At 44.3% G+C, this 122,606-nt stretch overlaps 1 protein-coding gene across 5 annotated transcripts; it reads left to right on the forward strand.

Annotated features, from left to right (window-relative positions):
• Nucleotides 1-47,002: 47,002 nt before the first annotated feature.
• TMTC4 (transmembrane O-mannosyltransferase targeting cadherins 4) lies at nt 47,003-116,852 on the forward strand. Of its 5 annotated transcripts, XM_023218014.2 has the most exons (19): nt 47,009-47,103; nt 53,134-53,349; nt 57,551-57,666; nt 58,703-58,919; nt 65,840-65,927; nt 79,828-79,928; nt 83,246-83,419; nt 84,070-84,162; nt 84,390-84,554; nt 85,347-85,549; nt 86,882-87,053; nt 87,443-87,574; nt 96,141-96,220; nt 96,399-96,506; nt 96,614-96,755; nt 106,541-106,655; nt 108,372-108,484; nt 114,225-114,294; nt 115,506-116,852. In XM_023218014.2, the coding sequence occupies exons 2-19, from the start codon at nt 53,188-53,190 to the stop codon at nt 115,652-115,654; spliced, it is 2,400 nt and encodes a 799-aa protein (XP_023073782.2). In that variant the 5' UTR covers nt 47,009-47,103; nt 53,134-53,187; the 3' UTR covers nt 115,655-116,852. The 5 variants fall into 5 exon arrangements, with proteins under 5 accessions (XP_031790810.1, XP_023073782.2, XP_023073777.3 ...); XM_023218009.3 differs by lacking the exon at nt 83,246-83,419; XM_031934950.1 differs by lacking the exons at nt 79,828-79,928; nt 83,246-83,419 and having other exon boundaries at nt 47,003-47,103.
• Nucleotides 116,853-122,606: the final 5,754 nt, after the last annotated feature.

Raw genomic sequence — 122,606 nt, forward strand, 5'->3', positions numbered from 1 at the left:
TTTTTTTTTTTTTTTTTTTTTTTTTTTTTTTTTGAGGTGGAGTCTCGCTCTGTCGCCCAGGCTGGAGTGCAGTGGCCGGATCTCAGCTTACTGCAAGCTCCGCCTCCCAGGTTTACGCCATTCTCCTGCCTCAGCCTCCCGAATAGCTGGGACTACAGGCACCTGCCACCACGCCTGGCTAATTTTTTGTATTTTTTAGTAGAGACGGGGGTTTCACCGTGTTAGCCAGGATGGTCTCGATCTCCTAACCTCGTGATCCGCCCATCTCGGCTGCCCAAAGTGCTGGGATTACAGGCTTGAGCCATATATTTACTATTAATATTATTCAAACATTATATTCTTTTGAACCATTTAAACTTACAGTCAATTTTTTTTTTTTTTTTTTTTTTTTTTTTTTTTTGAGATGAAGTTTCACTCTGCCCCCCAGGCTGGAGTGTAGTGGCGCGATCTCAGCTCACTGCAGCCTCTGCCTCCTGGGTTCAAGCAATTCTCCTGCCTCAGCCTCCTGAGTAGCTGGGACTACAGGCACCCAACACCACACCTGGCTAATTTTTTGTGTTTTTAATAGAGATGGGGTTTCACCATGTTCACCATTTTTGGAAAATGAGAGATATCTCTTCTACATTGCTGGTCTCAAACTCCTGACCTCAGGTGGTCCACCTAACTCAGCCTCCCAAAGTGCTGGGATTATAAGCATGAGCCACTGCACCCAGCCTTACAGTGAGTATTTTTAAATGCCAACTTAAAAATGTACAATGGGGAAAGGGTGTACATTTTTGAAAAAAGCCTTTTAGAGCAAAAGCGTTTGAAGAAAGCAGTCTTAACATGCCTCTTTTGAAATATATTCTTCAAGCAGACCAAAAATAAATAAGCAAGCAAAAATCCAGGATTTTATTTAAACAATTAAGACTAAACAACTTATGTTTTCTGTCTCCCAAAGCAGAGGATATGCATTTTTTTTTCAAATACCCACTTCATATTTTGAAAAATTAGCTCTATTATAGGCCACACAAAGCTCAAAGTAGTTCAAAAAAATTGATATCATACTATTGGGATTGGGGTCACTCCCCATGAAGTAATGTTTTAGCCCCAATATATTTTTGCCTGTAAATGTTTAAACACACATCTACATAGCCTTGAATTAAACAGGACATCAACATAGGGGGAAAAAAAAGAAACATTTCTGACACTTCTCATGTGTCTGTGGGGTTCCCCTGGGTCTCCCCATGTTGACACCCAGCTGCCATGCTTGCCATGTCCCCTCCACTGACAGCACCTCCCTATGGCCAGGGCTCTCCCCACCTCCCCCAGCCAGTGTAACTAGCAGGCAAAGGCACCCAAGAGGCAGGGCTGCAACAAATTGCTTGGGCCCTCCACACCCTCCCAGATAACCTTAAGGGGCTCTGCTGGTGGAAATTCTGTCCTTCCGTAACCAATTAGTGCTGTCTTATTGTTACACATTCTATGCCATAACCCCTCCTTTTCTTTTGAAAGGGAGGTTTTGAACTTCTTTTTAGTTGCCTCCAGAAAGATCTTGGTTCATTTTGTTCTTGGACTTCATATTTTTCCTCAGCCTAAACTTTCTGATGAAAAAATCTCTTTCGTTCTATTGTAAGGCTTTGGCTTTTGGCTCTTGTCTAAGTGACTTGACGGTATATAGCTCCTCAAATCATTTTTGGAAATAGATACGGTATAAATATAAAACATACATATACAAACAAAACTTAAAAGGTGAAATTTTCATGATAGACTGGAGATCGTCAAAGGTGGTATTTTTAGGCAGCTAAGTTCTTGATGTATTGTACAGTCATATCAGGGATAAGACCACTCTGTACAAGAAATTCCCTCCATTCAGAAACAGTATAGGTTGAACAACACTGAGAAAACCTTGAATACGGTTATCTCCTGTCCTGAAAATGGTTCAAAATTGCAAAGGAAGAAATGCCTCCTCTGGAAAACTGAGAGTTTAATATTCTACAGACAACCCTGTTGGGGACCCCACAGCAATTTCCTGTAGTAATTAATAGGTTAGCTCTTGGGAGGTTACAACGATCATTCTGTGCAGAAATGACTGAAAAAAAGACACAAGAGTTGCTTGGGGAACACAGTCATTTATTCAACCTTTGAGATAGAAGAACCTGCAATTCCAGTTGTATTATAAAGAGTCACTCAGAAAGTGGAGATAGCTATATTTGCAATTTGGCACATTGCAATTCCAGTCGTTCTTAACATGCTTTAGTTGGTTTTCCATCAAGCAGCCACTACAAAAACACACCAAACCTTTTGATCTTAAATATTTCAAAGTGACATATTCACAGGAAATTTCACAAGAAATAAGTGGAAGTTGGTTTTAGACTTTCAGGTAAAAAACAATATAAACCTTAAAGCTCTGTTCTTGGGAAAATTTATTTTTCTGATGGTTTCCCAGCACGGTTTTTGAAAGCAATGTAGAAGAGATATCTCTCATTTTCCAAAATGCTGTATCAAAGAAAGTTGATGTTGGCCAAATGAACCCTTCTTCTCAACCTGATGTTTGTTTCACAATGTGGTTTCCTGGAAGAGTGTTAGCTAATTTTAAGAGATTTATACCTGGAACAAGTAAGCCTAAGAATGAAGAATGACCAAAAGTGGAGCTGATTGCTTTTTCATCAAGGACAAATGCTGTCTTTGTTTGTTTGTATTGCTATAAAGTAATACCTGAGGCTAAGTAACTTATAAAGAAAAGAGGTTTGGCTCATGGCTCTGCAGGCTGTACAGGAAGCATGGCACCACTGTCTGCTTCTGGCAAGAGCCTCAGGCTGCTTCCACTCATAATGGAAGGTGAAGGGGAGGCCACATGTGCAGAGATCACAGGGTGAGAGAGGAAGCAAGAGACAGTGGACGGAGGTGTCAGGCTCATTTTAACAACTGATTCTCGTGGTCCTAAAAGAGGAAGAGCTCACTCACCCTTAAAGGAAGGCATTCATTGATTCATAAGGGATCCACTCCTATGACCAGACACCTCTCACAAGACCCCACCTCCAACATTGGGGATCTAACTTCAACATGAGGTTCGATCCAAACAGCCAAACTGTAGCTAATGCTATTTCCATAAAATGCTAGCATTATGATCCTGCCACCCACCAGGGTCAGGGCAGTGAGCTAGAGGAAGTCCTGAGCCAGCAAAGAGTTCCACCATCTTGAGTTACTGTCCTCTCCTGCTCTTTTCTGGTGTCTTCCCTCTGGCACTGAGCCTACCAATGCCCCTACCCACCACACCCCTATGTCACCCTCACCCTCTCCCCCACCATGAAGAACAACCTGGAATTAGGTATGACCTCAGGCCCTGGCCCCCAGTCCCTTCCCACCCCCAGCCTCCAGCCCTATATTCCTCTCCTATTGCTGCTAGAACAAACGACAACAAACTCAGTGGCTTAAAATAACAGAAAGATATTAGTTCTCAGCTCTGTAGGTCAAAATTCTCAGTGGGCTCAGCTATTTCTCTGCTATGGGTCTCACGAGGCCAAAATTAAGGTGTTGGCCTGCATGGGCTCTTTGCTGGAGACTCTGGGAGAACCTGCTTCTAAGCTTATTGAGGTTGTTGGCAGAATTTAGTGTCTCCCAGCTGTAGGACTGAGGTGCCCATTTCCAGGAGCCTCTCTCAGCTGCCTAAGGTCACCTGCATTCCTGGGCACATTACCCGCTCTGTCTTTAAACCAGCACTGGCACGTGGTATCGTCCTCACACTTGAGTATCCTACTGCCCTCTCCTAGGACTCTCTGCTTGAAGGGCTCATGTGACCACACTGGTATCCCTCCAACCCCCCACAACTGAGGACAGTCTATCTTCATGTCAACTGACTTAACAGTAATCTCAATCACATCTATAAAATCCCATTTGCCATGTAATGAAACATATTCACAGGCTCCAGGAATTAGAACGCGGACACCTTTGGGGGACAATTCTGTATACTCCCCTCCCTCCCAGGATTCACTTGTTGCAAGTACACCTGTCATCTCTAGTGCCTGGGCTGGGGCAAGCCCTCTGCACCCAGGTACACCTTATGCTGGAACTAAACCGCGGAATCAGCCTCCAGCCTTCGTCCCTGACTGTGATGCATCATCCTGCCAGGGGCCCAGGTCTTCTTCCCACCTGAGCACCCATATCACAGAAGCTGGGTTTTGGCCAGAAGGGAGGCGGTTGGTTTCCTCTCCAGGAGCCTGCCACAGGCTGGTGTTACACTACAATTGCACAGCACTCTAGCAACGGACTGCCATCCATCAATATCCTCCATCCAAGAGGACTGGCCTCTGCCATGCCCTGCTCCCAGAATCCGGTACCAACAATGGCCAGAATTATCCCCCCTCCTCCATACTCCCCTGACTGCTGCCACCAAAGAGACCCTCTTTGCCAAAGCCAGCAGTAGGAGAGCAGGAACCATAGGAGGCTATGAAGCTGCAGGCTGCCTCTTTAAGCCACAAATCAAGACCAGTTAGTTTTTCTGTTGGAAATTCTGTAAATATTTCTGATCAAATCACATTTTTGTAATTTGTAGATGGTGATGTGTTCTCCCAAATATTGCTTGTTTAAAAACATTTCTCCCTAAAAAGAAATATGTTCTAGCTCTCTTTTCTCTAAAGCCAGAAACGTAAACAGCACCAAGAATTTATGTAAGAAAGATTTAATATTTCCCAACCTCCTCATCATTTCTACTCAGCTTTCAACTCCTACTCAATGCATTTTCCTCAGGGAGTCTAAGTTCTTACCCAGTTCACAAACATGGAATGCTGACATAAAGAATAGCTGCAAAATCTGTAGTAAGGAAAAGAGACAGGAAGGGCGAAGAAATCTGCCCACAGAGGTAAAACAACATGCTCCTTGACGCCAGCTAGTGGGTGGCCAGATAATTCATCTATCTCCCCTACTTGATCTTCCAGCCCCCCACACCATGAGTGTTTCTGTACATACAGCCCACCCTGAAATTATGCATACACACGTGAGATCATTTGTATTAATTTATTCGATGACCCTTTTTTTGTTAATTTCGTGTAAGTATCAAGTTCATACATGAATTACAGTCCACAAACTCAGGAAACAGCACATCTATTTATATAAATTAATTTGATTTCTGATCCCAATGCTAATAACATCAGGCTGATAGAAAATTTAACCTCAATGACTTTCAGAGTTTCCGGATGGCTCCCTAAAGCTATCGCACGGTGACGGAGGTCTCTGTGCACTGCTGCAGGTCTGTGACAGGCCCCCTGGACTAGCATCAGTTTGCTAATTGCTGAGACATCTTCTTCCCCCTGCATGGCCCCAGTTGGGCACCATTGGTGCCATGAGACTCCATCTCCCTAAATGAGCTGGATGGCCCTTGGATTCTTGGGTTCTCCCGTGCGTCCTTTGGCACCCCCAGGTGCTTCCAGGAAGCCATGACCAAGACCCCCTCTCCTCCAAGACCCTCAGACTTCCTGCTGTTAAATCACAAACCTCTCCCTCTTGCCTCTCTACAGTATCACATCTCCAAGCAGGACACCTCATCACTGAGGTGCCTCTCAGGGGCCTACAGTCTTATCTCCTCAGTGGGCTTACAAGTAAGTCAGGCAGCCTCACACCTTCCTGGGGGCAAAGAATCTAAGGGTCTATCTGCTTGAAGGAGGTGGGTAAAGAGGGAAAATTGGGCTGAAAGGCCATAAATATCTCAAAAGCCTATTTAGCCAATAGCAATGAAAATACATAGCCTTTCTCACGCATTTATGGACAGTTATGCTCATGTCCAGCAGAGAAATCCTGAAGTATACATGAGCCCTCCCATGTCAGTGATGCAAGTCTTTCTTAGAACCGTGAGCTGGCAGGAGGCTAACCCTAGCCACCAGCAGCCTTAGCGTCGGTGGCCTCAGAGGACTAATTTCTCCATTTGGAGGTGGGACAACACGTCTCCCTTCTCAAAAACAGTCCACAAGTTATTTTAGCACTACTGTATCAGAATTTAAAAGGAGGCTCTTTAGGAATGCACCATGGTGTTTTTCAGCAGATTGCTGCAAGGTTGCCTTCCCAATCTCCTAGGACAGAAGGAATTACTCTTTCCTTTGTTCCCACACAGTGTGAAATTTGTAGGTATTTTTAGCACTTTTTTTATTCTGCCTTTTCTATGTAGAAATAAATGAACACCACCCACACAAGAAAGGCAAAGGCTATTTATTCAGAGCTTACTCCATCAAGGGAGTTGGCCACCATCACTTTCGTTTGGCAGGAACTCAAAGACAGGCAGGGGAGTGGGAGAACTTCACAGAGCACACAAGGGACAGCTTCAGGTGTGCCCTGATCAGAGGCTGTTGGCCTGGGGAAGCCCATGGTGGCCAACTAGGAGCATGGAAGCCTATCTAATTGGTTGGAGCCATAGTTGGCTTTCTCTGGTTGGTCTTAAATTGGAAGCAGGCACAAAAATTAGGGAAGCTGTCAGTTATTAATCAAGTCCTGTCCATTTGGGGCTGACTACTAGAATGGTTATTGTCTGGCTTCTTAGACCAGTTGCTAGAGATATCTTTCTTTCTAAATTTCTTATAGGAAGTAGTCTGACTTCCTATAAGTCTGGCTTTTAAAGGCAGCAGGTGGCTTCGTGGGCTGGTTACTGTATATAATGGGTTGATTTTCTGAGGTAGTTGCTGCAGATTTGGGGGTCAGAGTTCTATTTTTATATATGGTCTGGCCACTATCTATTTGTATATTCAGTCTCTCATCTACTACAGTTGGCTATTTATACTGAAGGCTGTAAGATCCTTGAGGACAGGAGCCAGATCTTTGTGTTTGTATTGCCAATGGACAGGGTCTAAGACAAACATATTTTGAAAATTGAGCTGAATCAATTTCACATGCACATTTGTGGAGGTAAACTGAGTACATTTCATTTTCCTTAGTACAGTCATTAGTCTTGTTTTTCCCTTTAGCACAAAATGCTAACAGATAGTACTGTACTGTCTTCCATTTTAAGCAAGGCTTGCTCCCCCGCTAACAATACTGCTAACTCCACTGTATTAGTCTGCTCTCCTATTACTATAAAGACATACCTGAGACTGGGTAATTTAGAAAGAAACATTTCATTGACTCACAGCTCCACATGGCTGGGAAGGTCTCAGGAAACTTACGATCATGACAGAAGATGAAGGGGAAGCAAGGCATGTCTTACATGTCAGCAAGAGAGAGAAAGGGGGAACTGCCGCTTTTAAACCATCAGATCTCATGAGAACTCACTGTCACAAGAACAGTATGGAGGAAACTGCCCCCATGACCCAATCACCTCCCACCAGGTCCTTCTCTGGACATGTGGGGATTACAATTCAAGATGAGATTTGGGTGGGGACACAGAGCCAAACCATATCATCCACGTATGAATAATTTGTCCTCAATTACATCTCTATCCTTTTGTTATTTTCCTGCAACTTCCCTTGCCTGCCTTCTGCCTGAATTAAGGCAACAGCCCATGAGCTGGTGAATACCACCTGATGGGGTTTGTCAATCTGTATTTTTTATTGTTGTTATGAAATTGAGCTGTGTCTGCCTTTCCCAAGTTGGCTTAAAAACAAGATGCATTTGTATTGAACCAGTATTTTCCTAGTATATTTTGGCTTAAGACATACCACAGACCAAAGAGATTTGAAGAGGGCCTTCTCTCTCAGGTGAGAGAATTAAGAATGTATCATCAGCATCCCTTTGACTTTGGTCTGAACACTCAAATAAGTAGTCCTCTCCTCTCTAATCAAAGTAAACTTCTCATATATAACATTAACCATTTGGAAGTACACAATTCAGTGGCATTTAGCACATACACAATGTTATACAATGATCACCTCTAATTCCAATGCATTTTCCATCACCCCAAAAGGAAATGCCATACCCATCAAGCAGTTAATCTCCATTCCCTTCCCCTACTAGCCCCCGACAAAACTAATCTGCTTTCTATCTCTGTGTGTTTACCTATTCTGGATTTTTTATGTAGATGGATTATACAGTATGTGATCTTTTGTATTTGGCTAATTTCACTTCACATAATGTTGTCAAAGTTCATCCATGTTTTAGCATGTATCAGTATTTTGTTTCATTTATGTTACCTGTTCATGTGTCAGAGGTATTTGAACCAGAGCAACCCCATGTTGAATAGGAGCTGGGTAAAATAAGGCTGAAACCTACTGGGCTGCATTCCCAGGTGGCTAAGGCATTCTAAGTCTCCAGGTGAGATAGGAGATCAGCACAAGATACAGGTCATAAAGACTTTGCTGATGAAACAGTTTGCAGTAAAGAAGCCAGCCAAAACCCATCAAAACCAAGAAGGCCATGAAAGTGACCTCTGGTTGTCCTTACTGCTATACTCCCACCAGCGCCATGACAGTTTACAAATGCCACAGCAGCGTCAGGAAGTTACCCTATGTGGTCTAAAAAGGGGAGGCATGAATAATCCACCCCTTGTGTAGCGTATCATCAAGAAACAACCATAAAGATGGGCAACCAGCAGCCCTTGGGGCTGCTCTGTCTATGGAGTAGTTTTTTTTTTTTACTCTTTCTGAATAAACTTGCTTTCACTTTACTCTATGGACTTGCCCTGAATTCTTTCTTGCACAAGATCCAAGAACCTGCTCTAGAGGTCTGGATCAGGACCTCTTTCCTGTAACAGATGGACATTTTGTTGGTTTCCACCCTTTGTCTGTTGTGAATACTGCTATTATGTATGTGGGTATAAATGCTTTTGTGTAGACATATGTTTTCAATTCCCTTGGGTATATACCTGGGTGTGGAATGCCAGGGTCATGTAGTAATTTTGCATTTAACTTTTTGAGGAATCTTCTCTTGTTTTAAAGCAGCAGATGTAAAGAGTGCTGAATCCAATTGAAACACGCAGGGGGGCTAGGGAGAACTGGAATAGTTCTGCAGACCCTCCAGGGGTGTTCGCCTCCTCCCTGAAGCCTGCTGAGCCCTGTGTACCATATCAGACCGCACGATAATAATCCGTTTCCTACGTCTGTAACCCCAAGTAGCCTGCAAGTCTCTCTGCAGCAGGGGACACATTTTACAGGCATCTCTGTGTGTCCCCAGTGTTTAGCAGTTAGCACTGTGCCTAGCACATAGTAGGCATTCAAAAATGTGGGTGGAGTCTAAATCAATTTGTGAATGATTAAACTAATTAAGGCAGCATTGGCTTAGCAGTTTGGTCCTTGTTTAATAAGAACATACTTTTCCTTGGGATACCCACTGAGAGCTACTGAAAGGGTACAGCACCATCATCTAACACAAAGAACATGTAAATTTGGAAAGCAATAAAGCCCAAGATGCGATGACAGCAATCTCCACTCTGGGATGGTACATTGAACTTGTGTTTAAATTACAAGTGAGCGCCTTGGAGCATTTCTCCATTCTTAGTACAATGGCTCATTATCTAAAGCAAAACACTATCTCCAAAAACACTTAGTCAAATAAAGCTAAGCATTGTGTCTGTAAGAACAATGATCTAAGTGATTTGCAGTTATATTGTGTCTTCATCATTCAGAATTTCGAGGACTGAGCGTTCACCCACTCTGCTTCTACAGAATGATCAGTACATCTTAGGATTATGAGGACAGAGTTAATTTTTAAAATGTACAATAAACTCAGCCCTACTGTTAAACGCTACAGTTTCACGGCTCAATCCTCACAGCTCACTGCTTTGTTGGCATTAGGTGTTATCTAAATGCAATGCCATGCCATTCAAAAAGCTGTAAAAGAGGACTTAACACACCCAGCTCTGTGAAGCTGGGTGTCATCGCAATGAGATCTTTTTCGTTCCCCTGTAAATTCTCCCTTGATGTTGAAGAGCCGAGACTAAAAATGATCAAACACCAATTAAGCCATAATGATCTAAGAATTATGCCAGATGATGACTTGGAAAGGAGGGTCTGCTCCTGGAAGATAAATCAAGAAGAATGCGAGGGAAAGAAACATTAATGCCGAGTGAAGGGTATGATTTCGAGTGGCAGACAGGGATGGGAGCCGGAATTCCTCATCTCCCTTCTAGACCAGGCCTTCTCTCTGTGTTTCAGATTCCTGCCAATGGCACCCCCTCTCCCCCCACTCCAGGGCATCAGTGGGGGGTGCCTTCTTTCCTGCCCCCTGGCCAATACAGCCTCTAAAGTCCCCCTCCTGTGCACCGCATTCCTCACCCTCCTGCTGCCGCACCCTAAAAACTGATTTTAAGCTTTTGAGAACTCAGGATTATTAAAATAGCCTTCCAACTGCCTTATTGCCTCCAAGTTTCCCCCGTGCTAATGTCTAGATTAACCCCCCTCCTGTAGGCTGATTGGCAGTTGAGGAGCTGCTGACACCCCTTTCCTGCAGAACAGAGTGCAACCCAGCCTTGCCTGGCACTCGAAGCCGAATGCTCTTTCTGCACCGCAGTTCAAATGAGCTATTTCCACTTCTCAGACACTTTCCTGCTGTCTCAGGTGAGGTTCTGCAGAGGCCCTGAGATGAGGATTCGCATGCAGGTGACTTACTGAGGAAGCCGGACAGATAACAGGCAAAAGCCTAGATGGGGGTGACTTCAGACACAGACCTTGGAGGGAACAGAGGGGAGCTCTGAAGTTTATCTTTGTCCAGGCCGAGGGCACTGGGCCTTCAGACTCCCTGTGCCCCCCAGCCCCTGCCTGCCACTGGAGAAGGGCCAGGTGGGGGTGGGAGGGAAGACAGGCTGTAAACCCAGGTGCTCCCAGACCTCCATAAGAGAAGGCAAAGCTGGCTGAGTCCCAGGTACAGAGCTGTGGGAACAAAGCACACAGAAGTTTGTATAGGGTGATGAGTGGGTAGGGGTGGAACGAGAGGAATGGAAAAGGGGCCTAAGGACTTTGGGTGGAGTCACATGACGGTCACACCTGCTCCCTACCTGGTGTTTTATGTGTGACCATAGAGAAGGCCATACCCTCATCTCCACTTGCCTAAATCTAGACTATCTTTCATAGCTCAGCATGCACAAGCCTTCCCCAACCACCAGACACACACGTGCACACACACACACATACACACACACACACAGAAGTAGGCCCAGGCAACACTGCCCAGCTACCAAACGGACCAGGTCCTGATGAACACAGTATTCCCAGGCCTGGCCCTGGGCAATGGGGGCATTGGAGGAAGAAGGGAGAGTGGGCACCCCAGCAGGGAACTGAGCCCAGTGACCCTGGGTCACCCAGGGTGGGTGGCACCTGGGAATCCAGGTGGTTAGAAGAACAGGGCCAGGCCTCTTCGTGGGCGGTGGGGCTCCAGCTCCGGTACCAAGTTGGGAGCAATCCCTACCAGTCTTCCTGGAGGGTGGTGTAGCTGCAGGAGGCAGAAATAAAATCAGAAACAGAAGCCAAAAACAGAAGTAAAATTACGTGAACTGGAACCAACAGTGGAGATAGAAGGATGAGAGAAAGAAAGCTGCAACTTGGGAGGTGACCAGGCCCAGCCCAGGTCAGCCTGGCTGAGCAGGGGGCCAGATATTGACCTCCACCCACAGGCAGGAGGACAAAGCTGCTAAAACTCAAAGAGGTCCTCTCAAGGATCAAAGAGGCTGCGTTTAAAGCTCTTGAGATGAAATGCCAAAAAAGAGACTAGTGCCTACTTGCTCATTTTCAATACTATGTCCCTCTACAGTAGAGACTGGCAAACTAAATATTCAAATTCCCTGCCTCCTTTGCAGCTAGAGGTAGTCACATGCCACAAGCCTGGCCACTGAAAAATAGGTGAAAGTACCCAGAAAGCATTCCTCTCTACTCTTTCCTGGTCTCCTTTCTTTTCTGGCTGGGATACAGCTATTGGTGGCTGGTGATGTGGCAGTCATCTTATGACCATAAGGATGAAAGCTACATCTCAAAGGTAGACGAGGTAGAAAGAGACTAGTCTCCTGATGTAATCTTTGTAACTTAACAATAACTGCAGTAACAGGCAAACTCTGAACTCTCCCACAACAATCGTTTATGATATATGTAAAGTTCAACTAGCAGGGGATGGAAGGAATTGCTCTGCTCCATGTCATGATTCAGGGACCCAGGCTGATGGAGGTGCTACCATCTTCAGCATGTGGTTTCTCAGATTACCCTGGGTGTGAACATCCAGCCAGCAGAGAGGAAAAGAGGGAATGAACCAATCCTTCAGTAAAGTTTTATGAACCAGAACAAAAAGCAGCATATATCACTTCCAACTGCTTTCCTTTGGCCAGAATTCAGTCATCTGGCCACACTAACTGCAAAGAAGTCTAGGAAATGTAGTCCAGCACAGGAGGAAGGGAAAATAATTTGGCATCTGACATAATACTCTCCTGTGGCTACACAAACCCCAAACTGCCTCCCTCTTGCCTTTTGGTGGCAGAAGGCTGGAAGGAAGATATATATCTTCCTTAAGATATTGTTTGTTGGGGGTCCTTGCTATTCTCAGCCAAGTATAAACCCAGGATAACAGACATCGTGGTACAGTTCAAACATTTACATGTATAAAATTAATCCTTTTAGCATTCCTACAACAAATGCAAGATTGTTAATCACAATATAATTAAAGCATGTACTGAAAATATTAATTTATAATGCTATAGAGGTGTGGTTAGTAATAAGATGCAAGGTTCAATTTATATGACGTCATTTTTTCTCTATCCTGACAATGATTTCTGTCACTGTGTGTTTAACTTCAACAGGAGAAGTGAAATCTAATGTCTGAAGTTTTTCATGGATGTGGGGCCTGGGCCAAAATGCTCCCCCTGCTCAAACTCTGAGAGGGGGAATAAAGGAAGAGAGGAAAAGAACTGATCTACCTCTGCCTCTGCCACTGGATTAAGAATAGAATTTATGTGACTCATCTTTATATTTCCAACACCTAAAACTTAAAAGTGGATAATGGATAAGACTTTCAGAGTGACTGCTACAATGTCAGATATTAGCAGCTACAATTTTCTACACAAAAGACATAATAACTTTGGAGACATGGAAAACTGAAGATTTCACTTTTGGTAATTTACACATTTTTGAAATAAGGTATAATGTGGCTTTGTGAAATACGATTCAATATTCATTTCATAAATCTTAGGACTGGAAGGGATCTTAGTCCAGGCACCTGTTTAAGAGGAAGAAAGGAGGTGAGAGGGTGAGGTGACTCGCCCAAATTATAAGTGACTGAGCCAGGATTGAAACCCAGACTGGGCTGACATCCACCATATCGTGTTTGATAAAAAGAAGTGCAACAAGGGTTATGATCCAGCATCTTTTGGCTACATACCCAAAATAACTGAAAATAAAGACTCAAACAAATACCTGTACACCCGTGTACGTAACAGCCTTATTATTCACAGTACCCAAAAGGCAGAAACCACCCAAATGTCCCTCAACTGATGAATGGAGAAGCAAACTGTGGCATATACCTACAGTGGAATACTATTCCACCTTGAAAAGGAAGGCAGTTCTGATACCTGCTACAACACACATGAACCTGAAAACATGTCAAGTGAAATAAGCAAGACACAAAAGCACAAATGTTAGATTCCACTTATTTGAGATAGCCAGAAAGCAAACACAGAGACAGACAGCAGAATAGAGGGTACCAGGAGCTGAGAGGAGGGGGAATGGGAGTAACAGGAACAGTTTAACAGGAACAGAGTTTCAGTTTAGGATGATAAAATAGTTCTAGAAATGGATAGTGCAGATGGTTTTACAACATCACGACTATACCTAATACCACTGAATTCTTCACTCAAAATATGGTTTAAACAGCCAATTTTATGCTATATATATTTTGCTACATAAAAAAAAAGGAACTACAAGAACTTTAAAAGAAATACTTCTGGCCGGCCGGGCACGGTGGCTCATGCCTGTGATCCCAACGCTGCGGGAGACTGAGGTGGGCGGATCACGAGGTCAGGAGATCAAGACCATCCTGGCTAACACGGTGAAACTCTGTCTCTATTAAAAAATACAAAAATTAGCCGGGTGTGGTGGCGGGCACCTGTAGTCCCAGCTACTCAGGAGGCTGAGGCAGGAGAAAGGTGTGAACCCGGGAGGTGGAGCTTGCAGTGAGCCGAGATTGTGCCACTGCACTCCAGCCTGGTCAACAGAACCAGATTCTGTCTCAGAAAAAAAAAAAAAAAAAAGTACTTCTGGCTGGGCCCAGTGGCTCACGCCTGTAATCCCAGCTGAGGGAGGCTGAGGCATATGGATCACCTGAGGTCAGGAGTTCAAGACCAGCCTGGCCAACGTGGTGCAATCCTGTTGCTACTGAAAATGCAAAAATTAGCTGGGTGTGGTGGTGCACCCCTGTAATCCCAGCTACTCAGGAGGCTGAGGTGGGAGGATTGCTTGAACCCAGGAAGCAGGGGCTGCACTGAGCCAAGATCGCACCACTGCACTCCAGCCCAGTCGATGGAGCGAGACCCCGTCTCAAAATAATAATAATAATACTTCTAATATGTATTTCGGAGAGAGGGTCCTGCCTAAGAATTTGATCTCACCAGGTATAAGGAAGTTTCAAACACAAACTTTCAACCTGTTATTTGTTCTGAAGGTGAATGGTCCCTTAGCAGAACGCCTTAGAGGGTGCCTCAGGTCACTAAAACAATGCCTGTCTCCTTCCTGGCAGGTGCTCAGGAGATCAACGTTGAATTATTTGGGGGTTTTCTGGATTTTTTGTTTTGAGACGGAGTTTCGCTGTGTCACCCAGGCTGGAGTGCAGTGGTGTGATCTCAGCTCACTGCAACCTCCATCTCCCAGGTTCAAGCGATTCTCCTGCCTCAGCCTCCCAAGTAGCTGGGACTACAGGCATGCACCACCACGCCTGGCTAAGTTTTTGTATTTTTAGTAGAGATGGGGTTTCACCATGTTAGCCAGGCTGGTGTTGATCTCCTGACCTCAGGTGATCCACCCACCTCGGCCTCCCAAAGTGCTGGGATTACAGGCATAAGCCACCGTGCCTGGCCCAAATGATTTGTTTTTAACTCAAAAAGAAGGCCCAGAGTCCAGTTAGAGATGAGGATAGAGAACTGAATTGCTTTTTATAATTCAGTAACAGTTTTTTCAGTCTTGCATTGGTAATTGGAGAAAAATAGTTTGGAGGTGGATGTTAGAATGGAGGAAGGAAGTATGGGAGGTGATTTGAGAGAGAGGAGGAGGAAGAGAGAGAACAAGAAAGCACACATACCAGGAAACATGTGGAAAGCTAAATTTAAGAAGAACGTGGGCTGGCAGGTGAGGGATTCGTGTGCTCAGATTGGCCACAGAGCTTTCAGATGGAGATGTTTAGAATATGGAGCTGGGATGAGCACGGGATTACAAACTCCAAGGAAATTCACAGAAGCATGTAGAGAAGATGCTCAACACCCTATTCTATGCTCAATGGGACACGTGCCTTGTTGCTTTTGTGTTAAAGAAAAAGGTAACCTCGGGAGTCTGTAGGACCTGGAAACACCTAGAATACCAAAGGGTGCCAAGTGAAGTGGCTCATACATGTGATACTAGCTACTTGGGAGGCTGAGGCAGGAGGCTCACTTGAGCCCAGGAGATTGAGGTTACAGTGAGCCATGATTGCACCACTGCACTCCAGCCTGGGCAACAGAGCAAGACCCTGACTCTCTATATATGCACGCATGCGTATACACATATGGATATCTATACTTATATGTGTGTGTGTATATATACATACACACACACACAAAGATATATAGTCATGCATCAAATAACATTTTGATCAACAACAAACCACATATACAACAGTGGTCTAATAAGATTATAATGGAGCTGAAAAATTTCTATCCTCTGGTGAAATCTTAACTGTCCTAATGTCATAGCACAACATATTACAACATATTACTCACATGTTCATGGTGATGCTGGTGTAAACAAACCCTCTGTGCTGCCAATTACATAAAAGTATAGCAATACAATTATTCATGGTACATAATACTTGATAATAAATGACTATATTACTAGTTAATGCATTTACTATACTACACTTTTTATCTTTAGAATATGCTCCTTCTACTTATTTAAAAAAAGGTAACTGTAAAAGAGCCTCAGGCAGGTTCCTCAGGAGATATCCCAAAAAGGGACATCGTTACCATTGGAGATGACAGCTCCATGCAAGTTATTGCCCCTGAAGACCCTGCCATGTGACAAGACAGTAAGACTGATGATTCTGACCTGTGTAGGCCTAGGCTAATATGTATATGTGTATCTTAGTTTTTAACAAAAATGTTTAAAAGGTAAAAAAAATTAAAAAGTAGAAAAAATGTATAAGAATATAAAGTTATTGTACAACTGTGTAATGTGTTTGTGTTTTAAGCTAAGTGTTACTACAAAAGAGTCAAAATCTTTTAAAAATGTAAAGTTCATAAAGTAAAAGCATTACAGTAAGGTAAGATTAATGTGTTATTGAACAAGAAATATTTTTCCTAAGTGAAGCCTAAGTGTCCAGTGTTTTAAAGTCTAAGTAGCGACAGTTATGTCCTAGGCCTTCACATTCACACTCCACTGACTCACTGACTCACCCAGAACAACTGCCCATCCTGCAGACTCCATTCATGGTAAATGCCCTGTGCAGATGGACCATTTTTAATATTTTATATGGTACTTGTGCTGTACGTTTTCTATGTTTTGACACATAAATACTTACCATTGTGTCATCATTGCCTCCAGGATTCAATACAGTCACATGCTGTAGAGGTTGGTGGCCTAGGAGCATAGGCTATATCATATATAGGTATATATAGGCTATACCATATAGCCTAGGTGTGTGATAGGCAATACCATCTAGGTTTGTGTAAGTGTACTCTATGATGTTTGCACATGAAGAAATTGCCTAACGATGCATTTCTCAACCTATTCCCGTCAGTAAGCAACACATGACTATATACTATATATATATATAAGATTGTATATGCAGATGGTCCCCAACTTATGATGGTTTGACATAGGATTTTTTGACTTTATAATGGTGAAAAAGTGAAATGCATTCAGTAGAAACTGTACTTTGAGTACTCACACAACCATTCTGTTTTTTCAATAAATTACATGAGATATTAAATACTTTATTATAAAATAAGCTTTGTGTTACATTATTTTTTCCCACCTATAGGCTAGTGGAAGTGTTTTGAGCACATTTAAGGTAGGCTAGGATAAACTATAATGTTTGGTAGTTTAGGTGTATTAAATGCATTTTTGACTTACAATATTTTCAAATTATGGTGGTTTATTGCGATGCAACCCCACCAAAGTTGAGGAACGTCTCTCTATATACAATCTTACTGGTTTTAGAAAGAATGTCCAAGGCAATTTTGCTCTTTGATTTTCCTCTGAAGAATTTCATGATGCCTAGAATTATCATGTTCAACAAACACTCATGGGATTCCCTGCATTTAGATGACAATAATTTATAATCACTACAGCTATTTGTTAATGCTTCAGTAATAGTCTGTCCTTACTGGTCGAAACATCAACAAAATAGAGTCATGCACAGTTCACCCACAGCAGCCTGCTCTTTCTCTGCAACTTTTACTAAAAACCACGTCAGCATATTAAATAAGTAGTGACCAATCATTAGTTTTGTCAAGTCAATCGTCTCCAGCTGATAGTGACACAACGCCAAAGTTGAGTGTTCTTTAGAATTACCTGGAGAAGTAATTCTTGGGAACTTGCAGGTTCCTAGGCTACAACCCTAAGAGATTCCTATTTATACATTTCAGGTAGCCCAAGAATCTGCATTTCAGCAAGTACTCTAGGAAATATGAAGCTATTTGGAAACCCTTATCTTAGAGAGACTTTATTTTTAATACAATCTCCAGAGGTACTAGCTGGAAGTGCCCAATCAAGGCTCTGGATGGTGGGGGTGAAAAGAAAAGGAAGAAAAGAAAGTCATATGCTCCTTCCAAAACCAATTCCTCTTGGCTAACAAGCTGTTATGGGCTAAACTGTGTCTTCCCCCACCCCCAAATTCTGATATTAAAGCCTTAACCCCCAGTACCTCAGAATGCGACTGTATTTGGAGACAGGGCCTTTAAAGAGGTGATTAATTTAAAATGAAACCATGAGGGTGAGCCCTAACACAACCTGACTGGCGTCCTTAGAAGAAAAGGAAATTTGGACACAGAGATACCAGGGATGTGTGCACACAGAGGAAAGACCACACAAGGACACGGTGAGAAGGTGTCCATCTGCAAGCCAAGCACAGAGGCCTCAGAAGAAACCAGACCTGCTGACACCTTGAAAGAATACGTTTCTGTGGTTTAAGCCCCCCTGTCTGTGGTATTTTGCTACAGCAGCCATAGAAAACTAATAAACCAGCTGAAATGAGTCAGTTCTCACACTGCTATAAAGAACTACCTGAGACTGTGTAATGTATAATGAAAAGAGATTTAATTGACTCACCGTTTCACAGGTCATAGGACTGGGAAGGCCTCAGGAAACATGTAGTCATGGCAGAAAGCAAAGGGGAAGCAGCACATCTCGCCAGGGCAGGAGCAGGAGGAAGAGCGAAGGGGAAGGTGCCGCCCACTTTTAAACAACCACGTCTTGCGAGAACTCACTCCCTATCACAGGAACAGCCAGGGGGAAGTCCACCCCCATGATTCCATCCGCTCCCACCAGGCCACTCCTCCAACACTGGGGCTTACAATTTGAAAGAGATTTGGGTGGGGACACAGACCCAAACCCTATCACAAGCTCTCCATGTCTGCCTCACAGTTGGCTCACAGCCTGCGGAGCTGGTGTGCAATGTGTCACCACAATATAACTCTCTTCATTTTCCCACCTGGGATGCCAGAAATCAGGGCCACAAAGCCCACTAATTTTCCTTTGTGGGTGAGTCGCAGGTTTGTGGGAGAGAGAAACTGGAGATGAGCTCATCAACCACTGAGCTAATACAACTGTGCCAATGAGGGTCCGACCTAACCTCTCACTTTTGCATGAATGATGGAAGAGAGAGACACCTGAGGTTTTGAGGCTCGGCTATCAGAAGCTGGCTCAGCTTGATAAAGCCTCTTCATCAGCAGTTATATGCGGCAGCTCATACAACTGATTGATCTAATTGGAATCCCTCGAGTATTCCGCAGGCACCAATGATGTACCAGCCAATAACAAACCCCACTGTGAGACAGAGTCCATGGATCCAAAGTCTTATTGCCAAAGTTTGGGTCTGTAATCCCTTTCTACTTATTTTGAAAAATGCTGCTGCACTTCAGCGAAATCTGATAACATTCTGGCAGGTATTATAAAAGTAGTTGAATAATATTAGCTTAATTAGATTAATTGCTTGCTGCGATTATCTAGGGAATTTCATCCTTATCTTCGCTCTCCTTTCTCAGCTCCTTCCTTCCAGTGTGTTTCCCTATGGGTGGTATATTCAAGATTGCAGGACACTGAGTGAATGGGAGAGGGAGCAATTGCTGAGAGGCGTGTCACGCTGAAGACATTCATCTGAGCTCTCGCTTACCTTCATACCCCTCTGGGCTAGTGTGCCCCAATCCCAAGGGAGCCAGCACCACCACCAGGAGAGACATGGGGACTCCTATGAAGCTGGAAATGAAGGAGAGTCTGGTCTGGGGTGAAGGTGAATGAGACAGTAAGATACAGCTGTGTAAAGAGAAAAGAGAACGGGAAAGAATGGAGTAGAAGAGAAGGGGGTTTCATTAGAGGGGAAGAGAAGGAGGAAAAAAGAACTTTGTGAGTGGATTAAAGACATGTTGAAGTCTTAATCCCCAGAACCTGTGAATGAGCCCTCATTTGGAGACAGGGTCTTCGCAGATGGAACCAAGTTAAAATGAGGCCATACTGATGAGGGCCGGCCCTCATCCAACACGACTGCTGTCCTTCTAAGAAGAGAAAAATTTGGACGCAGACACAGGGAAGATCACATAAAGATGGAGGCAGAGGCTGGAGTGACGCTGCTACAAGCCAGGGAGTACTGGGGGCCACCACAAGCTGGAAGAGGCAAAGAAGGACAGCAGCCCTGCCAACAACTTGATTTCAGACTCTAGCCTCCAGGACTAGAGAGAGCAAGTTTCTGTGGTTTTACGACTCCCAGTCTGTGGTACTTGGTTATGGAGCCTGAGCAAACTAATAAGGAGAGAGTATGTGGAGAAGCTTCCTGAAGGCTGTGTGCTTCTCATGCTGCCTGGAACACGGTGGTACTCGGTAAGGAAGTGTGGATTAATACACTAATACTAAGACACATACATAAGGCACTGATGACAGACGTGCGAGAGGAACTAAAGTGCAAACTGATGCCGTATCATATGTCTTTTTTTCCCCTCATTGGCTAGCTCAGTGCCTTACAGAAAACAGGTGCTTAACAAATGTGTTGATGAACTAATTAAATCATTTCCATAGTTATCTAACATTTATAAACGCGGGTGCACAGTTCTGCAGTGAGAGCTTTTTTTAAAGAGGTGGAACAGCAATTCGTCTTGAAAAAACAGGGTATCTCATCATGGACAGTTTTATCTCTTCATGGTTTGCAAAGGAATGAGGGGAAGGACAAGGAAGCAGAAAGAGAAGGGGAGAGGAAGGAAAAGAAGGAAGGGAGGTTGTTTTCGTTCTGAATGTAGAAGTGGTGAGTGTAGCTCATGCGTGGTACATGGATAGAGAAAATTTCACTCATCATAATTCTCTTAAAGAAGAGACTTGTTTGGCAGGATGCCTTCCTAAGTTCCTGCCCACTGAGAACCTGGATCAGCAGGCATGAAGTCCTGAGGGTGGGGAAAGACATTTTAAGTGAGGACAGAGGAGAAATTTAGCTAGTTTGACTCTTGAAGAGAAGTGATGGTGTTGGCAGGAGCAGGGGTAGAAATGGGAAGAGGATGGGTGGGCACCCAGCGAAAGTGGGAGATGTAGGGAGAGATGAAGGTTAAACTCAGTGGTGGAACAGCTACTTCAGTTATTTTCTGTTCTATATAAGACAATCCACCCTAAATCTGGAGTCACCTGGGTGTTTCTTTTGCCCCAGAGGATGTGAGCTGGGTCTGAAGACATCTAGGAGCTCAACTGAAATCTCTTTAGCCAAATCCACAAATTCATTGGCTACGTTTCCTATCTCCCACATTATCATAAGCAGCTGGAGTTGTGACATCTGGGTACTCAGCTGGACTAGAATGTCCAAGAAGGCTCACTCACAGGGTTGGGATAATTTTAATGGTCACAGAAGACATTCTCATTTTTAAAACTCCATCAGCTGCCTGCTGTTAAAGATGGCAAACAAATTCTTTGTCATTCTCCTCATTAGAAGATAGAGTTTATTTCCCCTTCTTTTGAGTCTGGGCTGGCCTCACACTGCTTAGCCAATAGAATACAGTACAATTGATCGATATCAGTTTATTTGAGGACTGGCAGCTTCTGTGACCATTAAAATCGTTTGCTTTGCTTCAAAATAAAGCTCTCCAGCCTTCTTTGGGAGTATACATTGTTTATAGAAGCTTTGCATAGAGGATTTTTTTGAATCCAAATATTAACTTTCTCTTCTGGATTAATGTGGGATAAAGTAAAAACATTAGATACAGAAAAAGACGGCTGTAAGAATATGTATCCCTGATAATTCAGTGGAAGCCAGTCTGTTCTCTAACACTGATAAATAAATATAAATAAAATAGTATTTTCTTAACTTTTAGAAAGTCATTATAAACAATGTAAGTAGAAGTATTTGAAACAGGGGATCCTAGGGTGTAGAACTAGATATCAGGCTGGTACAGATGACATACGAATTTAAACATTTTCAATGTTTTACTTGAAATATTTTTGAAAACAAAATAAAGCTTTTCTTGCCTATCAGAAAAATCATACATCGTGATAAAACCTGTTTGGGCAAAACATTGAGAAATGAGATTTTATGTATTGTTGAAGGAAATATAAATGGGTATAACCTTTCTAGAGATGTTTTATAAAATGTTTGCATATTCTTAGCAATCCTACATCATGGAATTTACCTTAAGATGATAATTTTAAAAACTGGGAAATGTAAGCATAAAAATGTTCAGCACTGTTTATAATGATGAAAAATCGGAAGGAACCTAAATGCCCCTTGATAGAGAGTTAATTAAGTAAATTATGTCATGGGCAATGCGATAGTCTCCAAACATCATAAGTGATTTTTAGATTTAGATTTTTCAAAAGGAAAAGATGTCCATGCCAGATTGAGTAATGATGCTGATTACAGAACATGTATAGTATGCATTTATAGAAAACTGTACACATATACTTAATGTGCCTGAATGCACCAATGTAGTCATCACTGTGAAGTAGAATTTCTAGTGTTTTCTTTCTTTATTTTCTGCTTTATTTAAATATTTTCCAATAGGTAGCATTTTCAGATATAAAGCTAAGTTTAAACATAGCTACGAAAACAACCATAACAGCATTTGCAACAACTCAAGATTAAACCTAGGCTTTTTGTATATCAGCTACTCAGAAAAGATGAAAATACCTCTGTATTGTAAAACAAAAACCATAAAGAATAATACAAAGTGTAGTTTGGCAACTGTCAAAAACAAAGCAAACGAAACAAAACAGAAATTGCGGCCTCCTCTCTTCTGAATGAGGTCATTCTACCCAATTTTCTTAAATGGTTTTCCAGAAATAAGAACAGCACCATTCTAGGCAGAAAGCCAGAGTTGTCACACCAAGAAAAGAAAAAGGAAGAGTCACTTACCTCGGGGGTGACTTATAGTGAGAGAAAAACAGGCAAAAGAAAATGTTGTTGAACATTACAACCAGTTGAACCATTTTGTCAGCCTGGGAAACAACCAAGGTCAGATCATTTTTCTAATTTCTTGTTTGAGCGCCTGCCTGTGCTATTTATCAAAACTTTCATTATCTGCTTCTTGAAAGCTTCATTATATTTGCCATCTCAGTGCCAAGAATTCAAAGTTCAATTGCTCAGCCCCAAAGGAGCAGGCAGAGGAAAAGCTCAGCTATGCAGACAGAACCCAGCACCATTGCTCGGAGGCCACTATGCCCAGTAGATGCCCAGCGCTTTCTGGTCTCAGACACAGCAGTGCCCCTTAGTGGGACCTTGAGGTGCTATCACGTTTAGTGCAGCATCTGCACAGCTGCTTTCCCCTGCATGATACTCAGCCAGAACAGCTGGATTTAGAAAGGCCACAAACAGCTATGGCTTGTGCTGAGCCTGGTTCACCAACCCAGACACCTCCTTCACCCACATAGATACATACATGTGAGGTGGGACTTAATTTCTGGTCACAACCCTGCTGACTGAAACAGAATCTGGTCCACATGGGATGAAGTGAAGGAACCAGCAACCAGCAGATGATGAAAAAAGCTATCCCTAGCTGTCATCATTGCTCGTTAGTATAAGACGCTCCCACTAGCACCGTGACAGTTCACGAATGTCATGGCAACTACTTGGAAGTTACTGCCCCTTTCCATGATAACAACCCAGAAGTTGCCACCCCTTAAGGTTCTAAATAACTCCCCAAATTTGCATTAACCCACCCCTTAGTTTGCATGTAACTGAAAGTGGATATAAGTGAGTATAAACACGGTTGCTCAGAGTCCATATGTTGCTGACCCTGGGATCACTGCCTATGAGTTAACCCTGCTCTGCAAGGAATAGTGCCATTCAATTAAAGATTGCTGTTTAACACCACCAGCTCACCCTTGAATTCTTTCCTGGGCAAAGCCCCAATTTTGGAGCTCACCTGTCTTGAATCATCTGGCGATCATGAAGAGACAAAGATGTTGGCAAATGGCAATCAGTGGACAGGCAGTGAGACAGCAGAGACGGTGGTGATTGGCAGAGAGGTGAGATAACAAGAGACAGCGAGAGATGATGAGATGGTAAGATGTCAACCAGAAAGATGGTGAGAGGTGGTGCTCAACAGGGCAACAAGACACCAAGAGGTGGCAATCAGAGAGAGGTGGCTAGTGGCGATCAGCAAGCAGCAATCAGTGATTGGAGAGACAGCAAGAGATGGGCAAGAGATGGCAAGACGCTGATAAGCGCTACAGCAATCAAACCAGCAGAGCTACAGTACCAACCATAGACTCTTTTAAGAGCCATTATCTTTCCTGACAAGGGGATAGGGGCAGCGCCAGTCCCCTTGCATCTACTGAACCCACCCAACTGGGAAAACCTGGAGAGACCTTCACCTGGGTCCCCTGTTGAAGACTGGACAGCTCCATTTTGGCTCCATTGAAAGGGTGTCCCCTCTACCACTCACCTCAATATCAGGTGAGCCAGAAAATAAGGCTTTTGGATAGACAGTCGATTCAAAGTCTCCAAGAGCAGGACTGATCAACTACATCCTTCTTGCAACTTCTCTCGGTCGTTTCTCCTGTAATGCCATTTTAATTTGCTTCACTGGCCATTTTCTTTATTTCTGCTCTGAAATGTATGTGTCATTTGCAATTTTTGCTGTCACTCCCTGTTAACTATACTTGGGCAATTGTTTATGGCAAGACACTTGGCTATAAGAGGTCCCCTGTTGTGTCGACCCTGGGATGACAGCGTCACATTGTTCTGTCACCTGAATGAGGCCTTTGGTGTTCACTGTTGGTCCCCTCTGGATGATTCAGGGTTTTAAACCTTTGGTGTGGGAACCCTAGTTGGCTAATACTTGGGTACTCTGGGTTTTCAGCTTTTGGTATTGTTGGCCACCCCTAGGATTCTCTAGGGTTTTGGTGTTGGCATTTCCTCTAGGATTGGGGGTTGAAGACCCATCCAAAGAAATCTTAGTCTACCTTTTCTTGTTTTCTGTCCTAAAGTTATTTTCCATAAAAGCATTTTTTTCTTATTGTCACTTTATTACACGTTTCCTTCTGTACTTTTTTTAATCAATATACTTCTTTTGTCATATTTTGTTCACCGGCAAACACTTATAGTCCACTTTTGTAATGCCTTGCTGCCTATTCTTACACCTTCTCTGCAGGAACTGGGAATCTAAAAGGGAACCTAATGAGCCCAGTTGCTTTCCCTCTCACTAGACTTAGAAAAACTTCTGTGTCTAGTAGAAATTCTTGTTAGATACGGGACAATGATAAGCATCTCAGAGGACTCGCCACTAGGGTGCCTTTTAGGCTATTAGAGAAAATTCAAATCCAGCTTAAAGCAAAAGAAACTCATTTTCTTTTGCGACACCGTTTGAGTCCAACACAAAGTAGAAAACCAAGGTATTTGGCCTAAATATGGTTCTACACATTATAATACTATTTTACAATTGGTCTGATTCTGTAAAAAAAAGAAGGAATATGGGAGGAGGTCCCTTATTATGTAAAGGCTTTTGTGGCCCTTTTCTGGCTCATGTTACTTCCGGGTACCAGGACGCCATGCCTAAGGGATCCCCTCCTAGCGGCTCCCCCTAGAGGACTACGCCCTCCTCAGAGCCTCCTCTGCCCCACAATTCTAAGTCAGTCCGCCTCTTCTCTAACACAAGATTCCACTCCAAGGTCATCAGGCACTCCTCTCCCTTATCTGACTACCCCCAGCTTATGTCCCCTGCTGCCCAAGAGAGTAAGCCCAACCGGTACCACCAGGAGTGGGACCTTATCTCAGCTTCTGAAATCAAAACTGTGTCCGTTGTGGGAAGTAGCTAAAGGAAATGAGGAAACACTCAGAGTATATGTGCCCTTTTCTATCTTGAATTTGGCTTTATACAAGGAGAAATTTGGCTGGTTTTCAGAAAATTCAAGGAGGTTTATAGAGGAGTTTGTTCAGTTGACCACATCCTTTAACTTGGCATGACTTGCAAATTTTATCATCCACTTGCTGTGCCATGGAGAAGATGCAGAGGGAAAAGTGTGTGGTTAAGCCCGTCAATTATGACAAGGTTAGAGAAATAACTCAGGGGAAAGACGAAAGTCCTGTTCTGTTTCAGGGTCGTTTGGATGAAGCACTCAGGAAATATACTAATACAGACCCAGACTCCCCAGCAGGGCAAGCTCTACTGGGTATGCATTTTATTATTCAATCTGCCCCTGACATTAGGAGGAAACTACAAGATGCAGGAGTGGGACCTCGAACCCTTATGAGCCAACTCTTTTTTTTCTTTTTTTTGAGACAGACTCTCACTCTGTCACCAGGCTGGAGTGCAGTGGCATGATCTCAGCTCACTGCAACCTCCGCCTCCTGAATTCAAGCGATTCTCCTGCCTCAGCCCCCTAAGTAGCTGGGACTACAGGTGCGTGCTACCACGCCCAGCTAATTTTTGTATTTTTAGTAGAGATGGGGTTTCACCATGTTGGTCATGATGGTCTTGATCTCCTGACCTTGTGATCCGCCCACCTTAGCCTCCCAAAGTGCTGGGATTAGAAGCATGAGTGCCTGCACCCAGCCATGAGCCAACTCCTAAATATGGCCTTTTAAGTTTACAACAATGAAGACAGGGCAAAAGAAGTGAAAAAAACAACTACAAATAATCAAAAACCACAATTATTTGTGGCTGCTTTAACCTCCCTGCCACCTCATGGTTACCTATGCCAAGAAAGTGTCCTGAGGTCAGTGTCTGGGATTCCCAGATGAGATCCCCTGACTCGCCTCCCAAACATTTTGCTTTTCTCCTTTTTTGGTTTTTGAGACAGAGTTTCACTCTTGTCGCCCAGGCTGAGGTGCAATGGCACAATCTCAGCTCTCTGCAACCTTCGCCTCCTGGGTTCAAGCAATTCTCCTACCTCAACCTCCCGAATAACTAGGATTATAGGTGCCCGCCACCACGCCCAGCTAATTGTTGTATTTTTAATAGGACAGGGTTTTACCACATTGGCCAGGCTGGTCTCGAACTCCTGACCTCAGGTGATTTGCCCACCTCAGCCTCCAAAGGGCTGGGATTACAGGCATGAGCCACCATACCCAGCCCCAGACGTTTTTTTTGGCATCTCCACTGAGTGAGTTCTCCAGCAGCTCAGGGATTCTGAGGTCTCCCTTGAGCAATGCAGTTCATTGCTCTCCATTCCTTATTTGAGGCTACAGGATCCCCTTCCCTGCCTTGTCCTGTCTTCCATGTCTATTGGGGCAAACAAAATTTGGCCAGCAGACGAGTCCCAATTTTGTCAATAACTTAGATCCAGTTATCTCGTGTAGGTCACCTCATGTGTGTTGAGTCCAGAGTGCTATCCAACTGGCTTATAAATAGAAGAGTGCTCATAAACTCAACAAATAAAATGAGTCTAAACTTACGAGTTTGAAAAATATGTGTCTTCTAGAATTTAAGAATTTTACCTGGATAAACCACTGAGGATTCGTAGGCTTTAGAATGGTTTAAATGGCTTTGAGTAGAGAGTCCTTTGTGTGACTTAAAATCTTAAAATTGTTAAATGGTTCTCCTCTACAAAATACCAATAGGCATTTCAGGATTTCTTGCTCCCCACGTTTATATGGAATATGCCAGGAAAGGTGTATTTTTTATTGTGAAAAAATTTTTGTTGGAAAAAAGAATAATTTTTGTTGAATTCGGAAGTTACTAAAAGGAAAGATCAAAATAGGAGAAAACCAGTCAGTAGAAAAGAGAGATGTGAGGAAAGTTATAGATGGAAGATATATTTTTTGCAGGGAGAGATGTGAAAAAACAGTGAGTTTATATGAAGACAGATTTTGTGTGGCAGATTCTTGTTTTAAAATAAAGTGACTGGTTGTTTGGGAGGTAGGTGGTATAGGCCAGGTTAGAGGGTCCAGCCATGTCATTGAATGGTCTTTGTGGGGTCATAATAGAGTTTGTGAAAGGGAATTTGCAACAGAAGTTTTGTGTGTGATTAAGCTGGCTGTGATTAAAGGGAAATTGTTTGTGGTAGACTTTCTAGAAAAATGGTCTATGTGTTGGACCTGGGTTTTCTTAAAATATTAATTTGCCAAATTGTCAGAAATGTTGCTTTTCAATCCCATGATCTATTTCTTTCAAAAGCTTTTCAAATTCGTGTCTTGAACATTCGGTTGTTATTGCGTCTTGCAGCTTTCAGATTTTTCTCCCTGTTAGAAGGTCTGAAATAACTCTTTCCTTTAGCTTTTCCACCAGCTCCTGTGACTTTTTCTCCTGTTTCTGATTATTGTTGTTCCTTAGAGGTCTGGGGGAGCAGTGTTTTCCCCCAATATAGCTTGATTATATGCTCTTGGTGTCTTAGTCTGTTTTCGTGCTGCTAATAAAGACATACCCAAGACTGGGTAATTTATAAAGGAAAGAGGTTTAATGGACTTATAGTGCCACATGGCTGGAGAGGCTTCACAATCATGGTGGAAGGCAAAGGAGGAGCAAAGTCATGTCTTATATGGTGGCGGGCAAGAGAGCGTGTGCAGGAGAACTTTCCTTTTATGAAAACATCAGATCTCACGCCTGTAATCCCAGCACTTTGGGAGGCCAAGGCAGGTGGAGTACCAGGTCAGGAAATTGAGACCATCCTGGCTAACATGGTAAAACCCCATCTCTACTAAAAATATAAAAAGTTAGCCAGGCGCGTTGGCAAGCGCCTATAGTCCTAGCTACTCGGGAGGCTGAGGCAGGAGAATCACTTGAACCTGGAAGGCAGAGGTTGCAGTGACCTGAGATTGCACCACTGCACTCCAGCCTGGTGACAGAGCAAGACTCCATCTGAAAAAAAAAAAAAAAGACAAAACAAAAAAAATCAGATCTCATGAGACTTATTCACTATCATGAGAACAGATTGGGAAAGACCCACTCACATGATTCATTTATCTCTGCCTGGCCCTTCCCATGACATGAGGGGAATATGGGAGCTGCAGTTCAAGATGAAATTTGGGTGGAGACACAGCCAAACTATAGTACTTGGTTTTTCTTGATATATAACCTTGTTTGTGGCTTTTTGTTTTTGACTCTTATATTGCTTAAAAAAATTTCAAGAGCTGATGAGGGCCCACCTCCATTCACATCTCACCTGAAATATTTAATTGGTTGTAAGTCTTTTGACTCTAAGTCCCTTAACCAAAAGGGGGAAAAAAACAAACCTAAAAAAATGAATTCAGGCCATGATTGAAAATAGAGTATCAGACATGCCTCACCACGCCCTTTCTTAAATTTTAGGCCAGGTTCAAAAGGCCTTTCAAAATTACAAAATAAAGTATTGTCCTTCTCCCCCATCCACAAAAAAGAACAGCTTCTCTGTTCAACCAGAAGACTTAGTCTTACTAAGGACAAAAAGAAAAAAACAAAAAACTAATCCCTCAAGGATTGTATTAGTTTATTCTCACACTGCTATGAAGAAATGCCCATTGACTAACAGTTTCAGATGGCTGGGGAGGCCTCAGGAACTTACAATCATGGTGGAAGGTGCCTTTTCAGAGGGCAGCAGGAGAGAGAATGAGTGTTAAACAAAGGGTGAAACCCCTTATAAAAACCACTTGAGCTTGTAAGAACTCACTCAACAGCATCGGGGAAACTGTCATGCTGGGGGAAACTGCCCCCATGATAAATTATCTCTACCTGGTTCCACCCTTGACACACGGGGATTATTACAACCCAAGGTGAGAATTGGGTGGGGACACAGAGCCAAACCATACCCTGTCCCTGGCCCCTCCCAGATCTCATGTCCTCAAATTTCAAAACACAATCATGCCCTCCCAACAGTTCCCTGAAGTCTTAACTCATTCCAGCATTAGCCCAAAAGTCCAAGTCCAAAGTCTCATCTGAGACAAGGCAAGTCCCTTCCTCCCATGAGTCTGTAAAATCAAAAGCAAGTTAGTTACTTCCTACATACAATGTGGGTATAGGCATTGGGTAAATAAACTCATTTCAAATGGGAAAAATGGCCAAAATGAAGGGGCTACAGGCCCCAAGCAAGTCTGAAATCCAGCAGGGCAGTCAAATCTTAAAGCCCTGAAATAATCTCCTTTGACTCCATGTCTCATACCCAGGTCACACTGATGTAAGAGGTGGGCTCCCATTGCCTTAAGCAGCTCTGCACCTGTGGCTTTACAGAGTACAGCCACCTTCCCAGCTGTTTTCACAGGCTAGCATTGAGGGTCTGTGTCTTTTCTAGGCGCATGATGCAAATTGTCAGTGGATATACCATTCTGGGGTCTGGAGGATGGTGGCCCTCTTCTCACAGCTTCACTACATGGTACCCCTAGTGGGGATTCTGTATGGGGGCTCCCACCCCACATTTCCCATCTACACTGCCCTAGCAGTTCTCTGCGAGGGCCCCACCCCTGCAGCAAACTATGGCTGGACATCCAGGCATTTCCATACATCCTCTGAAATCTAGGTGGAGGTTCCCAAATCTCAATTCTTGACCTTTGTGCACCCACAGGCCCAACACCACATGTAAGCCATCAAGGCTTGGGGCTTGCACCCCTGAAGCAATGGCCTGAGCTGTACCTTGGCCCCTTTTAGTCATGGCTGGGACACAGGGCGTCAAGACCTGAGACTGCACTAAGCAGGAAGGCCCTGGACCTGGCCCATGAAACCGTTTTTTCCTCCTAGACCTCTGGGTCTGTGATGAGAGGGGCTGCCAGGAAGGTCTCTGACATGCACTGAGGAGATTTTTCCCACTGTCTTAGTGATTAACATTTGTCTTCTTATTATATATGCAAATTTCTGCAGCTGACTTGAACTTTTTCTCAGAAAATAAGGGACAGCATTAGAAGAAATACCTAATGTAGATGACGGGTTGATGGGTGCAGCAAAGCACTATAGCACATATATACCTCTGTAACAAACATGCACATTCTGCACATGTATCCCAGAACTTAAAGTATAATTTTGTAAAAGAATATAAAAAAGAGTTTTCTTTTCTATCACATTGTCAGCCTTCAAATTTTCCAAACTTTCATGCTCTGCTTTTCTTTTAAACATATGTTCCAATTCCAAACCATATCTTTGTGACTACATAAAACCAAATGCTTTTTAATAGCACCCAAGTCACCTCTTAAACACTTTGCTGCTTAGTATTTTCTTCCACCAGATACCCTAAATCATCTCTCTCAAGGTCAAAGTTCCACAGAGCTCTAGCCCAAGGACAAAATGCCACCAGTCTCTTTACTAAAACATAGCAACTGTGACTTTATTCCAGTTGCCAACAAGTTCCTCATCTCCATCTGAGACAACCTCAGCCTGGACTTCGTTGTCCATGTCACTCATTATCAGCATTTTGGTCAAAGCCATTCAACAAATCTCTGGGAAGTTCCAAACTTTCCCACGTCTTCCTGTCTTCTTCTGAACCCTCCAAATTGTTCCAACCTCTTCCTGTTACCCAACTCCAAAGTCACTTCCCCATTTTCATGTATCTTTACAGCAGCACCCCACTTCTGGTATCAATTTAAGGATCAAGCATAACCAAAATAAAACAGCCCTTATCAGGTATTATTGAGTACCCCCACTGCTGTTAAACTTCAGAGAATCAGTAGCTGGGCACACCTGTCCAAGATTAAACCTTTTTTTTATGAGTCCCTGCAGGCATAAGAGGACTGAATGACCTATACTTGTGAACCTGTAGAAGACTTAAAGCTGTTGTTTCACAAATGCACAAATAAATAACATGACAAGGAGGAGTATGTGCCATAATACACCACACTTAATATTCTCACCTAGTTTTTACCTTTCCTAAGACCTATGATAGCTATTTTTTTATTACTAATTTTTGCCCCTTGCTTGTTTATTCTCTTAGTTAAGCTTATGTCTTCTAGACTACAATTCCACCTGAAGATGATCCTGGCACAACGCTTCCAACCCATCCTGTTTTCTGATGCAGAGAATGAAAACATTCTGCCATTGGGTCCCTTAGGTTAGGTATCCAGATATTTTTATTCTTCCAATGCTGGGCAGGGCCTGTGCCCAGAAACTCAGCAAGAAGCAGCTACAGAAGATGGACCTCCACCTTTCTGCACCCCCACTTAAGATTAAGAAGGAGTATCTAATCTCTGAGTAGGGAACGCGGTAGGATACTGGGAAGACTTTCTTTCTGGTCACAACCCTGCTGACCAAAACAAGACCTGGTCCAGATGGGGTGAAATGAAGAAACTAGCAGGAACCAGCAGATGGAAATGAAAGTGATCCCTAGCTGCCCTCATTTGTTCATTAGCATAAGATACTCCCACCAGCTCCATGACAGCTTACAAATGCCATGGCAGCGACCCAGAACTTACCATCTTTCTCCATGGCAAGAACCTGGAAGTTGCTCTGCCTTTCCTTAAAAATTCTAAATAACCCACCCCAGTGAGCATTAATCTTCCCCTAAATTTACATGTGCTTGAAAGTGGGCATAAGTGAGAATAAACACAGGTGCTAAGAGCCCATATGTTGCTGACTGTGGGCAAACTGCCTGTGAGTTAGCCCTGCTCTGCAAGGAGTAGTACCCTTCAATAAAATGCTAGCTAACACCACCAGTTCACCCTTGAATTATTTCCTGGGCAAAGCCAAGAACTTTCCTGAGCTAAGCCCCAGTTTGGGGGCTCACCTGTCCTGCATCGGGTGGATGAATGGCTTGATAGAAGGATGAATGAAGAGAATCCAAATCAATCTCTGTCTCATTTGGTTCTGAATGGCCTTTACCATCAGTAGACTTCATCTGGGTTGGGGCCATCTTAATTCATCAAAAAGATCTCGATAAGGTAATATCTCATCAGTGAAAGGTAAAAGATGTGTCTCAATCTTCTTCCTCTCCAATTTACCCCTCTCCTAATTTAGTAATCATCTCTGCCAACCAGGATTTTTGGAAGAAAGTCTAGCCAAAAAAGTTCCTATTAAATTAATGTAGAATCTTCCCTGTGGTAGGGAAATGGAGTAGTGTAATGAATCCCTACTCACCTAACATTTGTAGTATTAAGAAGCACCCTCGTTGGGTGTAGTGGCTCATGCCTGTAATCCCAGTACTTTGGGAGGCCAAGGCAGGTGGATCACAAGGTCAGGAGTCCAAGACCAGTCTGGCCAACATGGTGAAACCCCATCTCTACTAAAAATACACAAATTAGCCGGGCATGGTGGTACATGTCTGTAATCCCAGCTACTCAGTAGGCTGAGGCAGAATTGCTTGAACCCGGGAGGCAGAGGTGGCAGTAGGCCAATATTATGCCGTTGCACTCCAGCCTGGGCAACAGAGAAAGGCTCTGTCTCATGAAAAAAAAAAAAAAAAAAAAGAAGGGACCCCACTTCCCCCAAAAAATTCTGCAGAGACTTGCTGCAGAGGCTAACCTTGATAAGTGCTGGTAACTTCTGTGTTAAAAAAAAAAAAACACAACAACAACAACTAAATTCTGCCCAACTGGACTTCCTACATAAAAGCTTTTATTTAAACATAAAATGGGAGGAGGTGGAGAGCTGCCTATATAACTTAAAATTTCCTCCCCTATTCTTAATGTGTGCCAAGACTGACTTTCCTGAGTCTGCCTTAATAATTCCAGAGACATGTCACACACCAAAACAGCTCATGAAAATGATTTTTCCCAAAATAGTAACTGAACAGCTAGAGACATGCCCTGGAAATTAAGTCTTTTGTATCATTACATTCAAACATTTTTATTTGATCCATTTCTTATATTTTTTATTTGAAACATATGTAATATCTTTCCTTTGTGTGGCATCATTAAATATAGAGCTAGCTCCAGCTGAATGGCTAACAACATGTGTGAGATGCCAGTGGAAAGACTGGGAAAGTGAGAGACTGGGAAGGTAAGTGACTACCTGTGGTAAGAAGAGTACTTAAAACTTGGAAATAAGGGAAAAAAGTAGGTAGGATGTCCCTTTCTCTGTGTTATGGAGTATACTGAGTTGAAAAATCCCTCCCTAAAAAAAAATAAAATAAAATTCCTGTTCCTTCCAGAACCTCAGAATGTGACCTTATTTGGAAATAGGGTTTTGCAGATGTAATTAGTTAAGACTAAGTCATACTGGAGTAGGTTGGGCCCTAAATCCAACATGACTGGTGCCCTGAAGAACACCATGTGATGACAGAGGTAGAGGGTGACATGTCTACAGGACAAAGAATGCCAAGGATGGTGTGTTAGTCTGTTCTCGTATTGCTATAAAGAATTACCTGAGACTGGGTAATTTACAAAGAAAAGAGGTTTAATTGGCTCACAGTTCCACAGGCTGTATAGGAAGCATGGCTGGGGAGGCCTCAGGAAACTTACAATCGTGGCAGAAGGTGAAGGGGAAGCAGACACATCCTACATGGCTGGGGTAGGAGGAAGAGAGGAAAGAGGGAGGTGCTGCACACTATTATAGACAATCAGGTCTCATAAGAACTCATTCATTATTATGAGAACAGCAAGGGGGAAATTCACCCTCATGATCCAATCACCTCCCACAAGGCCCCTCTTCCAACATTGGGGATTACAATTCGACAGGAGATTTGGCCGGACACAGACCCAAACCATATCAGATGGCCAGCAACTACTAGAAGCTGGGAGAGGGGCATGAGACAGATTTCCCTCAGAGCCTCCAGAAAGATCCAACCCTGCCCACACCTTGATTTCAGATTTGTAGCCTCTTGAGAGAATAAATTTCTGTTGTTTTAAGCTACTCAGTCAGTTATAGTTTGTTATAACAGCTCTAGGAAACGAATACCCTGGGCTATTGTTTAATAGGCTCACCCAAGTATTATTAAATTTTTTAGGGGACTGTGACTTTGTTGTTTCTACTTATTACAGTAGGTAAGGGTACATACAGTCTCTGTAAAGTTACATGTTAATTTGTAGACCTTGCCCAGTGGAGATGCAAATAATTTTTGTCTAGTGAAAAAGATAACCTTAAAAGTTATGATTTTAATATCCTATAAAGTATTAACCAGTTTTGCTTCAAACTCAGCAGACGTACCAGAATGTGTTTTCTGGTGGAGACAGTTCTGATCCTTCTAATTTTCATTTGAATTGGTTTTACCACCTGTTCCCTTATTAGAAAGTGAAATAAAATTCTTGATGCTTCTTCATTCTACATACAGATTAGTCATGTTTTTAACTTTTTTGAAATTATACTTTAACAACCCGGAATCTTCATGGACCATACATCTTTCTGAGGTGGTCTGGTTCAATGTCCCTCTGAATGGAGGAATGCATTCTTTCCTCAGTGCATTCATCAGTAGGCTTGGTCAGTCTGTGCTTGAAGATTTTACTTGATGGGGAACTCGTGATTCATTTTTTTTTTATTTCAGTAGGCTTTTAGGGGAACAGGTGGTGTTTGATTACATGAGTAAGTTCTTTAGCGATGATTTCTGAGATTTTGGTGTACCCATCACCTGAGCAGTGTACACTGTAGTGTATACCCAATGTGCAGTCTTTTATCCCTCATGCCCCACTCTCAGTCTTTCCCCCAAGTCTACAAAGTCTGTTGTACCTCTTATTTTATTTTATTTGAGACAGAGTTTCACTCTGTCACCCAGGCTGGAGTTCTATGGTGCAATCTCAGCTCACAGCAACCTCTACCTCCTGGGTTCAAGTGATTCTCCAGCCTCAGCCTCCCAAGTAGCTGGGATTACAGATGCCCACCACCACACCTGGCTAATATTTTGTATTTTGGGCAGAGATGGGGTTTCACCACGTTGGTCAGGCTGGTCTCAAACTCCTGACCTCAAGTGATCCGCCTGCCTCGGCCTCCCAAAATGATGAGATTATTGCCATGTGCCACCATGCCCGGACGATTGTATCATTCTTACGCTTTTGCATCCTCATAGCTTAGCTCCCACTTATGAGTGAGAACATATCATGTTTGGTTTTCCATTCCTGAGTTACTTCACTTAAAATAATGATCTCCAGTTCCATCCAGGTTGCTGTGAATGCCATTATTTCTTTTTCTTTTCTTTTCTTTTCTTTTCTTTTCTTTCTTTTTTTTTTTTTTTTTTTTTTTGAGGTGGAATTTCACTCTTTTTGCCCAGGCTGGAGTGCAATGGCGTGATCTTGGCTCACCACAACCTCTGCCACCTGGATTCAAGCCATTCTCCTGCCTCGGCCTCCCAAGTAGCTGGGATTACAGGTACACATCACCATGCCTGACTAATTTTGTATTTTTAGTAGAAACAGGATTTCACCATGTTGGTCAGGCTGATATCAAACTCCCGACCTCAGGTGATCCGCTCTCCTGGGTCTCCCAAGGTGCTAGGAGTACAGGTATGAGCCACCATGCCCAGACGAATGCCATTATTTCATTGCTTTTTATGGCTGAGTAGTATTCTATGGTATATATACACCACATTTTCTTTACTCCTTGATGGATGGGCATTTGGGCTGGTTCCATATTTTTGCAGTTGCAAATTGTGCTGCTATAAACATGCATGTGCAAGTATCTTTTTCATATAATGACTTCTTTTCCTCTGGTCAGATACCCAGGAGTGGGATGGCTGGATCAAGTAGTAGATCTACTTTTAGTTCTTTACGGAATCTCCACACTGTTTTCCATGGTGGTTGTACTAGTTTAGGTGGTTGTACTAGTTTACATTCCCACCAACAGTGTAAAAGTGTTCCCTTTTTACCACACCCACACCAACATCTATTTTTTAAATTATTATGGCCATTCTTGCAGGAGTAAGGTGGTTGCACTGTGGTTTTGATTTGCATTTCCCTGATCATTAGTGATATTGAGCATTTTTTCATATGTTTGTTGGCCATTCATATATCTTCTTTTGAGAACTGTCAATTCATGTCCTTAGCCCACTTTTTGATGGTATTGTTTGTTTTGTTCTTGCTGATTTGTTTGGGGAACTCATGGTTGTTTTTATGGTAAGCTGTTCTATTGCTAGACATTTATAATTAGAAAATTATTTCTCAAACTAAGGCAAAATCTCCTTCCAACTTCTACCCACTAGTTTGAATTATGCTTTCAGGAGCAGCTCAGAATCTGACAGCCCTTAGGATATTTGATATTATACTCTTCTTGTTTTTTTCTCCCCCAGGCTAAGTATACTTAGATCCATGTGAGAACTAGAGTGTTCCTTACATATTTTGTCATCCTATTGAATTTGGGAACGGAATTAAATTCAACAACTCCGCTCCTGTTTTTTGAGCTTCTACTGTGTTCAGTGCTGTGTTCAGTACTAGAAAACGAATCAGATGAGAAAACACTACACTTATAAAGGAATCTTTGCAAGAGCAATGAACAGATTGGAAAGACTCAATAGCTTTATGGGATCCATTGAGGACCCAAGGGAGGGCATGATTAATTCTACCTGAGGATTTAAGCAAGGCTGGTTTACAAAGAAAGTTCTCCTTGAACTAATTCCTGAAGGTGGGTGTGAAGTATCCAGGTGTGAGGGACATCCCAGGCAAAGGTAGAAAGACGTATGACCAAAAAAAAAAAAAAAAAAGAACAAGAGAAAATTCTCAAATAATCACAAGGTATTAGAGCATCCTCCAAATTCCATGAAAGCTACAAAGATATAAATGTGATTAGTGAGTAAAATAATAATTATGGAAATAAAGCCTGCCCCTAAAAATGTAGGCAGGAGGGTGGTAGTCTGCACAAAGACCATAGAACTTGAGCTAAAGAACAAGATGTGTCAATGTTCACTCAGCCCAATCCAAGGAAAAGGGAGCATATTGGGAGATTTATCAATTTGGAGGAGAAAAGCAAAAATTTGAAAAAACAGTAATCAAATGGTAGGAAATTTTGTGTGCCGATTTTACAATGGGATCTGGTGTCAGTTTGCCTAGTGCATATCCCAGCTCTGACTCTTGCTCTCCACATGACCTCGAGCAAGCTACTTAATATCACCAAGATTCAACTTCCCCATCTGTAAAATGGGTCATAATAGGCCAGGCACGGTGGCTCATGCCTGTAATCCCAGCACTTTGGGAGGCCAAGGCAGGCGGATCACAAAGTTAGGAGATCGAGACCATCCTGGATAACATGGTGAAACCCTGTCTCTACTAAAAATACAAAAAATTAGCCAGGCGTGGTGGTGCACACCTGTAGTCCCAGCTACTTGGGAGGCTGAGTCAGGAGAATGGCATGAACCCAGGAGGTGGAACTTGCAGAGAGCCGAGATCGTGCCACTGCACTCCAGCCTGGGCGACAGAGCAAGACTCTGTCTCCAAAAAGAAAAAAGAAAAAAAGGGTCATTTAGCAAACTTCAAGGGATTATTAGGTTTCTATAACATAATTAGGTTCATACACATAATGGAAGTATGTATCACGTGCCTGGCACATGCTAAGTTATCGGTGCAGAATAAATTTTATTATTATTTTCTCATTTATTTAAAATAGCAATTTAAAGTGAGGAAGCTACAATTAAAAGAGAGTAAGACCCAGGGAGGGGCTCTTACAATCAAGCTCTTAGAATCTTTTACTTCATGTGCACATTTTCCTTCTACATGACCTTCTAGGCCTTGGGATCCTCCCTGCTCTCCTGGGTTGTCAACCCCATGACCCACAAGTCACAGCAGAGACCAAAGTGTCCATTCTCAAGCCTGGCTCGTGTGGACCACTCATTCTCTCTAACTCCGCTCAGACAGCTAAGATTGAAAGCAGACAGGGTAACCATTCTCATGCCTGGCTCATGCGGACCACTCGTTCTCTCTAACTTCACTCAGACAGCTAAGATTGAAAACAGACAGGGCAAGGGATGGTGCCTGGAAGTTAAATTCACCCACAGGTCTGGTTCCTTGTCTGACACAGATAAATTCTCAAGTCTTCTTTCCAACAACCTTCATCTTAATCAAGGTTGCTTCATCTAAAAGGAAGAAAAGCTATTCAACATATCTTAAGAAAAAAAGATAGAATATATTGGAAGGAAACAAAAGCATCTCCCAGAATCATGGGGCAAGAAGATCTAGGAGGCCTCCCAAATGAAAGACTTTGGACCTAAGGCACCTCTCTTGGCCTCCAGTGCTGCATGGTATCTGGGCACCATGTCTCTCTAAACATCTGATTCATCCTTGTTTTTCCAGCAAACTCCCTGCTGCTGGAGAAAAACAGTGTTGCTTCAGCCCTGGCCTTATCTCATCTCACTGTGTACAATCTCTGCTGATTAATCCCCTTTAACATGGCTTGATTAATTCATTCTCTCAAGAGAAATTTCAGAGACCTCCTACTGCCTATAGAAAAAGTCCAAGTTTCTTATCATGACATTGCATACCCTCTTCAATCTGGAAAGTTCAACCCTTTCCAGCCTGATTCCTCCACATAGATTCTATGTCTACACGGTCTGGATTTCTATAAATATGGCCATAACTTTCCAAAATCTCATGCCCATTCATGGCTGGAATGCTGTCCCTCACCAATCCTCTCCTATTAAAATCATACACAAGTGAAACCAAACTCATTTTCTCTTCTAGGCCTATAATTAAACTACATCGTCCAGCCCTCTTGCATCTGGACAGCATGACTGCTTTTCTCCAACAGGAAGAGAATGGAAGTAATGTGTGTAACTTCCAGGCCAAGGCAGTTAACAGCACATCTGTCTTTTCAATCTATTCACTCTTTTCTCCCCACGTCCCAAGGAATAATGTCAAGCAACTGTTAAGCCAGTTAAAGATGAAAGCCTGGAGCCATGACATGGGTGAAGTCTGGGTTCCAGAATGACTATATGGAGCAGACTGTGCATGGCTAGGACATGAGAAAGAAAACTTGATCAGGCTAAGTCACTGAGAGTTAGCATTGTTCATAATAGCAGTTGAACTACTCTGATGGCACATCATACCTCGACACTTTGCTCAAATTTTATACCTTCTTATGTCACTCCTGTAGGAAATGACCACTCTGTCATCTGAGCATTTTTCTCTAGTGTTCCATTTACAGTATTTATCATTTAGCCTTATGTCATACAGGTTGTTTATGTGTTCTCTCTTTCTCTCTAGATTGTACATTTTTTGAGGACAAGTGTTAAGGTGTTCCTTGCCCAGAAACCACATTTTAGTCCCTGCTAGTATATGGTGAGGGTTGTTGCTGCTGTCCAGTGTACATGCTGTTCCTTGATGGAATTTCTATCTGGTGAACAGGGGTGGCAAGCAAGAAGAAAACGTGAGAGTCCCCTTACATTCTCCTAGGGCTGAGGGGATCTCATGAAAGGAGTCCTCCAAGTCCAGGGAAGCTGCGTACACCTGGGAGAGCTGTGCCCTGCCCAACTCCAGAGGGCTCTATTCATGCAAATTATAGTGCACCTGTGTGCACATTTCAGAGCCCAAAGACTTCCCAGACACCAAAACCATTTCAACCACCCCCAAATCTACAACCAAGCTAACTGAAAGTAGTTATCCCCAAAGGCTCAAATGACTCATCTCCCTCCAAAAACTTTTGACATCCACTCTTCGTAAGGGATAAGGTATGGGGAGACAAGACAATATGTACTCTCTTCTTTGTTCCAGTTCTTTCCAGTCCAACATAACCTTATTAGGCAGGTAGGGAGTTCTTAAACTCTCTGACTACATCCCTTGGTTGTGTGCCCAACCTTGGCTTCATTGAGTTAAGTACTGACTGTTTAACCCCAGACCTCTCTCTGTGCTTCCTTCCTCATCTGTAGGATGAGGATCATGATATGCACTTGACAGAAGTTGTTGCGGGAAGCCAGGGACCCCAAACAGAGGGACTGGTTGAAGCCACAGCAGAAGAACATACATTGTGAAGATTTCATGGACATTTATTAGTTCCCCAAATTAATACTTTTATAATTTCTTACGCCTGTCTTTACTGCAATCTCTGAACATAAATTGTGAAGATTTCATGGACACTTATCACTTCCCCAATCAACACCCTTGTGATTTCCTATGCCTGTCTTTACTTTAATCTCTTAATCCCATCATCTTCGTAAACTGAGGAGGATGAATGTCGCCTCAGGACCCTGTGATGATTGTGTTAACTGCACAAATTGTTTGTAGAGCATGTGTGTTTGAACAGTATGAAATGTGGGCACTTTGAAAAAAGAACAGGATAACGGCAATCTTCAGGGAACAAGGGAGATAAAACTTGGAGTCTGACTGCTGGTGAGCAGGACACAACAGAGCCATATTTCTCTTCTTTCAAAGGCAAATAGGAGAAATATCACTGAATTCTTTTTCTCAGCAAGGAACATCCCTGAGAAAGAGAATGCACCCTGGAGGGTAGGCCTATGAATGGCCCTCGTGGGAGCGGCTGCCTTTTATGGTCGAAGCTGAAGGGATGAAATAAGCCCCAGTCTCCTGTAGTGCTCCCAGGCATATTAGGATGAGGAAATTCCCGCCTAATAAATTTTGGTCAGACAGGTTGTCTGCTCTCAAACCCTGTCTCCTGATAAGATGCTGTCAATGACAATGCCTGCCGGAAACTTCTTTAGCAATTTTAATTTCGCCCCATCCTGTGGTCCTGTGATCTTGCCCTACCTCCACTTGCTTTGTGATATTTTATTACCTTGTGAAGCATGTGATCTCTGTGATGCACACCCTATTCATGCATTTCCTCCCCTTTTGAAAATCACTAATAAAAACTTGCTGGTTTTACGGCTCAGGGAGCATCATGGAAACTGCTGACATGTGATGTCTTCCCTGGACACCCAGCTTTAACTTTCTCTCTTGTACTCTTTCCCTTTATTTCTCAAACCAGCTGAGACGCTTAGGGAATAGAAAAGAACTCACGATAACCGTCGGGGGTGGGTTCCCCCAATAAGAAGTTATGGTTTTTTTGTTTTTTGTTTGTTTGTTTGTTTGAGACAGAGTCTTGCTATATCACCTAGGCTGGAGTGCAGTGGTGTGACCTTGGTTAACTGCAACATCTGCCTCCCAGGTTTGAGCTAGTCTCCTACCTCAGCCTCCCAAGTAGCTGGGATAACAGGTGCCTGCCACCACACCCAGCTAATTTTTTCTTTTTTTTTTTTTTTTCTGTATTTTTAGTAGAGATGGGGTTTCACCATGTTGGCAAGGCTGGTCTTGAACTTCTGACCTCAAGTGATCTGCCCCTCTTCAGGCTCCCCAAGTGTTGGGATTACAGGTGTGAGCCACCATGCCTGGCCAGAACTTTTGTGAGAATTAAATAACAAACAGTGACTGGAGCACATTGAGTGGCCCACCACCATCATGCCTTCCATGCGTGACAGCAACCCCAGAGCTCCTGTCCAAGGGGCTGGGGGTTGCTGTCACATGTAGAAGGCATGATGGGGGCAAGGGGTTGTGGTCAGTTTAGGGGAGCAGGAACAGGGAAATTTTCCCTGCATCTTATCCTTCTTACTAAACCATAAGATTGTAAGAGGTGGAATCAGTGTCATGTTTACCTTTATCCTCTCCACAGAGCCTGCCCCTATGCTTTGCACATAGTGTTATATCATTGTGGTCATGGCTGGCTTTGCAATTTACAGCACAAAAGAACATTGGATAAAGTCAGGAGACTCTGATTCTAACTCCAGTATTGCCAATAACATGTAATGTGACCTTAAGAGTTGTGCTTCTCTAGGAGATACCTTGTTAAATGCCTGCTGTGTGGTAGGTACGGTAGCTGCAGGGGTGCAGGAGTTAACTACACAGACATGGTTCTTGCCTTCATGGAACTTACAGTCTAATGAGATAGTTAGAGATAGACTTTATACAAATGGCCACACTGTCGGTTAATTATAGTTTTAATAAAAGCTATGAGAGTATATACAGATGGATCTATATGTGTTTGGGGAGATAATTCAGGGAAGGGTTTTCAGAGGAGGTGACACTTGAGTAGTGACCTGAAGAATGAATTAGGGCAGCGAAAGGTTGCTCCCCAACCTTTTTGGCACCAGGGACCAGTTTAATGGAAGACAATTTTTCCATGGATGGAGTTGGGGCAATAGTTTCAGGATGAAACTGTTCCACCTCAGATCCTCAGGCATTAGTTAGATTCTCATAAGGAGCTTGCAACCTAGATCCCTTGCAGGCACAGTTCACAGTAGGGTTCCCACTCCTGTGAAAATCTAATGCTGTTGCTGATCTGACAGGAGGTGGAGCTCAGATGGTACTGCTCCCTTGGCAGGCTCACTTCCTGCTGTGCCGCCCGGGTTCCTAACAAGCCATAGACAGATACCCATCTATGGCCCTGGGGAGCTGGAGACCTCTAAACTGGAGGTAGCCAGGTGTGATGGAGGAGGGTAGGAGGGAGCACTGCATATGCATGTGCACGGCCCAGGCTGGAAAGGAGCTCAGAGCACACTGGAGGATACAAGAAGGCCGATATGGCTGGGGCCTAGGGAATGCAGGAGAGAGAGGCATGAGATGACTCAGGAGCAGCAGGCAAGGGGCCTGATCATGCTGTGGCACTGCAGATCATGAAAGATTGAGGCCTTCAATCCAAGAGTACTGGGAAGCAGGGGCCCACCAAGAGGGGCCATGTGGGGAAAAGCCATTCTGAAGGCAGGAAATAAGGGGTGCATTGCCTATAGAGAGTTGACAATAATAAAACTGATTAGGCCAGGCGTGGTGGCTCGTGCCTGTAATCCCAGCATTTTGGGAGGTCAAGGCGGATGGATCCCCTGAGGTCAGGACTTTGAGACCAGCCTGGCCAACCTGGTGAAACCCTGTCTCTACTAAAAATACAAAAATTAGCTGGGCGTCGTGGCGAGTGCCTGTAATCCCAGCTACTCAGGAGGCTGGGGCAGGAGAATCACTTGAACCCAGAAGGCGGAGGTTGCAGTGAGCTGACATTGCACCATTGCACTCCAGCCTGGGCAACAGAGCGAGACTCCACCTCTTTGACAAACCTGACAAAAACAAGCAATGGGGAAAGGATTCCCTCTTTGACAAAGGTGCTGGGAATACTGGCTAGCCATATGCAGAGAGCTGAAACTGGATCCCTTCCTTACACCTTATATAAAAATTAAGATGGATTAAAGACTTAAACGTTACACCTAAAACCATAAAAACTCTAGAAGAAAACCTAGGCAATACCATTCAGGACATAGGCATGGGCAAAGCCTTCATGACTAAAATACTGAAAGAACGGCAACAAAAGCCAAAACTGACAAATGGGATCTAATTAAACTAAAGAGCTTCTGCACAGCAAAAGAACCTATCATCAGAGTGAACAGGCAACCTACAGAATGGGAGAAAATATTTGCAATCTACCCATCTGACAAAGGGCTAATATCCAGAATCTTCAAAGAACTTAAATTTAAAAGAAAAAAAAAAAACCATCAAAAAGTGGCCAAAGGATATGAACAGACACTTCTCAAAAGAAGACATTTATGCAGCCAACAGACATAGGAAAAATGCTCATCGTCACTGGTCATCAGAGAAATGCAAATCAAAACCACAATGAGATAGCACCTCATGCCAGTTACAATGGTGATCATTAAAAAGTCAGGAAACAACAGATGCTGGAGAGGATGTGGAGAAACAGGAACACTTTTACACTGTTGGTGGGAGTGTAAATTAGTTCAAGCATTGTGGAAGACAGTGTGGCAATTCCTCAAGGATCTAGAACTAGAAATACCATTTGACCCAGTGATCCCATTACTGGGTATATACCTAAAAGATTATAACTCATGCTACTATAAAGACACATGCACATGTATGTTTATTGCGGCACTATTCACAATAGCAAAGACGCAGAACCAACTCAAATGTCCACCAATGATAGACTGGATTAAGAAACTGTGGCACATATACACCATGGAATACTATGCAGCCATAAAAAAGAATGAGTTCATGTCCTTTGCAGGGACATGGATGCAGCTGGAAACCATCATTCTCAGCAAACTATCGCAAGGAAAACCAAACACCGCATGCTCTCACTCATAGGTGGGAGTTGAACAATGAGAACACATGGACACGGTAGGGAATCTCACACAGCACGGCCTATCAGTGGGTGGGGTGCTGGGAAAGAATTAGGAGAAATACCTATGTAAATTACGAGTTGATGGGTGCAGCCAACCAACATGGCACATGTATACCTATGTAACGAACCTGTACGTTCTGCACATGTACCCTGGAACTTAAAGTATATATACATAAAAAAAAAACCTGACTAAAATTTCATCTGCTTTTTATTTCCACCAGGCACTGGTAATTCTATGTCAGTCAGCAGTGTGCTGGTAAATGTTCAACAACCGACTCTCCAGGGAAAATAGAAATGTGTGCCTACATATACAACCATATGTGTGTTATAAATGTTTCTGATATAAAGGATGTGTAATAAACAATACACTAGTAAAAAACAGGCAGACACTCTTTATTGTCAGCTCTGTCTACTTGACTGATTCTCACAGAAAGTTTCGGTTCCTTTTTGCCAAAGGCTTGTATCTGAATCGATCCAATGCTTGTAACTCAACCATGATGTGACTAGTGAAATTACACACCGATTTTTGCTAACAAATTTATTGTCCTTAAATCTGATATGTGATCTGTTAAACTACTTCTAACCCTTGTATAAACTCATTAAACTGCAATCTTTTTGTTTCAGCACTGAGCACAACACATTTTAAAGTTTAATCTACATTATTAACATGTTCCCCATCACTTTCTTAAGTCTAGGGACAATCAGCAAAACAAATCGATCCCTGATTCATAATGTTGGCTAATTTCCATGCTGTAAATACTTCAACCATGGCCCGTTACAGTCTACCAATGAGACATCACTGAGTGTGGGCCGGGAAGACGCATGTGCAGAAAGCACATTATGATACCTAATACTGGAAATGGAAGGAAGCGGACAGACTGCAGAGTTATTTAGGAAGTAGAATCTTGGCAATTTGTTAGATGCCGGGGTGAAGGCAGAGTTTGGGAAACACTGGATGGTGGTGTCTTCACTATCACAGGGAGACAGGGAGTTGAAAGCGGAAGGAAAGGACACATTCCGCTTTCCATGGGTTCCATTTGAGGTGCTTGTTACGAGGAATAGCTCAATAGGAAGCTAGATAAACGGATTTGGAGTTCAGAGGAGCAAAGATTAGAGTTGTAAATTTGGGATATATTGATTTAAATGTTGACAGCAGGTTAAATCATTCAGGGAAAAATTGTGGAGTGAGAGGAAAGGTCTGAGACCTTGAAAACTCTGTTACTTGGTGGTCACCCAGAGCAGACAAGCACGCCAAGACTGGGGACAGACCGGAAAGTGGAGCCTCCCGCCACAGGAAGACGTGTTTTAAGGAGGAAGAAGGAATTTTGCTCAGATCAGGTAACACAAGAAAGGAGTGTTCTTTGACTTTAGTGATGTGGATGTTACTTGCGACCGCTAAACAGGCAATTTCACCGAGTGTGAAAACGAACACGTGAATGGAGTTGAGAGACGACAAAACTGGGGGGAGGCGCCTCTTTCACCAACTTCAGCGGTGCAAGGGGAAGTGGAGTAGAGTCTTGGGAATGATGAAATGCCGAGGATACGGATTCCAGCCCAGAGGGAGCAATGGATCGGATTCTTAGATACTGGAAAAACGGGAGGTGGGGGGGCTCGGTGATGGAGGGAGCAGGTAGTGCAGTTTTGCCGGTGGAAAGTGGAAGAAGTTTCTCTTTTTTCCTGAAGCAGGCGGCAAAGACCTCTAAGAGTGGGATTGTGGGGGATGTGCCGGCCACCCGGATGGGAGTGGAAGTTTGGGACCAAGTGGCCGGAGCCTGCGGTGATTGGGCCCGCCCTGGGTGGCTCTGGCCACAGCAGGGTCGATGGGGCAGCACGGTCTCAGCAGGAAGAACACGGCTTCAGTCAGTTCTGTTCTGAGAAGCAGAAGGTGGAGACACGCACGTTTTAAAAAACTCCTCCCGGACAGGAAGAAGTGGAGTTCTGGCTGTTCTGCGAGGACGCCGCAGTCCCAGCGCGGAGACCACCGCGCGGGCGAAGCGCGACACGGGCCAGAAATAGGGTCCCGCACGTGGACCGCGGAGGAATAAAGAGGGGTCGCCCGGACTCCCGCAGCCAGCCTCGCCCGACCCGGCTGGGGCCGCCTCTTCCCGCCCCGGCCCCGCCTCAGCTCCGCGCCCACAACCCGGCTTCCTCCTCTCCCGCCTGGTCCGTCTGTCCCTGCGCCTCCTTCGCCGCCGACTAGCGCCCCCTGGCCTGACGTCACCGGTGCGTCCGCCAATGAGCTGAGGAGGGACTCGGCTGCGACCTGAAAGTGACGGGAGCAACAGCCAATGGTCGGGCGGAGGGGGCGGGCCGAGATGGGTGTTGGTGGGGAGCCCGCGCGCGTGGGGAGCTGCGGGAGGCGCGGGGCGGGGGGGGGCAGGGGCGCGGCGGGGGGGTTGAGGGGGGCGGTGCGCGGGCGGCCCCTCCCCCTGCCAGGTCCTGGCGGGCGCCTGGAGCCGCTGGAGTTTCCGCACCCGGGAGGGCGATGCGGCCGGGGCTCAGGCTCGTTGCAGGTAACGCGCGGGGCGGCCCCTGCAGGGCCGAGCGCGCCGCGGGGCTAGTGGAGTTGGACGCGGAGCGGGTGCGGGCTCCCCGCTGCTGCCGAGTCCCGAGCCCTGCACGGTGGCCCGGGCCCGGCCGCGGCGCTGCTGGAGGAGTTGGTTCCGGGACCTGAGCTGCGGCCCGGGCCGGGGTCACGGGGAACGCGGGCCCCTGTGTGAGCTGCACACGGGACAAAGGGCGCGGTGTTGAGGCTGCGCGCCCCACCTCCCCGCGCCCCGCTCGGGCCCCTGGGCTATTCAGCCCGAGCAGAGGTCGCCGCCCCCAGCCCCTGGCTGCTCAGCCGGGCGGGCGCTCCTTCGGCCCGGGCGCACCCGGCGCCTGCGGCGCGTCCCCGGAGCGGCCATCTGGCCGCGGGGCCCCGCGCCTGGCCGCCAGCTGGCCGCGGCGCAGGCGATGGCTGGACACAGCCGGGCCGCTTGGCCGCTTGCCCTGGGTTCCGCGGCGGCTCCCCCGCCGCGCCGCGAGCGCCTGCTACTCCATGCTCGGCTGCGGAGCGGAGCGGCGCGAGCGCGGGGCCAGCGGCCCGGGCGCCCGGGGCCACCGAGCCGCCACTTTCCGGCGTGGGCTCAGAGTTTGGGGAAGCTGAGCAGGTGGCGCAGCCACTGCCCACCTCCTGCGAACTCTGCGGGGCTTCTAGTCTTGTTGATGTTGTGACTATGGGCTGCGTGTGTGTTTTTCTTTTTTTTTTTTTAACCACACACAAAAGAAGGGAGGAGTTAGAGGAAAGATCTAGCCACTATGAGTCATCCCACACTTCGCTCTTTCCCCGGGATAGCAAATGCATGGGGAGAATGTCTTGAGAAACAGTTATAGTAGGGACTGGCTAGGTCCCCTCCCTGTCCCCTTTCTCTGCAGTCCTATCTGCGCCGGGTGCGCCCCAGATGGAGGTGGGGTAAAATGACGGCCAGCGCACCTAGATGGGGGAAATGGCTACAAGCTAGCAAGCTGGAAACTTTCTGGGACAGTGGAGCTATGAATATCGAACCACACACATTCTTGCTATAGGCAGCCATGGCCCTCGTGCGCTACTGAATTATAAATGGGACGGACGTCAGAGCAGGACGATACCTTAGCCTTCAGTAGCCTTCACTGCACGGAGGAGGGCGGTGGTGGTGGCTCGCGCGTCTGCCTTGAGGGGCCCAGGATCGGATCAACCAGGAAACTGCCAGGACTGGGGATGCGGGGTCACAAGTGATCGTGTTCTCTAATCTGATTCCCAGAGGTGCTGTCACCTCTCAGCGTGGCAGAGGATGGCTGGCTATGTGGTTGAATGTTACAGTTGAGGTGGAAAGCCTGGGCAGAGGTCAGCAGGCCCCTGGATGCATGGAGAGGAATATTCTTCTGTAGGTGGCTGCTGCTAATTTTTCCAAGGGGAAACATTTAGGTTTGGTGTTGCCATTCTGTTTACTGCAGTCCAGGCTGCTGTGTCAACTGTCATTGGGTCCTCATGGTTCACAGCTGAATGACATTTGTTTTTCATGGGTCCCTGTGTGGGGTCTTTTTGACCTTCTCACTGATGATTAATTTGTTTTAACCTCTTGAAAACAGAGGCTTGACACGAGAAGTTTGAGAAATTGTAGGATAAGGGACCTCTGCTTTGTTCCAGATTTCAGCCCCTGTAGAGGGGCCAGTTGATTCTGTTGCAGGAGTCAGGTAGCGAGCAGAACACTGACTTCATTCCTCCCGGGTTGTGCCCTCTGCTTGGCCTGTAGCTGAGGCCACAGTGGGTCTCTCTTGTTGCTTCATAAGGTGAACTAACGATCCAGCTATGGCAGAGGAGCCAAGCAGGACATCACGTGGAGAAGAGAGACCAGAAAGTGCAAGCTAGGGCCCATCTGGAAGAAAACAGAGCATCGCTTCCTATTTCGTGGCCTGAGTGTAAAAAACGGTGGAGGCTGGGCACGGTGGTTCACACCTGTAATCCCCATGCTTTGGGAGGCCAAGGCAAGAGGATCGCTTGAAGCCAGGAGTTTCAGACCAGTCTGGACAACATGGTGAGACCCTGTCTCTACAAAAAAGTTTTTAAAATAGCCAGGCATAGTGGCATATGCCTATAGTCTCGGCTACTTGGAAGGCTGAGGTGGAAGGATCCCTTGAGCCCAGTAAAGTGAGGCTGTGGTGAGCTAAGATCATACCGCTGCACTCCAGCCTGGGTGACAGAGTGAAGCCCTGTCTCAAAAAAAAGGGAAGGGGTGTAGAGAGGGTGGTCCCCCATCTCTACCACCTTACTCAGACAGGGCTTCTTTTACCCGAGTGCCAAGCCTGGCTCAGGTCATTGAGGAACAGAAGTCGCTTAGTGTTAGAGGAAGGCGAGTTGGGAACAGGGTCACTGTGTGTGGTTGTACAGTTTGTACCAGACACCGGACCAAGGAAGCCCTGTGCCCTGGGTCTGCCCAGAAGAAGAGTCTGCCTTTCTCAGTTGAACCAGGTCACCCGATGGGCTGCTGGCCCTAGTGCTCAGCCCATCTGCAGGAATAAACAGTGGCAACATGGATATGCTCGAGACAGGCGGTCAGGGACTAGGAAGCAGCAGCAGCAAATTTTTCCAAAATCTAACAATAATGAGAACTGGTTGTTTGCACGCATTTTCTCCCTTTAATCCTTTACCACCGCCCTCTGAAGAAAGTAGTGGTGGTACCATGTTGTGCCCAGTGAGGAAACTGATTCTTGGAAAGACTAAGCAGTTCAAGGTCGTGCAGCCGGCAGGTCCAGGTTTGTCCATCACCAGAGCCTTTGGTCTCAACCACTGGACTAGACTGATCACTTTGCCTGGCCTTCTAACAAATTGTAGCTTTTTTTTTTTTTTTTTGCATTTGCTAGTGAAAGGCATTTTCTGAACTATTCCAATAAGTACATTAACAGTAAATCCCTTGAAAGAAAAGAGCATTTGTGAGTATTTTCGGTGGCAGCAAATATGTGGGAGGCCTTGGAGAAAGGAGAAGGAGCTCCCTGAGATAGAGAAGCAGGGGAGTCACAGCGAGGAGGGGAGAGCCAGCCAGAACCAGGAAATGATGTGGGGGCAGGGGCATTGGAGGTAGGCCAGGTTCTCTGCTGTCCCTGCAAGAGCAGAGGAGGAGATCATCTGAGATCCACTGAGTCAGCCATCCAGTTGACTTCCCAAGAGTCTGGACCTGGCCTACCAGGGTACCTGGTTGATGGTGCGGTCCGCAGTCTGCCTTATGTATACTAGGGCTGTTGCTTGGAACATGAGTATGCTTAGAACATATTGCTTAGAACATGATTATTGCTTGGAGCATGATTATTGCTTGGAACATGATTATGCTTGGAACATATTATGCTTAAAACATATATTGCTTACAACATGACTATGCTTAGAACATAGTCATGTTCTAAGCAATCTGAGGTACGGTCGCTAATTTAGGAGCACAAAGTATTTCCTGATTTAGTATTCTACTTAGAAGGCCATTTGAACCTTGACAAACGTGTGTGAAATAATTTTCAAATATTTGGGACTGAAGCAGATAATATCCAGGCTCAGTGGTACACTCCTGTAGTCCCAGCTACTTGGGAGACTGAGGCAGGAGGATTACTTGTGCCCAAAAGTCGAATCTAGTCTGGGCAACATAGCAAGACACCATCTCCAAAAATATATTGCATGAGCCAGTAAATTCACTATTGAAACAATAAAGCAGATAACGTCAAAACCAGTTACATGACCTTTTGTCAGCTCATGACTCTATTGTGCATTTCAAATTGCTATGAATTGTTTGTTTTCCTTCACAGTAATTTTGTAAATTTTCTTATTCTCTCCATCTTAAATCATAGTATCTTCCTAACTATTCAGTGTTTGACTTTGTTGGGGTTTGTTGTTTGCGACAGGGTCTTACCCTGTTGCCCATGCTGTAGAGTCGTGGTGTGATCTCAGCTCACTGCAGCCTGGAACTCCTGGGCTCAAGCAATACTCCCACCTCTCAGTCTTCCACGTAGCTGGGACTGCAGGCATGCGCCTCCACACTCAGCTAATTTTTGTATTTCTTTGTCATACATGGGGTTTCATCTTGTTGCCCAGGCTGGTCTTGAACCTCTGGGTTCAAGCCATCCACCCGCCTCAGCCTCCCAAAGTGCTGGGATTACAGGCCTGAGCCATTGCAACCAGCCTTGATTTGTTGTTTTTTAAGTAGCAGGAGTAATTTCTTTAGCTGAAATGTAAGCATAGAGGTTGAGGCCTGTGTGCTGACCTGTGTTGTGTTTACGTTGGAATTTAGATTGGAGAAGTGGTTTATCCTTTGACTGGAAAAGAAAAGTAGCTGCAGTATTCCCCCAGCACTTGCTGAGAGCATGCCTTACGTCAGGCCGTGAGGCTTGAGAGACAAGCGGTGGAAGAGTTGTGGCCTGTTTCCTCTCTGGATTATAAATCTGAGCCTCCTTCTGGCTCCTGGAAGGGGACAGCATCACCATGGAATGGTGTGTCCCGTTGCCTGTTGGATCTGTCTCCATCTTCACTCAGACAGAAGGCTGTAGAAGGATGCCTGTGACTTCAGATGGCCTATGTGGCTGGCTTTTTATTGATTCCATGATCTGGGGTATCCACTTAGAGATCCAGAAACAAATACATCCAAACTGTCTTCCCAGTCAGGGGGCTAGGATTCTCTTTCATCTCGGCGGGAAAAGAACAGGGTCCAAGTCCCTTAGTAAAGACAGGAGCCTCGGTACCAATCAACCAGATACTAAAAGGGATTTCTCACAGAAAATCATTCTGTGCCTCTGCTTTCAGCCTTCTGGAAGAAAGTAATAATAGCTGGCCTCCCCTGGGCCTTCATTACAGCCAGGCGGTGTTGGGAATCCCATTTAACCCTCATGACAACTCCAGAAGGTGGGCACTCCTACCATCCCCATTTTAGTGTTGAGGAAACAGGCCCAGAGAGGTCAAGTGAGTTGCGCAGAGGTACCCCAGCTCAGAACCAAGCAGTCTGACCCAAACCTCATCCTCGTAAGTCCAGAGAAAGCCCCTGTCCAGGATGTGGTGGGAATGTGGACAGACAAAAGTGTGAGTTTGGGGGTAGGCTGGGATTTGTTTTGGCGAATTCCAAGGCAGGAAGCTATCAGGCACCTCTCACCGTTGACCGTTAAGATGCTTTGCAGAGGGCCGCAGGGGGTGGGCTCAGAGAGGAAAGGGGTTGTGCACAGGACCGCACAGCTAATACATGGCAAGGATAGGGCACAGGCATCCCCGGTGAGAAACAGTATGCCCATTTGAAAGAAAAGTTCAAAATAGTATACATTTTTATCTTGACTCTTTCACCAGGATTGAAGGTCATATCCTTACATCGAATAGCCTCCCTTCCTCTCCTTTGTATGGCTCAGCCTTTTCTAGGACAAGATATTGTCCCCACCAGTCATTTCCTCTCTCTGTCCTCTGTGTCGAGCCACTAGCCTAGGAACCCAGCATTCGATCATGTGCCCCGCCTTGGGGTTTCTCCATTCGACTCCCCTGTCTCTGTCTCAGAGTCTCAGCTCCCTGGCCTGTGTGCCTGAATGCTACAAATAGACCACAAGCTCTTTCAGAAGCAGGATTGTGTTTTACACACTACCCTCTCTCCTGCCACACACGCAGTGTGCTAAAACCCAGCAGTGACTATTTATTGATTTTTCTTGATTGGATAAGGTAAGGTGGTAACTTCTTTTTTTTAAGCTCTGTAAACTGGTTCAAGGATGATTAAAAATGATTTGCCTTGTGGGCTTGATGAGGATACCATTAAATTCATGTTTCTAAAGGGTATTCCAGCATCAGAAACCAAAGGGCATCTGATTTGATAGATCCTGTGGTCGGGCCCAGGTATCTGCATGTGTCCCGTGTGACTTTTCCGCCCACTAAAGTTTGGGAAGCACAGCTTCAAATTGTTAATGATCACATCCTATAAAATCATAGCACAAATGACTATCTAGCTGTTACGGTGCCCGCTGCAGAAACGGTCCTACCAGTGTTGATGAATATTTATATGGTGTTGTCTTTCCTGCAGATTCCTAACCAGCATAATGCTGGAGCCGGGGGCCACCAGCCTGCAGTTTTCAGAATGGCCGTGTTGGACACTGATTTGGATCACATTTTTCCATCTTCTGTTCTTCCTCCATTCTGGGCTAAGTTAGTAGTGGGATTGGTTGCCATTGTGTGTTTTGCACGCAGCTATGATGGAGACTTTGTCTTTGATGACTCAGAAGCTATTGTTAACAATAAGGTTTGTATCTCAACTCTCTTTTGGTAAACTTAACTACCCACTTGTGTCTCAGTAATCATCTAAGTTTGTGTTGCATTGTTCTCTGTAGAACGTAGGTTAAGCATGGCCTGGGCCCCAATGGTGCTCTCGATTTTTCTGTCCCTTTTCAACATCGCCTCCTTGATTTAGTGCCTTTCTTATTGCTGTCACCAAGGTTCCGAACCCCTGCCTGAGCTCAGGCATTCCCCTCAAGAGCCCCAGTCCCCATATGGATCAAAGAGGCCGTTCTTCTAAGATTACAAGGCAAGGGAATTGCAGGGCATTGCAGACTTAGTGTTTCAGGTTTTGTGAAACATTTCCACAGTTGTTCAAAAAAAAAAAAACCATCATGCATTTGCTGCAGTGATGGACGGGTGTGATCACCTGCCAGAAGGTGCGTCTTCAGCAGCAGGCAGGGAGCTGGCTGCCGCTTTGTCCTTCTCCGAGACTGTCGGGACAGCCTGCTGACAGCTGCTGGGGCAAGAGGAATGTGCTGCCAATGGGCGCTGCAGTTCCTGCTTGTTTGGTGTTTGGAGATTCAGTTTTGCTGGACTTGCAGAATCCCAGTCAATTTGCTTACCAGTGGTTGCTATGTATCAGTGCAGGAAAAATGGTAATCTTTTTCCACTCCCTACCCGGAGTTAGGGCAAAAGAAAGAGGTTTGTGGGAAAAGATGAAAAAGATTCAAGCAGGCTACAAACCAGAGCAAGAAATGCAGAGGCAGGCAAGACCCAGAGGAGAAAGAACTCAGAAATGGCACAAGTTAGTCTCTCGACAATCTATTACTCAGAAGATATTTTCTGTGTGTTGCTTAGGCAGTGAAGAAGACTGGGAGGAAAATACACATTTAGCTCCCTACTGGATATAATTAGAGCAACTCTTTGTAACACTTTTGAATGCTCTTAAAAATTTGAAGTCATGGATTCTACCAAATAAGTGGAAAGTCATTTTCATGCTGAAAATGTTGAAAACTCTCTATATGACAAGCATGTATTGTATTGGGGGGGAGCATGACTGATTTGCATTTATTTTATTTATGACATAATATTGCAATTGAGCTCCATTTTGATGGCACAAACTAGATCATTGTTAATGGGTTTTTGTTGTTGTTGTTTTTGAGACAGTCTTGCTCTGTTGCCCAGGCTAGAGTGCAGTGTCACGATCTTGGCTCACTGCAACCTCCACCTCCAGGGTTCAAGCAGTTCTCCTGCCTCAGCCTCCCAAATAGCTGGGACTACAGGCATCCCATGCCTGGCTAATTTTTGTATTTTTTAGTAGAGATGGGGTTTCACCATGTTGCCAGGCTGGTCTCGAACTCCTGACCTCAGATGATCTGCCTACTTTGGCCTCCCAAAGTGCTGGGATTACAGGCGTGAGCCACCACACGCGGCCAATGTTTATTTTTAATTCAAGTTCTTCATTTGTAATTTTCCTCAAATTCACTCAGCATTGTCTGTAGATGATTCTGTTTCAGTTCTTTTTTAAACCATTCTTAAAAGATCTAAGTAACTCTACACAGCTATGTCAAACTGGTGGCTTTTTCATGAGGTGGGGACCAGGTCTTACTCTGTTGCCCAGGCCAGAGTGCAGTGATGCAGTCATAGGTCACTGCAGCCTCCAATGCCTGGACTCAAGTCATCCTCCCTTCTTAGCCTCCCAAGTAGCTAGGATTACAGTCATGCACCACCACGCCCAGCTGATTTTTAAAATTTTTTGTAGAGACAGAGTCTCACTGTGCTGCCCGGCTAATCTCAAACTCCTGGCCTGAAATGATGCTCCCACCTTGGCCTCCCAAAGTGCTGGGATTACAAGCACAAGCCACCATGCCCAGCACAGATTGGTGGCTTAATGGCTACAGAATTGTTTTTCTCACAAAGATACCGTTTTATTATTTAAATTACATTATTGGTTTTGGTGAGAATATCTTGACTCTTCCACTCGTGTAAAGCAGAAGACATATAAAGTGTTAATTCAGAAACCAGGTTGAAAAATGTTGGTCAGCTAGGAAGAACAAAAACACGAGCCGTGTTGTGTGTGGAGGCCCTGGTGTCTGGGTGTAATTCTCGTTCCTTCTGTGAGGTGAGGCAGATGAAGCCATTTCGTGGTTCTGCTGAGCATGGTCTTGGCAGTGTTTTCGGGAGCATCACACTGTGCCCCTTTTGTTAACTTGCTAGCCCTCCCTTTTTCTTTTCCTAGTTAATGAAAGGCACTCCTCCATTCATTGGCACTGTGCCTACAGTAATGTGAAACAGGCTGTTACTGGATTTTAGTGATGTTAGAGACTGTTTTCCAGATGCTTCCTTGCAGTGTGGAGTTGCCTTTTTTGTCCCTTGAGATGATGATCTTTGAGACAGTGGAGTTAGGGGGAATATTAGACACAATACATTTTTTCCATAAATCATTATGAGGAAGAATTGACCTTTCTTTCTGTAGCACAACCTGCTGTGGAGGCGCCACCTAATCAAATATTTAGAGCCTCGTTGATGTTCATTTCCTGTTCAAAGGGAGGAAAAGATCCTCCACCCAAGCCCTTCACAGCTGACCGGTGCTTCTGTAAGAGTGTAGAAGAAGGTAGGCTTCCAGGCTTGTCACCGAGTCAGCGAAGGGAGCAGGTGACTCACACGACCTTCACAGAATCTCTAACCCACTCTTGGGGAGTGGTCAGTGCACTCCTGGCCTCTGAAACCGATCCCTGTGGAAGCAAATGTCACCCTTAGCAGTGGACATTGGTGACCAGCTTTGCATCTGTCACCTCTTTTCAAGCCTTTCCCTTTGAGTCAGCAAGCACTTAAGTTGCAAGTGCTGAGCCGCACGGTGGGTGTGGACCTTTATTGCTCTTTGGAGCCACCCATCATTTGACCCATTTCTGTTTGGGGCATTCTTAGGTGCTCAGAAGACGATTTGATTAGGGAACTGGCACAGATGGGCTGTCCCGTCAGGTGCGCCCACCTGTTGGAGTTAGGAACTGGTCACGCGAGGTGGGGGCCCAGAGGCAGCCGGGCAGTCTCTGCGAGGTCACCGGGGCATGATGGGTGGCTTTGCTCCTGCCATGTGGCCCTGCCCTGGCTTTCCAGGCCACACAGGGGTCTGTGAGCTGCACACTGCCCTTTGAAGAATTCCCTTTTTGTTTAAATTAATCAGAGTTTGGTTACTGCAACGAAGAATCTTGACTGACAACTCAGGGAAATGATCAGCATGTTGTTATTTCTAGTCCCTAAAATATTCGTTTAATTACGCTTTAAAGAGAAAGTTAATCTGTCATTTTTCTTACTTACTCCACCACAGTGCCTTGTTTGCCTCTCTTCTCTTTAGACACCATTTAAGCCATCTACTTTCATCTTTTAAATGTAAAAAAAATGCATTTTAAGCATCTGTAGTATAGTACCATATTAAACTACTTCAGCAGTAAGAGAGGTACAGAGTTTTGTTTTAATATTGAGTGATTCTTGTCTGTAAAAATTAAGGATTTTTTTCTGATTTCATTGTCTGCTAGCTCATGATCAAAAATGGAAACTTAAGAAAATATGTTTATCCACACTTATGTTTTAACTGGGACATTTTGGTAAGTTACCTTATTTATTAGATGTGAGAGGTTAATAGTGATCTTATTTAGCTGTGTGGTCTACTTATTTGACGCATATTAAGCACTTTCTGTATATCGCCAGCAAACTCAGATGTGGCCCAGTCCTCGTGGAGCCCAGTCTAGTGGCCCAGACAAATAGTCATGTGACTATAAGTCGCCAGGGTGCCACGTACTGCTTGACAGGGTGAGATGCCCAGAGACCCATGGAAGAGGGACGGGATCAGCTCAGGAAGGGCAGAGCTGGGCAGCTGGGAGATGAATGGCGGGAGGAGTTGAGCCGTGAAGAGTTGAGGGTGCCTGTCCAGGGACGACCCGCACATGCAGAGCCTCTGGGTTGGGAGCTGGCAGGAGCCCAGCGCCAGAGACATGGGCCTGCAGAGTTGAGGGGAAGCTGTCGGTCCCAGGAGGGTGGAAGCTGATCGGTGTTTGAAGCCTGGTGGGGGGAGCCCGTGTGTATTTTGAGATGATCAACATAGAGAACGTGCTGGGCGCAGCAGCCCCGCTAGGAGGCCTGACTGCATCCCGGGTGAGAGATGGAGGAGCTTGGCTTAGGGCTGGTGGGAGACCCTTGTCCAGAACGTCCCCTTTGCGTCCCTGCAGGACCTCCAAGCAGAAACGCCCCTTGGGGACCTGTGGCACCATGACTTCTGGGGCAGTAGACTGAGCAGCAACACCAGCCACAAGTCCTACCGGCCTCTCACCGTCCTGACTTTCAGGTAAGCCGTGACATCGAAGGGCCTGGGAAGGTCATTCCCGGCTTGTGTGTGACATTGGATACAGGTGTGTGTCACCAGGCTCTCAGCATTCAGGAGTCCAGTCAGTGACTCCAGGTGGGGTCTGAGCTGCTCACATACATGGGTCTCTAGGTGCAGAGAAGGCGAGCGTGGCCCCTGTGAAGGATGGCGTGCACATTGGTGGTGGTTCATAGTTTTCTCAGTTCTTGGAGGTTTGACCCTTTGCTGGTTAACACCAACGGAATAATACGAGTGAAAGCCACATGAGGCCTCTGATGAAACTTATTTTTTTCACTACAGAAATAAATAAGGTATAAGTCTTCCTACTGTTACCAAGTCAATATGCAAAAGCAAGATGCAGCTTGCAAACAATCCCCCCTCCATTAAACAGGGAGCCACTTGCACTGAATAGATGCATTCACCTCACAAAGGTTCTCATCCGTACCTGCTTCGCGGGTGCATTTAAACACTTGTATGTAGATGTCCCACCGGAGCGTAGAAGTGATGAATTGGAACCACCAGCAGCTGCGAAGCAGGCAGAATAGGAATCCCTGCCAGCGGAGGCTGTTGCGCTGGGGGAAGGCTGGTGGGCATACTGATAAGGAGCCCTTCTTGGGAGGATAAGCAAGGTATAAGACTGTCTTAAATCCAGGTCCCTAGGGGGTAGCCACGAGTCATGTGTGGAATGTTGTATCTTCTTGGAATGCAGCCTTGCCCCTTCAGCGTGTAAAACATCATCTAGCTTTCCTTCCGATTTTCCTCTGCAAGTCGCTTCAGTGCCACTCCCCTTGGACACATCCATTTCATCCCTTTTTCCCTGTAGTTACATTCCCACCTTTTCCACAGCCTTCTTAGCTCGACAGGCATTATTTATCTTGGTGCTATTTTTATCAAGCTGGCACAAAGTCTTCCACTTCTCCTTTTCATATTTCCACACACAGGCTTTCTCCTCCAGACCTTTGCCATTTCTTGCCGCTTGCCGCTGCACATGAACCCTAAACACCCTGTGTTTCTGCAGGATTAACTACTACCTCTCGGGAGGCTTCCACCCCGTGGGCTTTCACGTGGTCAACATCCTTCTGCATGGTGGCGTCTCTGTCCTCATGGTGGACGTCTTCTCGGTTCTGTTTGGCGGCCTGCAGTACACCAGTAAAGGCCGGAGGCTGCACCTCGCCCCCAGGGCATCCCTGCTGGCCGCGCTGCTGTTTGCTGTCCATCCTGTGCACACTGAATGTGTAAGTGTCGTCTGCACGAGGCGTCTGTATGCACGTGAGAAGCGATATGACACCCCTATGTCGCCTGGTTTCCTAAAACAGGCTCCCTTTATGTACCCGTCTTGGTTCCAGAGCTGGAGAAAGTCTACTCCACGGTATACTCTAGAAATAGAAAGGACACTCCATAAATACCCTGCCAGGCATTTGAAACAATTCTGTCTGGGGCGGAGACATCTCTCTTGTGAAAAGAAATGCAGAGCACCATATTGGTGGAGACCGTGTCATAAGGTGTGGTGTGATCTCTGGTGATACTTTCTGTTTAGCTTCCAGGATAACACCAGTGGTGAAGGCACGGATGGTAAATATTGCCGGCCTTTGGGGTCTGAAGTTCAGAGGCTAAGAACTGTTCTTCAATGGAGGGTCTGATGCAGTGTTTCTGTGTTCGCTGACAGTTTTATGATTTATAAAATCCTTTCTTAGACTTAACATGATTGTTATGAAAACGCTGTGACATCACCTGGGCTAATATAACCGTTTCCACTTTAGGAATGAGGGAAAGGCCTGGGAGGATAAAAATTTATCCAGGGTGAGGAGCAAGTGGATGTCGGGCAGGACTTAAATTCTGGGCTTCCCAGGCCTCCGCTGAGGAGATGCTGACGTATTTGGTGTTGAACTGGAAAGTGGTGCCCGTGCCCTGCCGGGGAGCTGCTCATGAGGCCTCTCCACCCTCCTCCTCCTCACCCTGTGTGATCCTCTCCCCAAGGTGATCAGGCAGCTCTGGTGGGTGCCCACCCTCCTGGAGGCTACGTCTCCATCCCATCGAGCTGCCTCTGTGTATTTGGAATAGGCTGTGCTGGGATTTCACTAGACGTTTGTGAAGTTTTCAGGAACCACCCCCTGCACCACCACATGGACCCTTTGAAAATGCAAAAGGCAGCATGTTTGCTGAGGGACGAGATTTGACTCGAGTCATTGATTCTGTGAGCACGAAGTAGGTAAAATAATCACATACACTTGATAACTTCCCACACAGTAGACTTCTCTTTTCATCGGGATTGAAATCTCTGCATTTAACCAGTTGCATGTTGCTTCTTGGAGTTTCAAGATGCTGAGCAGAAGTCCTGTTTTTAGCATCTGACTTTATTAAATTGTCTATTCTTCAGTATCAGGAGCGTTGTGGAGTTGTTATCACACCCTCCTCCTGATATCTTTTTAAATCTTTATTTTTTACCTCAGCAAATTCAGAGGACGTTAAGGGCTGGATAGGCTGGGGACTGCTGTGGAAAAATTTAGTTATAAGCTCTTTATAGATAACTGTGACTGAATTAGACTTTGTTTCAATCCGAGTTTTCTCTGGGACCCAGATATAGTGTAGCCAGTGATCCTGAATAAGGGACTGGAAGAGAGGGACTCACTGGAGAAGTTCTGGTTCTGTCTTCCTTCTCATCTAATTTAGCATGATCTCAAAAGCAAAATAAAATACTTGAATTATTAGCCAAGGAAAGTTTTCTAAAATTCTCATTTTAAATATTCAGAATTTGATTTATAAAAAGGTTTCAAGTGCCAACAAGTATAACAGTGTGCTTACACATGTACACACTCACACACACACACATTCTCACACACACTCACACTCCAGATAAATGTACCCTGGGAACATGTAATCTTAAAAGTCCACATTCCAGATGGTTAAAAGGAAACTGAGGCAGACTAGCTCTAGGAGAAAAAGGAGTATTTGAAAAACCTCTCTCTCTTCCCCTGCCCACCAGGACATCCATTCAAATTCAGATTTCAAGAAATACTTGTGGATAATTAAGAGTTAGCATTGGAAGACAGATATTTTGTATGTTTACCTTTCAGTGTTTCCACAGATAGTATTCAGTTTCCTTCTGTCTGCATTACCCTATTATCTCCTACCCTGCAGTTAAAAATTTCAGCTCTAGACCAGGCACAGGGGCTCACACCCATAATCCCAGCACTTTGGGAGGCCGAGGCAGGTGGATCACTTGAGGTGAGAGTTCCAAACCAGCCTGGCCAACATGGCGAAACACCGTCTCTACTAAAAATACAAAAACGAGCCGGGCATGGTGGTGCGCACCTGTAGTCCCAACTACTCGAGAGGGTGAGGCAGGAGAATCGCTCAAACCCAGGAGGCAGAGGCTGCAGTGAGCCAAGACCATGCCACTGCACTCCAGCCTGGGCAACAGAGCAAGACTCTGTCTAAAAGAAAAAAAATTCCAGCTTTAAAAACATGCAAAGAATGGAACACCCAAGGAAACGGGTAGCAGGCGAGCTCCTCCTAGGTGTTCACCAAGGAGCCAGCCCCGCTTTCTGGCCGACAGAGTCAGCAGCCTGAATGATGGCCTTGGGCACAGCAGCCCCAGCCACGTTGATCCCTGTGGGATGAGGACAATGGGGATTTGGTTAGTATACTGCCTCAGTTTACCCCATTTGTCTCAGTGTACATTTATTAAGAGACAGTAATAGCAGTATAGACCCCTGCAGGTTTTAGTGACGTGAATTTCTTTTTTTTTTTCTTTTTTTCTTTTTTTTTTTTTTTGATACACAGTCTTACTCTGTCACCTAGGCTGGAGTGCAGTGGCGCAATCTTGGCTCACTGCAACCTGCACCTCCCAGGTTCAAGTGATTCTCCTCCCTCAGCCTCCCGAGTAGTTAGGACTACAGGCGTGCACCACCACACCAGGCTAAGTTTTGTATTTTTAGTAGAGATGGGGTTTCACCATGTTGGACAGGCTGGTGTCAAACTCTTGGCCCCAAGTGATCCACCTGCCTCAGCCTCCCAAAGTGCTGGGATTACAGGCGTGAGCCACTGTACCTGGCCTAACATGAATGTCTTTATATTAACATTTACATTAATATGTTTTAGGTGTTTATACTCTCCAACATTTCACACCGAAAATGATTTTGCCCACTGCAAATAAGCACCTGAATTTTCCAGTCTTCTAGGGTGATCAGCCTCTAGTGTGCCTGAGATTCAGAGGGTTCTGGGACTGGGGACTTTCCATTTGAAAGCAGTGACAGCCGGGCACATGGGGATGACTTGGGCACCCCACAGTCTTGCCCCCCTCCTGGTCTCCGCTTGGTGATGCTGTCATTGCAGTCGGTGTTTTGTGCTCCTCAACTGACAGGAGTGTCTGTCTTTTTCTTTTCTTTTTTTTTTTTTGAGACGGAGTCTCGCTCTGTCGCCCGGGCTGAAGTGCAGTGGCCGGATCTCAGCTCACTGCAAGCTCCACCTCCCGGGTTCACGCCATTCTCCTGCCTCAGCCTCCCGAGTAGCTGGGACTACAGGCGCCCACCACCGCACCCAGCTAATTTTTTTTTATTTTTATTATTATTATTTTTTTTTTTGAGACGCAGTCTCGCTCTGTCGCCCAAGCTGGAGTGCAGTGGCCGGATCTCAGCTCACTGCAAGCTCCGCCTCCCGGGTTCGCGCCATTCTCCTGCCTCAGTCTCCAGAGTGGCTGGGACTACAGGTGCCCGCCACCTCGCCCGGCTAGTTTTTTGTATTTTTAGTAGAGACGGGGTTTCACCGTGTTAGCCAGGATGGTCTCGATCTGCTGACCTCGTGATCCGCCCGTCTCGGCCTCCCAAAGTGCTGGGATTAAAGGCTTGAGCCACCGCACCCGGCCGTGTCTGTCTTCTTCTAATGAGCCCCCACATTGCCGAGTGGTTTGTAGACACCCAAAGCCTCTGACAGGCCAGTCCCCACTGCAGGGAGGAGAGTCTGGGAGGGCCACACAGCCCCTGGTCTGCTGGTGACTCTTCAGCTCTGTGTGGCCGTCAGCAGGAGGACCCCAGCGCTTTCCTTAGGACAGAAGTGGCTTGTATGGGCTTTACTTTTTGTTTTCCTCAGAGTGTTGGGGAAGATTTCACTTTGTCTGAATTGCAACATCACGGAGAGAAGCTCGGGCCCCCTTAAGAGTTCTGCCTGTAGCCAGGTGTGGTGGTGTGCGCCTGGAGCCCCAGCTACTTGGGAAGCTGAGGTAGGAGGACCGCTCAAGCCTAGGAGTTTGAGGCTGCAGTGAGCTATGATCACGCCAGTGCACTCCAGCCTGGAAAACAGGGTGAGACCCTGTCTCTGAAAGTGAAAAATGAAACAAAATGTTTAAAAAGAGTTCTGTCCATCTAATGAACCCAGACTTGAATCCACAAGGAATTGGGTGGGGAAACTTTCCCCACCCCCCTTAATTCCTTTTCATGGCCCCCATGCAAATTGTACCTATTGGGGAAACAATAGTACCACCTGCTTTATGGATTCAGAGGGATTGCAGTGATTTCTCCAGAAAACTCTGAGTATTTCACGTTATTTGTGAGAAAAAAAAAAATAGCCTTTGTAGAAAAGTTTGCCTAAAAATACATATTATGCAAATATCAGAAAAGGAAAATAAAATGTTTTCTTGCTTATGTACATTCTCAAACAGTGATTGGATACAGTCCCTCCTCGGGTAGCCTTTTCACATTCTTTTAGTGAAATCTCTCTTAATTACTATGCCAAAAAAATTCATTGTAAATACTAAATGCTGTCTTGCTTTAAAACACTTCCCATACTTTAAAATTTTTGTTTTTCTTTATGTCAAGGAACATAATGTACATTGCTTAAAGTCGTGGGATGGTCTTCAACAATTAGCAGAAAGAAACATTTCTGTAAAAATAAGCTTTTGATGTTTAAATTTCATTTTTTGGTGATTCTTCAGATCTACCCTAGATATCCAGATAGCAAGTGGTTTAGGCAGCCTGGCCCTCCTGGCCCCTAGCCCTGGTATTTTTCCAAACCACTTCCTTCCCCCTCTCTCACCTCACTTCCCCTTGGTCTCTGACACCTGCTCCCCCTGTTTCCTGTGACCCTGTTCTCTGTGGTCTCCTTCAGACAGGCTTGTCTGGCTTGGCATTCGTTGCTTTCTCTTCTCTAAAGGGTTGGGATTCCAGTCCATCCTGAGGTGCTGTAGATAGCCACAGCTCTAAGACACTCCTGTCTCCTCTCGTGTCCTCCTGGCATGAGGACCACAGAGCCAGGATGCTCCAGCTACCTCCTCACTCACCCAGGGCTGTGGAGATGACATCTGAGCTTCTGCATCCTTTGTCCTTTGCCTTTCTGCTACTCCTGTTCATAGACACACCCCATAGGACCCGCCGGGGAACTCACAGTGAGCCGCACCCACCCTGTACCAGGCTCTGTTCTGTGTGGCTGCATCTCTGACTATTTTACTGTGTCCCTGATGGAGTGAGTTTCCAGCCCTGAGTATTCCAGAGCTCTCATTGTGTATTCATTTCATTCATAAAGCAATTGGATTGTTCCCCTCCAGCATACTGGCATACTTGTTCCAGATCTGTGAAGCCTTTGTTTTGTCCCTAGCTTCCTTCTCAGTAGCGTTTGTGTGTGTGTGGTGTTCGTTGGGTGGATTTATCAGCTTATTCAATCTTCCCAACCATCACCTAACACCACAGGCTGCCACGCACGCATCATCAGGAGGTCACAGTTACAGTGACGAATGGTCCTCGGCATTTCATGTATAACCAGTGTAGGGGAATCTGCTTCTAAAAGACATTCTTTTTTAGCTATTGACTGCATGTGAACTTGAGAATCATATGTAAATATAGTAATTTCATAGTCAGTGTATATTTTCTTATCTTGATTTATAGAAAAGTCCTTTATTCTGCAGCTCATATATCACATCCCCATCCTCTGGGAAGGGATTAACCTACCAGCCTTTAAAGTGATACCTGGACGATCACAGCAGAGGCTTTGGTCCGTATCACATTCAGGTGCCAGTTAGTAAAGAATCCCACGTAAACTAGTCCAGTACCCCTGGATGGAATTCTGTGTCTTTCATCACCATACAGCATTGGGAGAACAATGACTGGAGTCATCAGCCTGAAAGAAAGAAATACGTAGTTTATATTGCTTCATTCTCACTGAGGAAAGGAAGGGCAGAGTCACCATGTGGAAAATGTGGGAAAGAAATGGCAGAAATTGTATTCAGTGCTCATCCTACTTGTGAATCACTCTTGAAGCATTCGGCTTTCCAGGTTAACCCAGTTAATCAGTTTTGGTCTGAAGGGAAAAAAAAAGGGGCAGAGGCAGCTTTGAAGGATTACTCCTGTGTCTTTTTCTATCGGCAGGACGGCTTTTCACACTTCTCTCGCACTTTTATGTCCTTCATGTTTCCAATCACATTTTATTTTTTAAATATCATGCCCTTTGAGCTGATAACATTTTCCGATTGAAAATCCACTTTGTGACCTCAGAAGACTCAGCCTTTGGAGCTCTTGGGTATCGTGTGTTAAAGAACACAGCTCACAGCTTTTACGGCACACACATATCGCCGTCTGTGTCCAGCAGAATAGCTAGCAGCAGGTTCAAACCAATCCGCTGTTCTCTGGAAGCAGTTAAATCAAGTCCTATACCCAAAAGGAAGGAGAGAACCGATTGTAAGATAACACCAAGCGCTGTTGCACAGCTACATCGTGTATTTATTTTAATAGGTGGCAGAGTCTGGGAAGTTTCTTGTTTTATATGTCTAAAGAATTTTGGTTTTGGCCAGGCACAATGGCTCACACCTGTAATCCCAGCACTTTGAGAGGCAGAGGTGGGTGGATCGCTTGAGCCCAGGAGTTCAAGACCAGCGTGGGCAACATGGTGAAACCCCGCCTCTACAAAAAATACAAACATTAACCAGCTGTGGTGGTGTGCGCCTGTGCTCCCAGCTACTCAGGAGCCTGAGATGGAAGAATTGCTTGAGCCCAGGGGGTTTGAGGCTACAGTGAGCCAAGATCACACCACTGCACTCCAGCCTGGGTGGCAGAGTGAGACCCTGTCTCAAAAAAAAAAAAAAAAAAAAAAAAATTGTTGTGTCTCCTAAGTTTAGGATTTGCTTAAATGTGTTTTATGTAATTCTTTGTTTTCTTCCCCCTCTTTTAAGGTTGCTGGTGTTGTCGGCCGTGCAGACCTCCTGTGTGCCCTGTTCTTCTTGTTGTCTTTCCTTGGCTACTGTAAAGCATTTAGAGAAAGTAAGCATTCTGTTTGCCTTCTTAATTTTCCACCTTCTTCATGTTTTTGTCCTGTTGAGCAGTGTCTTAACAGGTGGGAAAGAATCCATCTATATGAGTGTGTCACTCTGAGGGGTTGTGGACCAGAGGATGCATAAACTCTCTTTAGATGTGTGTGTCTGTTTTGCGCCATCGCTTTTTCCATAATGCAAAGCTCTGACATTGGTGTTCACACTGTGGCCTATCGTATTGGGTACTGAGACCAAGAGCAGAAGCAGCAGCAGGATTGAGTTTTGCTATTTTATTTCCTGCAAAATTACAGGATTGCGAATGATTCCAGGACAGCCTTTTCTGTTTTGATGTTCTGGGTATTTATTGCCCAGCTATCCTTCCACAGCTTCCAAAGGTGGCTTGGAAAGAGCCAGGGAGATTTTTCATAAATTGTCCCTCCTTCATCCCATCCTGTCCAGACTGAACCCAGGCTCAGGCCCTGTCTTGGAGCACCTGCGACTGCACTAAGGTGCAGCAGAAAAGTGACCCCAGTGGCCCTAGCCTGTGCCAGTACCCACTCAGGGCATGGGTACCCACAACCACACCCACCTCCTTTTATTATTATTACTTTATCATACCTGGATAAAACCACCACTTCTTCCCATCGCTTGTCAGTTTTCTGATACTTTAGAGAGTTTGGGGACAGCTGAGCAGAACAGCTTCAAGTATTGAGAATACTGGTGGTGACTTTTCTTCCTGTAGCTTAGCAACAATGCACTTCAGTCTCTTCCTGGGGTGGGGGTCTCCCCACCTGTGATGGTTATAAATCTCCCAAGAGACACGCAGCCGCCAGAGACCTGGCGAGGTTGCACAGGCTGGCCCCATCATGAATTCAGTACCATCATGTGGCTCTTCATGAGACAGTGAATCAAGAACGGGACTGGGAGGGAGGGGTGCCTTCACTGCCTCACTGTTAACATTCACTACAGATAACGGTTCTTCCTTTTCAAAAGTTGGCAACTAAATCTGAATTTACAGATACAGATGATAACAGTTTATCAGAAATCATATCTTTCCTGAAGAAAATTAAAAAATAGGAGTTGTGGGCCCAGCACGGTGGCTCACGCCTGTAATCCCAGCACTTAGGGAGGACGAGGTGGGCAGATCACTTGAGGTCAGGAGTTCGAGACCAGCCTGGCCAACATAGTGAAACCCCGTTTCTACTACAGGTACAAACATTAGCCAGGCGTGGTGGTGTGTGCCTGTAGTCCTAGCTACTCGGGAGGCTGAGGCAGGAGAATCGCTTGAACCTAGGAGGCTGAGGTTGCAGTGAGCCAAGATTGCGCCATTGCACTCCAGCCTGGGTGACAGAGCAAGACTCTGTCTCAAAAAAAAAAAAAGGAGTTGTGACTTTTCTCAAAGACAACTCTAAAGTTTCTGAAAGTGCCATTTTATTGATTTTAACATATCTTCCCTTAAAGTCACTACTCCCTATTCTGAATGGTTTTCAAAGACATCAAAGTGATTTTTGAGGAAAGTACTAAACCTTGATAGATTTAACTTGTGGGGGACATCATTTAGGAGATACGATGGAACCTGTCACTGCTTCTAAAGATTGCTCTTGTGAAATAATGAAATAGCTATCATGATACGAAACACTCTTCCCTCAGGTGAACAGATACATGTATTGGCCTCCTTTAATGGAGTATTCTCACAGAAAAGTGAAAAGGCTAGATATTTTATATCCTTTTTCTGGAAGCTTTTACTAACCTTTTCTGTTTTAATTCACAAATTTGTATATTTATATATATTACATGTAGATTTTGGATACATTTGTAAATTATAAAATTATTTTCAAGTATCCATACAAAAGATACTTTTTTTATAAGGCTTTTGGCAAGAAACCAATACCAAAGTTAAAGGTACTGAAATGTGTGATGGCTGTTCAGTTAGTTAACACTTTGACTTACGAGAAGTAGGCGAAGTATATTTCAATACTGACATAAAGATATTAACTGTATGTACCAACATGACCTTTCTTGTTTATCTGGTAACGTTCTTTTAGCATTTATAATGTTTATTTTTAAATTGGAAGGAAATTACGAGGACTTTAATGTTAAGTTTGTAGATGTTTTTGAGAGCGTTAACCTGGGCGTTTTTGCATTTGCAAACCGATAGCAGTGGTAGATGTGTCTTCCGCAGAAACCTTTTCATAGATTTTGACTTGGTTGAAGTTACTTGGGGCAGTTAAAAGACAGATGGGTGGACTGGGAAACCTTTGAAGAATGCTTTCTCTTGACCTCTTGTCTGCAGCTGCCCCTTTCATGGGATCTGTTCTCTTGTTAACATGAACCCTCTTGAGGAAAAGGAAAGCACTGATTTCAATGGAGCCGATGGAGTCGCCTCCAGACTGGTCTCTGGGCCTTTGCAGGCACCAACAGCTTACTGGGTCTTTGGAAAATACAAAACGACAGTAGTTTGCATCTTATGCTCATCCAGGCCTTGGTGTCTTGACCCCGAAACTGATTGTTCATCCTGCATTTTGTGTCCTTCCTGTCCCCTCATGGTGCCCACCTGCCCTGGCAGGCTTTGAGTTAACGGATCATCACAGTTTTTCTCGGCAGTGTAAAGTGGACAGTTTAAAACACCCATCCTCGAGCTGCTTTTTCTATCATTTGGAATTGGCTTTCACTGCTATTTTCCATTCCCACTCATCGCTTCCAGACTTCCGCCGGAGTGATTGGATTCTGCCTCAATTCCATCGCAGGCCTGGAGGCGCAGAGCCGCCTGGATTCTTGAGAGAGGGCCTTAGACACACGGTGACCAGCTTACTTGGGGGAGTCCCCTGTGTCCCACATGTGAGCAGGTCTCTGACCCCTCCCCAACAAGGTTCTGTGCCCTGAGACCCACCCTCTGTCACTTCAGGACCTCAGGGCTGGATACCCAGCCCCACCCACCTCGTTCCCTGGCCCAGCGACATCAGAACAGCCTCTCACGCTGCCAGCCCATCTCTCCCCTCCTCCTCACAACTCCCAAAGTTCCCTTTGTGTGATCAACCCCAGAACCAGGGCTAATGAAGTCTGTGGAGCCTCTCCTAGTGTCTTAGCAGAGGCTCTGTTTTTAGTAACTTTTCTGTTTCTGATTTTCCATACTCCTTTTTAAACATGCTAAGAATAGAATGTGCTTCTTTGTTGATAGATGACAACTCTTTGGAATAATCCTTGAACATCATCATGTTAATGTTCAGTGAAGATCGTAGGGTGCTTAAGAGTCTTTTTTTAGGAGGAGAAAACTTTCTACAAATGAACAATACCTTTACAGAGAAGAAGCAGTAAGAGTCCCATATGCAAAAATAATTCTGGTTAACGTGTTCATGAAAAGCCGTGGTTTCTGATTCTGTTCTAAAATAGTAGAAAGGCTTATTGATTTTAGTCATTCATTCCATCACCAATAGTTAATCAGACTTTAAGGATGTTTCTTGTACCAGGTCCGGTTTCCGGTGCTGGGGATACAAAGACTAGAACAACAAAGGTCATGCCCCTGAGGGGCTTACCGTAACTCTAGTGTATTTTGATTAAAATAAAGCTTCCGTGATTCAGAATGTCTACAGAGCAGAATATTCTAGTTCTCCTTCCTTTCCTGTTGACTTTTTCCTTCCTGTACCCCTCATAGCAGGCACTCAGTAAGGATCCTTTCTTTTCATGGTGTGTTTATGCAGAATGGGAGGCCATGGCCTTTATTCTACTTATTTCCTTCATCTTCTATTAAATTTCTTTCAGTACAACAAAACAGAGCTCTTGATCCTAATGAAAATTCAGGTGTATATATATTTTCATTTGGATCTAGAGCTCTGTTCCTTTGGAGTCTGAGATACCTTAAACAGTCACATGTTTATTTACTTACTTATTTATTTTGAGACCAAGTCTTGCTCTGTTGCCGAGGTTGGAGTGCAGTGGTGCAGTCTCAGCTCACTGCAACCTCTGCCTCCCAGGTTCAAGTGATTCTCCTGCCTCAGCCTCCCAAGTAGCTGGGACTACAGTCACCCGCCACCACGCCCAGCTAATTTTTGTGTTTTTAGTAAAGACGGGTTTCACCATGTTGACCAGGCTGGTCTTGAACTCCTGACCTCAAGTGATCCGCCCACCTTGGCCTCCCAAAGTGCTGGGATTGTGGCCTGAGACACCATGCCCAGCATTGTTTTTTTGTTTTCTGTGGTTTTTTGTTGTTGTTGTTGTTGTTGTTTTTTGAGATAGAGTTTTGCTCTTGTTGCCCAGGCTGGAATGCAGTGGCACAATCTTGGCTCACCGCAACCTCTGCCTCCCAGGTTCAAGCGATTCTCCTGCCTCAGCCTCCAGCCATGTTTTTATTTTACCCTATCTAGTCAGTACAAATTGTACAAAAAGCTGAGTGGTAAACACATGTATTTATTGTCATTGCGATGGTGATTTCTTGTTCCAAGTGCCCATGTCTATAAATGTTCAGCAGAGAACAAAAACTAACTCTTTTGTGGTAGACAAGTCCATTGTTTATTGAGATACAAATAATATTGCCATTTAATGTTTAAATTTCAAGTTTAAAGTAACCTTGGTCTTTGTACTTCTGGGATCTGAACATAAATTCAAAGAAAGGCCTAACATCAGAGGAACAAATTTAATATTATTTTATAAGGGAACAAAAAATTAAGTACTCTAAAATTAATGATTCAACTAGTTAATAAGTTCTTTCAGAGAGTGCATTTTTTTGGTAACATCATTAACTTTTTTTATGGATGGTATGTCTTTGTTATAAAATTCTGGACAATTTTTAACTGCTTGAGTTTATTCACAAGCAATCCTGTCCTAATCTCTGGAATCCTAGTATTTTCAGAAAATGAAAAATGTACTCACATAACATTTCTGGGACTCTGCCTCTTGTTTTTTTTTTTTTTTTTTGGTGCATAAATAGAATGTCTAGCAAGATCTTTGCAACGGAATTTTTAAAAAGTAGGTGTCCTTACAAAGGAAGCATGCATTTTCTTGAAAAAACAAAACAAAACACTAAGTCAGATGAAATCAATGGCACACTGGGTATTACTTCTGAATGCCTAAAACAAAAAGTGTTATTCTTACAATGAGGCATCTTGTATTTACATCTCTCTTAAAGCCTGGTATTTCAGATTGGAAACAGATCATCTCTGCACATTAAACGCGCTAGAATAGCCAAAACAATTTCGTTTCCAAACTAATACTTTAAAATACTTGTTTCATGGGAGTTAAGACCAAAAGGAGAAATTTAATCTCATTTATAGTGGGGAGAAGAGAGTCTTTTCCAGAGGGGGATGGATTTTCTATATACCTAGAACAATCATTTTAAGTTCTAAATTATTATTCATAGTATCAAAGGCAGGATCTCAAATCTCCGTTATTCTTAAGCTGTATAGCTTCCCTTAAGCTGTATAGTTCTATAGCTGTATAGTTCACCTTAAGCTGTATAGTTCAGGCACTAAAATGGGATAACTCTTACTCTTGGGATATCATTCCCTCGTATTTTCATTCTGATTAAAGACACCTGTTTTTCTTTGACTTAGAATCACACTGCTTACAAAATAGGGCAGTTGGCTAACTCATGTCCGATAGGACACTTGGTTTTAGATTTGGGGCCATTGCTGACTGCATTCTGATGGTGGGAGTCATGCAGATTCTCTTTTCCCTGTTTCTTTGGTTCCTTCATTGCTTGATTTTCCCCCAAATGGATCCGTGTTTTAGAGCAGCAAGCCTGACTTCTTTCATTCTGTGCATAGAAGCACGGCTCAGTCGTTCCAGCTTTTGGAACGTGAATCTGATGCTCATTGTGTTGCTCTGGCAGAGAGAGAGTCGCGGCCACCTGTCGGGGTGGCGTGGTTCCCACACACAACATGACGTGCCAGTTTCGAGCGGCAGAGATGCCAGGCATAGAGTGGTGGAGAGGGGTAACTTGTATAATGTGATGCTTTTTCTGAAAGGAGATCTTCCCACTGGAAAGGAGTGCCAAATCCGAGGCACATGCTTCATTAAATGGATCACATCTGCTGGCACTTGTGGGTGTTAGCACTGACAAGTGTCTTTCTGTCATTGCATTTTTTTCCCTGCGCTCCCTTCACTCCCTTAGCCTTTGCCTCCATTTACCCAAGTGAGTGAATTCTCTTAGATGCTAGAGACAAGATACTGAAACGAGAAGAACATTGCCTAGGCACGTCTCTAGTCAATTCTGGATCATAAACTATTGATGTTTGCTAATGCTGCATAATTATCCTAGAGCAAGTTGTCTTCTTAAAGGATGAGAGAGGCAGCGTGGTGTCCAAATGGTTTTTGTTTTTTTCCCATCCTCTCCTGGGTCATTGGTACTTGAAATGTAACAATCTTGATGGAGAGGAGACGGAGAATGCTGGGGAAGAGTGATGTCCTCAGACGCTTACCTAGAGCCATGTACAAGTTAGAATTTTAAATCTGGGGAAGATGTTTCTGAATAAAAATCTTTGTAAGTGCAGCTGTGCTGAAGGTGACATCTGCCACTCAGAATTTATATGTACTGTTTTTAACAGTTACTTCTAAATTTAAAATGAAAATTATTGATTTTCTCCATGGTTTTTAAATATTTCTTATGTAATTTTTATTTATTTATTTATTTATTCATTTTAAAGAAGAATATCTTAATGATGGCGATTCTTCCAGTATGAAGGGGTTCAAAGATTAAAAGTGAAAAGACCTGAATTCTGGCAGTATTTGTCCACGCTGAGCAAATGATTAACTTTTGGGTATTAAATTACATGTCATAATTGCAAGAAAAATGTAATATAGTAAGACTCTGATAGATGTAGAAATAAATAAAACTATTTATTGATTCAACAGATACTCATCGAGTGCCCACTATATGCAAGGTGGACTACTGTTACCTGTCTGAGTTGTCATTAAAATGCTCAAACTTGGAAATAAAATAATGGTTTGCATTTATTACTGTATAAGAACATAGCCACAAAAGCACAGAGTCTAAATTCCTCTAGATTATATGTTGATAATTATTATCATTAGTCACCTTCACAAACTAAGGCTTAAAATAAATCTTAATTTGGGGAATTATGTGGGCCAAACTTTGGTGGAGCAGGTCATATTTCCAGAAGTCCACTAGTCTGGGCCATCTAAACCCTCAGAGCTAGTTTTTCACTTGAATTTTTGTAAGGCCTTTTTTGTTCACCTCCAAAAGTGGAAATATTTTGTCATTGCTGTGTGGGCTGGCCTTGGTTTATCATTCATGCACATATATACTGCATATATATAAAGAGGACCCCTTTCATTTATATGAAATGGTTTTAAAATGTTAAGCTTTCCAATTTAGATTCTGGGGAACTCAAAGTTGTGTGCATGCTTCGTCTTATGACTCTGGATAAAATATTGAGTGGCAGCTGGGCACAGTGGCTCACACCTATAATCCCAGCACTTGGAGAGGTCAAGGTGGGAGGATCACTTGAGCACAGGAGTTTGAGACCAGCTTGGGCAACATAGCAAGACCCCCTTTCTCTACAAAAATAAAATTTTTTTAAAAATTAGCCAGGCCTGGTGGCATGTGTTTGTGGTCCCAGCTACTTGGTTGGCTGAGGCCGGAGGATTGCTTGAACCTGGGAGGTCAAGGTTCCAGTAAGTCGTGATCACGCTACTGTACTCCAGCCTGGGCAAAAGAATGAGACCTTGTCTCAAAACAAAAAAACACCAAAAATTGTCAAGTGACGAATCTGGTAGGGATTGGAGAAAGAGTTGGATTTAAGTAGGCAAACTCATTTTGTATTTTCTGAGTTTTCAAGGACAGAGCTGGATACAAACAGCAGTGTCCACACTATGTCACCTGTGAGCTGGGTCTTTGATCACATGGTCTAGACACTGCCATGCAATAGAAATACAACAGGAGCCATACACGGAATTGAAAACCTTGGGGTAGCCACGTTTTAAAAAGAAACAGGTGAGGTGGATTTTAATAATATATTTGATTTGCCTTGATAGATCAAAATTATAATTTCAACATGTAATCAATATAAAAACATGAAAATGTTCACATCTTTTTTTCATACTAAGCTTCCAAAACCGGGTGTGTATTCCACACTAATACATCCCATCTGGGTCTAGATACATTTCACGCACTCGTTAGCTGTAATTATTACTTTTTTGGACCATGGCGGGTCTAGAATGTGGTGCTCACTCGGTTTATCTTTGACCATTGAGCTTTTGCCTTTGGTCTGAAATTGCCACAGTTTTGAGAAGTGATACTTAATATTTAATAATTGCTGAGACTGAAGATACTTCTTCAGCAAAGAAACGTTACCTTCGTCTTTCATATCTTTTCATGCTGGGTGTGTTTGAAGCGAAATCGGAAGTCTAAGAAAAAACAGTAGGACTCTTCTGTCAGAATTGCAATAGAGGACGGGAGAGGTGGGGTTTAGAGTTTGAGAATGTGGTGAAATTATGAGGTGAGATTAGGGAGAAGGTTATCGGTAAACCTGAAGGCCGTGTTTTCTAGTTGTTATTTTTCTGTTTTCAACTAAGTCTCTGGTTTAGCCTTATAAGGAGAAAGCCATTTTAAATTCTAGATAAGAGGAATATCTAGAATTCTTATCTAGAGGAATTCTAGAGGAGCCCATCACTTTCCTGTCTGTGTCATAATTTAGCTTTGTGTTAATAGGGTGCTTTCAAGAGCCGTCTTTTGGGCATTTTTAATGAAGGAACTGGGAATGTTTTCCTTTTCAAAGGCCTCCCAGTCCATGGAGGAAAAGTAATCTATGTTACAGTCAAGTAAAAATACAAGATAATTCCTTTTTTCTAGGCAGAAATGTAAAATCAAGGAACTTGCTTTTGAAATTAAGAACAGAGACTATTACATTGGGGAATGTATTATGTTTAGTTGAGAAGTACCAACACAGATTCTGAGAGTGAGAGAAGCTTACAAAAACCCAGTTCAGGTAACAAGTCGGTGGGATGGGGTGGGGTGGAGGGTGTCCATTTGGTTTCTAGTGAGCCATGGAGCTGAGCGCCTAGTCAACTTGAAAACAATGGATGGAGCCCAGCCATGGCACCATCTCCTCATGCTGGGTCTAGAGTGGCCAGCGGGGACCCGGGGTCTCTTGCCCCGTTTATCTCTGGATGAGATCCCGTGGTAATTAATCAGGTCATTTATAATTAAAGGTTTTGTTTGCAAATAAACTGCTAATAGGAGAAAATCCTAAAGGTAGTTTGACCCAGACTCCGGAAAATGTGTCATGGGAAGAGGGGCTGGGCTGTACCCTGAGACTGAGTGGACAAAGTCCCCCATCTCTCATGACGTGGCGGAAGGCCTGGACTTCTCAGAGGCTCTGGCATGAACTTGTAAGCTGGACGCTGTGCTCTCCCCCTAAAGCTTGTGGCCCTAAAATCATAGCCTAAAATAATTCATCAATCTGTTAGCTTTTGGGTTATTTGGCTGTAATTTTTTTTAAAGCTTTAGTGCCTGCCAATACTTATCTGCCAATGAGTGGTAGCAAATGCCCACATGAAACAATAAATCCGTAAGTGCTCAAGTTGGAATTGCGTGTAATTTGAAAGGGTTTTGTTGTTGTCATGGCTCCTTATTGTGATCTTTTGGCATTAGATACATAGAAAGTAATTACTTTCTGCAAATAAAATGATCCTTACTTTGCTTGATGGATCTAAGTATACTCATGTGTAATGCTTTTCAGTGGAGGGAGCCTGGCTTATGGGCTCCATGCCTCCTGAACAACTTGGAGCAGCGCTGAAGGGCACAGCTAAGACTGAAGTTTAGGGAGTCTGGCTCGGGCTCAGCATTTAGAATAATCTAACAACCCAGAGTTTAAAAATGAAACGGGTTGTGGTTTGAAAATTAATCCCCATCACTGAAGTTCCTCAAGTCAAGACCAGGTGGCCCCCTGCTGGAAGCATCTTGGAAGGGATTCCAGCATTTCCATCCTTGCAAGACAGATGATGCACAGCCTCTAAGAAGCAGTGTTGACCCCTGCGTTTCCATGATTTGTCGGGAGCTCAAAGCTTGTTGCACCCCTTTTGATACAGTAGATAGTCACTTCACTTACTGAACATGTACTGCCCTTCCAGAGTCAGTCAGGCCTGCTGATTCAGTCAGAATAATTTTTAGTTGCTCCTACGAGCCAGGCGTGGTGCCAGCCGTCCAGCCGTGAGCAGGCTTACTCTCAAGGGTGTGCACCCTCCCTTCAGGGAGCACCAGAGCGACCTGGAAAGCTTGTTAAAGGCTGATTACTGGTTCCCAGCCTCAATTTCTGATTCATCAGATCTCAGTGGGGCCTGAGTCTAACAAGATCCAGGTGCAGGTTCGTGAACCACACACCTGTGAGTAGCACTGGTTTAGGGCAGTGGTTCTCAACTGGGAGGGATTTCCTGCCCTCCCCACGCCCCTACTCACATCTGACAATATTTGTGACATTTTTGTTTGTCACCACTGAGGGGAGCTGTGGGGGGTGGTGCCACTAGCCTCTGATGGGTAGAAGCTGGGGTACTGCTAAACACCCTGTGACGCACAGGGCAACCACCCTCCACAAAAAGTAAGCAGCCCACATGTGATTAATGCCAAGATGGAGAGAACCTCGACTCGGGAATGATAGAAAATCAAGTGCTGGCAATAAACTCCGTGAGGAATTTTTGATAGACTGTGATCAGGGCAGTTTAGAGCACCACAGCTGGGCCTAACCTAATCTAGGGGGGCAGTCAGGGACATGGAGAGGTGAACGGGCTCACCTGCTCACAGGGGCAGTCAGCTGTGCATACAGCAGGGGTGTTTGCTCTTTTAACTAAGGAAGGAAACAAGTGAATTGCAGAGACCTGCCTGAGAGGACGGAGTTTGGCATGTCACAGCATAAGTGACATTTAACAGCTTTATTGATTAGGTAGGATTCTGCCAGGACCGTTCTGCCCCAAGGGAACTCAGTAAGCATACCCAGGTGAGAACCTGCAAGTGGGCAGTGGTGGTGGGCCTGGAGTGAGTGTGTGCTGGGAGGGGCTGGAGAGGGCCCGTGGTGGCCACTTCAGCAAGGCCTTTAAAGCCACAGTCAGAAGAGGAACCATTATCCTGAAGGCAAAAGAGATAATTGGAAGTCATAAAACAAGAATGTTCAGGCTGGGCTCAGTGGCTCATGCCTGTAATCCCAGCACTTTGGGAGGCCTAGGCAGATGGATCACAAGGTCAGGAGTTCAGGACCAGACTGGCCAACATGGTGAAACCCCATCTCTACTAAAAATACAAAAATTAGCCAGGCATGGTAGTGTGCAGCTGTAGTCCCAGCTACTCAGGAGGCTGAGGCAACAGAGTTTCTTGAATGTAGGAGGCAGAGGTTGCAGTGAGGTGAGATCACGCCACTGCATTCCAGCCTGGGTGACAGGGCAATACTCCGTCTCAAAAAAAAGAAAAAAGAATGTTCATTGTGTTTTATGCGACAATGGGATCTCAGTTAAGAGGCTTTCCTGTTGATCAGTTGGCCTTGTGAAAAGCTTTTAAGTGCCTCAACTATAATAGCCAAGTCAACTTTTTGTATAATAGCTATTCCATTTGTTTGTATTTTAAATCTAGAAATTTGATACACAGATTCTTCCCCCAGAAAGCTGAAAGGACCAGACTCTCTGCTGCCTCTGGAGCCTGTGTGGGAGTGAGGAGGCTGTCCTAGCAGGCCAGCCGTGTAGCTGGTCCTGCAAGCTGCAGGTGTTGGGCACGTCAGGAGTTAGTCCTGCTCATGCTTTATTGAGAGCCAGTGGCCCAGCTGGAGACAGGCCTTCTCATCTTGACAGGGTTTCAACCCCAATGTAGAGCATTTGAGGTTAAGAGTACCTCCCAGCCGGGTGCAGTGGCTCACGCCTGTAATCCCAATGCTTTGGGAGGCCGAGGTGGGCGGATTACGAGGTCAGGAGATCGAGACCATCCTGGCTAACATGGTGAAACCCTGTCTCCACTAAAAATACAAAAAATTAGCCAGGCGTGGTGGTGGGCGCCTGTAGTCCCAGCTACTCAGGAGGCTGAGGCAGGAAAATGGCGTGAACCCGGGAGGCGGAGCTTGCAGTGAGCCGAGATCCGGCCACTACACTCCAGCTTGGGCAACAGAGCGAGACTCTGTCTCAAAAAAAAAGAAGAGAAGAAAAAGAACGCCTCCCACCCCCAAACCAGAAAGCACTGGCTGTTTTGGGGACAGGAAGGCCTTCCATCCTGGGGTGTTGCTGATTCTGTCTCAAGTATTCACAAGTATTTTTCTATCCCTCCATGCAGGGTCTGCAGGACACACACAAACACTTGTTAATTTCCCAAGCAGGCAGTTTAATGAGCTCGCGGTGTATTTTTTACACTATCCAGTTGTCTGGCAGATTTTGGCTGATCAGCCACCCCCTTGACTACTGCATCAAAGCCCCATTGGAAATTGGATCTCCCTCTAAGCTGACCAGGTTTGACTAACCCAAGTGCCACAAACATTAATTAAATGATTTCTGTAGTCCCAGCATTATACCAAGTGATTTTTAACATGTTTAGTTTTTAACATAGTTTTTTAATACAGGCACATGGTTAGGATAATGTAAAGAGTACTGAAGGTTATGTAATGAAAAGTAAGACTAAAAGTAAACTTTCTTCCTCCTCTACCCCAATTCTTCATTTCAGAACTTCTCAGAAACTTGTCAATTTCTTATGTGTTGTCATAGAGGTGTATTTTGCATTTGCAAGCATTCTTTATGAGTGTTTAACAAAAATGGCCAGGTGTTCCTTTGTAATTTTTTCCTTTCAAATATATCCTGAGGTTGGTAATGTTGCCCTCACGTTATGGGTGAGTTCCTTGAGACCGTGAAAGTCACTTGCCCAGTGTCACACAGTGAGTGGCAGAGTTGGCATTCAGATGCTTACGTAGAGCCATAGGCATTCAGACCGGGAGTTCTAGTTTTAAGTGGAATTGAACCGAGTAATGCCAGGTGAGCTACCAATTGGATTCTCCGAGAAAGTTCGCTTTTGTCCCACCTGATACCGATGTCTTTTTTATATGTTGGCTTATTTATTTAGATAAAGAATGAGGGCTTCACAACAGAGAGGAGTATCCATGCAGCTTCCCTCTCCTCCCTTGCAGTTTAGTTCTGGCCCCCAAATTGCACACACCACCGACCAGACAATGTACAGCCAGACCCTGCTCCCAGGAGGCCACTTAGGGACCAGCGGTGGTTACTCGAGCTGCCGCCCAGCCCGGCTTCTTACAGTGTTCACACGTCTGGGGATGTTTTGGCTTCTTGTTGGTGCTCAAGCCCCCGTGCAGATTGGCAGCCCAGCCTGGTCTATGTCTTACCTGCCCCAGGTGCTAGATAGGCGCCAGCTCTGTCAGTGGCTGTGCACCCTTTGGTAGAGGTTGGAGCTGTTCCCCACAGGGAGCAGAGCAGATCCATTCTAAGCCACCTGGTGTCCAGAGGGCCCGAACTCCTGTTCCAGGAGGAGTGGAGATTCCCAGAGGCTTTCCCTGCAGCTCCATCATGACAGCAGCAGTGACCACTGGGGGCATCTTGAAACCAGATGGACTGTTTGCAGTCTCAGTGGGAGTTCTCAAAAAGACTCATCAGAATGGTCTCACAGGTGATTGGTAGGTTGGGAAGAAGGTACCTGCTGCATGGGGACTCTGGCATGAGGTGTCTTTGTGGCCAGGGCTTCATGATGGTGCCTCCCAAAGGCCCTGGGCACCTCCTCGGGAGAGCCTTGAGAGGGGACATATGTACCATTTAGAAGGTATTGTCTAATGCACTCTTGCCCACAGAGAAGTGCTGTCTGAAGCCCAAACCCTGTTTTTAAGTTATGGTTGTTTAAGGTATTTGCTTCGAATTTTAGTTCCTGATGCTAAAAAACTGAGCTGCATTCCATGACTTTTGCACTGATTATTTCTCTTAATTGACAGGTAACAAGGAGGGAGCGTATTCTTCCATCTTCTGGGTGCTGCTGAGTATCTTTCTAGGAGCAGTGGCCATGCTGTGCAAAGAGCAAGGGATCACCGTGCTGGTGAGAACCACAACATGGCCGGGGCCTGCTTTTTCTGTGTATCCTTTTCACTGCTATAAAGACATCTGGGGTGGCCCTGCCTTTGTGGCATTCTCCACGCCTTCATCCCATTGCTGGCCTGAGGTGATAGACCTTTCTGGGCAAATGACTTTCGCTGTCACAATTCCGGCATTTCAGATGGAGAACTGACTGTCTTCCTTGACAGTCATGTGCAACTGGTGAGAAATGGTGAATGAGGAGCTCTCGGAGCCACGATGAGTCCTCTTGAGAGGCCCTATCGAAAAAGATAAAAGAATGGTTTGAGTTTTCTGGGATGCTCGTACATATTTCAGCAGTCCTACATCACCTAGGACTGACCTCATCAATCGTTTTGATCTCAGGTCTAGAAAGGGCGGCAGATAGTTTAGTAATGAAGAAACAGGGCCGGGCGCCATGGCTCACGCTTGTAATCCCAGCACTTTGGGAGGCCGAGGCAGGCGGATCACCTGAGGTCAGGAGTTCGAGACAAGCCTGACCAACATGGAGAAACCCCATCTCTACTAAAAATACAAAATTAGCCAGGTGCGGTGGCGCATGCGTATAATCCCAGCTACTCGGGAGGCTGAGGCAGGAGAATCGCTTGAATCCGGGAGGCGGAGGTTGTGGTGAGCTGAGATCGTGCCATTGCACTCCAGCTTCGACAACAACAGCGAAACTATGTCTCAGAAAAAAAAAAAAAAGAGATGAAGGAACAAGAGTTTTGCAGACACTCAAAGCCTCACGTGCACACACATTCTGTCTCTCTTCTCATCATTCCCCCACCGCTAGCGGTTACCTATGGTTATAGTTAATCACTACCCAAGTGCAACTTCAAGCAACGCTGGAACCAAAGTGGTCCATGGTCACAAATGTTTGACCTGAAATTAAAAGATTACTAACTAGTATTTAAAGGAGAATCTGTAATGCTGCTAATGTTTCTAGTGGGACTTTGTTCTCAGAAGACTCTTTTTATGCCAGATGTGCCGGGTAATCACGTGTTTTAACTTCGAGCCTTGAAGTCTCTTTCTGTGTAATATGGTGCATACACTGTATTCTCTTGGGGTACGTTGTTTTCCTGGAGAGAACCTGTACCTCAGCTTCCACCGGCAGTCGAGCGGGTGGGGGAGAGGGCTCTCTGAAGCGGAAAGACATCTGCCTTTTCAGTCTGATCTGAGTAGATGCTACGATTAAAGACCCAGGAAAGGAGAAGTGTTGAAATCCATTTTTCTTTTTCTTCATTCTAACCAGTTTGCTGCTTAACATTATTAGAAGAAAATATAGAAATTAAGGTTGTGAACAGAGGTAGAAAAAAGGAAAGATGTGGAATTTTTTCTCCTTTTTTTTTTTTTTTTCCCAAGACAGAGTCTCATTCTGTCACCCTGGCTGGAGGGTGGTGGCACGATTATAGATCACTGCAGCCTCAACGATCCTCCCACCTCAGCCTCCCAAGTAGCTGGTACTGTAGGTGCATGCCCCCACCCTGGCTAATTTTTTAAAATTTTTTTGTGGAGATGGGGTCTCCCTGTGTTGGCCAGGCTGGTCTCAAACTCCTAGCCTTGGGATTACAGGCATGAGCCATCGCGCCTGGCCGAGTCGTGGGATTAGAATGATCATATAGAAATAGCTTGGAAAGGAAAGAACAATTAAATCTGTTTGGGGCTTGATACAAGTCAAGGCAAAAATCAGTGGTTGTATTAGGTTGTATCTATTAAGATTAAGCTAGCAAGGAGATGGTATAGGGAGAATTACCATGGAAAGATACTTGAATTTCATGAGTTAATTTTCTTTAAATTTGCTCTAAAACGGTGTTTGTCAACCTTGGCACTATTAATGTTTTACAGCAGACACTTCTTTCTCGTGGGGACTGTTCCGGGCTTTGTGGGATGTTTAGCGGCGTCCCTGGCCTCTACCTACTAGGTGCCAGTGGAACCTCTCAGTTGTGACAACCTAAAATGTCTCCAGACAGTGCCAGACACTCCCTGGGGGGCACAACCCTCCCTGAGAACCACTGGTTTTAGAACCTTTCCCTAATATGAAGTGTGGTTTGAGGACCAGAAGCATCAGCAATATCTGGGAGCGTGTTGGGAATTCAGGATCCCAGGCCCCACCCCCTCCCCAGGCCTGCCGAGTCGGAATTTCCTTCCACAAGGTCCTCAGGAGGCTCCTCTGTGCAGTATTTTATTTTATTTTATTTTATTTTATTTTTTATTTTTATTTTTATTCGAGACAGGGTTCTCTCTTGTCGCTCTGGCCGGAGTGCAGTGGCGCAATCTCAGCTCACTGCAACCTCCGCCTCCCAGGTTCAAGCGATTCTCCTGCCTCAGCCTCCTGAGTAGCTGGGATTACAGGCATGTGCCACCACGCCCGGCTAATTTTTGTATTTGTGGTGGAGACGGGATTTTACCATGTTGGCCAGGCTGGTCTCAAACTCCTGACCTCAGGTGATCCACCCACCTCAGCCTCCCAAAGTGCTGGGATTACAGGCATGAGCTACTGCACCAGGCTTCCTCTGTGCCATTTTTCAGGAGCAGGAGAGAATTCGGTTGAATTTACATGAATAAAGATACAGTGGAAGGTAGCTATTCTCAAAATTGGATTAAAATGGGGTCATTTTGATGAAGCATTTAAGAGGGAGGGGGCAGTCTTGTGTTTGGCTCAGGCCTGTTCACCACATGACCCTGCCATCCCTTGGTAACTGTCCTGCAGCTCACAGGAAAACTGTGAGAAGACAGTGGCTGCTACGCAGGGAGCATCTGCCTTCTAGAAAGTGGTTTTCAACCAGGCAGAAACCGTCTTCTGTGGCCCACTAAGATCATGTCTCACATGGGTGAATAAAATCAGGATTCTTTGAACTGATTAACCCAGCACTGGCCCATGTATCAGATAATTAGTGGCTCCCAGCATTTCCGGGAGAGGGTTAAGTAGGGATGTCATCCTTGCTCTGAAAACCACAAATTACCACTGACTTCTGATGATGTGTGATCTCCTTTGCTGCAAAGAAGATCATATTAAAGAGACCCAAGTCATTTAGGGGCAGCTCTAACTATATCCACTGAGTATGTGCAGCCCACTTGATCCAGATTGAGCAGGGAGTTCTGTCGATGACGGTGCCTGCAGCAGTGACATTTGTAGAAAGTCCATTGCAGGAGAGACAATAGAATCCAAGGCCCATCTCTCCTTTCGCCTGTAACTACAGGTTTAATTTTACCTGCTAGAAAGTAACCATCGTGGTGCAATTGGAAACTGTTAACATAGGTGGACGGCTAATTGAAGTTGTTCCCCTCATGGGTCATGGGCAGAGCTGTAAATGGATAGAGGTGGCCATCCTCCACACCACGGCCCCACCTGGCAAAGGCCTGCTCTCATCAATGTGTGGTTTCCAAAGTCACCTTGGGCATCTCCATTCCAGCCAGCTGGAAGGGGAAACCATGGGGGAATGTGTGCCCAAGTTTTACAACCAAACCTCCAAAATGGTACATGTCACTTCTCCCACATTCCACAAGGCTGGAACTCAGCCCCGCGACCTAGCTTAACTGCAGGGGAGGCTGGGAGATGTCATCTAGCTGTAACCCAGCGAGAAAACTACCGGACAACTAGATTTCTGCACAAGAGATCTCCAGAGCTCCATCAGAGATGACATGTATGTTCATCCCATTTATAAAGAGGCCGAAGTCCACTGGCACTTAAGGTTCACTTACGTGGCTGGGATTTTGAGGTTGATGGCTGCCTTCATCTTCTAGTATGATTACTGCCCAGGAAAACAGTCTGTTGCATGAACTAAAGGACTGTTTTATAGTGACCAAAAAAAGCGGGAGGAGGGATCTCTTGAGGGCTTTTCCTAGGAATCCCAAATTTGTAGTTATCCTGAATCTTGCAGAACTCCTACATGTAGACTATGAAATCATTACTATCAGGGGCTTAGTAAATAATAAATATGATCTATTACCTTGAGCTAACTTCATAGAAACGGAGGAGGGCTGTTCTGTGTTTTTAGAGAGCTGCAGAGGTCTTCCGTGATTCTCTGTGTTCCTTGTCTAGGTGGAGTAATGCAATTGTGAAGTCTGATTGCCGCCTAACGGAGCCACGCGCTCCCGTGGCTGATTGTCTTGCTTTGCTTTCTTAGGGTTTGAATGCAGTATTTGACATCTTGGTGATAGGCAAATTCAACGTTCTGGAAATTGTCCAGAAGGTACTACATAAGGACAAGTCATTAGAGGTGAGTCTGCACTTTTATCTCCAGCCCAGACGTGGAAAATGTCAAGTACCAGCTGATTTAAAATGCCATTTTCAAATATTCCTTGTGATTCTGAATTCTGCAATAACCAACCTTCTAAAGCACAGTGTTGAAGTAGTTCAGGCAGAATTGCTGCACGTCTGTACCTGGCTCAGCCACACTTTTGTTTGAAAACCAGCCCCCTCTGGGGCTTTGCGGTGTCCTTGCAGGGTCTCGGCATGCTCAGGAACGGGGGTCTCCTCTTCAGAATGACCCTGCTCACCTCCGGGGGGGCTGGGGTGCTCTATGTGCGCTGGAGGATCATGGGCACGGGCCCGCCGGCCTTCACTGAGGTGGACAACCCGGCGTCCTTTGCTGACAGCATGCTGGTGAGGGTGAGTTCTGAGCCTGCCACTCCCTGGAGTGTTTTCTTCCCCCACCAGATTCCCAGATCCCTCACCCCTCCTCCTCATCTCACTCCCCTCCACGCCAACAGAATCCCCAGTGCGTGGGCCACCTCCATGTTTGTTTGCGATCACTGAAGATGCTCTGGGATGAAAGCAGGTCCTCCTGAGGGGGTTGAAAGGGCGTGCGGAAGCTCTTTGCATTTCTGTTCTAGCGAGGAGTCAAGAGGTCGGTTCCTTCTCACATAAGGGTCCTTGCCAGTCCCGTGAAAGGGCTCCCTAACCCTGTGGCTGGGTTAAGAGTAAATATAACCTTCTTGGTATCTTTAGAAGACTAGTGGTATAAGACTATTCTTTTAGATGTGCCTTTTTTCTAAAGGCGGGAGTATCAAGCCACAAATTCTTAGCTGTGCATTTCATAGAGACCAAAATCAAGAGAACAACCATCGAAGCCTGTTATGTTATTGGGTACATAGGTGACCCTGGGGCCTCAGATTTCAGAGTCATGGGCTTCAGGCAGCAAATAGATCATAGCTTGGCCAGAAATATAATGAATGTATTGCATGGTCTGGTGGCTTTGCCATATTTTTATGTATCAAAATCTGAATGCATTTAACACGTTACAGACTACAGCCTGTATTACAACTTGTAATACAAGTTGGCAACATTTTAGTTGATACAACTGCTTTCATTGAACAGAAGCATATGAGTGAAGTTAGTGCATATATATATGTTTTTTAAGTTCGGTATCAAATAAATGTTTGTTTTCCTTTTGACCGACAGGCCATAAACTACAATTACTACTATTCATTGAATGCCTGGCTGCTGCTCTGTCCCTGGTGGCTGTGTTTTGATTGGTCAATGGGCTGCATCCCCCTCATTAAATCCGTCAGTGACTGGAGGGTAATTGCACTTGCAGCACTCTGGTTCTGCCTAATTGGCCTAATATGCCAAGCCCTGTGCTCTGAAGATGGCCACAAGAGAAGGTAAGAGGCAGCACTGAATCTTAAGTTCCACGCTGGTTGAGTCAGAAGCGTTTTGTGAAATCCTGCGCTGATCATTTTAATGATTTTGTGGAAGTCACATCTAAGGACATTTGTTTCAAATGCATATTTATGGCTAGGATGAGTTCCATCCATTCGGAATCCATGGCTGGCTTCCGCGGGTGGGGAGCGAGGCTGGAAGAGGGGCTACGGATGACTGCTTCATCCCTCCCTCCCCCTTTTCCCAGGAAGTAGCATTTTGCGATCCTTTTCGCCATAGGTGGTAAAGAGTAATTTACGGTCAGAACAGAGAGTGTAATTGATGTGTGTTGTGCCCATTATTGCACAATTCTTCCTTAAAACACCCCAGTGAACGCTGCCGTGATTCCTTCTGTTGTTGCTGGGGACAAAACAAACCACTGCCCCAAAGAGACTGTTCTTTCTTGATGGGGAAAAAAAAAAGTTATTGAGAAAATAATTGGGGAAAACAAATGTGTTTCATGAAAAAGAAAACTGTTTAAGGTGATTTCTTTTAAGCCTAAGTGTTTATGGAATTAGTAATTTCTCAAAATAAATTAAGTTTTACGTTTACCTGTGTCTTAAATCGGTTGGTAATTCTAAAGAGCCACAAACTTTCATCACCGTTCCCTTATCCACAGGAAATGGGATTTTTAAAGAAATACTGTAGCCACGGGGCACAGGAAGGAGCCACCAAAATTGACCTAGAGTCTTAATTCATCCTCTTGCATCATAGGGGACATTGGGAATGATCAAGTGGTTCTAGAAGTGTTTCAGTGCTCAGCGTCGTATCTCCCTGACTGAAATTTATGGTGATGTAGCAACCAAAAAATGGTATTTGTTTATTTCAGATTTCATAAACTTTAAACTGCTTAAGTGTTACTATTTTCATTACATTTTGGAGAAAAATTTTTCCCCCATGAAAACTGATGGGGACAATTTTTGAATTAATTGAGACCTACAGTGTCCACTGAACTGTTCAGTACCTAAACGGGTTGAGGCAGAGTAAGGAGTAGGGGAATTAATAAGGCCTCAGAAATGTGGTCATTCTAACTTTCTCCATACGAATTGTGTAGCTTTTAAGTTTTACCCTTAGACTCGCTGTGAAGTGCCTGAGGAATATTTTTATGCCTTATCCACATGCTGCCACATGCTAAACTCTCTCTACTGATGATATCCTTTGGCTGACAACAATATCTTTTCTCTGTTGATGCCATGGAAAAGAAAAGGTCTTTAGCATTAATTTAATGTGGAGTAGGACGTTTTTCTTGAGAAGTCTGGAAATAGCCATTTATTTAAATACTTTTCATCATCCAGGATCCTTACTCTGGGCCTGGGATTTCTCGTCATCCCATTTCTCCCCGCGAGTAACCTGTTCTTCCGAGTGGGCTTCGTGGTCGCGGAGCGAGTCCTCTACCTCCCCAGCGTTGGGTACTGTGTGCTGCTGACTTTTGGATTTGGAGCCCTGAGCAAACATACCAAGAAAAAGGTATCAGCCGCCGGGCGCGGTGGCTCACGCCTGTAATCCCAGTACTTTGGGAGGCCAAGGCGGTGGATCATGAGGTCAAGAGATCGAGACCATCCTGGCCAACATGGGGAAACCCCGTCTCTACTAGAAATACAAAAAAATTAGCCGGGCGTGATGGGGGGCGCCTGTAGTCCCAGCTACTCCGGAGGCTGAGGCAGGAGAATGGTGTGAACCCAGGAGGTGGAGCTTGCAGTGAGCCGAGATCGCGCCACTGCACTCCAGCCTGGGCAACAGAGCGAGACTCTGTCTCAAAAAAAAAAAAAGTATCAACCGAGAGTGGTGCTGATTGATGAACAAAACGACCGGACGCATCTCACCGGTGACATTTACCATGTCTCTCTGTTCTTAAGAAACTCATTGCTGCTGTCGTGCTGGGGATCTTATTCATCAACATGCTGCGATGCGTGGTGCGCAGCGGCCAGTGGCGGAGTGAGGAACAGCTTTTCAGAAGCGCTCTGTCTGTGTGTCCCCTCAATGCCAAGGTACCTAGCTGCCAGATTTCTTTTAAAGAGACCTTACTAGGATATCTGTTAAGTTCTTGGGCTGAATAAGAACATTGCCTGTCGCACAGTATTTAATGTAAGACATGACCGAATACTTGGGTTTTTCTTTGTTGTGTGTGTGTTTTTTAAATAATTTTGATAAGATTCATTAAAATTCCACTCAGCCAAAATTGAAAAGAAATCATTTAAAAGCAGACAATATCAATGAAACAGATGACTCTACTGAGGTCTTACTCATCTTCCAGATGATCTACTCACCCTTTGAAGTAGCTTCAGGGGAGGTGGCATTGCGTATTCAGACTGAGGGAGGCCACGGCATGGATTCTGACGTCTAGAGCACACTTTTCAAAAGCCACTCTCTAGTGATAGCATTAACTAGCCTCCTCCAAGCTATAATTTAAAGGGGTAGTAATACCTACAAATTGGCAATAGTTTGGTTCAGGAAGTTTAAATTATGCTATGTGCTGCACAGTAGTACACATTAAGTCACCTTTGGGTCCCCTGCTTGTGATTTTTTGGGGGTCAGATTAGGTAAACATAAATGTACATACAGTCATGTGCCATGTAACTGCGTTTCAGTGAGCAGACTGCATATAGCATATATATGACCGTGGTCCCATAAAATTATACCTTTTTTTTTTTTTTTTTTTTTTTGTGAGACTGGGTCTTACTCTGTCACTCAGGCTGGAGTCCAGTGGTGTGATCTCAGCTCACTGCAGCCTCCACCTCCCATGTTCAAGGGATTCTCCTGCCTCAGCCTCCTGAGTAGCTAGATTACAGGTGCCTGCTACCACACCCAGCTAATTTTTGTATTTTTAGTAGAGACAGGGTTTCACCATGTTGGCCGAGCTGGTCTTGAACTCCTGACCTCAAGTGATCCACCCACTTTAGCCTCCCAAATGCTGCGTGAGCCACTGCCCCTGACCAATATTTTTACTGCCTCTTTTCTATGTTTAGATACACAAATCCTTACCACTGTGTTACCACTGCCTCCAGTACTCAGTACAGTCACACGCTACGCAGGTTTCTGGCCTAAGAGCAGCGGGCTAGACCACACATAGCCTAGGTGTAGAGTAGGCTGTATCATCTAGGGTTGTGTAAGTACACTCTTTGATGTTCAAACAATAACAAAATCACCTGACAATGCATTTCTCAGAATGTATCCTTGTTGTCATTAAGTAATGCGTGACTGGTCTCTAAAATTGGCAATGTTTTTGGTTGAAGCAATCTGGTAGGAATTTTTTCACTTGTATTCTTGATGAATCCAAGCTCTTCACTTGACTAGCTGGTACCTCTTTGGGCAAAACTATACTTTTTAAAACTTTCCATGCCCTTTTCTATCAGAATTGGATAATACCCATCTGCTGGGTTTGTTGTTAGGGCTGAATGAACTAAAATGCTCTCACACGGTGGCCAGCACATAGTAAGTGCTCAGAAAGTGTTAGCTTTTTTTTTTTTTTTCCTCTGAGATGGAGTCTCGCTCTGTCACCAAGGCTGGAGTGCAGTGGTGTGATCTCAGCTCACTGCAACCTCCACCCCGGGTTCAAGCGATTCTCCTGCCTCAGCCTCCCGAGTAGCTGAGACTACAGGCGTGCGCCACCATGCCTGGCTAAGTTTTGTATTTTTAGTAGAGACGGGGTTTCACTATGTTAGCCAGGCTGGTCTCAAACTCCTGACCTCGTGATTCGCCCAGCCTCGGCCTCCCAAGGTGCTGGGATTATAGGCATGAGCCACCACGCCCAGCCAAGTGTTAGCTTTTGTAGGCTCATTTCAGTTTGGGTTTTGCATTATGTTGAGTAGAATGCTATTTGCTCAAAATGGGGGCCAAGGGAGTTAGGTTAGAAGAATTTCCTGTTAGTATAGATTATTATTATTAAATAATGATTCATTCTTTCTTAGGTCCTCAGAGTAAGAGCTGCCTAGATTGCTTACATGCAATCCTTCTGGGTGGAGACGGGGCGCGCTCTGGATCTGTTTCATGTGTATGTTCCATGTTTAAGGGAAAGAATGATTTCAGACAAAATTAAACAAAACTAATGAATAGTTGACATCTTATTATGAACCTTAAGTAAAGAATAATATATAAGAGATACTGGCTACTTATCTTTTTCTTAGATTAAAACCTCTTGTTCATATTTTACTGTTGAGAGACTTAGATGAAATAACGAATTACTTTCAGCTTTTATCTTTAGTTTGATTTGCTGACTTATCAATTTATTTTATGCTACCAAAAATAAATTGCCTGTGATTTAATTTCATAAACATTGATAGATCTGCTTTATTTTTCCTTTACTGTTTGAATCATAGTAATTGCCCCTTCTATTTGTGGAGTTCCTCATCACAAGGAGTTCAGATTTCTTTACAAAGGCTCTATAATTCATCTCTATCATCCTGTCACTCAGCTTTTTAGAGAGAGAGGGTATTATTTTCTTTGTTTTCCCAGATGAGAGAAACTGAGGCATAGCAAGATTAAACTGACATTATCTAGGTTAGTAATGTAGGTGGCTCGAGAGATACCTGGTATGCATGTGCCCAGGTGCCTCTAGTAAATAAGGGGGATGGAACACAGGTGATGTCCAAACCCAGAAGTCTGCCCAGGAAGTGATTTCATATGTGACAAGCTAGAAAACACAGGGCGTGCACTTGTGGGCATGCATGTAAGTATCAGGAGAAAGAGAGTAAGAGTGAGAGTGAGAGAGAGAGAGAATGTGGTTTCTTCTTCTTAATTTAAGGAATACATATAAGACCTCATCTTCAAAATGGACCCAGTGGTAATAGACCTTTCTCAAGAACATTTTTCAACGATACTCTTCAGTATAAACAAGATCGAGATTTTTAGGGGTTTCCTTTGAAATTGAAGTGTCATAAAATTATCTTTACTTCTTTTTTTTTTTTTTTTTTTAAATCTAAGTTAATTTCAGGAAAGAAATCTCAGGAAGACACTGGTTTCCTTCAGTCCCATTATTATAGGGGACATGTTTTCTATACTGGTTTCATTTGCTATCTATTGAATATAAAGTAAGAAAGTGGCAACTGGCTCTAGTTCAGGGCCAGATGTATGAGTTAAGACTCATCTTTTTTGAGAGATTGCAATGTCAGTGTAGGTAGTGCGGGTGCCTGGTCTGCATGTGAATTAACCACAGTGCCTTGCATATGGTAGACACTCAATATTAGTTATTGAGCCAAATGGAAATTGAATTCACTGAGACTGCTATGGATGAGATACCAAGTATATACTTATAATCATTTTTATAGTTTTTAAGGCTTAAAAGTATGTCACACTATCAACTCTGTGATACAATTCTATAATAAATTCTTTTAACAATGAAACAGATCATATGCCACAATGAGGTATTTTCTTAAGGAGTAAGTGACCCAGGATGCTATAGGATTTTTATGTTTTCAAAACATTTTAAGTTTAACATTAGATGTTGCCAGAATATTTATAACAAATCAGCCCTGGTATTAAAGGTGCCTTTCATAACCAATACTCTTACTTTCTTGCGTTTTCATGTCACTGGGTTGTAATGGTTGTTTCATCTTCAGCTTCTCCTGTGCTAGTTCATTGCCTCAGCGTGTGCATCACAAATGCTAGGGGAAGGTTGAAAAATCAATAAGCTTTTCCAATCATTTGTATTTCGGGGAAACAAAAGTCACACATTCTCTAAACACTATTTTAAGTGACCTGGTTGTGAGATTTTTGTTCTGTTTTGTTTTGTTTTGCAATCAAGGCAGCTATTTTTTATTCAAAGAATTCCCTCTACCTAACCCATAGGATAAAGCTGGCCTCCGGGTAAACCTGTTTACCAGTTCTTAAGGATGGCCTGCCTTCTAAGGCTGTATCAGATTTTTAACTAGTTCCTGTTCCAGAGTCCCACGTCCTTCTCCCTTGATCTTCTGGTCTCTGGCGTTCTGAGTGTCTACCAGAACACTGTCTCTACTGCAGAGGGCGGTTGAACTCTTTGTCTGGGCTTTTTATTGAGAAAACAGAATTTGCCTGGAACAAAGGGAAACAGCAGGAGCTTGGGGCGGAAGAGGCGGGCGTCGTGTTGATGTCTGAGTAGAAGCTATATTTGTATTCTGAGGACCACAAAGACATCACCGGCAGATTGGATTATCTGACCCTAGGTTCTTTTGTGCATAGGAGAGGAGGTAAAGTCGTACGTCCAAGCTGGGTTGGGGAAAGCTCAAATTCTAATCATTTAGAGCACTTTTCTCAACACACACTTCGGCGATAGCATTAACTGAGCCTCCTCCAAGATACAGTTTAAGGATGAAAATGCCTATGAATGGACAATAATTTGATGCAGAAAGTTTAAATTCTACTGTGTAGTGCACAGTAGTACACACATTTTTATCACCTGCGATTTCTCTGCTTGTGAGTCCTTTCATCAGAGTGGTTACACATAAATCTACATGCTTTTAAATTGGCAGTTAAGAAAACCTGTTAATATGCACTGCTGCATACTCTTCCAGAAATCTAAGTGTTTGAGGAAGTGCTGTAACTGTAGGGTAAGATGGATAAGGCAGGATGTGGTTGTGTTTCAGGGGTCATTTGAAAGTAGTGTTCCGACATAATGTTACTTGAATGTGTTTAAACCACTTCTGTATTTCGAGATTTTATTAGTCTTCTCAGGCTGCTATAAACACACACACACACACACACACACACACACACACACACACACACACAGAGATTGGGTGGCTTAGACCACAGTTTATTTTCTCACTGTTGTAAATGCTGGAATTGGCAGATCAAGGTGTCAGCAGGATTGGTTTCTTGTGAGGCCTCTCTCCTTGGCTTGCAGACGGCGCCTTCCCCCTGTGTCCTCACGTGGTTTGTCTTCTGTGCACACACATCTCTGGTGTCTGTGTCCATATTTCCTCTTCCTGTAAGGACGCCATTCAGACTGGATTGGGGTCATATGGATGGGGGCCCAACCATATGACCTCATTTGACCTTCCTTACCTCTTTAAAGACCCTGCCTCCAAATACATTTTCATTCTGGGGTACTGAGGGTTGAATGTGAACTTTGGGGGACAATGCCATATAAAAAGAAATGTGATTTTACGTAGGAGAAAGGCCAGTGGTATGAATGAATGGATCTAGAAAGTGCCTCGAGCAGTCACCCTCATCTTCCCCCAGCACTGTAATCAATGTGTATTATCTAGTGGGAAGAAACACGGGCTTCAGAGCCTGGTTCCAGTCCGGCTTCACAGCCCTAGATGAGATGCTGAATGGCCCCGAAGCAGTTTATCAACTCAGAAGAGAGGGTCACAGCAGCCACGGCCTTGAGCCACCGTGAGGAGAGACTGCGATCACACAGCACGCAACACCGCACCCGGCTGGTGGGTGGCACTCGAGGCGTGCCAGCTACACTCTATCTTACCATTCACCGTGACTGTTGTTAGCAGCACCCACACTTCATGCTTCTGATTGAGTGAGTTTCTGTAGCATCACTTCCCTGGGCTTGCTACTCCCTTTGTATTGTAAAGTCCCAAAAGGAGCTTTTGGTCATCAACAAATACTTTTTATTTTTATTTTTATTGTGTGTGTGTGTGTGTGTGAGACAGAGTCTTACTCTGTCACCCTGGCTGAAGTGCAGTGGCGTGCTCTCGCCTCACTGCAACCTCCATCTCCTGGGTTCAAGCAATTCTTCTGTCTCACCCTCCTGAGTAGCTGGGATTACAGGTGTGCACCACCACGCCCAGCTAATTTTTGTATTTTTAGTAGAGATGGGGTTTCACCATGTTGGACGTGCTGGTCTCAAACTCCTGACCTCAGGTGATCCACCCACCTTGCCTCTTAGAGTACTAGGATTACAGGCATGAGCCACTGCGCCCAGCCAGCAAATTCTTTTTCTTGTAGTCTTCTTGAGCTTGTGTAGTCTTGCTGCCCTGGGCTTAGTTCAGGTCCCTACTTTTTTCTTTTGTCATTTATTCTAAGCCCACATATAGTTGAGAAACTACCAGACGCTGGCTTCCCTGATGCCCTCATTCCAAGGTGACCTGAGAATTCCTAGTAAATTGGCAGCTGGGAGCCCCGATCCATCCAGCCTACTTCACCCCCTCTTCAATCATTGAAAATCCTTTCCTCATTCTCTCTTTTTCTTTAATGGAGGTAAAATTCCTATAACATAAAATCATCCATGTTAGTACCTCAAAAAATTAAACACAGAATTCTGTTATCCAACAATTCCATTTCCAGGCAAATACCCAAAAGGACTGAAAGCAGAGACTCAGAGAGCTATTTGTACACCCATGTTCATAGCAGCTTTATTCACAACAGCTAAAAAGTAGAAGCCTCCCAGGGTGTCCATCCAGGGACAAAGGGACAAACAGAATGTGGTGTACTCACGCAAGAGAATATTATTCAGCCACAAAAGGAAGGAAATTCTGGCACAAGTGACACAAATGGACAAATCCTGTACAATTCCACTTATATGAGGTACATGGGAGTCGAATGCATAGAGATGGAAAATGAACGGAGGTTGCCAGGGTTCGGTGGAGGGGAGAATGGGTACAGAGTTTCAGATTTGCAAAATGAAAAGAACTTTGGAGATGGATGGTGACCGTGGACTTCCACGTTGGCCTCTCCTGTCCCCCTAAACAAGCCTGATCACCCATCACGTCTCTTGAAAGCCGTCACACACATTCTGTCCTGAATGTTGGGAACCTACCGTTTGTTCTTGACACGCTTCCCTGTCTCCTATCAGTTGGTCACCAGTTTCTATGCTTTTTGCTTCCTCACTGTTCTTCAAACCCCTCCACAGATTCACCAGCACCCTAGTTCAGTATGCTGACCTCTCTCCTAGGACTGCAGCCACAGCCTCCCCGGAGGTCCTGACATCTGCTTCTCCCCTACGCACATCCCTTTCCCACCATGAGATTTGTTTCCTATGGACGGAAACCTGACGATGACCTCTGCCACCCCCGCCCCGGCCTCCTGCTATGGGTGGAATTGTGCCTCCCAAAAGCTATGCTCCAATCCTAACCCCTGGGACCTGGGAGTATCGTCTTTTTTGGGAATAGGGTTGTTGCAGATGTAATTAAGATGTCAGTTAAGATGAGGTCATCCGGGAGGATGATGGGCCCTTAATCTAGTGTGACTGGTGTCCTTTTAAGACACGGAGACAGACAAGAGGTGAGATGGTCATGAAGACAGAGGCAGAGGTGGGAGCGAGGCATCTGCAAGCCAGAGATTACGGGCAAGCACCGTGAGACAGGAGAAAGCCAGGGAGCAGTCGCTCTCTCAGCCTGTGATGGGACCAGCCCTGCCAGCACCGTGATCTCAGCCTCCAGGACTGTGAGAGAAGTGGGTTGTGTTGAGTCCCTCAGTGTGTGGTGCTTTACTGCTGCAGCCCTGGGACACTCACACATTTACAGACCCCACCCCGTCCCAGCCTCGTGGCTCTGAGGACAACGACTGATCCAAGCCTGCCCTTGCTCAGGGTTCCCTGCGAGCACAGCTGCTCCTCTCGGGCTCTCCGGCCTGCATCCCTGCTCTGCGTGCTCCAGCCACACGGAGGCCTTTGCTCAGACCCTGTGAGAATAATACCAGAGACAGGGTGGCTTCAGCAGCAGACGCTCACTTCTCACAGTGGCAGAGGCTGGAAAGCCCACCATCAAGGTGCAGGCAGTTGGTTGTGTGGTGAGGGCCTGCCTCCTGGTTCACAGACGGTCTTCTCACTGTGGCCTCACGTGGCAGAAAGGGGGCACGGGAGCTCTCCAGGGCCTCTTTGACGAGGGCACTGATCCATTCATGGGCCTCCACCCTCATGACCCAATCACCTCCCAGAGGCCCTGCTTCCCAACACCATCACATTAGGAGTCAGGATTTCCACATTTGGATTTGGGGAGTCCATAAACATTCTGCTTAGAACAGATACAGAGTAAAATGCTCGTGATGCTAGCTATAGAAGAAAGGTGTCATCCAAGAAAGGGCCATATTTGCTTAAATGGGTGGACAGAATCATGCTTTCTTCTACTCATGTCCACATGAGACTGGACTTTGTTATCTCAACTCTAGTGGAGTGTGTAGGTGAGGGGGATTTGAGGTTTTGATGATAAAAACAAGCCAAGTGTGGTGGTGTGTACCTGTAGTCCCAGCTACTTGAGAGGCTGAGGCAAGAGAATCCCTGAATCGCAGGAGTTCAAGGCTGCAGTACGCTATAGTGGCACCTGTGAATAGCTACTGCACTCCAGCCTGGGCAACATAGCAAGACCCCATCTCTAAAAATCAAAAGTAAAATTTTAAAAAGCCCAGCGTTTTCTGGCTTTCTCTGGTGAGGTCTTTAGTTATTTACCTTCTGTTGTGCTTTAGAGATGTACCATGCCTGTACCCCCTTTCTTCTGATCCTCTTACAGGGTTGGAGATGAAAGCACAAGCAACTCCTAACCCCTGTAGGGTTTTAGCTAAAGTTCTGGTGGGTGATTTTTTTTTCCTCATCCCTTTACCTTTTGTCTTCAGTTAGAAGATATGATGGGGTCCAGGCTCTGAACAAGAAGTCTGTCTGCTGATGGCCCAGTTATTCTCTGTCTGCAGGTTCACTACAACATTGGCAAAAACCTGGCTGATAAAGGCAACCAGACAGCTGCCATCAGATACTACCGGGAAGCTGTAAGGTATGGCGAATATGTCTTACAGAGGAATTATGTACACAGATCGTTTTCACTTTCTGGTATGAAACACCCATTCCTTTAAAGACTCCAACTTTACAATATCTTTGCCAATTCCTGAGAGTTTAGTAAAAACTTACACTGAGTATTTAATGGTCAGCTTGGTTTTTCTCTCAACTTCCAGATTAAATCCCAAGTATGTTCATGCCATGAATAATCTTGGAAATATCTTAAAAGAAAGGAATGAGCTACAGGAAGCTGAGGAGTTGCTGTCCTTGGCTGTTCGAATACAGTAAGCATTGTCTTTATAATTATGTAGTGACAAAGAAAGGAGCTCCTGCATTCCGACATCTAAGCCTTTTGTCTTCTTGTTTATCTCTGTGAAAACTGCTCCTCTAGGCCAGACTTTGCTGCTGCGTGGATGAATCTAGGCATAGTGCAGAACAGCCTGAAACGGTTTGAAGCCGCAGAGCAAAGTTACCGGATGGCAATTAAACACAGAAGGAAATACCCAGATTGTTACTACAACCTCGGGCGTCTGGTAAGCTCGGGGTGCCATGCCTGCGGAAGGAAAGATGGGTTCTTTCTCTTATTTATAATAAAATGACATAGTGACACCCACCTACCCCGTACATTTTATAAACTTCTTTCACATGTTTTTATCTCATTGGAAGGTAGCTATGTGATTTCCTTATGAGTAATTTTTTAAAGCTCTCATTAGAGAGCAGTGCAGTGTGAGTTAGTCAAGTTTAAGAGGTCACCCAGGCAAAAGGTTAAACCAAGGAATAAATTAAAGTGTTAAAAATCCCATCCACCCTGTGAAACAGTGCTCCAACGGGTAACTTCCTGTTTCTCTGTTTTTAAAACATAAGTTTCTCTGTTTTTAAACATCAGTTTCTCTGTTTTTAAAACAAAAATTGAACCAGAACAGAGATTAAAGAAACAAATCCGTAGTATGATTTCTGAGCTCCCTTGTTCTCCTTCTTCAAGGGAGCAGAGCTCTTCATCTGCAGGGAGCATTTCTCCCAAAAAAGGCAGCTTTGGAGGGCATGGGATTTACTTGAAAGGGCTTTGACATTATTTGGTGAAAATAAAAAATAATGTGTTCTATAGTAGCTTTATATTTTTGGTTATTGACAGGATGTTTGTGAAGATCTGATTGCTCTTGATTTTCTTGACAAAAATAAAATGAGACACACACATAGCAAAATTCTTAAAACACGAATGGTTGTATTCTCCCTATAATCAACCATTTAATTTGGTTTCAAGAAACCAGATACATACGTTCCTAATATATTTAGATGTATTTGATAAAAATTGTTAATTAAAAAGATTCTTGTTCATTTTAACCAAACTGGAATACATCCATAGTGATGTGACTTTCACGGAAATTTATATGTAGATTTCCAGATTTTACCCAGCTTAGCCTTACAGGTAGGAAAAGCATCCTCGTATTCTAAAGAGATACCTGCTTACCCTCATTTTAAAGGCCTGAAGCTTCTTGGTTTTGTTTGTTTGTTTTTTTTTTTTTGGTTTTGTTTTGTTTTTTGAGACAGAGTTTCTCTTTAGAGAGTTCTTATGTTGTCAAAACTGGTAGTTCCCTTGGCTGCTTGTCGCGGGCATGATGGCTTTCAAGGATACTTCATGGAGCTGGAGTGCTTGGCTGCGCAGGCCCTGAGAGCTGGCTATCCCGAAGGCACGGCCGCGGTGCGTGCCCTAACTTGTGGAGGTTGTGTTTTTTGTTTTTTTTGTTTTTTTTTTTGAGACAAAGTCTCGCTCTGTCGCCCAGGCTGGAGTGCATTGGCGCTATCTCAGCTCACTACAAGCTCCGCCTCCTGGGTTCACGCCATTTTCCTGCCTCAGCCTCCCGAGTAGCTGGGACTACAGGCGCCCACCACCATTTCTGGCTAATTTTTTGTATTTTTAGTAGAGACAGGGTTTCACCGTGTTAGCCAGGATGGTCTCGATCTCCTGACCTTGTGATCCGCCCACCTCGGCCTCCCAAAGTGCTAGGATTACAGGCGTGAGCCACCACACTCATCCTGGAGGTGGTGGTTCTACTGATAACAAGTAGATGACTGGCGTAGAGATGGAGGTCATGATGACCACAAGGAAGGGACTGGACCCATACAATGTACTACCCCCCAAGACAGCTTCAGGCACCAAGGAAGACCCTAATTTAGCCCCCTCCTTCACCAACAAGAGAATAGTGGGTGCATCTGTGAAGAGGACAACAGTGCTATCATCTGGTTTTAGCTGCACAAAGGCAAGACCCAGCAATGCCCCAGCTGTGGAACCCATTACAAGCTGGTGCGTTGAGCGCCTGCACCAAGTTACTCAAAATGTGCTATAAAGTTTCATCTTTCCAGTAAAGACTAGCTGTTGCATTGGCTCCTTCTCCCTCTGTTAAAAAAAACAAAACAAAACAAAAAAAACCCCAACTAGTAATTTCCAAAATTGACATGCATCCAGACTGTCCCACCCCATCTCACATTTAGGGAATCAAAAGCTCTATAGAGAATCTGTATTTTTAAAATAACAATAATACACTGGGCACAGTGGCTTACACCTGTAATCCTGGCACTTTGGGAGGCCAAGGCGGGCAGATCACCTTAGATAAGGAGTTCAAGACCAGCCTGGCCAACATGGCAAAACCACGTCTGTACTAAAAATACAAAAAATAGCCAGACATGGTGGTGCATGTCTGTAATCCCAGCTACTTGGGAGGCTGAGACAGGAGAATCACTTGAACCTGGGAGGCAGAGTTTGCAGTGAGACGAGATTGTGGCACTGCACTCCAGCCTGGGCAACAGAGCGAGCTTCTACCTCAAAAAAATTAAGTAAAATAGCAACAATGAATCACCCAGGTGATTTCAATACCCTGTCGTTGGCCCTGCACCTGGGAAGCAGCTCTGTCTGAACTTGGATGACAGGGTAATCACGTCAGAGAGAAGCCATGGTTTGTGGGGAACAATCCTAGAAAACATTGACTGCTTTACATTTATTGGAAAACCAGGCTTTAGTTTTTACCATAATGTGAATGTCTTTGGTCTTACTGTCTTTGTTTCTGGACTGGGTAGCCATGGTTTTGTGAGTTGTGGAGATAGAATCTTAAGAATGGAGAAAACAAGATGGCAGGAACGTCTGGCTAACTAATGGTAAAATGTGACCTTCCCCCCTCTGCAGAAGTCCCTTTACGTGGACGAGTAATGCTTGTGTTAGAAATATTAAAATAAAGTGGTTGCATGCATTAGTCCGTTTTCATAATGCTGATAAAGATATTCCCAACACTGGGTAATTTATAAAGAAACAAAGGTTTAATGGACTCATAGTTCCACGTGGCTGGGGAGGCCTCACAATCAGGGCGGAAGGTGAAAAGTACAACTTACATGGCAGCAGGCAAGACAGAATAAGAGCCAAGCAAAAGACTTTTCCCCTAATAAAACCATCAGATCTCATGAGAGTTAGTCACTACCACGAAAACAGCATGGGGGAAACCGCCCCCGTGATTCAGTTATTTTTCACCAGGTCCCTTCCACAACACATGGGAATGATGGGAGCCACAATTCAAGATGAGATTTGGGTGGGGACACGGCCAAACCATATCATTGCATTTTTATTACTCAAAAAATGCAAAACGTATTTCAGTTATGATACGCCATAGGAAGATACATCCTCTATGTGCTGACTTCAGTGTGGAAAGGAGGAATTATTTCTTTCTGGGGACAGAGGCAAGGGTGGCAGGAATGTGGCTGAACCCATGGAATGGCATGATGCTTGAACAAGGAAGATTAATGGCAAGATACTCCTTTGTCTCACATTAACTTTCTCCAGAACCACTGACCTTGTGTGCGTTTTTGTTCTTTTACATTTTAAAATTCTCTGCTTTATGACCTAGTCACCTGCTTTGATGTTGAAACCGCTTTCTCTGTGAGACCTGAAGATTCCAGGAGAGCTGAAACTATTATAATGATCGGCTGTTTGTTCCCGGGGGGAAGGGGAGGCTGTGAAACCTCATGAGTGGTGACTTCAAAATTCAATCACACACAAAGCAGGGGCGATCCTCACAAAGTTAGTGAAGTGAGAATAGGGGTGGGTGGAGGATGGGAACACATGAGGTCTTACCTGAATTCATGCATTTCGGTGGTTATGAATATATGGGTGTAGGGATTACCGTTTCTGTTCACTATCTGTTAAACTAGTAGTCAAGTGACTAAATATGAGACTTGATATTCATATGAATTCTTCTTTCGTCCCTTTTTTTCCCTTTTCTGGAGGTTGCTCTTCTGTTACTTTATTGCTCCCAAAGTGAGTGGGTCTGCCCACAGCCTCCCAGGTTATCCTCTAGGCTCTACAGCTTAGTCTTCTCCCCTCTCCTAGTAGCTGCCCATCACTGCAGTTCCTTGGGATTTGGAAAATAGAGGATTTATAATAAATGCTCCTTCTGTAAGAGTGGTGTCCAAAGGGAAGAATGTAGAATATAAAGTACCAGCTTTCATCATGTGCTGTAGTCCTTGGGATTCATTACACTTTCACTTGGAAGATCATCTGTAGCATTGAACAGATTGAGACCTTGTTTTTGTTTATATTGTTTACTAATTACGCTACCGTGAAATGGTCTTCCTGTGTTCCCTTCCGCCAACTGTTCCTGCTTATTTCAGGCTTTTGCTCTCCATTGTAGTTTAATTATCCAGCTTTTTCCTGTTTGACAGCTTAAAAGCATTAAGAGCTTAATCTTTAACAACTCGACCAACCCATTTATATATTGGCAAATAAGAACTTAATAACTTAAGAGGGTTTTTTTTTTAATTGTTGGTGTTTTAAGAAATCACTCTGTAGTAACAGGAGACAGAGATTTGTTTTGATTTCTAGACCCCAATATGGAAAGAATATAAGGAAGTTCTCTTGTGAAATAGGAAATCAGGAAGAGCGCGGTTACTGGGACATATTACTAATCTTAGAAAGTTACAGTAATAGTGGCTAGAGGGATTACCAAAGACAATGCATGATGAAAGGACTGGATGTGTTCAAGAAAACAGAAACCATTCTAAGTGTTTTAGATAGAGAAGACTTAATATAGGGAATTGGTTAGACTATCATTGGAAGGCTGGTTGAGCAAAAACAGGATGGTAACATGAGCTCAGAGGTTAAAGGGAATCCTATAGGTTTCGGAACAGACAGGAGAAAGTAGCACTACCAGGATTTAAGAAATCACAAGAGGTTCCAATCTATGGAGCTACCACAGCCTCAAGAGCTGTGATCATGGGAGACAGACCACTGCTTCTACCCTGGGACGGTGGAGGAGGGGACATAGTCACTTCAGAGACACTGCCAGGGGAAGGAAGGAGAGAGTGAGAGTGGGAGGGAAGGACTGCTCCCCTCTCCCCACCACCCGGCACCTGTTGACAGAAAGGAACCAAAGGGTGAAGAAACCTGGGAAATGTAGTTGCAGACTCCCAGCCCCTGCTTCTCAGAGCAGAGTACGGAAGGGTGGGCGTAGGACGGCTGGGTAACTGATGTTACCCGTCTACTTCCTGGATGAGCAGTTTTGGTTAAATCACCACTATTCTCTGCCTCCCTGAAAGTTTGTTCCCGTTGTGTAGATGCTATAAGATGAGTAGAGTTTGAGACAAAATGAAACCAAATTTTATCTCATTCAGTCTATTCTTCAATAAATAGCAATAATAATTGTTGTAGTAACCGTAAAGTAGTAAAGAATTTTGTCATGTTGGATAAATGAAGTTATGTTGGTTGTTCTGGGTGTGTTCAAATGCCACCATGGATTTTGTCCAAGTGACTCAAATGCATATTACGGTGGAGTGAATTGATCTGAGGAATCACTGGAACATCAAATAGAGATAATTAAGTGTTAGAATAATTAAGCATCCCAAATTATTTTAATTTTCTGAACTTTTCATTTCCTCATTAAAGGGGTAAAAACATTGTAACTTGAGTTTCTGAGTCTCATGGGAAATTCCGACAACATCTTTAGCAAATGGATGTTCATAAGTGTTTCCATAATTCCATTAAAGCTTTCTTTTTCTTGCATAATATGCTATCTATTTGCTGTGTAGCATAGGACAAGTCAAAATGGTTTTGTCGTCTAAAAAAAAGACAGACTTGCCAGTAAGTAAGGAAACAAGTCCTAAACTCTGACAAATTGTGATCATTTGTACTTTTTGCAGAGTTAAAGGGATCAAGTACACTCAAATAGAATGTGCATTTGAACTGAGATAAGAGGGCAACAGGGTCACCTGGTAAAAAAAATCCATCTCTCTCTCTCTCTCTCTCTCTCTCTGTGTGTGCTTTTACTAACTACGCAAATTGAGAGCTAGCCATTTTATATTCTGTTACCAATGTTAACATTCCCTCTCAAAAGAAGCAACAAAAATCTGGAAGCATTCCCCTTGAGAAATGGAACCAGGCAAGGATGCCCACTGTCACCACTCTTACTCAACATGGTATTGGAAGTCCTAGCCAAAGCAATCGGGCAAGAAAAATAAATAAAAGGCATGTAAATAGGAAAAGAAGAAGTCAAGCTATCTGTCTTCATGGACCATGTGATTCTACACCTAGAAAACCCTGCAGACTTTGCAGAAGGCTCCTGGAACTCATAAACAACTTCAGTAAAGTTTCAGGATACAAAGTCGGTGTGCAAAAGTAAGAAACATATCTATATACTGATAACATTCAAGCTGAGAGCCAAATCAAGAATGCAATCCCATTTACAATAGCCATAAAAAGGGTAAAATACCTGGGAATTCAGCTAATCAAAGAGGTGAAGGATCTCTACAAGCAGAACTACAAAACACTGCTGAAAGAAATCAGAGGTGACATAAACAAATGGAAAAACATTTCATGACCATGGATTGGAAGAATCAATATTGTTAAAATGGCCATACTGCCCAAAGAAATCTACAGATTCAACACTGTTCCTATCAAACTGCCAATGTCATTTTTCACAGAATTAGAAAAAAGCTATTCTTAAATTCATATTGAACCAAAAAAGAACCTGAACAGCCAAAGCAATCCTCAGCATAAAGAACAAAGCCAGAGGCATCACATTACCTGACTTCAAACTGTGCTATAAGGCTACAGTAACCAAAACAGTATGGTATTGGTGCAAAAACAGACACACAGATGAGTGGAACAGAATACAGAACCCAGAAATAAAGCCACACACCTACAGCCATGTGGCCTTCAACCAATATTTTTTTTTAAAAAAGTAATGGGGCGAGGGCTTCCTAGTCAGTCATGCTGGGATAGCTGGCTAGCCATACACAAAAGAGTGAAACTGGACCCCTACCTTTCACAATACACAAAAATTAACTCAAGATAGATTAAAAATTTAAATATAAAACCTCAAACTACAAGAATCCTAGAAGAGGCTGTGCTCGGTGGCTCACAGCTATAATCCTAGCACTTTGGGAGCCAAGGTAGGCGAATGGCTTGAGCCCAGGAGTTTGAAACCAGCCTGGGCAACGTGGCAAAACTTCATCTCTACAAAAAATCCAAAAAAATTATCTTGGCATGGTGGTATGTGCCTGTAGTCCCAGCTACCTGGGAGACTGAGGTGGGAGGATCACTTGATCCCAGGAGGTCAAGGCCGTAGTGAGCCACTAGTTGCACCACATCACACCACTGCACTCCCGCCTGGATGACAGAATAAGACCCTGTCTTTAAAAAAAAAAAAAAAAAATCCTGGAAGAAAACCTAGGAAACAGTATTCTAGACATCAGCCCTGGGAAAAAAATTGGTGACTAAGTCCTCAAAAACAATTGCCACAAAAACGAAAATTGACCTAATTAAACCAAAGGGTTTCTGCACAGCAGCAGAAACTATCAAGAGAGTAAACAGACGACCTACAGAGTAGGAAAAAATATTCATAAACTATGCATCCAATATCCAGATCTATAAGTAACAAATCAACAAGCAAAAAACAACCCCATTAAAAAGTGGGCAAAAGGCATGAACAGACACTTCTCAAAAGAAGACATGCAAGCAGCCAACAAACATGAGAAAATGTTCATCATCACTAATCATTAGAAAAATGCAAATCAAAACCACAGTTGAGATACCATCTCACACCAGTCAGAATGGCTATTATCAAAAAGTGAAAAAACAACGGTCACTGGCAAGGCTGTGGGAGAAAAAGGAATGCTTGGACACTGTATCTAAATTACTTCAGCCATTATGAAAAGCAGTTTAGAGATTTCTCAAAGAACTTAGAACTGCCATTCGACCCAGTAATCTCATGATTGGTTATATGCCCAAAAGAAATCATTCCACCAAAAAGACACATGCAGCCGGGTGCGGTGGCTCACGCTTGTAATCCCAGCACTTTGGGAGCCTGAGGCAGGTGGATCTCGAAGTCAGGAGTTCAAGACCAGCCTGGCCAAGACGGTGAAAGCCCATCTCTACTGAAAATACAAAAATTAGCTGGGCATGGTGGCGGGTGCCTGTAATCCCAGCTACTTGGGAGGCTGAGACAGAGAATTGCTTGAATCGGGGAGGTGGAGGTTGCAGTGAGCCAAGATCGTGCCATTGCACTCCAGCCTGGGTGACAGAGCAAGACTGTATCTCAAAAAAAAAACCAAAAACATGCATTCATGTATGTTCATCACAACACTATTCACAATAGCAAAGACACAGAATCAATCTAGGTGCCCATCCACTATAGACTGGAAAAAGAAAATGTGGTACATATACACCATGGAATACGACACAACCATACAAAAAGAATCATGTCCTTTGCAGCAACATGGATGCCACTGGAGGCCACTATTCTAAGGAAATAAATGCAGGAACAGAAAACCAAATGCCGCATGTTCTCATAAGTGAGCACTAATACATAAAGATGGCAACCACAGACACTTGAGACTACTAGAGTGGGGACGCGGGGAGGCAAACAAGGGTTGAAACACTAACTGTTGGATACTGTGCGCACTACCTGGATGACAGGATCATTCATATTCCAAACCTCAGCATCACACAATTTACCCATGCAACAAAACTGCACATGCACATTCTGAATCTAAAATAAAAGTTGAAGGCCGAGCGTGGTGACTCATGCCTGTAATCCCAGCACTGTAGGAGGCCAAGGTAGGCCAGGAATTTGAGACCAGCCTGGGCAACATCATGAAACCCCATCTCTACTGAAAATACAAAAATCAGCCAGGTGTGGTGACACATGTCTGTGATCCCAGCTGCTCAGGAGGCTGAGGCACGAGAATTATTGAAACTTGGGAGGCAGAGGTTGCAGTGAGCCAAGATCATGCCACTGCACTCCAGCCTGGGCGACAGAGCAAGACTCTGTTTCTAAACACATACATACATACATAGGCCTTGCGCTGTAGCTCCTGCCTGTAATCTCAGCACTTTGGGAGGCTGAAGCTGGTGGATCACAAGGTCATGAGTTCAAGACCAGTCTGGTCGACATAGTGAAACCCCATCCCTACTCAAAATAGAAAAAAATTGCCAGGCATGGTGGTGTGCACCTGTAATCCCAGCTACTCGGAAGGCTGAGGCAGGAGAATCACGTGAATTCGGGAGGTGGAGGTTGCAGTGAGCCGAGATCACACCATTGCACTCTAGCCCGGGCAACAGTGAGAGACTCTCTCTCAAAAATAATAATAATAATAAAAGTTGAAATTATAAAAAATAAGAAAGCAACAGGTATTTTTCTCCTTCCTAAATGAAGCAAACTCGAAAGTGCCAAGAGGTTTTACCTTACCATAGGAGGCTTTTCCAAGGAGTTTACAAAGTATGTCTGATATGCTCCTGTTTTTGTATTTACGTTAGACATAGGCAGGAAGAGGCCCCGAGACCACCCTTCAGAAGGTGAACTAGACACATGGTTTTTGATCATGAGAAATATTTTGTTTACTATTCTAAGTAATACTTTATCAACAATGAACTTATGAAGTCTTTAGTGAAAAAGACTAATGATGAGGCTTGCTTCAGTATTTCAGCAGTCTGAAATATGATTTGATTCCTAAAATCACTAAATAACAGGAAATGGGACATTACAGGTTTGGACCTTGTTCTTATTCCTGCTTTACCATTTCTAGTCTATAACTTTGGGAAAGTTCATTTCCTCGTGCCTTAGTTGCTTCATCTGTAAAATGGGGATAACAATAGTATTTACTTCATTGGTATTGTTTTGAGGATTCAGTGAGTTGATACGAAAAACTAGAAGCTACATAAATTAAAGTTAGGTTGGTTTTTTATTTTTGTTTGTTGGGCTTTTTCTTTTTTTTCATAATGTCTTGGAACGAGGAAGCAGGAAACTTGGAATACTAATTTTTTGGTGTATTTTATTTTCAGTATGCAGATCTCAATCGCCACGTGGATGCTTTGAACGCGTGGAGAAACGCCACCGTGCTGAAACCAGAGCACAGCCTAGCCTGGAACAACATGATTATACTCCTCGACAATACAGGTACAGAGAGGTGGATGGAACAAATCTCAGGAAATGGCTCCACAGTAAAGTGCCACTGAAGACTTAGGAAATAGAGATTATTGTGCCTTTTTTCCTCCTGAGTTTTAAAAAAAATATGAAGTTAAATATTTTCTATTACAAGAATGTCTATTCTTCTAGAAAATGGAATTTCCAGGCTGGGCGCGGTTGCTCACACCTGTAATCCCAGCATTTTGGGAGGCCGAGGCAGGCAGATCACCTGAGGTCGGGAGTTCGAGACCAGCCTGACCAACATGGAGAAACCCCATCTCTACTAAAAATATAAAATTAGCTGGGTATGGTGGCACATACCTGTAATCCCAGCTACTCGGGAGGCTGAGGCAGGAGAATTGCTTGAACCCGGGAGGTGGAGGTTGCAGTGAGCCAAGATAGCACCACTGCACTCTAGCCTGGGCAACAAGAGCAAAACTCCATCTCAAGAAAAAAAAAAAAGAGAGAGAAGAAAGAAAATGGAATTTCTTTAGGCATACCGGAATGTGAATTCTGGGAAAGTCACACTTCATCTAGAACTGGTGTTGAGTAATGGGGGAGAGCTATGACAGTATCTTGTTTCTTCTGAAGCCTGTTATCTGCCATTGGCCATCTTTTAGGGCGCTGGGAGCAGCCAGAAGTGAGCAAGAATGGCCTTGGGGCTAATGACATGGATAGTGCTAGGTCCATGCCCCAAGTTAAGGGACTTCACTGAAACGAGCCCCCTCAGTCTACACTCAGAGCCGTGGATTCTTACTTTTTACATGATGCTAATTGACCTGAAGATCTGGTTTCCTATCCCCGAGCAGACCAGATTCAATTGATTAGGAGTTACTCTGCCTTCTTCACTTTAAAACTCCAAACGTCTTTTAAGAAATGATGGTGTTAGGCACAGAAAGGCAAATATCACATGCTCTCACGCATGGAGGATCTGAAAAAATGGACCTTGTGGAGCTAGAGAGCAGAACAGTAGTTACTAGGGTCTGGGAAGGGGGCAGGGACAAAGATAGGTTGGTTAATGGGTACAAACACAGATAGAAGGAGTCAGTTCTAGTGTTCCATTGCACAGTAGGGTGACTGTAGTTAACACTTTATGATATATTTCAAAAAAGCTAGAAGATTTGAAATGTTCCTAACGTAAAGAAATGATCAATATTTGAGGTGATGGTTGTCTTAACTACCCTGATTTGATCACTACACGTTGTATGCATGTATCAAAATATCACATGCACCCCATCAATATGTAGTTATGTGTCAATAAAAATATGTTAATGATGGAGTTAATTTGATCATCTGCATGGTACAGAGCAGATACATGCTTGTTTCTAGGGAAAATACAGAATGTATACTTCAATGTGATAAATTCTCAGTTATGAAAGTGTTACTGTCATCCTCTTATTTTGCAGATTTGTTTGGGTATAACTGGTATCTGAGGAAAAATTAAAACTAGGTTTCAGATGGTTTTACAGAAGTTAATCAAAAGCTGTTTATATGTTGTATCAGAAATGTGCTGAATTGCAGTGGCTTTGCCACTGATAAGGTCGTGTGTGTATTTGTATGTGGGTATGTATTACATGATCTACACAGATTTTCCTCAGTAGTTTATTCATAATTGTCATGTGCTGTGCACATAAACCCTGTTAGTTAGAGGCTAAAATGCGAGTACAACATTAATGTGTCTTTTATTTTCCCATTTTTTACTCCCAGGTAATTTAGCCCAAGCTGAAGCAGTTGGAAGAGAGGCACTGGAATTAATACCTAATGATCACTCTCTCATGTTCTCATTGGCAAACGTGCTGGGGAAATCCCAGAAATACAAGGTGCGTAAACCGCAGGCTGTGAGTTCTTGCAGTTAATGCCAGCATCTGACAGAAGCCGTAAGTGTTACTTCTGCCCAGTTAAATTAGGAATGAGGCCAAAACAGTGGCAGCGGTGCACCAATGTGGCTTGGCCAGTTTGTTTCCTGGACAAGTTGCTTCAAAGACAGCAGTGAGGGGGCCAAACCCAGTGTCCTTTCTCATCAGAATTAACCACCGTTGTTCACACGTGGAGAGAGGAAGCCCAAGGAAGGAGCAGGAGCAGGCAGGGAACTGTGGAATGGTTGGCCTCAGAGGCCGGGCAGGCTGGTGTGAGAGGAGGACTCTGGGCAGCCACAGTGCATCCCCGGAGGTGCCCCGGTCCCGCCCTGGCACAATGGGGTTTGACTCTGTCACTTGCACATGGGCTGGAGCTCTAGGTTTTATCTGCAGGTTCCATCTTCTGCACAAAAGACTAAGCGACCCATGGAGGGTGCATGACTGGTTCTTGCTGCTTCCAGGTTTTTCTTTATCTGAGTTATATAGGCCACAGCAAGGCCCAGACTTTTCTGACCAACAAAAACCACAAGATACTAAATCTTTGCTCCAGTTGGCAGCCAGGGTGGAGCAGGAATAGGCTGTGCAGAACCCCCTGTGTGTTGAAGGGGCCTGGTTGTGAACTGTAATTTTGTCTATCAGAATCACTGAGGGAGCTTGTTAAAGCAGAGCTGCCCAGATTCTCCCTACAAGGGATTGGCTTCGTGGATTAGGTCAGGTCAGGGAATTACATTTTTACTTAGCATCCTGGGTGTTGAACACACATATCACAGAAGTAGTGCCTTAGTCATTTCTTAAGAGAAATACTTTATTTCAGAATCAGGGGCTATATCTTATTTTGATCACTCAGCCTATGTATAAGACCTAAAGGCAGCAACTAGCTAACATCGGTCCAGTGTTATTCACTTCTCTTTTTGTGTTTAATACATGTCATTATTAGTATAATTTTCTCTAACAATGGTAAGATAATTTCATGCATTTCTCTAGTTTTATAATGTTGGGGAGTTGAATAGCTTCATTATACATTTTTAAAATTTCTAGGTTTTGCTCCAGAAATAGCTTTTTGAAGAGGGTTTAGTTTTATTTTTTATGAATCTACTTGTGTAGCAGGGGAAGGAGGTGAGGTTTACAGGTTTCCCTTCTAATGACCTTTCCAGCCATCTGTCAGCCTGGGACAGGTCCCAGGTCTCAGTTCTCCTCCAGTGACCCAGCTATAGCGAGTCTTCTTGAAGACTTGGCTTATATAATCGTATTGATGTTTCTATCATTACACAGTCTGTAAACTGCTGGAATTTCTATTAAGGGGACAGAACCCAGAGTTCGTTTGGCTTCCAGTTCACGTTGTTCTTTCCCCCACCCCCAAATAAACTAGAAAATACTCTGTAAAGCAGAATGAAGAAATCAGCTTCCTCTTTCTCTACACATTTTGCATTTTAATTATCAAGGCCAAGGCGCTGGGCCTAACGTAAGGAAACAGAAGGTGAAATCTGACACACAGAACTCACGGTGAGACCTTCAGGAGCTACCAAGTCGGGGGAACATGATGTGACTTCCTGAGCCCTGGCATCAGCCACCAAGCAAGCATTCCATGTATTTTTTTTATTAAGGGTTTGAATTTTAAACAACTGTTTAGGTTTTCCACTTGTAATGCAAAAATGATACCGGTTGCTAATGGTCAGCTGCATTCCTGGCACTGCTTGTTTCAGGATGGAGTGAAAGGGTCGGTTTCCTTGCAGAGCACTGGGCGGAATGTTCCAGAGAAGAGGGGATATGATGGTGAGTTGCAGGGCTGGGTGAACAGACCCTTCAGCCCAGCTATCTTGATGGCAGGGCAGGTGTCTGCTGCCCGACAACTCACTTTTTACCCAAGCGCATGTGTTTTATTTATCATGCACTTGGTAAATCTCCTCAGAGAGCCTGGAGGCTTCTTGAGGTTGGAGCCAAGCCTTCAGTCCCAGTTCTGTATCTCCACTGCTTTCAGGTAGTTACAAAGCACCCAGTTAAGTAATTGTAAAATGATCGCATGCATCTCTCATTTGACCCTGAAATGTTCAAGCTTCCAGAAGCCATTTTGAGGTGTTGATAGGCAGAGGGAGTGTTCTCGTTATATCTGCGTGGCTCTAAGCACCTTTGTATCCTATCTAAGCAGCCCTTTTAAAAACCTAACAGCAGTCGGCCTCTCTGGGCCTCAGTTTGTTCATCTATAAAATGGAGATAGTGATCTGCCCAACCTCTTGACAAGGTGATACAAAAAAATGCACAACAACATAATTTGCAACTATCAAATGGTTAATGTGTATATGCATATATATATATGTATGTATGTATGTATAGTGAGCATTCAACCATTCACTGGATCTCTAGGGATCATTAAATGTATTAAAATAGGCGCCTGTAGTCCCAGCTACTTGGGGGGCTGAGGCAGGAGAATGGCGTGAACCTGGGAGGCGGAGTTTGCGGTGAGCAGAGATCGCGCCACTGCACTCCAACCTGGGCGACAGAGCGAGACTCCGTCTCAAAAAAAAAAATGTATTAAAATTTATGTTACTTCTTGCTATTTAATTTCCAATTTCAAGCTAATGTGGTAAAGCAAAAATAGAAGAGTAGTGTTTTTCAGTGCTTAAATCATTGCTTCTCGTACTGATTTCTCTTTTTGTAGTGCTAATTCCAATGGCCCTGTAGCTTAAGTGCAGATTATGTTGATAAAGTCAGTTTCCTAAGCTCCAGACATTTATGTCACACCTTTATGATTTTTTTGTTTTTTGCCACATCTAGATGTTACCTTATTTACCTGACATTTTTATTTAAATAGATTTTTAACACGAATATATTTAAAGGAGAAACAACGCATCATTACTATAAATATAGGGTAACTGAAAGTTAAATAATCATACTAAATCCCAGCTAGATGCTATTGCTGGCCAAGGCTCTGAGCTCTCTTAGCTTCAAGGAGAGATTGGCAGGTGTGTTAGAGGGTGGGGCCCACACACCACCACCAAGTGCAGACTTCAGCCCGATGCAATCAGAAGGAAGGAGGGAGAATAGAGAATAACTCTCTTGCTGTGTGAGTCACGGTTTCAGCTTCACGTCAGATCACCCATGTTACCCTTCCTGTTCTAGCGGAGGCACAGTGGCCCCTGTGCCCCAGAGTATTCTTGGGTGGCTGCTGTGGCTGAAATGGCCTCCACCCACCCAGGCTTCCTCGCCTAGACATAGAGACTAGCGCTTGTTCCTACCTAGGGACACAATTTGCAAGACTTTCTCAAGCCCTGCGCCTTTGTTAATTACATTTTGTCTAATATGCTTCAGAAAATAATAAATTATTTTTCCCCTTTCTGTTGGGAAAAAAATATCCCCAACTCTAAATGTGAGATTCTTGGTTCATTGGCATAAATCGGCTCATTGCCTGGGTCTTTACACATCCAGAGACCTCCACAGAAGATCAATTTATAAACAGTTCACTGCTTTCCTGAATGAGGCCATTAGAAGCCCTGATTTAATAGATGAACATTTCATGGGCTTTGAATACTCACAGATGCTGCGTTCTAAAGAGGCCCATCCAACCCCACTCCCAGGCCCAGGTACAGGCCCAGGGGCTGCCCCCATGACTTGCATAGAGCCAGGCCGGCCCACCCGCACCTCCTCTCAAACCAGCCCTTCCTCGTGACACCCCTTCTTTTGTCCACATGCTGTCATGTTTCTGTTGCCCTGGCTTGGAAATCTTGACTCATTTTTCCTTCCTGGCCCAGTGCTCTCTGCCTGTTCTTCCTCATCCCTGTTCCTTCATACCGGCCTCCTCCTCACCCTGCAGAGTTTGGGCCCAGCCCTGCTGAGAGCAGTAACCCTCTAACAAGGTGTCAGATCTGAGCCCTTCCCTGTCTTCAGCACCAGTGTGTCCCCCAAACTGCTGACTCCTCAATGTCCTGAAAGATGTTCGTCCCCACAGGCATCTGAGAACTTAGCTGAATAAATAAATGAATTTAGCAACACTAGAAAACTCCTAACTTTTTATCCCTAAGCCATTTCTCTCCCGTTAACACTACTTCATTTACAGGTAAGGAAGCATTTTTAAGTAGATTTCGTTCCCTGACCTTCCCATGTCTCAAGTTTTAGGTTTTAAATGGAAATGTTTGAAAATCATCAGAAACAGCCTAGCAACTCAGAAACCCCTGCAAAGCTACACAACCCATTTGACTTTTTTTCTGCAGCCTTCCTGATATGGCCAGAGTCTTAACCCTCTTGGAAGGAGTTTCAGCCCCTGAAACTTGGAATGTAGACACTGACTTTGAACTGACATCCCATATGTTATCCTGATGTCTTTCTGAAGTCGCTCTTGGATGACATTTCTAAAATATAAATATTTCTCTGCCAGCTCTGTCCAAAAGGTCGTGGTTTTGGAGATGGTTCCCCCACATTCCCAGCCAATTTATCGGGGTACCACAGGCCATAACAGGGCAAAGGAACTGGTAGTCTTGCACATTATAAAATGCACAGTCCCAGATGTGGGAAGCCCACCTGGAAAACTTCATGTATGACCCAGGTACAAGGCACTAAAACTATCCCCACACCAACAAATTTGGTTGGTTAAGCTCAGTGTGTGATACTGATGTTTTTTTTTTAAGACAGTGTCTTGCTCTCTTGCCCAGGCTGGAGTGCAGTGGTGCAGTTTCGGCTCACTGCAACCTCCACCTCTTGGGTTGGAGCAATTCTCCTGCCTCAGCCTCCCGAGTAGCTGGGATTACAGGCACACACCACCACACCCGGCTAATTTTTGTATTTTTAGTGGAGACGGGTTTTCACCATGTTGGCCAGGCTGGTCTCGAACTCCTGACTTCAAGTGATCTGCCTACCTTGGCCTCCCAAAGTGTTGGAATTACAGGCAGGAGCCACCATGCCCAGCACGTGATACTGATTAAAGCATGCTGCCCTTAAGGAATGTGAAGGTGGATGGAGTGAACAGCACCCCCGGGGCACATGTCAGTAAAAACAGGTTAGGTGTCTTTATTTCTCAGCATTATGGTAGAAGGGGCCATCCAGCCAGCAGTTTTCAGCAGTGATCAGGGTAGGAAGACACTTTGCCCTGCCTCTTAGTGGCCAGGTTGGAAGTGAGTATGACTTGGAAGAAATGCAAGGTTGTACAAGAATCAGTTCACACCCATCAGGGGCATTTGGTCATGGCCATGTCCAGTACTGTGACAATGTAGTTGACAGGTGACCATTCCTTCCTCTTTTCTGCTCATTCTTTCCAGATGGATGGGGCTGCTTCTGGGCTGCCCAGAGTGTTGTAGGTTCTTGGCGGGGAGGAAATGGGCCTCAACTCCTACCCTGGGAGCTCTGGAAATGGCATTGGCATGGGCGTGCTCCACAGCTCAGCCCTCTCCTGTTCCCTGGGCCTCCTGTCTTCATCACACCCCCTGACCTGGGCGACTTGCATAACATTGCGAAGTCCAACCACTGCAGGGAGGCAGGTGGTGGCACTCACGAACATGTTCATCCCCTCTCTGCGGCCACCGCTCCCTCCCGCTGCCCCTTGTCAGCCTCTCTTTGGCAGAGCGTGGCCCCCCTGGGCCTTCTGAGTGTTTCTAGAGGAATGCAGTGATACAAAAGGAGGTGGTTAAAAGTTTGAAAACCATAGGTGATAAAACTGGGAACTGCTTTTGCTTCGTGTACAATAAATATCTTCCTTTTTATATTTCTCATTTTTTAGGAATCTGAAGCTTTATTCCTCAAGGCAATTAAAGCAAATCCAAATGCTGCAAGTTACCATGGTAATTTGGGTAAGAAAAATGTTCAACTTGAATCATGTTGAAATTCTGTAACTTTAATGAAGTGGGTGCATGTCTATAAAATTAATGTTGGGAGAGTAGTTTTTTCAAAGCTAACCTGGCTTTACAATGTGATTCTGTTATTACATTAAAGATAGCAAAGTGATAGCCACACTTACAAATCTTAATTGCATGACCAGAACAGCCCTAAAGTTGCCCACTCTGTTTATCACCTTCTCATGATGAAACTCAGATTGTCCTTCTTTATGGTAAGCTGAGAAGGGTGAGATCGGATCGAGAGAATGCGGCTATGGGTACGAGGAGTTATCCTAGTAAATGAATCGTATGTTCTTTGGAAGCTTGCCATTGAACTTACCTCGTTTTCCTTCCTTCTTACAGAGTAGAACTTCCCCTTCCAGCCTGGTCTTCTGCTTTCTTATATCCTCTTATGCCTTGACTAAAATGCATTTATAATCATTTATTCCCTAGAATTCATTTCTTGCACCCTTTTATGTCTCCATGGTTAAGATGTTTAGAGCATAGGATGTTGATGTTTAGAATGCCCACAGAAATGTTTTTGCACCAAAGCTGTTCTCTACCAACTCTGCAGCTTCTCTTCACAAAACCCAACAAGCATCCACAGGTGCTCTTCTGGCCATATAGAAAGTTAGTTTTACTAACAAAATCACTGTCATGATCAGAGGCTAATCATCCTAATGACTAGGTTTATTGTAACTATCATTTTTATATTAGAGGCCTTATTTTCAAATGGCCCCAAACAAGCTTTTACTTCCCCAAACGGTGTGGGGAAATATCTATTTAAAATAAACAGCTGAACTTCTGCATAGTCAAGGCTCTAGACAGTGCCTAGCATCCATCACCCCCACCTCCCATACCCAGCCTTGCTTCCTGGAAATTTCATGGCAGCACTGAGACATTGCATGTACTCTTCTTTTTACTTCTTTATGTAATAATGTTACCATAGGCAGATGTATCCTGTCTAGTGCTATGAAGAGCCCTAGGAGTAACTGGCAGTAAATGGATAATCATCAGGGAGTGTGATTACAATAAATAAAGTTTTCAGTACAAACAATATTGTTTCATACAATTAACTTTTGAAAGCTGTTTGCATAGGATGTGTAATATTTCTTTGTCCAAGAGGGTAGGAATTCGGCACGTTACTCAGAAGCATTCCGAGTGAAATTTATCTCCTGCTATTTCAGCTGTGCTTTATCATCGCTGGGGACATCTAGACTTGGCCAAGAAACACTATGAAATCTCCTTGCAGCTTGACCCCACGGCATCAGGAACTAAGGAAAACTACGGTCTGCTAAGAAGAAAGCTAGAACTAATGCAAAAGAAAGACGTGTGATCCTTTTTCCCTCATAGTTTTGAGTTTGAGTGTGTGTGTGTGCATGAGGCATATCATTTATAGTATGTGGTTACATTTAACCATTTAAAAGTCTTAGACATGTTATTTTATTGATTTTTTTCTATGAAAACAAAGACATGCAAAAAGATTATAGCACCAGCAATATACTCTTGAATGCTTGATATGATTTTTCATTGAAATTGTATTTTTTCAGACAACTCAAATGTAATTCTAAAATTCCAAAATTGTCTTTTTTAATTAAACAGAAAAAGATAAAAAATTATCTTGAGCAACTTTTAGTAGAATTGAACTTTCATTTGGATCTGAGCCTTGTCGTGTATGGACTAGCACTATTAAACTTCAATTATGACCAAGAAAGGATAGACTGACCCCTACAATTTGTATAAATATTGAATGTATCTGTATATTAGCATTTTTATTTAATGACAAACAAATTAAGATTCTTGTTTTTTTATCTCTTTTTTTAAAACAATATACTGTGAACTTTGTAAGGAAATATTTATTTGTGTTTTTATGTTTTGAATAGGGAATGAGGAATGGAATGGAATGAGGAATGGAAATCGAATGAGGAATGGAAATTGTAACATGTAGTATATCTATATCTATATGCTTTTCCCCATAGGAAGAAATTGACTTCTGCGGTAGTTTTTGGATGCTCTGACTTATGCAATTTCAATACATAGGAGGTTATGTAATGTAATATTTTACATAAAACAATTACTATCAGTTGAAAGTTCAGGCCATGCTTTAGGCAAAAGCAGGCAGCCTCACATCTTTATTTTTGTTACATCCAAGGTGAAGAGGGCAACACATCTGTGTAAGTTGCTTTTTAGTGTTTTTAACTGAAAAGCCGTTTTCCATTTTGCTTAATGAAACTACAGACATTATCCAGAAAAAGCAAAATTTTCTCTCAAATGGAGCCACATTCGGGGAATTTGTGGTATTTTTAAGAATTGAGTTGTTCCTGCTGTTATTTGATCCAAACAATGTTTTGTTTTGTTCTTCTCTGTATGCTGTTGACCTAATGATTTATGCAATCTCTGTAATTTCATATGCAGTAAAATTATTACACAAACTAGCATGAAAATGTCAAATTGCTTTCTTAATCGATGATTTTCAAGTAGTGAACTTTATATCCTCCTTTACCTTAGAATGAAATCAAAGTGACCATATCATCTTTCATGTGGCTTCTATTTGACGTGGGGACCATTTCATAGAATTGTACTACAGCGTTTTCCAAGTTCAGAGAACAGAGCGAATAGATCCACACTGAGAGGAATTTGATTCTCTGGACTCACCTTTTGGGGGCAGATCTGTGTAGTGTTTAAGTCAGTAATTGTAACTTTGGTGGTTGAAATATATCAAGAAATAAAGTGCTGTGTGTAAAATATTTCTTTTTTTTTTTTTTTTTTTTTTTGAGATGGAGTCTTACTCGGTCTCCCAGGCTGGAGTGCAGTGGCACCATCTCAGTTCACTGCAGCCTCCGCCTCCCAGGTTCAAGCAATTCTCCTGCCTCAGCTTCCCGAGTAGCTGGGATTACAGGCGTGCACCAACACCCCTGGCTAATTTTTGTATTTTTAGTAGAGATGGGGTTTCACCATGTTGGCCAGGCTGGTCTCGAACTCATGAGCTCAAGTGATCCATCCACCTCGTCTTCCCAAAGTACTGGGATTACAGGCGTGAGCCACCGCACCTGGCCTTCAAATATTTCTTAAATGGCCCCAAAACAACAGTAATAATTTACAGCTTTCTTTAGTGCCTAAGACCATCTTCCTCTTATTTATGTTCCTATAGTGCTTCACTTGTCCTGCAGTAGATGCACTACATGCTTTGTTGATTTTTTTTAAAGCAAACTTCTTTTTTTGAAACAGTACTTGTCTATTGAGAGTAATCAAAAAATGACGTTTCTTACAAGACCCCATTCGGGATCCTCTTTTTTTTCCTACCGATTCTGAAACGAGTGCCAAATCAAGTTGTGCAAATCTGGAGCCCTGCCTACTGACAAATTCCCTGAGCTTTCACTGCTCCAGCTGCCAGCATTTCCATCGTAGCTGTTTTCTTTCCAGAGAACAGTGATTTATTTGATTGATATTTCAGGAAGTCTTTGAACTGTGCAGATTTTGGAAGCAGACCACACTGGCTCCCTTTTCTTCTTTTTCCATCTTCAGGCAGCCACCCTCTTTGTTTCTTGGGTTTCCTTTCCAATGAGACTGAAGTGGAAGGCCGCCTCGCAGTTCTTCTCTTATTTAGAGTCTTTTACTATTTTAATGTTTTTCTTGCTAATGACAGTTGGGAAGCAGGTGTCAAAACAAACATGGGGAAGTCAGAAGTTTGAGAAATCTCATCATCCTTCTCTTCCTCGATAGCAAACATCAGCAAACCTGGAAAGAGGCTTGGAGCTGGGTGTTGGTTTGTTGGGTGGTTTAACATATGTAGCACATGTGAAAATGCAGCACTTCTTCCCTGTTGTTGTTTGGATTTTTAAAAATTTAAACGCAGGCTTACATTTGTTTCTCTCCCAAGTTCATCCTGTCAGGCGTAGCCTACAGGGCTTGACAGGGCCCCTTGAGGTTCTCATCCTGTCACATTGCTTACAGATGTTCTTTCTCTTTTTTTTTTTTTTTTTTTTTTTTTTTTTTTTGAGACAGGGTCTCGCTCTGTCACCCAGGCTGGAGTGCAGTGGTGCGGTCTTGGCTCACTGCAACCTCTGCCTCCCGGGTTCAAGTGATTCTCCCACCTCAGCCTCCTGGGTAGCTGGGACTACAGGCACACACCACCATGCCTGGATAATTTTTATGTTTTTTGTAGAGACGGGGTTTTGCCACGTTGCCCAGGCTGGTCTTGAATTCCTGGGCTCAAGTGACCCGCCTGCCCTGGTCTCACAAAGTGCTGGGATTACAGGCATGAGCCACTGTGCCCGGCCATTCTTCACAGTTTATTTCAAATTACTGACAAAATATCGGAACAGAAGACTGAGCCCTCCACCAAAGCACTGGACATCTATGTCCATATTCACACCCAACCTGCCTGGACTTTGGGGTGAGAAAACCCAGACTTGGACCTTGGTGTCTCCCCCTGCAGTATCATAGGTAAGGCATTGAGCATTGCCCAGGCCCCAGTTCCCAATCTGTACGGTGGGGATAAGAAGATCCCTCATAGCCGTAACTTAGAGAGCCCAGTAGAACCTCCATAAGTGATAGGCTGGACTTTTGAAAGAGGGGCTCTGTTGGGAGTACACAGATGTGGCCTCAGATACCTTTATTCCCCATTCACTCAACACATACTAAGGGCTATGCACCAGGTACTTTCTTAGGCTGTCTGAATACTAAAGTGGGTGGAAGAGGATGCCAGTGGACGGTCCAATGAGAGACAACAATGATCAAAGAGTCGCATGAATAGTAGCTGAGGAGGGAGACCTGCTCTAACCTGGAGAGTCAGGAAAGGGCGCCCTGGGAAGGTGGCTTCTGGATGCAGATTGATAGGCAGAGAAGAGGAAGGTCACTCCAGGCTGGCTGTTCTCAACCAGGGAATTTCTTGCCCTTGGGGGCAGGGAGGCATTTGGCAAGGCCTGGGATATTTTTGATTGTTAAAACTGATTGGAAAGTGATGGGGGAGAGAGAGGCTGCTGCTGTACATGGAATATGCACAGGACAACCCCCCACAAAAATCACCTGCCTAAAACATCAGTAGTCCCAGGGTTGAGAAAACCTGGACCACACAGAAGCAACAGCATCTGCAAAGGCCCTGCTGTGGGAAAGCTGAAGTCCGAGGAGGCCGGGGAGGGTGCTTGAGAAGGCTGGCCTTGGTGATGAGCCAGCTCATACAGGGTTCACAGACCACGTGGTGCTTACCTTAAACTGGGGGAGAATCCAAAGCAGGTCAGTGACATAAGCCAAGTTAGCGAGGTTTTGACAAGGTCACTTGGCTGCTGGTGGGAAGAGAAATGGAGACAAGGTAAGAGGACATGAGCAGGGAAGCCAAGAGACCATCCCAGGTGTCAGCGTCGAAATGAAGGTGGCTCTGTGCAGCCAAGTGGCAGGGGGGACTGGAGAAATGTGGATAGTTAAGAGTAATAAGGAGTCAATCAACTAGTCACGGGCCGGAGGTAGGTGGTGGGGGAATGAGAGGCGCTAAATGAAATTCGGCACAGAAGCCACTGAGGGAGAGGCTGGCCTTAAACTGGAGAGAGAAGGTTCTTGAGAAGAAACGAGATAGGGCCCCAAATCAGGTGGAGTTTGGCCGTACAAAAGAGGAAATAAGGCTCCTGTAGATTAAGAGGTCCAGACGGGAACAGATGTAGGCACCTCTGCACATTCATACAGTTGGCTAAGCCCCAGTTGCAGCATTCAGTGGTCATATTACAGGAAGTTCCACCTCTCCGACTCTCAACTTCTTCATATTAAAAAAAAAAAAAAGCAAAGTCCGGTGCAGTAGCTCATGCCTGTAATCCCAGCACTTTGTGAGGCCAAAGTGGGTAGATCACCTGAGGTCAGGAGTTCCAGACCAGCCTGACCAATATGGTAAAAACACAAAAATTAGCCGGGCCTGGTGGCATGCGCCTGTAGTTCCAGTTACTCAAGAGGCTGAGACAGGAGAATTGCTTGAACCCAGTAGGCGGAGGTTGCAGTGAGCCAAGATCGCACCACTGCACTCCAGCCTGGGTGACGGAGGAAGACTCTGTCTCAAAAAAAAGGAAAAAAAAAATTAAAAAAAAAAAAAAGCAGGTAATGTCTAATTTGCAAGGTTGTTGTGAAGGTTCAAGTTAATATAATAAAATGTCTACAGCTGTCCTGTCCAGTAAGGTAGCCACTCACCACATATGGCTAGTGACCACTACAAACATGGCCAGTCCACATCAAGATGTGCTATAAATGTAAAATACATGCTGGATTTTGAAGACCTGGCATGAAAGATTAATGTGAGATCTCAGTAATGTTTATACTGATTACATGTTGATATATTTAGATATATTGGGTTAAATAAAACAAAATTATTTTCCCCTTTTTTTAACTTTTTAATGTGGCTACCAAATTTAAAATTATATCTATGGCTTGCTTTGGAGCTCACTTGATATTTCCAATGGGTAGCACTGATCTAGAGTATAGTAGGAGCTGGGTATACGGTACCTACCTCGCGATCTAATTTGTGTTTTTAAAAAGAATATTTATTGCATCTAATTATTGCAGTCTAATTGATGTTTTCACTCTTGGACTCCTACAAGGTCTATATTTCTCATCTTGGTCCTAAAGCTTTCCTAAGTGGACCAGTCTGATGCCCTTTGGAAAACTGGATTCCACAGGCCTATCGTGATTACGTGATTAGCAAACAGCCATAGCTGATGAGGGAGACTCTTCCTTGCAGACTAATTATAGCTAATACATGTTGAAGGAATGGAAATTAAGAAATCATCCTTTTTTTTCCTCCTCCCCAGTGAACCAATTGATTCAAGCAGAGATCAGCAATAAATAAAATCATTAGATGAAAGGTTGATGGGAAACTGGGCTGGAAGGACCAGGCTGTCACCAGCTGAACCCACTGACCAATTTCTTCTTTTTTCTTTTGAGACTGACCTTGCTCTGTCCCCCAGGTTGGAGTGCAATGACGCAATCTCTGCTCACTGCAACCTCTGCCTCCTGGGTTCAAGTCATTCTCCTGCCTCAGCCTCCTAAATAGCTGGGATTACAGGCATGCACCACCATGCCTGGCTAATTTTTGTATAGAGACGGGGTTTCACCATGTTGGCCAGGCTAATCTCGAACTCCTGACCTCAATTGATCTGACCACCTCGGCCTCCCAAAGCGCTGGGATTACAGGCATGAGCCACTGTGCCCGGCCCCACTGACCAATTTCACAATCATTAAGAGTGGGACACCCAGATATCTGTTTCCCACTGTGATGCTGCATAAAGTACATTGTGCCTCCCAGGAAGTATCCTTGCCAAAAAAAACAAAAAAGGAAGTTCCACCTGAATCTAACCAAAATTTGCCTTTTTTGATTCCTAATGTTAAGGTAAAAAAAAAAAAAAAAACCTGCAAAATGACATTTCTGAGACCATAAATAAATATTAAATTTGTCATGATAATGCTATTATTACATAGAATATGTGTATTTTTTAAGACAGAAATACATACCAAGTCTGTAGAGGTAAAATGATAGGTCTGGAATTTGCAATAACTAAAAGAAAAAGGAAGGGAAAGGAGGGAAGGGAGGGAGGGAGGGAGGGAAAGAAAAAAGGAAGAATGGATGGATCTCTGCTTATTTTTCCGGACACCATTCTTGCAAATGGTCCCTTTCATATTGTCCTGGAGCAAGTCATATTTTTGTCTTTTCTGTAAATCTTTTCAATATCTTTGTTTAATGGCGAACTTCCTGATTTTATTACTTTAAGTGCCTGCCCATCTTTTCCCTCCCTGGAATCACAATCGAAATTGCATTTTTGAGAACGGAGAGCCTACCTATCCTCTTGAGATATTTACTTAGCTTCTGGAAACATGTCTTCCTGAAGCTTTTGATTCAAGTCTAATTGCACCTGCACAGCCATTTCTGCTTTGGCTTTCAGAAATTGGCTGTATAGCCACCTTCTCCCGCAGTTGCTGTTATTTTCACTTTACCAACACAAATTAGAAATTGTTTGTGCGGTGGCTCACACCTGTAATCCCAGCACTTTGGAAGGCTGAGGCAGGTGGATCACCTGAGGTCAGGCATTTGAGATCAGCCTGGCCAACATAATGAAACCCTGTCTCTACTAAAAATACAAAAAATCAGCCGGGCGCAGTGGCAAGCGCCTGTAGTCCCAGCTACTCAGGAGGCTGAGGCAGGAGAATGGCGTGAACCCGGGACAGCTTGCAGTGGGCCAAGATTGCGCCACTACACTCCAGCCTGAGGGACAGAGCGAGACTCTGTCTCAAAAAAAAAAAAAAAAAGTACAAAG

This window comes from Piliocolobus tephrosceles, chromosome X (assembly GCF_002776525.5).
Source record: "Piliocolobus tephrosceles isolate RC106 chromosome X, ASM277652v3, whole genome shotgun sequence".
In the NCBI taxonomy this organism is placed as follows: Eukaryota; Metazoa; Chordata; class Mammalia; order Primates; family Cercopithecidae; genus Piliocolobus; species Piliocolobus tephrosceles.

Coding starts and splice junctions, on each gene's coding strand:
- TMTC4 (XM_023218014.2), top strand. CDS start 53,188: ATGGCCGTGTTGGACACTGATTTGGATCACATTTTTCCATCTTCTGTT. Junction 87,575..96,140: donor TGTGTCCCCTCAATGCCAAG/GTACCTAGCTGC, acceptor CTCTGTCTGCAG/GTTCACTACAACATTGGCAA. Junction 96,756..106,540: donor ACTACAACCTCGGGCGTCTG/GTAAGCTCGGGG, acceptor TTTTATTTTCAG/TATGCAGATCTCAATCGCCA.